Source organism: Cupressus sempervirens, chromosome 6 (genome assembly GCF_028749045.1).
Source record: "Cupressus sempervirens isolate cs-2001-9-10 chromosome 6, ASM2874904v1, whole genome shotgun sequence".
NCBI classification, from domain to species: Eukaryota; Viridiplantae; Streptophyta; class Pinopsida; order Cupressales; family Cupressaceae; genus Cupressus; species Cupressus sempervirens.
In genome coordinates this window covers 596111978-596236363 of record NC_143123.1, presented here as the reverse complement: position 1 = coordinate 596236363, position 124386 = coordinate 596111978, and the positions used below count along the sequence as shown (strand labels likewise).

At 34.9% G+C, this 124386-nt stretch overlaps 1 protein-coding gene across 1 annotated transcript; it reads right to left on the bottom strand.

The window, feature by feature from the left end:
- Positions 1 to 4195: 4195 nt before the first annotated feature.
- On the bottom strand, positions 4196 to 99388 carry LOC149553655 (uncharacterized). The gene is made up of 3 exons (XM_089790358.1): positions 99325 to 99388; positions 88929 to 89097; positions 4196 to 5432 (listed from the first exon to the last, which is right to left on the bottom strand). Exons 1-3 carry the CDS (start codon positions 99386 to 99388, stop codon positions 4196 to 4198), a joined length of 1470 nt encoding a protein of 489 aa, XP_089646484.1.
- Positions 99389 to 124386: the final 24998 nt, after the last annotated feature.

Genomic DNA, 124386 nt, shown 5'->3' with positions numbered 1-124386 from the left:
CAGTATGAACAATCTCCAAAATTTCTTTAGAGGTGCGAGTCTTACTTTTAAAACTAGATTTTTTCATTTTTCCTAAATGACATTGTTTGCATATCATATTATCAGGTTTCTTCACTTTAGACAAACCTCTCACTCTTTTCATGTTACTGATACTGACCAAGTTATCAAAGTTAACATGACATAACCTATTTTTCCATAACCACACATCATCAAATTCTACAACAAGGAAAGTAGCATGATTTATATCAAGATAGAATAAATTACCTCTAGTCTAATCACATTTCACAATTAGTTTCCCATCAGTGTCATAGCTCTTTATTATCTTGTTCTCAAACTCAACTTTGCAACCTGAACTATTCAATTGTGACACACTCAATAAATTATAGTTAAGTCCTTCTACATAATAAACATTGTCACACATGATCTTTTTTATGAGTTTGATTTATCCTTTTCCTTTTATTAGAAAGGGTGCATTATTGCCAAACCTTACACTATTTCCATCATAATAATCAAGGGTAATGAACTTACTTTTATTTCTAGTCATGTGATGTGAACACCCATTATCGATGATCTATTTGTCACTCTTGTTCACATAAGATACTAGTGAAGTTGCCTCATCCTCATCAACATCATCCTTCACTACAACATACACCACTTCATCATCATGGTCATTAGATCCATCTTTTGTTTCCTCCTCAACAATGTAGCAAGACTTTTTGCCTTTGTCTTTGTAATCTGTGTTGTCCTCATCTCTTTTACTTCTATATTTGTCTCCACCTCTATTGTTCCTTTTCTCTAGACACCTAGCAACAATATGACCAACCTCATTGCAATTAAAGCACATGATAGGTAACTTACCTTTGAATTTATCTTTTCCTCTATGAAATGTCCTTGCTAGTAGTGCTTCAAGTTGTTCTACATCTTCCTCATCTATATCACTATCACTAGAAACATATTTGACCTTTTTCTTCTTCTCTTTAGGTTCTTTTAATGACAGTTTAGCTTTGAAAGCAGATTCAACATTCTTAGATTTGAAATTTATCAAAATTAGAGAGTTCAAAGGTACTAAGTCTACCTATAAATCTTTCAAGGGTTAGATCATTACTAGGTGTACACCTTAGTTTTTGTATGGCAGAAACTCTAATAAAAAAGATGGGCAATATGGTTCTTATTACTTTTTTGATCACATTATCATCTTCAATCTTACTAGTTTCTCATCTAATAGCATTGACTACTTCTTTTACTTTGGCATAATATTGAACTATATTCTCACCTTATTGCATTCTCATATCATCAAACTTACCTCTAAGACTTTCAGATTTGGCTCTTAGTACATTTTTGTCTCCTCCATAGATCTTTTCTATAGCATCCCACATCTTCTTAATGGTATCACATTCCTTGATGTCATCAAACTCAATGTAGCTTAGGGTAGATGCTATCTCCAACATTTCTTGATTATGTTCTTTCTTCTTTTTTAGATCCTTGATAGTTAGGGTTCCAATAGGGTCAACATGCTCAATAGTGATGGTATATTGTGCATGATCTCCAAGGCCTCCTAGATGTAGCTTCATTAGAATTTTCCATGTAGGAAAGTTCTCCTTGTTGAGCTTGGGTAGCTCTCTTTTGGAAATCTTGATCTTTTGCTTCTAGTACCTTCAAACTAGTCCTCTTAAGCCCTATGGCTCTGATACCAATTGTTGGAATTCTTTACAATAACTGGGGGGGGGGGGGGGGTGAATCAGTTATTAAAGGTCCAAATTTACAAATAAAACTTTTCAATTCTTAGTATATCCATGTCCATAAAACCTTATCATTTATGCATCCATTAGATCATACAATACATAAACTTTTTAGGTTACTATCCTAGGTCAAAATACCTTTGCAGAAATGTAAACATGAAACAACATAAGAACATTCATATAATTTGACACAAGGATTTTATGTGGAAACCCAATTTGGGAAAACCCATCAGTAACATGCTACTAATTCTCACTCTTTTGAAGTGATTCCCTATGAAAGGCTAGCCATATTAAAGGTTACAATAAACATTGCTAAATGTGACCTAGTTAATGGATTTCAATCACACTATTAGGAGTGAGCCTTGTTAGAGGACTTTAGACCATTCCATTAGAATGTCACCTAGTTAAAGGATTTACAAATGACTGTTAGGTCAACCTTAATCCAAAGGATTTAATTTAGATTGATACAATGATTAGAACGTAACAGTAAGGCTTCATCTATTAACGAATTACAACTCACTTAAAGATTACATATCTCTATTTCAATCCTCCATTCTGCTTGGCATTCACACACTTCAGCTCTAATAATGTGTTCACCCATCAAGCATTCATATTCTGAAGCCTTCTTTCTTTACATGCCAACTATAGTCACTTCTATTTAGCCATTGAATGAAGTAATACCCTAGACTCCTTGTCTTTCTTAGGTTCTTGCACATGACAGCCTTTTCTTCTAACTAGATATCTCTATAAATAGAGAATTAAGATCTTTTGCCACTTAAACACAATCGTCCATTTTAGGGTTAGGTAGGATTAGGTAGGATACAATGAGTCTACCTACTTTTCCATTTGGTTCCTCTAGAAACTTCTTCTACAATCTTCCTTGAATTCATCGCAAAATAGTTTACCTTGAATTCTATGTAACCACCTCATCATAGTTATCTTCCACACGCTTTACATAATTCAAAAAAAAAATAGCCAGCTCAAATTCATCAAATCTTTTATTTAACATTATTTTCTATCACTCGAAAACTATACTATTCTGTCACTTAGCCAAGACTAGTTCACTCGGAAAATACTAAAATTTATTGATGCTCGACACCAACTAAACTTTACTTGACATATACTAACAATCACTTGACTTACACTATTTTTCATCTTTTCTTGATACCTCTTGTTTTTCACTTGGCTTCCATCAATTTTTGCTTGGCTTGCACTAACTAGTTCTTTTCATGCTTGATCTTCTTCCAGTCTTAACTTAAGTAATCTTTCATTTCAAATTTTAAGTAGATAAACAATACACTATAGTATCAATGTCTTACTTGGACCATGCTTCTTTTTCATACAAAATAACTTGACCTTTCTCTAGGTGCTATTGTTATCTTCTCTTTTTAAATCCTCTTCATCAATCAACTAAATGATAGCTTTTAGACCAAAAAGAAATTATCTCACTAGCAGGTGGTAGGTTTGACATCGTTGACAAAATAATGATTGTTTCATATAGGTTCTTCTCTTCAAAACAATATTATATCAACAACCATTTCTTAGTTTTGGATCCTTTTGAGATTGTATAATGACTAGCATTATGCAAAAGAACTCTATTCAAATTTATTGATAGATATTCTTCTTTTATTACTCTTAAAGAAGGGCTAATTTGTTTAAACCAATAATTCCAAATGTTCATTCAAATTTATTGTGTCATTGTTAATGATGATGTTGCTTCTGGATTCGATTGTGTAAGTTTTTTTTATCATCAACGTTTCGGATCACACTCTGTGATCCATCATCAGGATGAGAGAAGGAAGTAAAAAAGTATGCAGACTAGCCAAGCCAAGCAGAATAAAAAGAAAGAAGAGAGGGGGAGGAGCACACAACACGAGGCAGAGAAAGAAAGAAATGAAGAGAAAGAAATTTTTTTAAAAAGTGGGGGGACAAGAGAAGAAAAAAACAACAAGATAGAAGAAACAAAAGAAAGAGGGAAGAGTAGAGAAATAACTCTTTAATTTATGAATCTATAGCAATAATTTTTAAGAGAGAATTAAAAGATTAAAAATATTAAAAATAAACATAAATAATTGAAAAATAAATTAAATCAATCTAAAAATAAAATAAAAATAAAAGAACCAAATGTATATATATATATTTATAAAGGAGAGATCGCAAAAGAACACGAGACCAACTCGAAACACGAGACAAAGTAAATGAAAGCAAAAAATAAGAACATAAAAACCATAAAAATACAAAATATTAAAAATAATGAATAAATTAATAAAATTAAAAAATTAGAAAAATAATAAAATTAGAAGACCAACAACCTGAAGAGAAGCAAGCCGCACGCGAAAAGAAACAACCAAGAGACAGAAAAGAAGAGGACAGAAAGGAAGTAGAAAAAATAAAGAAAAAACAAGACAAAGAAGAGCCAACGTACAAGGACACCAAACCACAGACAGGGGAGGGGGCTATCCATGCTGTTGCCGGCAATCGAGCGAGCGAAGCAAAGGTTGCCACGAGGGGTTCAAGGACCACCCATCATCTCGATTAAGGTTGAGGGGGTGGTGGCTAATTTCAATGGCTTCTTTGAGCTTTCTCTTGAAATAATTGCTCTCTTTGCAAAGGATTTGCGCTTGCTCCAAACAAATGTGATGTTTGGTGGTGACAGAGTGCTCTGCTAAGGCCAATTTTTGGACCCTATCATGCATGATGTCTGCCCCGTGCTCACGTATCCTGGTCTGAAAAGAATGACCAGTTTCTCCAATGTAGGGGGTGCCACATGAGCACACAATCTTGTAGACTCCTGAGTCAAGAAATGAGTCTTTGGAGTCCTTGAGCTGCGGGACAAGATTACTTAACTTTGAAAGGGGTTTAAAAGCAACTCGAAGGCCCCTTTTTGTTAAGATTTTGGCAATCTTTTGGGAGATGCCATCCACAAAAGGAATGGAAACATGCAGAGCGGGGAGGTTCGCGGATGGGGAAGGCCTAGAGCAAGAAAGGAAGAAGGATTTGGCCTGGCGAAGAGCCCTAGAAATTTGCTTGCCCGGATATCCATTCAAGGAGAAGACCTGACGAAGATGAGATAACTCACTATCTAAGTGTTCTTCATCACATATTCTGAAGGCTCTCAAGGCAAGGGTTCTAAGGATGTTGGCTTTATGGCTGGGGTGGTGGTGGGAAGAGGAGTGGAGATATAAGTCAGTGTGGGTGGATTTACGATAAACCTGCCTACCAAAGGTGCCATCCCGCTTCCTGATGAGAAGAACATCAAGAAAGGATAAGCGGTTGTCTGACTCTAGCTCCATGGTAAACGATATGCCAGGGACCAAGTTGTTGATGTGCTTGTGAAACTCCTCAAGTTTTTCAAGCCCATGTGGCCAACACACATTGGTGTCATCTACATATCGTTTCCACCATCTAGGTTTCAGGGGAAAGGAGTGGATGGCAGTCTCCTCAAAATGTTCCATGAAGAGGTTCGCAATGATCGGAGAGAGAGGGGAACCCATGGCAACCCCTTCCACTTGCTCATAGATAACATTTTGGAAGGAGAAAAACGTGGATCTTAGACAGAATTCAACCAAGTCTGCCATCTCATCACCAATCTTGTTCTTTACAATAAGAACAGACTCCTGAATAGGGACTTTGGTGAAGAGGGAGACCACATCAAAGCTTACCATGATGTCATCCTGTTCAGCCTTGCAGCCCCTAACAAATTGGACGAAATGCAAAGAATCCTTGATGAAAGAGGTGGAATTTCCAATCAAGGGGGAAATTAACTTGGCAAGGTGGGAGGCAAGGAGAAAAGTAGGTGACCCAATAGTGTCCACAATGGGTCTCAAAGGTATGCCTCCTTTGTGGATTTTAGGGTGTCATTGTTGTTAGAGAGTGTTTCTTAAAATGTCATTGTAACTCCATTTTTTGGGTTATATAAAGCCAAAAAAATCATATTAATATACATGTGGGTGGAGGCTATACTATATATTTGATTAATAGAGGTCCTTCTACTCCTTTGGGTTATGGTGTTCTAGAGGAAGCATAGACTAGTAAGAAGGTGAGTTATTTTTTTCTCAAAACTTAAGGTCCTATATTACTAAAAAGTCGAGGGTGCTAGGGGGTGGGTGGGGTGACAATAATCTCCTAAATTCAAACTTTAATGAAACTTCATAATACTTGATAACCAATTCTGATCTAATACTCAACCATTAATTTATTCATGTTAACTTGTGAAGTTATCAATAAAATGTCAAAAAAAACATCTACACAAGTAACACAATAACACCAAGATTTTTTTTCATAAAAACCCTTAGTTAGAGGGCAAAAGCATAGAAGGAATTAGTACCCAAAAGTATTTTTTATGCTTTTGAAATTTACCACATTAAAGGCTTGGCCTTGTTAGGATCTTACAACAATGCTTAGTTAGGAGTAGACTCTATTAGGAGTCACTTGTTTGACGGGTTTACCTTAGAATTGTTAAGATCTTTACTCTATTAGGAGTAACCTTGTCAAAGAAATTTCTAACTCAAATTAATGAGTTGTCTAGTTAAAGGAATTGACTTCAAATTTGTTAAGCTCCTGCTCACCTTGTTAAAAGTGATCTGGTTAGAGGCTTTTGAAACTTGAGAACCTGTAAGGATTTACTAAGAAATATGATCTAGAATAGGCACTTCACCATTGCTTGTACAAATCTTAGTTCACCATATACATCTTTTTTTAGACATTCTATTATCATCTCATTCCTTGATCTTCTTCTCACATGGATACACTCTCCATATCTTGCTATATAAATAGACATCTCAACATTAGGGTTAGGTTAGATTACCCTAAACATGTTATACCTTGAAGTCCTCCTATATTTTATGATAACATATTATCAAACTCTAATTCATCATTAGTTGGTACCACATGATCAACCATTTCAATTGCACATTGGTCTAACAAAGAGCATCTTGCAATTTCACCTTTTTCAATAAATATACACAACTCCAAGAAATTCAATCACAACCATCAATGTATAATTGATCTATCACAACTTATTGGATCCACATCTTTGTCACTCCATAAACAAGCTTTGCGTCATGAAAGATCTATAAAAATGACATGCATGTTACTGGTTTATGATCAAACACAAACATTCAACTTGTCATTCATTTTCCCTCATGTACTTCCTTTAATCCATCCAAAACATGCCTTTTTATAAACCAAAATATGAGTGACTTTATCATGATCAAATAACTAAGTCAACATCATAAATCTTAGATTTCATCTTCTATAACCTCATAGATTTGATTGACTAATCAAACCATTAACTGTGTATTAAAAACTCTTCCTAGTTGTACTATTCCATTTCAAGAAATCATAACTTAATAAATACTTATGTATAATATATGAAATTATATATACAACATCTAGAGACAACTTTGAGCCTCTCATATTAAATGGGCCTTCTAACTGAACACAAAAATTACATGCTCTCTTAATTTGTACGTGCACAGTCTAAAATATAACTACTCTAATAAATAGTACACTAGTTGACATTGATGGCAACATAATAATCGATCAAATAGTCATCAAACATATGTTGTAACTGTAGACACCTAAATCCTTTAGAAAATAAAGTATTTTTATTTTTTGAAAAAATTTCTAATGACATCATCATTTATTAATTAATTAATTATTTAATCAATTAATTTATTTTTATGCCATTAAATCCCTTTATCTTAATTAAAAATATTTAATTAAGGAATCCCTCCAAAAAATGTTTAAATTTTATTTAAACATTATTTCCTTATTTATTAATTATTTAATTAATAAATTGATCAAAAAACCCAAAATAATCCCATCATTTCCTACCCCTAATCCCAACTCAAAATATTTAATTAAGATTAAATATTAATCCTCATGTTTATTAAAAAAGTTTTAATAAATATATCCTCAACACAAACCCTTGAAATAAATAAAACTTTATTTATTTCCTAAAAATCTAATTTATCCTCATCCTAAGAAGTTCTAGACTCTTCTAGAAAGTCTTCATCCTCATCCTAGAAAATCTAGACTATTCTAGAAAGTCTTTATCCTCATCCAAAGTCTAGACTCTTCTAGAAGATGTCTTTAAACCTAATCCTAATCCCCTCCTAACCTTGTCACATTCCCTAAATATGGGTTAAGACTTTCTAACCCAAGCCAAAGTTCACAAATATTTCCTCCTTCACCCACCCTCATTAAATGCCATCCACTTTCCTATCCCTAAGCTAATCCTAAACCATCCTAATCCGTCCTTTAATCATTTGCACAATCCTAAGCAAGCTTAAAACCTTCCTAATCAAGCCCAAGTTGAAATTCCTCTCATCTACCTCAAAATATCCCAACCATAAAACTTTATGAAGCCAACTAGGCCATAAATGACTCTTCCAAGCCCTTTCATTGCTCTTACAAGCCATTATGAGGGTCTTTATGAAGATTTTATCCCTTGAGCCTCCTTTGTTGACTCATCCTTCCCCTTTCCTCCATCCTCTCACCTTGTGACATGTGTCACTTCCTGATTGGCTGTAAGGAAGCACAATCCATGTGCTCTCCTCTCATTCAATCTAAACCTTTCATAAGCTTTTTTCCATCCTTGCATCCTAGCCCTTGATCCCTCAAGCCCTTTGCCTATTTAAGGAATCCTCTCCCAAGCCATTTTAACACAATCCATGAAGTAAAGTCATAATGCCATTTTAAGAAGCCATTTTACATCAAAACCATACACTCACACCCAAATTCCAACTCCATTTGAAGCCCTTTTTGAAGCATAAGCTTGAGCATACATCCTATCTATTTAGACAAAGACACTCAACAAGAGAGCTTCTCATTGAGAGAGCCCATTAATGGCTCATATTCTCAATTGAGAGCTCATCTTAGTCTATCTTTAAGTTTATGAATTTTGTTTAGTTTGTAGAAGCTTTATTTAAATTTGGTTTCTATTAGCATACTAACATTGCTCATATACATTTTGGCACACCCGGTGGGACTCCGCATGGGTCATCTTCATTAGCCTTTTTAGTCAATTTTTGTATGTCATTTGCTAATTTTGGCTAATTTTGCTTGTTTTTGTGATTGATAGGATTGTATAAATTAGTTTTGTAGGTCCACATGAGCATGAAGAAGACAAAGGAACTCATTGTCTATCTCATAGTGTTTGCAGATTTTTCAAGCTTATAGGTGGACAAAGCACTTGGAATTCTTCTTCCTCTTCTTGTCTACATTCTTCTTATTCCATCTACTTCTTCTTCTTCTTCTTGTGGGAGATCTTGGCCAGTTTTTTTTAAGGAAGCAAAATCATACACACTTATTTTTAGTGCTTAAAATGAACCCCTAAATCATACTTAAATCCATTAAAAAATAAAAATTTGCAAAAAAAAAATCTTTTAACAAGTGAAACTAAATCAATCCAATCATTTGCATCCTTGCAACATCAAGGTTTTAGATGCATTCATGCAAAGTTAGGAACACTTCATTTTTTGAAATTTAAAAAGAACTTCAAGTTTCCATTTCAAAAGGTTCAAAATCAACACTAAGTGCACATTAAAATCTAAATCAAACTCAAAGCATCAATCAAGGATAAAATGAACCTCATTTGCAAATATTTTAAAGTTCTTTTAAAAGTCTCATGAAAACTAAGAGTCCTAAATGGTTGCCAAAATTTTCCTAAAAGCTTTGTTATTTGTTCCAAACAAATGTCTTTTTGCAAAATATTGAATGTTTCTTAGGTTTTTCATGCATCAAAACAATCTAGGAATATCATTTTTGGGCTTAAAACATGCAAACTAGAACACAAAATTTTGAATGAAAACCAAAGTCCAAAGAGTCATTTTCACTTTTGAGTCCAAAATAATCTTGAATGATCTAAGGTTAAAACAAAGCACTTCAAAGTTCTTAAAACAACACACAAAATTTCAATCTTGAATGCTCAAAGGAAAAAAACTTGAATGTTTAATCACTTGTCTTAGAATGCATGTTGCTAAAATCACTCTCGAGTGCCATGGATTAAAATCAAGTTTTTTTTTTTTATGAATGCATGATTAAAACAACAAACTCAATCTTGAATGCAAAAGATCAACTAACCATTGCAATAGCTCACACTTCAATTTTTGGGGCATAAAAAGAATCTACATTCTAGGAACTTCCTAAATTATAAAAACCAAATAAAAATTCTTTAAGTGAGTTTGTAGTTGGACTCACCCTCTTTAACCACCCATCAATTTAACCATTGGTTGCAATCTCAGTGCCATCTATGGGGATGGGTCCACCTAAGAGGGTGTTAAGTGCTCCACAAAGATCAAACTTCACTTGTGTTTTTATTAGGTTTTCTAACTTAAGAAATTCCTTGAATGCACATTAGGCCCGCTAACACTTCATTTGGACATTAAAATTAAACAACTCTTGATGTAGAGGGCCTCCGGGTGCGCGCTTGAAATCGAATTTCACACATCTTTGTTTTGGGCTTAAAACAAACTCACACTCAATCTTGAATGCCTTAAAGAAAAATCAATCGATACTTGGTGTGGAGGGCCTTTGGGCGTGCGAGTTTACTTTTGTTGACCCTAAATCTTCTTGGTGTATTCATTCTTCGATCGATTTTACTTTTGTTAATGCTTCAAGTTGGAATTGAACATTTGCATCCTAAACATGTGTGTTTGCAAGGTCTAGATTAGAAAACTCAAACGTCAATTGGAAAAGAATTCTATCTTTTAGCCCAAGATCATCCAAGTCTTCTCTCCCCTTGTCGTCTTTCGAGGCCATCTTGGGTGCATAAGATTAGGATCCAAAATCTTGTTTAAGTTTTAGGAGGTCTGCTTGGGGATTTCATCACCCCTTGGGATGACCTCAACTCCAACGTTCCGGTGGAGTATAAAGATCAGGAGGTGAATCCAAAAACACCTCTCTTGGAATCAAGATTTTGTCACTCGGGCTAAGCCTCAAGAAACTTTATACCCTTGAGAAGTGAAAGAGGAGAAGTGGGTTATCGCTGCTCTTGGCTGTGTGACATGGTTTTGGTTTGATCTACGGATTCATACCTCATGTACCTTGGGTATATTGAAGACTCCCTAGCTAAACCAACTGTCAGACTTGTAGACAACCATCTAAGATGTTAATGTGTTTCAAGTGACTGATCGAAACATTTGTAAAACATACACACTCCTTGGCGCAAGTATCACATTCTGGGAATCAAAACTTCTATCTAGTTGTTTTTATCTATTGCTTGATCTTTTACTTATTGAATGAATGTTTGCCAAACTTAGTCGATCCTAGCTTAGGGCACACTTAGCGTGGTCACTGCCTATTTCAGAAGTTGAACAAGTCGAAGAAAAACAACCGAGATCTCTCAAAGCCAAGCAGATTCAAGAATTTATGTCAGAACAACCCAAATCCAAACAGAAGTTTCACAAAGCCAAACTCAAGCCATCTTAGGCATACCAAGAACTTTCAGCAAAGAGAAAGGAAATAACACCAAGCCCTTGAATTGCCAAACTCCATAAAGCAGAGGACAAAGCTGTCGATGAAACCCTTCAAGATGCTTGGTTAGATCGCACTATCCAACTTAACCAATATCCAAGAGCTAACCCTACTTATGCATTACCAACTAGGCATGATTTCTATGATTAGACCCCCTTGTTTCTCCACATCTTCTTGCATAAGCTTCACTTTAGAGTCATCCTTGTAGGTAAGCCAGCCATCTTTAGTCCTCTCCTTAAGCATTTTAGCTCATCCATCTCATTTAGAACCAAACCATCTAGCCAGCAATCCAAAATCTTCACATCCAAGCATTCAAAATTGTTGTCACTTTGCCAAAAGTTTGCCATTCCTAACATCTTCCATATCCACCAATCTGACCAAGGTTATCCCTTTGACAAAGCTTTGTTTAGGGTAATCTAGCTTTGTCACTTGTTATCCCTCATCACCTTGAGCTAAAGGTTGGGATCCACAAGTGGTCAATCTCGTGTTCTTCCTAAAGGATCATTAGTCTATCCTTAAGTTGAAACAATCACCACCAAGCTTGCACATAGGAAAGCAGACCTTTCATGCTTTGGCAACATATCTTTGAAGTTAGAATCCCCAACCCAATCCTCCTTAGGTTTTGTCATACAACTTTGCCTCAACCTAGGAAATAATTTGCATATAAAAGCCTTCTCCCTTTGAATACATCAACATTGTTGCATCTCATCCCTAGGAACATTTTGCATTTTTATGCCACCCGTCACTCGTTTAGCCAAGAAGAAGAGGGAAACAATGGAGCCCTATCATTTGGATCAAACAGCTTCATTCCCCTTGAGCACCCAACCATCCTTCTGCCTAGAGAACACTATACCATCACCTACTGATATTGAAGCTTTCATGAACCAACCAGGAAATGCAGTATTGGTGAATGCCATTATAGACAAGAACAAAGAAACAATCATGGCTAACTTTCGAAGGGACAACATAAGAGCCTTCAACTTTGGAAGACCTCCTCCCTTATCAGATCCATCTCACTCGTTGTTTGGACAACTCCCACCACCCATAGGCTCTTATGATTCAAATTATCCTCAATATGTGCCAAAAGAAGAGCCTCAACCCACCCCATATGATCCAACAGACCCAAACATACTAGCCTCCACTCAAGTTGAAATCTCCCTTCCACAAACCAATCCAGCCACCACCACTCCACCATTGGTCCATACCACTTCATCTCAAACCCCCTTCGCCCAAAACACCTCATCATTCACTCCCTTCACTATTGCTGCTGCTGGTCTCCAACCTAGCCTTCCAAATCCACCCATCTCCCAAATCAGTGCTAGCATCTTTGGCCAACCTCAGCAATATACAACCAGGATGCCACCCATGGGGCCAAGTAATCAACCCTTCATCACCCCCAGCTTGTTTACCTCAGCTCAGAACACAATTCCATCATTTCCACTAGGTCCTTGTAGCTTAGTGCCATCAACCACAAATCCATAAGCTACTACCCTCACTCCACAAAGCTATCAAACCCCACAAGCTACTACCAATGTTCTGCCAAGCTCTCAAGTGACCCAAGCTCCTACCACCCCTCTACCAAGCTTTCAAATCCAACCACCAAGCTATCAAATCCCATCAGTTCCATTTCCAAGCTTTCAATTCCCACCACCTCCACCACCAACTAATCCATTACCTCCTATTACCAACTATTTTTCTATGCCACTTCTAGGAGGAAATCCACCACCACCAACTACCAATTACTTGGCCTCTTTTGCCATTCAGATACCTTCCCAAATGGGGGTACAACCCACATATATTGGTCAAACTCTTCAAATCCAAAGTCAAGTTCCATAAGCTCCCCGATCCTTTCCCCAAGCTTCACAACCATCTTATACCTTACCTCCACAAAGCAATCCATTTATCCCACAGCCAGCTTATGTTCCTCAATCCCAACCTCAAATCCAATATCAACAGCAAGCCTCACAACACATGCAGCAATATGTGCCACCTCCACCACATCAACTCATCATCCACCATTCAGTTGCCCAAGCCATCTACAATCCCTACCAGCCCATACCTCAAAGCCATCCATATTCCATTGCCCCATCTAGCACATACCTACCTCAGGGCACTCCTACATTGGGGGCACCCCAACCATCACCCATTAATTCAGAATGGGAAGCCATGGAGATAGCTTTGAAGAACATCCAAGAGGGAAATGATCCAAAAACCTTGAAATTTGAGAATGTGTGTCCTTACCCATTTGATAGAGCCATTACTATGACTCCATTCCCCAAGCATTTTGAGACACCCAATTTTGACAAATTCAGAGGAAAAGGAGACCTTGTCACACATATCAAAGAATTTTACATGCACTGCCAAGAAGTGGCATACGATGACGTCTTCCTCTTGCATCTCTTTCCCAAAAGCTTGGCTGGACCAGCTCTTGAATGGTTTTATAGAATACCATATGGCACAATTAAAAACTTTGCTGAATTGTCTGAGGCATTTGTAGCCCAATATGCCCATCTTGTTGAAACAGAGCTATCAATAGTGGATCTTGTCCACACTAAACAAAAAGGTGGAGAAAGCCTTCCTGAATATTTGCAAAGATGGCAAACCCTTACCACCCGCATATCTTGCACCTTGCCAGAGCGCCATTTGGTGAAAATGTTTATTGATAATGCCCATCCCAGCTTGGCTCACCACATGACCATGAATTGTTTGTAGACCTACAAAGATATCAAAGAGAAAGGAATGATCCTTGAGCAAAGACTCATTAAAGATGGTGTGGTCAAGATTTACAAAGAAGCCAACCAAAATCAAACACATTCAAATGACAAGTCTAGGTATTGGAACAAAAACAAGTACATTGCAACAGATGGGGTTACTGATATGAGACATGTGAATATTGTTGGTCCTTCCCAAAATCAATCCAACCCACCTTATCAACCAAACAATCAACAAGCTATCAACTACCAATAGCAGAATCACCAAAGCTATCAAAGCCACCTGCACTTAGAAACTATACACCCCTTGGTGAGCCATTGGATGTCATTTTTGAGAAATTGACTAAGGAAAACCTCATCAAATTTCCTCCTACCCAGCAAATTGACCCAAGCCAATCCAAAGCTGCATGGTACAAAGATAATGGGTACTGCAAATTTCATAGGGTAAAAGGTCACACTACCCTCAGATGCATGAAACTGAAAGATTATGTGCAGGACCTCATTGATAAAAAAGAAATCACCGTTGGTACCCAAACCTCTCCCAATGCAGGCTTATAGATCTATCAAAATGCTTTTCCTCCTCACAACAACCAAAATCCTGGAAAAGTACCTATCCAAACCAACAACAACAACACCAACAACCGCTAGCCAAACCAACAGCATGGGAAGAACAATGACTACACTTCATCCTATATAGACTATGGTAGCCTCATAGGTTGTATATCTGAGAAAGAGCCTCTTGTCAATGTTATCAATATCCAAGGACCAAACAATGAGTGTGCAATGACCACTCGAAAAGCATGATTTAACATAGCAGGCCCACCCGTTTCACCAGCACCATCAGCTCCATCAAAAAGCCAGTACAATATCTTGGAACACCTTGGGAACATGCCAGCCCAAATCTCTATTTTAGACCTTCTCCGCACTAGTCCTATGTACAAAAACATCCTTGACAGTGCTCTCATAGAATCTCGTGTCCCTTCAGATATCAACGCTACTAATTTTCATAATCTCGTTGGACACTTATCCTCCTCATGTGCCCTATCTTTCAAATCCACTGACATACCCGTGGTCAAGCCAGATCACACCCTTCCGCTTCGCATAGCCATTATGGTATCCAATTTTGCTGTAAAAAGAGTAATGATAGATAATGGATCAGCCTTGAATATTTGCACCCTAAAATTCATAAAACAAGCTGGGTATACTGAGGTAGATATCATCAGTGAGGTTATCACCATCAAAGCTTATGACAACTTGGAAAGAACTAAAAAAGGAACTATTTTGCTGCCAATCAAGGTTGGGCCAGCCATCAAAGAAAAAATCTGCCATGTTATTTATCTAAACCTACCATTTAACATCCTCCTTGGTCACCCATGGATTCATGCCATGAAAGCCATTCCATCCACTTACAATCAATGCATCAAATTTCTGCATCAGGGCACTGAGGTAACCATCCATGCCGATCTAGAACCCTTTGCTTACTGCAATGCGGTTGAAGCTTCATATGCAAACTATTGCCTTGGAATTGATATCAGCACAGCCATCGCCAGCTCATCCCACACTTGTAATGACCCAGAAACCATCCTCGCCTCCACCCTATCTACTGTGAAGATCAATAACAAAGGTTGTGGAGAGTATAGTCTGTCAGATGCATTTGCTGTCGGGGCACTCCCACTTGATCCACATGCCCATGGACGATTGACATATCACAAAGCTAAGGAGATTCCACCTCCTCAATACAAATAGTTTGGCCCAACAACCTTTGTATCCTCAAAAATCCCTCTTCATGAGGAGGTCACTCTAGATATCAACAATTGGTTACATAAGGATGCACCTCTAAGAAATCAAGCACACCTTGATCACTTCAGCCAGAAGTACCCCCAAGAACATAAGCTCATCACTAAAAAATGGAACTATCAAGGTGGTGGTCTAGGACCAGAAGAAAGAGGTATGTAGTGCCCCATCGACGCACACAAGTGAGAATCAAAGTTAGGTCTTGGCTTTGGCATACCCACAATTGGGGGCACCAATGAGAATGGTCATGCTTTTTCAAACATTCACCGTGACCTTATCGAAATCAAAGACATTCCTGAGGAATTTGAAAAGAGAGCCGACAACGATATCCCAGACCAAATCTCCCTTGAAGACTTTGTTCTCCAAGAGCTATCCATCCATTTCATTGACCTACCACTCGCCCATCCACAACTCATAGATTGGGACCAACCAAGCATCATACACATTGTTGAGTTCACATCAGAGAAAGTGCTTTTGAGATTCATGGGAGTTGAAATACCTCACAAGCAAACAAAGCCAGACTCAACATATATCTATAAGCTAGATCCCAAGGAGTATTTTGGAGAAAATCCCCAACCTAGTTCTAATACGCCCAAAACTGGAACTAGGGTAAATGTGGAACTAGCTAAGGCAGCGAAGAGAGCCCCTCAACAAGAAAATCCAGAGTCACAAGCAGAACATGAGGATTTAGCATTGCCTCCTCAAGATAATTGACCAGAGGTGTCTTCTATTCTAATTGAGGATACTAGAGAAGTCAACGTTGGTTCTTTAGAGATCCTCAGACTTGTTCACATTGCTGCATCCCTATCACAAGACCAAGTTGATCTCCTCTTTGAGGTCTTACGAGAGAACATTGGCCAATTTTCATGGTCATATCAGGACATGCCAGGGTTGGATCCAAAGCTTATAGTTCATCATCTTTTAGTCGATCCAAAGATCAAACCCGTCAGACAAAAGCTTAGAAAAATGCACCCCAAGGTGGCATTAATGGTCAAAGCTGAATTAGAAAGAATGTTAGCTGCTAAGGTTATCTGACCTATCGACTACTCAGAGTGGATCTCCAACATGGTCCCCGTCACTAAACCTTCTGGTGACATCAGAATCTGCACTGATTTCAGAGATCTTAACAAAGCTTATCCAAAATATGATTTTCCCTTACCCAACATAGATATGATTGTAGACCTTACAGCTAGACATGAAATTTTGTCCCTCATGGATGGATTTTTTGGGTATAATCAAATCAAGATTGCAGAAGAGGATCAGCATAAGAAAACATTCACTACCCCTTGGGGAACCTTTTGCTACAACATGATGCCTTTTGGCCTAAAGAATGCTGGGGCTACCTATCAAAGAGCTACGACAGCCATTTTTCATGATCTCATCCATAACATTTTGGAGGATTATGTGGATGATATCTTGGTCAAATCTTATACCTTCATGGATCATCTTGCTGACCTAGAGAAAGTCTTTGATAGGTTAGCCAAATATCATCTCATGCTGAATCCCAAGAAGTGAGTCTTTGGGGTCACATCTGGCAAGCTCCTAGGCTTTATAGTTTCTAAATGAGGTATAGAGATCGACCCCAAGAAGGTCAAGGCTATCTTAGACATGCCTCCTCCCTAGACACTGTGATAGCTTCACTCTCTTCAGGGAAAGCTTCAATCTGTCTGGTGCTTCATCTCCCAACTTGCAGATAAGTGTACACCATTTGCACATTTACTGAAGAAGGATGAGAACTTCAAGTGGGATCCTTTATGTCAGCACAACTTCGATCAACTCAAGCAGTATCTCACCAATCCACCTATCTTGGTTCCATTAGTTCTTGGTCATCCCCTAATTTTGTACATATTAGCAACGCCTACCGCTCTAGGGGCACTTCTAGCACAACTTGATGACTACGGTAGAGAAAGAGCCATCTACTACATCAGTAGAACCCTAGTTGGTTATGAACTCAATTATACTCCTATGGAAAAAGCTTGTTTGGCAGTTATTTTCTCAACTCAAAAGCTTCACCACTACATGCTAAGTCATACCATCCAACTAGTCTCCAAGATCGACCCTCTCAAGTATATGCTCTCCAGAACAGCTCTTACAGGCCATTTGGCCAAATGGGTTATGCTCCTTAGCAAATTTGACATCTAGTATGTGGACAGAAAGGCAATCAAAGGGAAAGCTATAATAGATCACCTCGCTAATGCACCTCTAATAGATGCATATCCTTTGATCATAGAATTTCCAGATGAGCATATCTGTCTAATTGAAGAACAACCCCCATGGAAACTTTATTTTGATGGCTCACACACATCTCATGGATCAGGGGCAGGAATATTGTTGGTCACACCTCAAGGAGATTACATTCCAAAAGCCTTCAAGCTACAATTCCCCAGCACCAACAATATAGTTGAATATGAGGCTCTCATAGTAGGATTAAAGATAGCTGCAGAATGGAACATTACTGAGTTACAAATCTTTGGTGATTCTCAGCTCATCATCAAGCAAGCCCTAAATGAATATCAAACCAAAGATGAAAAGCTATTACCCTACAAAGAGCTAGTTGATCAATTAACCCAACATTTTACAAGGCTTTAGTTTACACAAGTGCCTCGAATATAGAACAAAGCAGCAGATGCTATGGCTACTATAGGATCGCTCTTGGAAATTCCCCAAGCAGCTACACAGTATGAGTTTTTAGTCAAGTAGCTCCTCACACCCGCCTATGCGAATGAGGATTCAAACCATGTTTGTATCTTGGTTGGTCCCCAATCCCCTTGGTACCATGAGATTTATGCTTACCATAACGATGGTATCATATCCCCTCACCTCGCATGTACCCAATGCCAAAACCTCATCCAAAAACCATCCTGCTATGTTATCATAGCCAATACCCTATATCATCGGGGTTATCACGATACTCTCTCTTGATGTTTAGATGAAAATGAGGCCATAATGGCATTAAAAGAAGTACATTCTGAACTTTGCGGTGCCCACACGATTGGTATTTTCCTAGCATGAAAAATCTTTAGAGCAGGCTACTATTGGCCTACCATTGAAGAAGACTCCTGTGACTTTGTCAGAAAGTGTCTCCCATGTCAGCAGCACGCAAATCTCGTGCACGCTCCAGCACAGGATCTACAACCTATTGCACCACCTTGGCCTTTCACTTGTTGGGGCCTTGATCTAGTTAGAACTATCACACCTCTCTCATTTGATGGACATAAATGGATAATAACAACTACAGACTATTTCACTAAGTGGGTGGAAGCAGTTTCCCTAGTCTCAGCTATAGGAGTTCAGGTCTCTAAGTTCATCTTGTACCACATTGTTTGCCGCTTCGGCATCCCATCCACCATCTTCACCGACCACGAAGGTAACTTTGAAAATCTCAGCATGGAAGAATTATGCACTTCCCTCTACATCCATCACTGCTTTTTTAGCCCATATTTCCCATAGGGTAACGGCCAGGCAGAGGCAACTAACAAAACCCTCCTCAAAATCCTAAAGAAAATTGTCAATGATTCCGGCCGTGATTGGCACCTACAAATAAATCTAGCCCTATGGGCCTATCAAACCTCCTTCCGTACATCCACAGGAACAACTCCATACTCCCTAGTCTATGGTGCCAAAGTGGTACTACCCATAGAGGTTGAACTTCCCTCCTTGCACATATCTTTGCAGGGGCAAATATAAGATGACGAATACAGAGTAGCTCGGCTCACCCAGCTAGATCTCTTAGACGAGAAGCGACAACAAGCCTATGATCATCTCATAGTCTATCAAACTCGTCTCAAAAGGAATTTAAACAAGAAGGTTCTTCCGCGACATTTTTAGCTGGGTGACATGGTCCTTAAATAAAACATGAAAGTCCAAGCAGATCGAGAAAAGAAAGGCAAGTTTGAACCTACTTGGCTTGGTCCTTATGTTGTCACTGCCTCCTTTGGCTCTGAAGCCTATCAGCTATCTACACCAGAAGGAGAACTCTTGAATGGTCCTACTAACATCATTCATCTCAAGAATTTCTATTCTTGAAGATCCTTGGTATACCCAACTTTTGAAAAATACAAAAAAAATAGTAAAGAGAAATAAGCGTCCAATGGTGAAAACTTGGCAATTCAAGCACCTTGGATAGGTACTTTGGTGAAAACCTAGTAATTTAGGCACCTTGTTTACTAAGACTAATCCATTATCTATCACTATCCTATCCCTCATCCATCCACCCACCATCCCATAAAACACCTGCTTGTTCCCTTGGTGTTCCAACCAAATATCCAACATCTGATGAAGCTTGTAAATACCTCTTGTACAGCTTGTAAATCTTGTACCTCATCTTGTAAATCTTTTCCCCCAACTTGTAAATCTTGTATCATCCCTTGTATCATAGCTTGTATATCCGAATCTTGTCCAAATCTTGTACCATATTCTAGCTTGTATTATATGCCAAATCTTGTATTGTAGCTTGTATCCTATCACATGCACATAAAGAATCCCATTTTCCTTAAGCTTTTCGCAAACCATCTACCTATCTGCCTATCAACTATTGTAGACACCCCACCCTTCATGAACATTTCCCTCTCACTAAAACCAAAACATGAACAAACCTTGTACATTTGTAACATATCTTGGTCTGTCAGCTTATACATCCTCTTTAGCTTAGTACCATTGTATCTATCCATCTTTCGTGTCAGTTCCTCCTTGATCAACATCTTGCACACATCGCACAACCCTTGGTTAGCTATTCCAATGCATCCTTTAGTTAGATCTCCTATCACCAAAGTTTTACCCTTCTTAGTTCAGCTTGCTAGATGCATCATTCATCCAGATCCATCAGCTTAGGTGCTCTTGTAGGATATAGCTTTCCTCATGTTTGATCTTGGTCCGTTAGTACCTCGTCCCACCCATCTCATTGGCAAATGGTTCTCTTTTGGATTTTCACTTTCTTTTGATTTGGAATCTTCCCTTTTGGGTCTTGAAGTATCTTTTCCAAACAATCTTTTGTTCCCTCCTCAAGGTTGCCATGATCTTCCATATCATGGTATACTGCAAATGGGGCAATCTGAGCATAAGGTCTTGATCAGGTCTTTTGTTTGTTTTTCTTTTCTGCTTGTGGGTTACCGAGTGTCGATTCCAGTCTGATTCTTTCGAGATTCATGTGTGATGCTGGGGCAATCCTTGTGTGTTTGTTTTGAGTCAGTTCGTCAGTCCTCTGGACAGTTGGTGAAAAGGCCTTGATGTTCTTGGTACCCTTGGCAATTAACCAACAGTCCTATAGCAAATCTAGTGCTCAACTACATGGTGGTACTTCTCTTTGAAGTATCCCCCTGCTCAAAAAAGCTTCAATGGAATCCCTTTATCTCCATTATCCCCCATCCATATCCAACATCTGTCTCTCCTACCCCATCTTATGCATTAGTATCTCTTTGAATCAATCTTCACTTTTAGCTTTAGGGATCCACAATCCTAGTCTTAGGGATCCACCAATCCAATGAATCCACCAAGCCTCATCTTTCGAGCTCCATAATCCTAGTCCTAGGGATCTTCAAAACCCATCTTCCACCAATCTGACTCTTTGAAATCCTATTGCATCAGCTTTATCATCCCATCATCCATCTCCCTATCCTAGATTCTTTTTTATATCGCTCCGCTCCTTCATCCTCTGCAATCCCTGAGATCTTAAGCTTGCTTCCTCTTGTGCCTCTGATTCTCCCTTTATCATTCTCTCGTAGTGAGAGTTTGAACTAACTAAACCTCTTCTCTTAAGCCAATCTGAGTCTCCTTGCTCATCTCGGATTCTTGTACTTTTCAAGAAGCTGTCGAGCCTCGCTTTCTCTCCCCGCCACCTTCTTGAGGGGGCATCTTGCAGTCCATTCTCTCCTCTTTTGCTCTAGCCTTGGGCATCTTATTTTCTTACCTTTGATGCCATGCCACTTGCGGCATTACATCAAAGAGGGGCAAAATGTAGACACCTAAATCCTTTAGAAAATAAAGTATTTTTATTTTCTGAAAAAATTTCTGATGACATCATCATTTATTAATTAATTAATTAATTTATTTTTATGCCATTAAATCCCTTTATCTTAATTAAAAATATTTAATTAAAGAATCCCTCCCAAAAATGTTTAAATCTTATTTAAACATTATTTCCTTATTTATTAATTATTTAATTAATAAATTGACCAAAAAACCTAAAATAAATAAAAAATTTATTTTTTGCCCAAAACTTGGCCAATTTCCTTAAGACCACTAACCTCTTCCAAAATCTTCTAATCCTTCTTTAATTTTGATTAAAGGCTAATCCCATCATTTCCTACCCCTAATCCCAACTCAAAATATTTAATTAAGATTAAATATTAATCCTCATGTTTATTAAAAAAGTTTTAATAAATATCTCCTCAACCCAAACCCTTGAAATAAATAAAACTTTATTTATTTCTTAAAAATCTAATTCATCCTCATCCTAAGAAGTTCTAGACTCTTCTAAAAAGTCTTCATCCTCATCCTAGGAAGTTCTAGACTATTCTAGAAAGTCTTTATCCTCATCCAAAGTCTAGACTCTTCTAGAAGATGTCTTTAAACCTAATCCTAATCCCCTCCTAACCTTGTCACATTCCCTAAATATGGGTTAAGACTGGCTAACCCAAGCCAAAGTTCACAAATATCTCCTCCTTCACCCACCCTCATTAAATGCCATCCACTTGCCTATCCCTAAGCTAATCCTAAACCATCCTAATCCATCCTTTAATCATTTGCACAATCCTAAGCAAGCTTAAAACCTTCCTGATCAAGCCCAAGTCAAAATTCCTCTCATCTCCCTCAAAATATCCCAACCATAAAACTTTATGAAGCCCACTAGGCCATAAATGACTCTTCCAAGCCCTTTCATTGCTCTTACAAGCCATTATGAGGGTCTTTATGAAGATTTTATCCCTTAAGCCTCCTTTGTTGACTCATCCTTCCCCTTTCCTCCATCCTCTCACCTTGTGACATGTGTCACTCCCTGATTGGCTGTAAGGAAGCACAATCCATGTGCTCTCCTCTCATTCAATCTAAACCTTCCATAAGCTTTTTTCCATCCTTGCATCCTAGCCCTTGATCCCTCAAGCCCTTTGCCTATTTAAGGAATCCTCTCCCAAGCCATTTTAACACAATCCATGAAGTAAAGTCATAATGCCATTTTACATCAAAACTATACACTCACACCCAAATTCCAACTCCATTTGAAGCCCTTTTTGAAGCATAAGCTTGAGCATACATCCTATCTATTTAGACAAAGCCACTCAGCAAGAGAGCTTCTCATTGAGAGAGCTCATTAATGGCTCATATTCTCAATTGAGAGCTCATCTTAGTCTATCTTGAAGTTTATGAATTTTGTTTAGTTTGTAGAAGCTTTATTTAAATTTGGTTTCTATTAGCATACTAACATTGCTCATATACAGTAACATCTCTTAAAAATAAATCAACAATACCAATAATCTCCAATCAAATCTTAAAGATAATCGACAATCAGTTAAACCAAAAAATCATAATTAGGAAATATTAAGAGAAAAAATTAGCCCAAGTTGCTTGAATTATTTTTTTGCTACCCATGTTATGGTTTTCTATGTTATTAAATCCTCTTCTTCCATTTAATGATTGCTTTCTTATGATCATCTATTACAAACTTAGCTATTCTATTATTATTCAGTATGTTTTTGTGATTGTATTTAATTGGGTCATAATTTTCCTTTCATAATTGTTGTTAAAGTATTTGGTCAAATGGTATTTTAATCTAAATTATAGCTCTTGCCTATCTTCCTTCTCTCTCAAAAATTATGATGGTAATTTTTTGCTAAACCCAAAAAATAATTGCATCAATAATTCTTGTGAATTCAACAAAACTACTAGAATTAATATGAGTTTGAAAGGGATCCTCATGTTTATTTAGAAAGTTAATCAAGCCCCAGATTGGTTGATTCTTTGAAAATTTTTATTATTCATTCATTATTTTTTAAATTTGTTTATTCTTGGTATTTTTCTTTAATTAATGTTAGGGAAGGGCTAATTTGTTAAGACCCAGAACCCCAAATGTCCATTTAAATTTATTGTACTAGTGCAGTTGCTGATCATTTTTTAAATTCTATTATGACTCCATTTTTTATTTATGGAAAGTCATCAAAAACACAATTATAGTCAAACCATTTAAATCACTAGCTTTACATTATCTTTACACACATGCTAAATAAAATCACAAAATTCATACAAGCTCCTTGAATGTATATTTTTAGTTTCGAATATTCTACAAGATAAGTGATATAGACATTCACTAAATGTGATTTACCTCTTTTATTATATGGCCTATAAAATTAGAATTGGACATAAGAACAAGTATCTATTTTTTAATTAATAGTTATAATTTGTGTGGATGGCAGGATGACATTCACTTCAACATTGCAAGACAATGTTAGGAATAAGGTGTCTTAACCTTGGATAATTCCTATTTTTACTATTTGTTTTGTAAATGTATTTTTTGCAAATAATGTAATTAAGTGTGAGTGTACATGCCTAGTTGGCATGTTGATGTGTCGCTCCATTTGCATGTGTCAGCATCTTGAATTGTGTGTAAGGAAATCATGAGTGAAATAGTTATGAAAGATTCCTATGATGTGTAAGAGCTATCTTTGGAAGATTTAATTGTGTAAGGAAATCATGACTGAAACGGTTATGAAAGATTCCTATAATGCATAAGAGCTATCTTTGAAAGATTTAATTGTGTGTAAGGAAATTATGATTGAAATAGTTATGACGGATTCCTATGACGCATAAGAGCTATTTTTTGAAGATTGCCCTAAAAATGTAAAGCACATTATACAAGCACTTTTAGGGCTATAGATAAAAGTACGTGAGAATAGTGTATTCTTGGTAGCTGCTGGATAAGTCTTCCATATCCTAAAAGAACTTGCATTGCAAGTGTGTTGTAACCTTTGTGTTGAAGATAAGACATTGTGTAGGTTTTAGAGGGGTGGGGTTGTTTTACCGAAAGGTTTTTCCCCACTGGCATATCTTGTATTTATGTGTTATTATTTCTCTATCTATTTTTGTATTCATGGTTGATTGCAATATTATTGTTTACATAATATCGAATATGAAATTGTAAGGATTTAATAGGAATTTGCACAATACTTTCCTTAAGAGATTCGTGTAGGAAGCTATTTCCACACCTGAGTTTCCTTACAAGTGGTATTAGAGCTTGATCAACTTTTGATTCTAGTTGTTGGATAGGGTTTTTTGAGCTAATCTCAAGTTGAGTGGGAGTTTTATGCAAAGCATTTTGAATCTTATTTGCAGATTGAGATGGCTAGTTCATCATACAAAAAAATGGAGGTGGAGAAATTTTATGGTAGTAATTTTGAGTTGTGGAAACTCAAGATGGAGGACTTGCTCAACAATTTTGAGTTGTGGTGAGTTTTTCTTAGTAGAGTTCGAGCAATTCTATAAAGAATGAGGTATTGAGAGGCATAAGACAACTCCTTACACCCCACAACAAAATGGAGTTGCAGAAAGAATGAACATAACACTAATGGAGAAGGTTAGGAGTATGCTTAGTGGAGCTAGTCTTGAAAAAAAGTTTTGGGCTGAAGTTGTGGCCACTATTCGCTATTTGGTTAATAGATCTTCTACATCAGCTCTTGTTGGTAAGACACCCATGGAGGTGTGGTCTGGTAAGAAGCCTTCAATTAGACATCTTTGTGTTTTTGGTTGTGAAGCTTATGTACATGTTCCAAAGGAGAAAATATCTAATTTGGAAAATAAAGCTATCAAGTGTATTTTCATCAGATACGATGTTGGTATGAAAGGATACATGCTTTGGGATCTTGTGACTAGTAAGGTGTTGTATAGTAGAAATGTTATTTTTAGAGAGCTAACATCTTCTCCTATTGTGCTACAACCAGATGAAAAAGAAAAGAAGGAAGATATTGTTCAGTTGCCTCCTACTCTTGAGAAGACTGAACAGAAAGACCATGTTGTTTTTAATGATGAGGAGAGCTCTAGTAGCTCTAATAGTTCAGAAGAAGAGGAAGAACAACCTCAACCTCAACCCTTAAGGAGATCCATGAGAGTAAGAAAGCAACCATAAAGGTTTGGTTATTCTATGTTAGATTCCAATTGTGCCTTTGCTTTGTTTACTAACACTAATGAGCTTAGATCTACGAAAGAGGCTTTGGATATGGAAGATGCAAGTTCCTAGATTGAGGCCATGGATGATGAGATGGCTTTATTGGATAAAACCAAAATTTGGGACCTTGTACCTTTTCCTAAAGGATGGAAACTTATTGGTAGCAAATGGGTGTTCCAGAAGAAATTCTGTGTAGATATCAGTGTTGAAAGGTACAAAGCTAGATTGGTTGCAAAGGGGTACTCATAGGTAGAGGGAATAGATTATGGTGAAATATTCTCTCCTATTGCAAAGTTGACATCCATTAGATTTCTATTATCTTTTGTTGCATCATATGATTTAGAGATAGAACAGATGGATGTGAAGACAACTTTCCTTCATAGTGATTTGGAGGAAGAGATTTATGTCACAGCTTGAGCACTACATTGTTAAAGGTAAAGAATCTTTGGTTTGTAGATTAAAGAAGTCTCTGTATAGTTTGAAACAATCTCCTAAGATGTGGTATCTTAATTTTGACGCCTTTGTGTTGTCGATTGGATTTATAAGATCAAAATTAGATCATTGTATTTACTTCAGAGTTCAAAATGACCACCTTCTTATTATTGCATTATATGTTGATGATATGTTACTATTTGGGAAGGGTAAGGGTATGATTTCTAATTTTAAATCTTAGTTGTTAGCATAGTTTGAGATGAAAGATCTTGGGGTAGCAAGGTACATCTTGGTATGGAAACTAGTAGAGATATGTCTAACAAAAAACTTTGGTTAAGTTAGAGTAAGTATGTGAAGTCTGTGTTAGAAAGGTTCAGCATGGTAGATTGTAGACCATTGTGTGTTCCTATTTCTATGGGAACAAAGTTATCTATAGATGATTGTCCAAAATCTCCTAGTGAGGTGGAGGACATGAATATAGTACCTTATGCTAGTACAGTTGGTAGTCTTATGTATGATATGATTCATACTAGACCAAACATTTCCCAAGTAGTGGGAGTTCTAAGCTAGTTTATGGCTAATCCTGGATAGGTACATTGGGATGCAGTTAAGAGAGTATTCAAATATTTGAGGGGTACATTAGATTACTCCATTTGTTATCATGGTAACTCTTCTAGAGCTTTGCATTCAGTTTGTATTCATGGATTCAAATTGGGTAGGTGATATTGACAACAGGAGATCTACCGATGCTTATGTGTTCACTATGTTTGGTGGTGCCATCAGTTGGATAGGTAAGCAACAACCTGTGGTTGTTTTGTCCACTATAGAAGCTAAGTACATGGCTGCTACTCATGCTTGTAAGGAAGCCATTTGGTTTAGGAAATTGTGTTCTAATATTGGTGTTGATGCAGGAAAAATTACAATATGTTGTGACAATCAGAGTGCTATTTGCCTTGCAAAGAATCCAACTTTCCATTCCAGAATGAAGCACATTGATGTGCAGTTTCACTTTGGAGAAGGTAGATACTATAAACAATGTTGCAGATGCATTGATGAAACTAGTGGGAATAGAGAAGTTCAGATTGTGTTCAGAGTCTATGGGCCTTCTAGCCTATAGTGGTTAGTTCTTGTTATGTTCTTGTTGCTCTTACAAGGTGTTTGACAAGTGGGAGAATGTTAGGAATAAGGTGTCTTAACCTTGGATAATTCCTATTCTTATTATTTGTTTTGTAAATATATTTTTTGCAAATAATGTAATTAAGTGTAAGTGTACATGTCTAGTTGGCATGTTGATGTGTCACTCCACTTGCATGTGTTGACATCTTGAATTGTGTGTAAGGAAATCATGACTTAAATGGTTATGAAAAATTCTTATGATTTGTAAGAGCTATCTTTGGAAGATTTAATTGCGTATAAGGAAATCATGACTAAAATGGTTATGACAAATAGCTATGATGTGTAAAAGCTATCTTTGGAAGATTTAATTGTGTGTAAGGAAATTATGACTGAAATGGTTATGAAGAATTCCTATGATGTGTAAGAGCTATTTTTGGAAGATTGCCCTAAAAATGGAAAGCACATTATATAAGCACTTTTAGGGCTGTAGATAAAAGTATGTGTGAATAGTGTATTCTTGCTAGCTACTGGATAAGTCTTTTGTGCTTTGAAAGAACTTGCACTACAAGTGTGTTATAACATTTGTGTTGAAGATAATACATTGTGTAGGTTTTGGAGGGGCGGGGTTGTTTTACTAAAAGGTTCATCCTCACCGGCATATCTTTGTGTTTATGTGTTATTATTTCTCTATCTATTTTTGTATCTATTTTTGTATTAATGGTTGACTACAATATCATTGTTTACATAATATTGAATATGAAATTGTAAGGATTTAATAGGAATTTGCACAATACTTTCATTAAGAGATTAGTGTACGAAGCTATTTCCACACCTAAGTTTCCTTACAGACAAAATATATTGGATATCTAGACACCAAACAAAATTTCCATATTCTACCAAAATCCAAACAACACAAATACATTACTAGATTTCTACTTTCAAATTAAAAATGTAGTACATGATCTTTGATCTAATCATCCCCATCTTGTATAAAATACCAATATATAAAATTAGCAAAAAACCACAATTATCTCATCCAAAACATGATCTCATTTTCACACACTTGTTGCACATCCCATCCATTTTTTCTAATCTACTCTATATGTTCAAACTCATTTTATTTAGACCAATGTAGTGCTTTTCAAATGAATGAATGGAACAAGAGTCTAAAAGTAGAATAATAGGAGTATCCTATCATAAAAACATAGCATTTCGATGCATGAGCGTCTTAGGTTCTTGGCAATCTTTTAGCTTGGTAGATGTGCTCGATAGCTACTTTGGAGTTCTTGGTGGAGTATTCTCTCTTGTTCATCGAATGGGATTGATTATTTGTGTGGTGTTTTCTCATAGAGTGAGCTTGATTTCTTCTTGTTTATGTCTTCATCGAGTAGGCTTGGGTATCTCTTTATGTTTCTTATTTACTAAGTGGCCTCAGTGGTTGTTTCATTGCTTAGTGTTACTTGGATCTTGGTCTCACTGAGGAGTTTAATTTGGATTCTTTGTCATGGATGACCTGTGAATTTCATTCGAGGTCATGCTTTAATAAGGACATCATGCAATGGGAAGTGTGTGGACCTAAATATGGGTCATTGTTGTTGGAAACTACAATTGGAATAATTGATATGTTATCATTGATGTCAAACCTTATTGAGATAGTTTTCTATTTGATCTAAGTGTCATATCTATTTGATCAATGAAGAGGATTCGAGAGGTTGTTCATAACAAAAGTATTTAGAGGATTGGTTGAGCTATGAAGAGGAAACTACAAATGGACACTTGATTAGTTGGGCTTTGACAAGATAAAGTGATTATTTAAATCATGTTACAAGTGGAGAAGACAGTAACATTAAAGCCTTGAAGAAGTGATCAAAGACAAACCAAATGCATAGGCTTAACCAAGCAACATAACAGAAGATTAAGGAACTTGAAGTATAAGTTGAGTGATGCTACTGTCGATTGAGTCATAGTGAGTGTCGAGTAGAATTAGTGTTGACTAAGCATTAGTATTGACTGAGTGACAGTATATGCAATGAACAAAAAATTTAGTAGCGACCAAGTAACCCAATGATGATCGATGTTAGAACATAGTGTTGGTCAAGGAACAACATTTTGACATTTTATGAGAAATTATAATTTCTAGCTGACAGAGTTGATTTCTTGGAATATGAAAAACATGTTGAAGATAAGGATTGATGAGTTCGATCATTTAATGTCAAGAAAGGGTAAGGTAAGTGATCAATGGATTAATTTAGAAGAGAAATTTCTAGAAAAGAAGAGGATTATAAAAAGGTGCATAAATTCATTATATGTGTTAAATACAATTATAACCCTAAGATCTACAGTGGTGTTTAAGCAAAAAAAGATAAAAATTACCTATTTAAGGAGGTACAATAGATAACTTTAAAAAAATAGGGTTGTCAAAGGTTGGAGTAGTTGTTGATGTTATTGATTGGAAAATTTAAGCAGAAGGCTGAGATGAACTGAGTAGAGGTGAAGAGTGATTTCTTGAAGGGTTACCAAGTGAATCAGAGACTGAGATGAAAATGGAGGCTTGACAATGGATTAACTTGTGAGCCAAACTAAGATCTTTATATGAAAAGTGAGTTGTACTTGACAGATCAAAACTTGATGTTACTTTCTAACCTTTATAAACAATATTTGAAATCCTTTAATCAAGGTTGAACTAACAATCATATATAAATCCTTCAATCAAGGTGGTATTCTAATGGAATGTTCTAAAGTCCTCTAACAAGGCCACTCCTAATAGGGTGATTAAATCCTTTAACAAGGTCACATTTAACAATGTGTTTTGTAATCTTTTAATAAGGTTGGCTCCTAATAGAGCTCACTTTAGAAGAGTGAAAAATTGGTGACATGTTACTGGTGGTTTTTCCCAAATTGGGTTTCCATGTTAAATCATAGTATCAAACTTGTGTGGATGTTATTATAGTGTTTTAATGATTAATATTTACACTATGCAAGTCTGTTATATCTAGGACAGTGGACTTCTAGTTTATGTTTATTGAAAGTTGACTATAGAGATTGAGCTATGGAATGTTAAGATATGAAGTTGTTTAAGTATTTGATTGTTCAATTAGTACATCTAGACCTTGGATAATTGATTCACCCCTCCTCTTACTTATTCTAAATATTCTAACAATTTCTTTCTCTAATGTTGGATCTAGAAGGTTATTTAAGTCATTTCATTTAGTATAAATAGTTAGATCTATTCTAGGTTTAGCAGTAGTCAATTAGTAGGAGTAGTAAGAGGAGATCATGGATCTCACATGCATGAGAATTGATTTGTTTTGTAATTAATTCTCTAGGAAGGCCTCCCATCCATGCCTATATGAAGTTTGAATCAATATTATATTTTGATATGATCTGTAATTTCCTCTCTCTCTCTCTCTCTCTCTCTCTCTCTCTCTCTCTCTCAATGTGTTATTGTTTGTGTAATGATTCAACAAGTGGCTCTAGTAGTTTGGTGAGCCTTTTTTCCCACTTATTTGACCTTTCCTTGCATTGGGTGGTATTATAGTAGATTTGATCTAGGTTTACAAATCTAGATCTTTGATCATGGTTCCTTCATAAAAAACCTAGTTGGTTATTTTGTTGTGGGGTAGAAGATTATGATTTGATATGTAATTATAGAGGGTTTCAAGATGGTTCATTAAATAAGAGATGCAGATCCACGATTAGCTAATACATTAAGGTAGATTGTTGCTAGATTAGAAGTTGTTGATACAACCCAATATCTTGGAAGGCATCTTGATGATGTTAGTGAGGATGAAGCTAAGGAAGTGTTGGGAAATGCCACACTTGAACTTGTAATGGATTAAGGAGAAGATATATTATTGAAAGAATTGTACATTTTGAAGTCTATGCTATAGTTTAACCCTCTTGATTACATTGGAAAGCTATATTTAGATGAGTTGGTGGACTAGATCACCATGATGGAGAAATATTTTGAGCATGAGAACATAGTTGATGTGAAGAAGGTGAAAATTGCAAGCACAGAGTTGAAAGACATGCATTTTTGTGGTGGGAACATCTCTAGTTATACTAACAAAAGAGAGGTAAAACCAAAATCAAGGCATGGGATAAGATGATGGACAAATTAAAGGGCAAGTTTCTACCTTGTAATAAAAAGATTAACCTAGTTAGAAAGATGCAAAGTTTGAAATAGAATCATATCTCAATAAAGAATTATATCAATAAATTTTGTAGATTGGATATCAGATATAGACATATTGAAGATGAAGTGGAAAGGGTTGTACGGTACCTAAATGGATTAAGAACTTCTATCTAGGAGGAGATCAATTTAGTTAAGATGGGGAGTATTAAAGAAGCTTATCAATTCCCTAAAAGTTAAGGAGAAATTGAACAAGAGGCATGGACAAAGAAAAGGAGGAAGAGGTGGTAGATTTCCTAGGGGAAGAGATAAATCATATGGTGAAAATAGTGGATTTGATCAGGACAAGATAAATCAATACAAAGGCAAGACCAAGTGGAAAGGTGAGAGTTCCTTCTAAGGAAGAGGTAGTTATCAACAAGCTAGATATGGTAGAGGGGGATTTAAGGGAATTATTTCAACTGTGGTGAACATGGGCATAAATAATTTGAATACAAAAATGCAAGTAAGAAGGTTAGTAGTAGTAAAAATGATTTGTGCAAGAAGAATCACTGAATGAACTTGAGAATGAAGGAAATCTAATGGTTAGAAGATCATTGTGGAGAAAAGGAAATAAGAAAAACCTAGTGAGAAAGAGTTTGTTTAAGACTAGATATAGAGTTACAGATAAAATTTGGAAAGTGATCATTGATAGTGGAAGTTTAGAGAAACTACATTTGAGGACATTATTACCGAGTTAAAAATGGAAAAGTTGAAGAGCCCAAAACCATATTAGATCTCCTAGATCAAGTATGAGCATACACTTATAGTAAGTGAATAATGTTTTGTGAATTTGAAAATTGGAAAGTATCATGATAAGGTATTGTGTAAAATCATGCTTATGGATTATTTTCATATTTTGTTGAATAGACCTTAGAAATATGATAGACATGATATACATGATGGAAGATTGCACAAATATAACATTTGGACTAATGCCAAAAGAAAAATCATGTTACTTTTGATTGAAGAATCTGTAGGAGAGATATGTACATCTATGAATGTTTGTTTTATGGAAGGTAGGTAGTTTGTTAAGGATTTGAAGAAGGGTGATGTTTGTTTTGTTGTAATTCCTAACAAATAAGTGAGGGAACATAAGACTGAGTTCCAACAGAGTTGATAAGTTTCTTAATGAATCCAAAGAGATCATTTAAAATAATGTACCATATGGTTTTCCACCAGTAAGAAGTATTAGTCAGTTCACGATTTGATTCCTGGTGCTAGTTTGTCAAATAAAGCACCTTACTGATTGACACCTAGTGAAAATGAGGAGCTTAACTGACAATTTCAAGAGTGTTGGAAACTGCATTTGGAGCAATTGTTATGTTGTCATTGATGTCAAACATAATTGTAAGACAAAGTTTCAAACCTACTAGAGAAACATTTACTAACAGTGTAGAGTTCCATATCATTTGATTGATGAAGAGGATTTGAAAAGAAAAGATTATGAGATGACATAGTGAAAGGTTGAGTTGAGATGTGTTAAGTATCATGGAAGTATAATGGGCACTTGATAAGTTAGTCCTTGAAAAGATAATGTTTTGTTTAATCAATACACGAAGTGAAGAAGATAGTTAGATGAAGCTAAAAGTTGAAAAAAGCTAAAAATAATAAGCTAAAAAGAACAAGCTAAAAAGAATAAGCTAAAAAGTTGTATTGCATGGTCAATGAAAGAATTAAAAAATGGTTCAAGCCAAGTAGTTAGTTATTACTAAGAAAATGTATGAAGAAGTGTAGTTGTGATCGAGTGTAGTAATGATCAAGTAGGTAAAACCCTACTCGAAGATCCTTGGAACATAAGGACAAAATGCATTGAATAATTTTTTTCTTAAAATAAGTTACTAAAAATAAAAAAAAGTAACCAAGTGTAAAAATGAAACATTTAAACAACGTAAAAATAGTAGGGAACATGACTAAAATCACATGTTCACCTACAACAGTGGAAGTCTTACAAATACTTCTAAAGATCCCCAAGCACTAAACCATAACTTGAAATCCAAAGATGACACAAATAATGAGAATATACCAAGGAGATGTTCTTTTTAAACCCATAGCAAAAGTTCATAGCATGGTTAAATATATAAGTCTTCGCTTTTAATTCTTGATTATGTTATGGCATACTTGCAAGGGAGTACATAATCATAGGAGAGAGTGCACACATTTCAATAACATACATCCATCTAATCAACAACATCAATCTACAAGATGAGCATAAGAAACATCACAGTGAAACAAATCTATCAAAGAGATATAATCAAATAAAATTATTTAGAGCTATCAGATTTATGAATAAATTCAATTGTGTTCATTTTTTATGCAAGTGGAATATTAATAACCCACCAATAAATAGGATCCATTCTAATCCCTTCAACATCCCTTCAATAGATTTATAATTTAGAGGTATCTCATGAAATAAAAAAAAATATGCTTCAACAAGTTTATCAATATATCTCGATTCACATAGTTTTATTTCTATAGCATATTATCTTATTCATAACTTTTTTCTTGACATCTTCCTAAAAAATCCTTTTGAGGAGTTTTTCAAAATTAGTCCTTCTAACACATATCCAAAGCTTAGCCCGATAAAACCATTCCTTTACATGTTATGATCTTTGTATCGAGACCAATTTTTACTGCCATAAACTAGAAAACCCACATATAACCCTGCATAACAAATCCAATATCTTTCATAAAACAAACCAAAATGATCCCAAAACAATTTCATATTAATCCATAGTTATTCTATTTTCCAAATATGTAAGTCATTTATTCTTCCAATCCGTAAATCATTATATGCATGCACATTTGTGCCTACAACTCCATTAAAGCTATTCAAAAATTAGTTTCTACTAAAAGATTCATAACTTCTGCAAATTTGCATAAATAAAAACTAAACCAAATAGAAAAGAAATATTATTTTTATATATTTCCAATGAATCTATTTAGAGATCACAACTCTTCCATATTTGTCAGTACCAAGTTCTACAACATGATTGTTGTCAAGGAATCCAAAATCTGCAAATAACCACTTTCACTAAAATATGCACAACTTCAAACCAGAATGAAATTAATCAAAACCAAAAGGAGAAAAAATATAATTCATTAATATCCAAATATGTGACTTATATAGTGTTTCCAGGCCGTAACTATTTGTGCAAGGCCTGAAAATGACATAAAAATACCAAACATCAATAGAAATAGCTAGGACTAAATGAACAAACTAATAGAAAAATGTTATCTTTCTTCTCATTCTAATTTTTAATGACCAATGCATGATATTTTCAACATTTGGAAACCATAAAAATTACCCCTATGACCTTTCACCTTCTCTCTTGCATCATAATTTTTGTATTGCCACATTTTATGACAATATTTACTTACATATTTGATAACTTTTAAAATTTTGTCTTTAAATCTTACATTGTTATTTAAATTGACTCAAATTAATTTAATACATCATGAATAAACAAAATAAAGTAAAATTGATCATATTATGAACTTTGGTCTCCTGATATTCTTGTCTTTTTAGGTGCTGCTACACCATAAGAAGCATATTATAATCCATCAAGAAATACAATCCATTCTAATCCCTTCAACATCCATTAAATAGATTTATGATTTAGAGGCATCTCATGAAAAAAAAAAAAAAAATGCTTCAACAAGTTTATCAATATATCTCCATTCACACAGTCTGATTTCTATAACATATTATTTTATTCATAACTTTTTTTCTTGACGTCTTCCTGAAAATGATTTTGGAGGATTTGTTCAAAATAATTCCTTCTAAAACATATCCAAAGTTAAGCCCAATTAAACCATTCCTTTACATGTTATGGTCTTTGTACCAAGACCCATTTTTACTGTCATAAACTAGAAAGCATACATATAACCCTACATAACAAATCTAATATCTTTCATAAAACAAACCCAAATGATCCCAAACTAATTTCATGTTTATCCTTAGTGAGTCTATATTCCTGATATGTTAGTCATTTATTCTTCCTATCCATAAATCATTATATGTGTGCACATATGTGCCTACAACTCCATTGAAGCTATTCAAAAACTAGTTTCTACTAAAAGATTCACAACTTCCACAAATTTGCATACAATTGAACCAAAATTAAAGGAAAAGAAGTATTTTTTGTATATATTTCCAATTAATCTATTTAGAGGTCATAAATCTTCCATATTTGTAAGTAACAAGTTTTGCAACATGACTGCTGTTAGAGAATCCAACATTTGTAAATAAGCACTTTCACTAAAATATGCATAACTTCTTCAAAATAAAATGAAATTAATCCAAAACAAAATGAGAACAAAGATAAGTCATCATACTATCTAAATATATAACTTATATATGGTTTCTATTCTGTAACTATCTATACAAGGTCTGAAAATAACATAAAAATATTGAACACCAATCAAAATAGCTAGGACTAAATGCACAAACTAATACAAAAATGTTATCTTTCTTCTCATTCTGATTTGAAATGACCAATACATTATATTTAGAATATTTTCAATATTTGGAAACCATCCAAATACCCCTATGACCTTTCACCTTCTCTCTTGCATCATATTTTTCATATTGCCACATTTTATGACAATATTTACTTACATATTTGACAAATTTTACAATTTTGTCTTTCAAACTTAGATTATTATTCAAATTGAATCAAATTAATTTAATAAATTATGAATGAAAAAATAAAATAAAATTTTTTATATTATGAACTTTTTTCTCCTGGTATTCTTGTTTTCTTAGGTGCTTCTGCACCATACTCTCGAGTTTGAAAAATTTCCATGTCCCATGAAAATGCTCTAGTGAGAATCTGTAAAAAAATTTGTTGCCTCTTTGCCTTCATCATAGGATTTATGCCTCAAATACTTTGTATTTATCTTTTCAACTATGACTCTTATCAATTGAGTTTATGTTGGCCCAAAGTGCATCTAAAGTTCACTCCTCCATGTTGCTACAAACACCAACTTTTGTCCCTCACTTGGGAGTCCTCTCTTGCCTCTCTTCCTAGTCTCTTGGTGACACACAATGGACCATATCCTATGGCCATTTTGGTAGATCTCCATGTCCACCTATATGTAGTGAGTGAACTTGCACCTACAACAAAATAACTTCACAACAAGAATCAAAATACCCAACAGTGTCTAGTGTATATTATCTTCTATCTATACACTCATGATCTTCTGAGCTCTGATACCAATTTGATGTAAGTAGAATATTAATAACCCAATAATAAATAGGATCTATCTTGATCACTTAAAAATCCATTCAATAAATTTATGATTTAGAGGCATCTCATTAAATAAAACAAAATATGCTTCAACAAGTTTATTGATATATCTCCATTCACAAAGTCTGATTTCTATAGTATATTATTTTATTCATAACTTTTTTTCTCTACATATTTTTGAAAAATACTGTAGAGAAGGTGTTCAAAATTAGTCCTTCTAACACATATCCAAATTTGAGCCCAATAAAACCATTCCTTTACATGTTATGGTCTCTGTACCAAGACCTATTGTTATTGTCATAAACCAGAAAGCAGACATATAACCCTACATAACAAATGCAATATCTTTCAAAAAAAAAACCCAAATGATCCCAAAAAAATTTCATATTAATTCTTAGTGAGTCAATTTTCCAAATATGTAAGCCATTTGTTCTTCCAATCCATAAATAATTATATGCATGCACATTTGTGCCCACAACTCCATTGAAGCTATTCAAAAATTCTACTAAAAAATTCATAACTTCCACAAATTTTCATGAAAACTAATCCAGCCCAAAGGGAAAAGAAGTATTATTTTTATATTTTTCCAATGAATCTATTTATATTTCATAACTCTTTCATATTTGTAAGTACCAAGTTTTGCAACATGACCTCTGTCAGGAAATCTGAAATATATAAATAACCACTTCCACTAAAATATACATAACTTCTTAAAAATATAATGACATTAATCCAAACCAAAAGGAGAAAAAATAAAATTCATCTTAATATCCAAATATATAACTTATATAGGGTTTCCAAGCCGTAACTATCTGTACAAGTCTTGTAAATGGCATAAAAATATTGAACACCAATTAAAATAGCTAGGTCTAAATGCACAAACTAATACAAAAATGTTATATTTATTCTCATTTTGATTTGGAATGACCAATACATGATATTTATAATATTTTCAACATTTAAAAACCATCCAAATACCCCTATGTCTTTCACCTTCTCTCTTGCATCATATTTTTAATATTGCCACATTTTATGACAATATTTACTTACAAATTTGACAACTTTTAAATTTTGTCTTTCAACCTTACATTATTATTCAAATTAACTCAAATTAATTTAATACATCATGAATGACCAAAATAAAATAAAATTGATCATATTATGAACTCTAGTCTCTTGGTATTCTTATCTTCTCAGGTGCTCCTACACCAATTTCCTCCCTACCATAATGGCATCATGAGACCTTGAGGACCCTAACCATACCCTTGAGAATGAATCTTAAATTTCCAATAAGATAGTTGAAGCTATCTCATAAGATCATTCTTACCAATAAATCATCCATTAACATCACATGAAATAAGAAACATCTAACATGCTAATCTACTAATAGCATCACTAATCCAAAGTAGTGGTAAGAAATCTCAACTAAGCAACTATAAATAATCATTATAAAGGAATGAATCAAGTAATATACTAAAAATCATCTAAACATGATATTAAATGCATCCAAATTCAAGCATAAATCACAAGAGAACATACTCCAGATACACTAAAGTACCAACTGAATATCTAACATCGACCTCAAATTGGAAGTAGACTATCTGTATACATGGATCTCTGGAAGTGGCATAGGTATGTTGGAATTCTTTAGAATAACTAAGAGGAGGGGTGAATTAGTTATCAAATGTCCAAATGTACAAATAAAACTTTTCAATGCTTAGTAGACCCATATCCATAAAACTTCAATATGCATGCATCCATTAGATCATACAATACTTTAACTTTGTAGATTACTGTCCCAAGTAAAAACAACTTTACAGATATGTAAACATGAAACAACATAAGAACATTTACATAATTTGACACAAGGATTTCATGTGGAAATCCAATCTGGGAAAAATCACTAGTAACATGCTACTAATTCTCACTCTTCTGAAGTGATTCTTTGTGCAAGGCCAACCCTATTAAATGATATAATACACACAATTAAATGTGACCCAGTTAAAGGACTTCAACCACCCTATTAGGAGTGAGCCTCGTTAGAGGACTTTAGAACATTCCATTAGAATGTCACGTAATTATAAGATTTACAAATGACTATCAGATCAACCTTAATCCAAAGGATTTACCCTAGACTGATACAATGATTAGAAATCAATAGTAAGGCTTGATCTAATAAAAAATATAACTTACTTGCAGATTATAGATCTCTATTTCAATCCTATATTCTTATTGGCATTCATACTCTTTAGCTTTGATAGTTTGTTCATCCTTCAAGCATTCATATTCTTAAGCCTTCTTGCTTTGCATGCCAACTACAGTCACCTCTGTTTAGCCATAGAATGAAGAAATACACAAGACTCCTTGTGTTTCTTAGATTCTCACACATGACAACCTTTTCTTCTGACTAACTATCTCTATAAATAGAGAATTTAGATCTTTTTTTTGCTTAACCACAATCGCCCATTTTAGGGTTAGGTAGGATTAGGTAGGATTCAATGAATCTACCCACTTTTCCATTTGGTTCCTCTAGAAACTTCTTTTACAATCTTCCTTGTATTCACCACAAAATGGTTTACCTTGAATTCTATGCCACCAACTCATCATGGTTATTTTCCACATGCTTCACATAATTCAAGAAAATAAAATAGTCATCTTAGATTTAGTTTTGTTTGCTGTCATTCGACATCTATATTGTTCTATCACTCAACCAACACTAGTTCACTCGAAAAACACTAATGTTTAATAATGCTCGACACCAACTTTATTTAGCATATACTAACAATCACTTGGCTTGCATTATTTTTCATCTTTTCTTGGTAGCTCTTTTTTTCACTCAACTTCTACTGATTTCTGCTCAGCTTACACTAATTGCTCAACAAGGCTTGGCAGACACTTTTCTTACTTGATCTTCTTCTAGTCTTAACTTGAGTAATCTTTCATTTTAGACTTTAAGTAGATAAATGATACACTATAGTATCAATGTCTTACTTGGTCTTAGTGCTTCTTTTACATACTAAATAACTCAACATTTCTTTGGGTGCTATTGTTATCTCCTCTTTTCAAATCCTCTTCATCAATTAACTAAATGGTAACTTTTAGACCAAAAAGAAATCATCTCACCAATAGGTAGCAGGTTTGACATCATCGACAAAATAATGATTGCTCCATTATAGATTCTTCACTTCAAACAATCTCATTTCAACAATATCCCTCTTTTGGATTGATGGAAAACCAAAAAAATACCAAAAATAGAATATTATCTTTGAAATCTCTCCCTTTGTCAGTATATGTCCTTCCTCTATATAGGGTGATTTGAGCTTTGTCAATCTCCTTCAATGTATCTCCTTTATATCTCTCTTATCAAATTATTCTTCTTTTTCTCTATCTCCCTCTTTTTGGAGTATCTCTCCCTCTCTCTAATATTCAAATACTTATATCCACTTATCTCCCTTGGTACTTATATCTCCCTCTATGACAACAATTCCAATGACTTGTCATTTGTATATGCATATGTAATCATTTCCAGGTTCTCCCTCTATCACCTTGCATGTGATTACAAATCTTCTAATTAAGCTTCTTCATTACTTTAGGAAACTCCTATAGTAATATCCACTACATCAAGTTTTAAGATACACATTTTTCTCAATTGATGCAAGGCACTACTCATGCTTCTTAAGTAGCTTTGGGTAGGGGTATCACCCCTAGTTTACCTCTAAGATATTCATGTGCATCCTTAGGTAAAGATTTTATGAATATATCAGTTATTTTTTCTTTTGTATTCACATATTTCATCCTCACTTCTTTATCTTGAACCAACTCTCTCAAGTAATGATACTTGATTGCAATGTTCTTAGTCTTTGTGTGCATCACAATATTCTTTGACATTTTTTATAGCACTTTTATTATCACAATAAAGTACCATATGTTCAATGATTTCCTCCTTCATAACTTTGAGTAGTTTGATCCATACCACATTTGTACAATTTACCATAGCAACCACATATTCAACTTCAGTAGTATATTGAGATATGTAATTTTGTTTCTTGTTGGTCCAGGTGACCAACCTCTTTACTAATAAAAATGCTCTACCTCTTGTGCTCTTGCTATCATCAATGTTTCCAGCCCATTCAACATCGGCATAGGCTCTTAACTCAAAATTTTCATTTTTCTTGTAGTATAGACCACAGTCTTCTATTCTTTTCAAATATCTCATAATTCTCTTAACAACAACCAAATGATTCTCCTTAGGATTTGTAGAAAATATTGTAACAATATCAGTAGCTAATACAATGTCAGGTCTGCTATGTACTACATATTGCAACTTCCCAATCATAGACCTATACAATGTTTGGTTCACATCAACAAAAAAATCATTCTTTGATAATTTGTGTCCTATCACCATAGGAGTGCTAATTGGTTTTGAATCCTCCAATCCAAAAGTTTTCAATACTTCCTTCACATGCTTAGAATGAGTGATGCATATACCATATTTCATTTGATATACTTGTAATCGACAAAGAACTTGATCTCTCCAAACATAGACATCTCAAAAACTTTCTTCATTTCATTTTCAAATGCCTTGCATAATGCATCTTGACCTCCAAATATGGTATCATCAACAAAAATTTCAGCTAGTAAAATAACTTTACCTTCTTATGTCTTCAAGTACAAATTAATGTTATCATCAGTCTTCTCAACACCAATCTTCACAAGATAATTGTGAAGCCTTTCATACCATGCTTTTGGGGTTTTCTTTAAGCCATATAAAGCTTTGTGTAGTTGACATACCATGTTCTTGTTGTTTGGATCAACAAATCCTTTAGGTTGTTCTATGTAAACTTCTTCTTGTAATATACTATTTAGAAATGCTGACTTCACATCCATTTGATAAACTTTGAAACCTTTGTATGCAAAGTGAGCAAGTGGAGTTCTTACTCCTTCTAGTCTTGCAACTGGAGAAAATATTTCTCCATAGTCTATTTCTTCTTCTTGTATATACCCCTTGCAAACTAATCTTGCCTTATTTCTTGTGACTTCACCATTTTCATCTAACTTATTTTTGTACACCCACTTGGTTCCAATCACATTCTTGTCCTCTAGTCTAGGAACTAGGTCCATATTTTGTTCTTCTCAATTTGATTAGTCTCTTCTTTCATAGACTTAATCATGTCTTCATTCTCTAAGGAATCTTTCAATATCTTAGGCATATGCATGTTCAAAAAGCATGTATCACTTCTTAGCATATTCCTTGTCATTGGTCTATCTTTTTTATCTCTAATAATTTGTGTAGCAAGGTGATGCCTTTTGACATACTTTGACAATCTTGGTTCTGCTCTTCTTTCTTCAATAGGTCTATAAACTTTAGAATCACTATGTACTTGAAAATCTTGGTACAACAAAATCCCTTTCATTTACACTTATCTAAAAATTAGAATGTACCTTAGCTTCTATCTACAACTTAGCTGCTAAAGGTAACTCAATTCTTGAATGCAACTCAAAATTTATTATATGTGACTTGATAGTTAGTGAAGCTTCTTGTTGTTTTGCAACTTGGTTTACAACATCTTTATTAGTAAGCATACCTTCATGAAAGTATATAAAATATCTATACTCTTTAGGTTCCTTAATAGGTTTAGCTTCATGTACCTCTGTATATTTATCAAACTTCACCTTTACACTTTCCACAACTTTGTTAAAGTTAGTATTCAAACACTTATAAGTTTTACTTCTTGTGGAATAGCCAAGGAATATACCTTCTTCATTTTTAGCATCTAATTTACCATTCTCAAAATCCTTTAGAATGTAGCACTTGCTTCCAAATACCTTAAAATATTTTACATTGGGTGAGTATCCATACCATAATTCAAAAGGTTTTTTGAATGAGTACATTCTTGACTTGTACATGGTTCAAGGTATAGACAACTGTACTTACAACTTTTCTCTAGTATTTCAACACAACATTCTTCTCCATCATGAGTGTTCTAGCACAATCCATTATAGATCAATTCCTCCTTTTAGTAATCTCATTTTTTGGAGGGGTTCTAGGTGCATAAGTCTGTCTCTTGATTCCTCTATCATTATAGAACATCTCAAACTCATTTGATGTAAATTCTCCACCTTTGTTAGATTTTAGACATTTAAAGATTTTGCCTGTCTCCTTTTCAACTCTAGCTAAGTACCACTTAAACATTTGGAAAGCATCAGATTTCTATTTTAGAAACATAACTGTCATCATCCTAGAATAATGATCAACAAATAGGATAATATACTTGTCACCTTTGTAGCTTTGCATATCAATTGGTCCATAAAAATTAGTATGAACTAACTCTAGAATTTCTTTAGACGTGTGAGTCTTACTTTTAAAACTAGATTTTTTCATCTTGCCTAACTGACATTGTTTGTAAATTATATTGTCAAGTTTCTTCAGTTTAGGAAAACCTCTAACTCTTTTCATGTTACTAATACTCACTAAGTTATCAAAGTTAACATGACATAACCTCTTGTGCTATAGCCAAACACCATTAAATTATACAACAAGACAAGTGGCATCATTCATATCAAGATAAAATAGATTACCTCTAGTTTGATCACCTTTCCCAATTAGTTTCCCATTAGTGTCATAGATCTTTGCTATCTTTTTCTCAAACTCAAATTTGTAACCTAAACTATTCAGTTGTGACACACTCAAAAAGTTATAGTTAAGTCCTTAGATATATAATAAGCATCATCACACATAATCTGATCTATGAGTTTGATTGATCCTTTTCTATAAAACATGGTGCATCATTACCAAACCTTACACTATTTCCATCATAATAATCAAGGGTAATGAACTTAATTTTATCTCCAATCATGTGATGTGAACACCCACTATCAATGATCCATCTATCACTCTTGTTTACATAAGATTCTAGTGTAGTTGCCTCATCCTCATCAGAATCAACCTTCATTGTAACATACACCACTTCATCATCATGGTCGTCAGATCCATCTTTTTTTCTTCTCCTCAATAATGTAGCAAGACTTCTTTCCTTTAGCTTTATAATCTTTGTTGTCCTCATCTCTTTTGCTTTTTTATTTGTCTCCACTTCTATTGTTCTTCTTCTCTAGACATCTAACAACAATATGACCAACCTTGTTGTAATTAAAGCACATGATAGGTAGCTTACATTTGAATTTCCCTTTACCTCTGTGAAATCTCCTTGCCAAAAATGCTTCAAGCTATTCTACATCCTCTTCATCTCTATCACTATCACTAGAAACACATTTTACCTTTTTCTTATTCTATTTGCATTCTTTTAATGATATTTTAGCTTTGAAAGTAGATTCAACATTCTCAGATTTGAAATTATCAAAATTAGAGAGTTCAAAAGTAGTGAGCCTACCTACCAAACATTCAAGGTGTTGGAAATATAAGAGGAGTAACTAAGAGGGGAGGGGTGAATTAGTTACCACTAAAATAAATTCCAAATCCCTTAGATGTCAATACAAAACATAAACTCTGCTAATAGTACTATTACTCAGTTAACACACAGGGACTCGTTTAACACTAAAAATATGCTTTAACTTGGCAAGCACTATAATATCAACTATTACTCAACAAATACTGAACACGAAGATCTTAAGATATTAACTATGATTAACCTTAATTATCTTAGTTGCATACACAAAAGAAATAGCATGGACACAAGTAACACAAAGATTTAACGTGGAAACCCAATTTCACTCTTCTAAAGTGAGCCTTGTTAGGAGCCAACCTTGTTAAAGGTTAAAAAATACACCATTAGATGTGATCCTATTAGAAGATTTAATCACCTTGTTAAGAGTGGCCTTGTTAGAGGTCTTTAGACACTTCAATCTAGAAATGCCACCTTGGTAGAGAATTTGGCAAATGGTTGTTGAGTCAACTCGGTTAAGAGATTTGATACACTGCTACAATGGTTAGAGAGTAAAAATGATATGAATGGATTGCTGATGCAACTATATTGCTAATTTCATATCTCAATTCTAGCTTGAATACTTGATCCTTCCTGATCAAATGTATCTTTGCTACTCTTCAAAAATATTCTACTTATACTTCTAATTCTCTTCCTCTAAGCATCTTCTTCTCTTCGACACTTTCTCACATATTCAATCCCCAACTTGACCTTATACTTATATCATTAACATTGTCAAGTCAAACTGAATACAACTTAGAATAATTAATATTCATCTCCTCAGTCAGCTAGAACCAACAAACAAATTCATTAAACTCAATATGCCAAAATAAGAAAATCTTTTGTTAGCTGACCTTGCTCAGTAAATACTAACACTAAAATAATTTTTCTCTATTAACCAAGTGAACTTGATTAACTCTACATTTTAGCAAACTTCCATTGGTAACCAAGTGAGCTCGGTTAACATTGGTTCCATCCAACTTTCCTTTGTTAGTCGAGTGAGCTCGATAAACACTCAACTTCTACAAACTTCTCTTTGATTCCCAAGTAAACTTAGTAGATACTATCTTCTAAACTTAGCAAATGATAGAATGCTTGACATACATAGGAAACTATCTTTTTCACTCAAGTGAGCTCAGCATACACCAACTGGTATGTAACATCAAAGACAATATACAATCGATCAATTATTTTCAACAATCTCCCTCTTTGGCATTGATGGAAACACAACATGTCATAATACAATGAAATTTTAGATCAAAATAAAGTAAGGAAATTTGTTGCATAAAAATGTAACCAAGGAATAAAAGCTAAGCAACTAACATCTATTCCTACTTTATCATGCAAAACCTCAAAATATGAAAGGAGACATGGACATAAACATAACATGAAACAAAAAAAGAGTATAAACTATCAAAATACCACTATGCAAACCTCATGAAACCATCAAGTGATTGATGATTTCCTTACTCATGGGATGTGGTTGCTCACAAATCCAGCAGCATAACAATGAGGTAGATAGTGCTTATGAAAATGAGGAGAGGGATCTCCTTTTATAGGAAAATGGATGCAATGGATGGATAAGATTGAATGCAAGATGGGGGGCTAGGATCCCTCAGGATCAATGAGGTGGAGGCCAAGTAGACTCCACATGGATTAGGGTTTTGACCATTCAAAGGGGGCAATATGCTCACACATGTGTGAACAAACTTTGATGGTGACATGATCAATGAGGTGTGAGAAGCATGGCTTCTCACAAATGAGACACTTTGATTCTCATGCAAGAGGAAAAGTGTGCAAGAGGTGTGAGAAGGCATGGCTTCTCACATGTGTGAGACACCTTGACTCTCATGCAAGAAGACAAGTGTGCAAGAGACATGCAAGACATGAGGGATGAGGAAAGTGTGAACATCTCTCACACATGTGTGAGAACAAACTTAGGATTAAGAGCTGATTAGCTAGGATGATTAGGAAAAGAAAGCATGATTAGAGAAGTGGGTAGGGTTAGCAAGATGGGTTAGGTAGGCTAGTGAGGTTAGGTGAGGGTTAAAAGTAAGAGCCATGTGCAAAAATAGGATTAAATGTAATATTTAATTCCTAGTGTGATTTAGGCAAGGATTAATTAAGTAAAAAAAAATACTTAATTAAAGTGAATGGGTTAGGATTTAAATAAACCTTAGTTTATTTAAATCAAGGTAAGGTCAATGTAATTAAATAAATGCAAATTTATTTAATTAAAGGTAGGGAAATTAAATAAACAATAAATATTTATTTAATTGGTCATGAAATGGGTTTTGGACAAATTTAGGTGTCTACAGGAAAATATCCTTAGTTTTATTTTGATTCTCATCCATGAAAACTCCCTCTATCAGTATGAACTCCCTCTAACTTCAGTTTCTCCCTCTATCAATAAAATTTTTCTTCAACATCTTCTTCTGATAGAAAACTCTCCCTCTTTGATATTAGATCAAGTTCTTCTTCTTTGACATCTTCAAATAATTTTTTTGTGATATGACTATGATGGTAAGCTCTCCCTCTTTGAGATCTTATGCCAAAGACAATATTCAGTGAATATCCATGTACCTGGTGTATAGATTCATATGCAATCAACCCTTTCATTACTACATCAACTTTATTGATTTTCAACATGCTTTGGTTGATGCATCACTAAACTTTGTTTAGCAAGTTTTAGATAGGGGAATGACCCCTAACTAATCTCTTAGATACAAGAATGTATCCTTAGGTAATGGCTTGGTGAATATGTTTGCAACTTTTTCCAATCTCACTTCTTTGTCCTACACCAATTCTCTTAGAAAATGATATTTTATTGTAATGTGCTTGGTGTTGGTATGCATCACAAGATTCTTTGATATACTAATTGCACTTGTGTTATCACAGAAGATAACCACTAGTTCCTTGATTTCTACCTTCATACCTGCCACTAGTTTCTTGAACCAAACAACATTGGAACAATTAACTACTACTGTAACATACTCTGCCTCTGCCATAGACTAAGAAATGCACTTTTTTTTTTTTGACTTGTCCAAGACTATAGTCTCTTACCAAAAAAGAATGCTCCACCACTGGTGCTCTTCCTGTCATCAATACTACCTGCCCAATCTACATCAGTGAAGGCTTTCAAGTCTAAATTGCCTCCTTGTACCATAATCCATAATCCTCAATACCCTTTAGATACCTCATGATTCTCTTTATTGCCATCATATGACTTTCTTTAGGATTAGCTGAAAATCTTGCCACCATACCAATTGCAAGATCAATATCAGGCCTAGTATGTACAACATGATGAAGTTTGCCAATGATTGATTTGTATGTGGTCTGATCTACCCCCTTGGAATCATCATTTTTGGAAAGATTATGTCTAGTAGATATAGGTGTTCTAACTATTCTTGAATCCTCCATTCCAAATTTTTTTAGGATCTCTTTGATATACTTAGATTGAATAATGTAAATACCATCTTTCTTCTATTAAATCTACAAGCCAACAAAGAATTTGATTTCACCAAATATTGACATCTCAAATTCCTTACTCACTAAAAAATCTTTGTATAAATCATCATTTCTAGTAAATAATGTATTATCTACAAAGATTTCTGCCAACATAATCTTCTTGTTTGGTCCTTCTTTGATATAAAGACTACTGTTATCATTTGTCCTTTGAAAACCAATCTTCATCAAATAATTATGAAGTCTTTCATAGCAAGCTCTCGGAGCTTGCTTGAGACCATACAATGCTTTGTGTAGTTTACAAACCATACACTTTTTGCTAGGATCTGCAAAACCTTTAGGTTGTTCTATGGAAACTTCTTCTTATAAAATTCTATTCAAGGATGCAAGTTTTACATCCATCTGATACACTTTAAATCCTTTATGTTCAACATAAGCAAGTAAGGTCGTAACACCTTCTAATATTGGAACTAGATCAAAAGATTCACCATAGTTAAAAGCTTCTTCTTGAGAATAACCTTTTCATACTAACCTTGCTTTGTTTCTTGAAACTTCTCCATCTTCATTCAACTTAATTTTGAAAAGTCACTCTGTGCCAGTTACATTCTTATCCTTGGGTCTAGGAACAAGAGTCTAGGACTTATTCCTTTTTATCTATTCTATCTCTTCATTCATTTCTTCAATCCAACTTTCATTATCCAAAGCATCTTTAATTGTTCTAGGTTCAAATTCAGTAAGCAAACATGTACCTTTCAATTTGTTCCTTGCCATTATACCATCTGACTTGTCTCTAATGATCTGCTCATGTGCATGGTGTCTTCTAACATATCTTGCTAATACATGTACTTTGGATTTAGAACTTATTCCACTTGCCTCACCATGATCATTTGCATCATGCTGGGGTCCCATTATCTATGACTCGAGTACTTTATATTTAGACTCAGGTTGTACTAGCTACAACTTGGTAGCCTCTGACTATGACTCAAGTCCTTTTGACTATGATTCAGGTTGCACGAGTTGCAACTTGGGTGCTTTTGGAGATTTTGGGGACTTGAGAGGTGAAGTCTTCTGACTTCCAATTGGATTAGGCAATGTATCAGGTTCAAAGTAAATACATTTTCTATAATCGTCAAGCTCTTTGTTGCTCTCTACTTCATTCTTTTCTACAAACTCATCAATCTTTATATGTGCACTTTCTATGATCTTGTGAGTACTTAGATTTAAATATTTGTATGCTTTACTTCTGCTAGAATATCCTAGGAATATGCCTTCATCACTTTTGACATCAAATTTACCTTTCCTAGTCTGTTTCAAAATGTAAGATTTGCTACCAAATACTTTCAAGTAACTTACACTAGGTTTGTAGCCGTACCATAGTTCATACAGAGTCTAATTTGAGTCTTTCTTTAGCTATACTTTGTTCAAGGTATGAATTGTTGTATTGATTTCTTCCTTCTAGTATTTGATTACTAAATTCTTTTCTATCATCAAGGTTCTTGCACAATCCATGATTGATATGTTTCTTCTTTGTGCTATACCATTCTGCCGAGGTGTACTAGGGGTTGATACTTATCTTTTGATGCCTCTTTTAGTACAAAATTCATTGAATTCATTGAAAATGAATTCACCTCCTCTATCTGATCTCAAACATTTTAACTTCTTTCTTGTTTCCTTATCTACTCTTTACATATACCACTTCAACTTTTGAAAAGCTTTAGACTTATCTTTTAGATACATTACTATCATCATTCTAGAATAATCATCAACAAATAAAATAAAGTACTTATCTCCACTATAGCTCTTAATTCCAATAGGTCTATATCAACTAGCTCCAGGACTTCTTCAGAATGATAGTTCTTGCTCTTGAAACTTGTCTTGCCCATCTTACCAATTTGACAATTCTTGCATAAGCCCATATCAGGTTTCCTCATACTAGGAATAGCTCTTACTCTATTGGTTTTTCTTATCTTGATCAAGTTATCAAAGTTCACATGACATAATCTTTCTTTCCATAACCAACTTTCTTCTACTTGAGCAATGAAACATGAACTTTTACTAAGATTGGGGAGAATAGGTTATATTTTGTTTGGTTACCAGACCCAACTAGATTTCCTTTTCCATCTAGCAACTTGGCATTCCCATTCATGAATTCTATCTTGAATCCAATGTTATTCAACTATGCCACACTCAGTAGATTATGTTTCAATCCTTCAACCTAATAAGCATTATCACATCTAAGTTCATTGGTTAGAGAAATACAACCCTTTCCTTTTATGCAACATGGTTCATTGTTTCCAAATCTTACACTTCCACCATCATAGTGTTCCATATGTTCAAAATTTGTTTTATTAGAAATCATATGATGAGAACAACCACTATCAATAATCCATGTATCATTTTTTCTAACATGAGAGATAAGTGCTATTTTATCTTCTTCATTATTAGATTCATCTTTTACAACAATATAGACCATTTCATCATCATCACTACTATCTAAATCTTTAGCCATGAAAAAAGACTTCTTACCTTTTTCCTTTTAGTCCTTATAGATTTTGAAATTCTTCTTTCTTTTGTACTTGCTATTCTTCTTTTCATCTTTGTCTTCTCTGTCTGAAGACTTTGCAACAATGTGACCAACTTCTTCATAAGAAAAAATTTAGAGGAATTTTACCTTTGTATTTTCCTTTGCCTTTGGGATATCTCCTTGCAAGAAGTGCTTAAATGGCTTATGGATCACTATTAGAACTATCTTCCTCTTTAATTTTAGATTGTTTTCCTTTAGACTTTGTAGCTTTCTTCTTGAGTGACAACTTGGCTTCAAATGCAGACTCAAGATTGCTAGAACTAGGAACATAATTATCATAGTTATCTAGCTCAAATGTTGTCAATCTTCCTACTAGAGCATCCAAGTTTATCTTATTATTTGGATCACATCTCATCTCTTGCATAGCTAACACTCTGATTGCATAGATAAGAAGGGTTCTGAGTACCTTTCTTGCCACTATCACATCATCAATGTTCCTTATAGATGCTTTGATTGCACTGACACTAGCTTTGATTCTCTCAACATATTTTGCAATGTTTTCATCCTCTCTCATCTTCATTTGATCAAATTGACCTCTCAAGCTTTCTTCCTTGGGTCTTCTCACATTATAATCACCTCCATAGATATCCTTTATCTTTGTCCACATCTCATGAGTAGTAGCATATCCTTTGACCTCATCAAATTCAACATAGTTAAGAGTTGATGCAATATCAATCATCATAATATTATGATTCTTCTTTTCAACAATCTCTTCTATAATCATTATTCTAGTAGGAGCCTTATACTGAGATTTCAAATATTTTAGACCTAAACCACTGATGGTTTTGAGATGTAGCTTCATAAGTTCCTACCATGCCTTAAAGTTATCTTTGTTCAACTTGGGAATCTCTCTCTTGTAAGGCATCCTGATCTTTAGCTTAGGTCCTTAAAACCTTCTCTACAAGCACCAAAATCTTTGATACCAATTGTTAAATATATAAAAGGAGTAACTAAGAGGGGAGGGATGAATTAGTTACCACTAAAATAAATTCCAGATCCCTTAGATATCAATATAAAATATAAAATCTAGTGAAACTATTGTTACTTGATTAACACATAGGCACTCGATTAACACTAACAATATGCTGTAACTCAACAAACACTCTAATATCAATGGTTACTTGGAAAATACTAAACATGTAAATCTTAAGATATTACCTATGATTAACCTTAATTAGCTTAGTTGCATACACACAAAAGAAATAACATTAACACAAGTGACACCAAGATTTAACATGGAAATCCAATTTGGAAAAACAACCAATTGCAACTAGTTACTATTTTTCACTCTTCTAAAGTGAGCCTTGTTAGGAGAAAAACCTATTAAAGGCTACAAAACACATTATTAGGTGTGACAATATTAGAGATTTTAATCACCCTATTAGGAGTGGCCTTGTTAGAGGTCCTTAGAAACTTCAATCTAGAAATGCCACCTTGTTAGAGGATTTGACAAATAGCTGTTAAGCCAAATTAGAATAATTAATATTCATCCAGTGAACTAGAATCAACAAACAAATCCATTAAACTCAATATGCCAAAATAAGAAAATCCTTTGTTAGCTAACCCTGCTCAGTAGATACTAACACTAAAATAATTTTCTATGTTGACCAAGTGAACTCGGTTAACACTACATCTTCAAAAAATTTCTTTAAAAATTGAGTGAGCTTGGTTAACACTAGTTCCATCTAAATTTCCTTTGTTACCTAAGTGAGCTTAGTTAACTCCCAACTTCCATGAACTTCTCTTTGATGCTCAAGGGAACTTGGTAGACACTATCTTCTAAACTTAAAAAACACTAAAATGCTCCACAAACATAGGAAAATATCTTCATCTCTAGAGTGACCTTGACATACATTGATTGGTAGAGACATGACATTTTGTGTAACATCAAAGAAAATATACAATTGATTAATTATTTTCAACACAAGGGATAGATTAGTACCAGGTATACATCTTAGTTCTTGTATGGTAGAAACTCTTATAGTATAGATGGACATAAGTGTTCTTAGTAATTTTCTTAATACAATATCATCATAAATGATATGATTACCTCCTCTAATATTATTAATGACATCTATTATTCTAGAGAAATATTGAATAATGTTCTCAACTTCTTGCATTCTCATGTCATCAAACTTACCTCTTAGACTTTCAGATTTGGCTCTCAAAACATTTTTATCTCCTCCATAAATTGTATGTAAAGCATCCCACATCTTATTTTACCTATCACAATCATTGAAGTCATCAAATTCAGAGTAATTTAAGGTAGAGGCAATCTCCAACATTGCTTGATTATGTTCTTACTTCTTTTTCATGTTATCGACAATTAGAGCTCTAGTAGGATCAACATGCTCAGTGGTGATGGTAGATTGTGCATGGTCTCCAAGACCTCACAGGTGTAGCTTCATCAAAAATTTTCATGTAGGAAATTTTTCCTTGTTAAGCTTGGGTACCTCTCTTTTAGACATCTTTGATCTTTTGCTTTCAGTACTTTCAAAGTGATCCTCTCAAGCACTATGGATTTGATACCAATTGTTGGAATTCTTTTGAATAAATGAGAAGGTGGAGGGGTGAATTAATTATCCAAGGTATAGATATACAAATAAATCTTTTCAATGCTTAGTAAATCCATATCTGTAAAACTTCAATATGCATGCATCCATTAGGTCATACAATACTTAAAACTTTGTAGGTTATTGTCCTAGGTCAAAACAACTTTTTAGACATGTAAACATGAAACAAAATAAGAACATTCACACAATTTGACACAAGGATTTTATGTGGAAACTCAATTTGGAAAAAATCACCAGTAGCATGCTACCAATTCTCACTCTTCTGAAGTGATGCCTTGTGAAAGGCCAACCCTATTAATAGTTACAATACACATAGTTAAATGTGACTTCGTTAAAGGATTTCAATCAACTATTAGGAGTGAGCCTTTTTAGAGGACTTTAGAATAGTCTATCAATATGTCACCCAGTTAAAGGATTTACAAATGACTATTAGGTCAACCTTAATCCAAAGGATTTACCCTAGACCGATACAATGATTAGAAAGTAATAGTAAGGCTTGATCTAATAATAAATCACAACTCACTTGTAGATTACAAATTTATGTTTTAGTCCTCCATTTTTCTTGGCAATCATACTCTTCATCTTTGATAGCTTGTTCACTCTTCAAGCATTCATACTCTTAAGCCTTCTTTCTTTGCATGTTAACTATAGTCACCTCTGTTCGGCTACTAAATAAAGCAATACCCTAGACTCCTTGTCTTCCTTAGGTTCTTGCACATGGAAACCTTTGCTTCTGACCAACTATCTCTATAAATAGGGAATTTAGATCTTTTTTCATTAAAAAAAAATCATCCATTTTAGGATTAGGTAGGATTATGTAGGATTCAATGAATCTACCCACTTTTCCATTTGATTCCTCTAGAAACTTCCTCTACAATCTTCCTTGTATTTGCCACAAAATAGTTTACCTTGAATTCTATATGACCAACTCATCATGGTTATCTTCCATATGCTTAACATAATTCAAGAAAACAAAATAGTTGGCTTAGATTCATCAAATCTTCGATTTAAAACTATTTTCTGTCATTCAACATCTATACTGTCCTATCACTCGGTAAACACTAGTTCACTCAACAAACACTAAAGTTTACTAATGCTTGGCACCAACTAAAATTTACTCATTATTTACCAAAAATCACTTGGCTTGCATTGTTTTCTATCTTTGCTTGAAACCTCTTATTTTTCAGTCAAGTTCTACTGATTTATGCTCTGCTTGCACTGACTTCTTTGCAAGGTTGGAAGACACTTTTCATACTTAGTCTTCTTCCAGTCTTAACTTGAGTAATCTTTCATTTTAGACTTTAAGTAGATAAATAATAAACTATACTATCAATTTACTAATTGGTCTTAGTGCTTCTTTTACATACCAAATAACTCAACCTTTCTCTAGGTGCTATTGTTATCTCCTCTTATCGAATCCTTTCCATCAATCAACTAAATTATAGCTTTTAGACCAAAAAGAAATCATCTCACTAGCAGGTAGTAGGTTTGAAATCATTAACAAAATAATGGTTGTTCCATTATAGGTACTTCACCTCAAAATAATCTCATTTCAACAAGGTAGCTATGCCTCCTAACCACATGGGACCCATAGGCCCATACCCACCATGCTAATGGAGATAATGGCACAACCACAATCACATAAGAGAATCACCCACAATGAATGCACACACCAATAAAGAACATGATACCAACATCTATATGACCATGAAGACAATGCAATGCACTAGGTCACTGGTCAGACCCACTAAAGATAACTATGTAGGGACTCAAGTGGAGTGTAAGTTGCTTGGCAACATAAATTAGGAGCTCTATATGTTGCAAAATGAATGCCTCAGGAAACCATTACATTGGTGCAGAATAAATCCCTTAAGAAACCATTACACCACTTCCTTAGATGAACCACACATGCACACACCCTTGGATGAATCATACAGGTGTTCTCTTATCTTATCATTAAGTTTTATTACCAATTTATTAATTTAGTTATCACTTGTTAGAACCTCTTCATGCAAAATTGTTGGAATAAATAGTAGGGTACATAAGAGAGGCCACTCCATTGCCTACCCTACATACCCATGATAATCACATGATGAGTGCCCAAAGAAAATGCAAGTTCCCAACCCAACCCCCAAATGAACAATCCCTCAACTAGGTTATATCCAAGAGTTTTGGTCTAGCAAGATCCTATCATACACACACACATGTGTTTGTCTATGAGCACAACCAACTTCACAAAATAATCAAGTAATACCAATGCAAGGGTTAGATATGAGAAAAAAACAAAAGAAACATGTAACAATCTCACTCATTTGGGCTATATCCAAGAGTGCAATTTCGACATGAATCCCAATGAGGTAACAACATGCCAAACATCATGAATTCATTCAATCAACCTAAATCTAGGAGTATGGATTCTACAAGAATCCTAATGACGCAAAGGAAATATGGTCAGATTAGAAACCTAATATACATTCCAAATCCATGACCAAGATAAATGTCAAGAAACACCCAAGAAAATTGTGTGACATGAAAAATGAGGCGATGTGTAAATTGTAAAAAAATCAACGTTGTCATAAATTGACAAAACTAAAACCCATTATATAAATGGTTTCAAAAATCCCAAAATAAAAATAAAAATAGAGTTCTAAGATCTTATGACAAAAATGACTAGCATAATAGCTCAAAACTTGAAACTAAAACCTTAGAAAACACTAAAATGTTCATATTTGCCCAACTAGGTAGAACTAGCTTACCAAAATGGAGGGGAACACTAGTTCTCAATCTGCAATCAATTTATTATAAAAAATGGGAACTAAAATGAAGCCAAAATAATTAAATTAGAAAGCCCTACCTCATATCCAAGTGGGCAAAATGTAAAAAGCTAGAGTAAAATAAATGGCCTATAGAATAACACAAAAGCAATTTTGGCATGAATACAAATAGCCACTCCATGCTTGAATCTGCCAAATGGATTAGTCACAATGAGAAAATGAAGAAATTTCTACAAGAGGATTTTGGAGGAAATTCCACACTTCTCAAAAACATGTAAATAGAAAGGTTAGTATAGAACCCCACTTTTTTGGCATAATATAAGCACTTTATCAAGTGACTCATAATATAGATGATTAAGTCACTTAACAATCTATTTTACCCCTTTTCCCAAATTAAACTAGGAAATTCCAATTGAATTGGAATTCTCTAGCTAGGAAAGTAGAATAAATAAAATAAAATAAATAAGATCCCTCTAAGCTATTAAAAGTTATTGATTTAGTTTTTCCATAATATCTATGGAATCCTAAATGCACAAAGATATTGTTGGAATTAACAATTGGGAATATTTACTTTTGAGAGGGGGGGGGGGGGGTGGTGTGAATCAAAAGTAACTAACTTTAACCTTTTCAAATGCTTTTAACTGAAACCATTCACATGCATCTAATCTAATTAAACATGAAAGTAAAGACATGCATGAAAATAGATAACACTCAAATTTGGTAACCCAAAAACCCTCCAAAATGAGAAGGTAAAACTGGGGTGGGGATGACACCCATAAAATATCACTACAACAATGTGTAACTATTGAAGGTTACAATGTTTGACCACTTTCAATGGTTTTCCCTGTGAAAGGCCTATCCCGTTAAAGACTTTTCACTCTATTAAAAGTGACTTGATTAAAGGATTTCACTACCCTACTAAAGTAAGCCTGGTTAAAGGACTTTTGTACATTTACTTGAAATGCCACACCATTAAAGGATTTAGAAATGGCTGCTAGGCCAACCTAAGTCCATAAGATTTCCATAACTAATACAATTGCTAGAGAGTATTAGAAAGTTTTTGACCTCATAGCTTTACAATCTTCAATTGCTGATTCTAGATCCTTGTTCTACTCTGTCACTCTGATCCTTTCTTGATCTAATATGTCACTCTTCAAAGTTTTGATACTCTGTTCTTCATCAATTGGATTTTGCACTACTGCTCTATTCTCTATTCTGCACTCTAATTCACCCATACACTTTTATCTCGCATATCCTCTCTCTTGTGCACCCGCATAATGGGGCTTCATCCTCCTTTTAAATATTTCAAAGACTTAGGGTTATGTATGAATGTACGATCAATATTAAATCTTCATTTCCCACTCAATTCTTGCACTTTTCCTATTGGTTGCATGCCTTCTCCATTTTTCTTATTGGTTGCATGTTGATTGCATAGGTAATGCAAAATATTCGATCTTATCTTCAATATCCTTCGAGATTCATCCTATGCTGGCTCCAAAAATAGTTTACATCTGAGTTTGTGAAGGCACAAACTCATATGCTGATTCTATGTTACTTGGCATATACTAGTTACTGATGCTCGACACATATAGGAAAATTGGCTCACTTGGCTCCTATAGAAATTCTATTTCACTTGGCATCTATAGTGACTCAACATCTATACTTTGCTTGGCACTTGAACTTTTCTTGACACCTAAAGATTGCTCAGCACATGAACTTCTCTCAAAACCTATTTAATTTTCTAGCTTGGCACTCACTGTAGCTCAGCTTCTGTATTATACTCGACATTAACTTGAGAATTGGTTAAGTGTGTTGACACTCAAATGTCAAAATGAATCTGAGACTAACAATCTCCCCCTTTGACATGAGTGGCAAAAACACTTAACTAAACATTATAAATCTGATCTTTATGAGTATACTAAATATTCTGTTCGGCATATGTAGAAGACTTCAAAAACTTATTCAAAATCTTGTATACCTCAAAATCTTGTAGCCGCCCCTAAGTTGCTATGCCATTATCATTCTTGTAACCAAAATTCTTGTGTTGAATATGTCTCATACTGATATATCTAATACTCTTTGCCTTATCTACTTTTATTTGTATCTGTGTACCCTATTTCTGCTTCCTTTTCACATCTTCTTGTAGCTTTGCATCCTTTTTGGCTTTATTTCTTCCTTAAAATGTAAATTTGAATATCTCCCCCTTTGGATATTCTTTATTTCTTCCATCAAAGAATGTATTACATAGCCATTCTTATTCACATCTCCCCCAAAACATTATATTACCTCATTCTTATTAGATACAATAAATAATGAATTATATCCCAAAGAATTTATTATTCTCCCCCTTTCTATTTACACTCTATATCTCTCCCATTTTGACACTTATGTCAAAGGGTCCTAAGGATAAATAGAATACTTTTCCAAAAATGTTTTATTTACCTCCATAATCATCTTGAGAGAAGCATCCCAATTATCTAAAGCTATCTCCAATGACTTGGGCTAGATTGTTGTCTCTGCTGCAAGATGAACAAGGCCTTCTATAGTAGAAAGATTAGGATCTTTCTTTAGAACATTCTCTGCATAGGCTTGTTCCTTATGGATTACTTCTAGATGTGGAGTTATGGAGGATTGAATTTGCATCAATTTAGCCTTAATATTGGCCTCTTTTGCTATCAACACAACTAATTCTTTTTGTGTGTGAAGTGTAGCTGCAAAATGCTTCTCACTTTGAGCTAGATCTTTTGGTAGCTGAGTGCTAGAAATCTTTAGATTTTGTTCCAAGCTCAATATTATTTGGCTAGTTTCATGTATGAAATATGAGGAATCACACAACTTGTTGTACAGTGAGAATACATTCTCAAGTACTTTCTTCACTTTTTCAATCTTCTTTGCCAATTCAACTTGTGAAAGTGCTATTTCACTTGATATTTTCTCATTTACCTTCATCTGAAGCTTTTTTTTTTTTGACCATTCTAATAATTTAACATTATTTTCTAGGTCCTCATTCTATACCTAGTCCACAATGTTAGACAATTTCTCCATGATGAGCTAGGTTTCATTAGGTACTTGCAAGCTAAATGCATTAAGAAATATGTCCTTGATTTCCACTAGTGCTTGCTTTTGCCTATACTCATTTCTGAGTATCTCTTGTCTCTTCCTCCTTTCTAGTGCCTCTTGCACTTCATTTATCTATTGTAGGTTCATAGTTCTTGAGTCATAACTAGGTATGAGTATTTCTTCATCAAGTGTAGGGTCTCCATAGTGAAGTACCCTTGCGACCTTGGTAGAGCTCGAGCTTGGTGCTGAAATTTACAATGGTACTGCATCAATGGTTAGCTTCTTATTAGGAGTCTCCAAGGTAGGTGAGTTCACCAATGTTTGTATTGCCTCCTGCTCCTTAGGGGTTTTCACTTCTTCTTTCTCCTCTTCTCTACTACCTTGATCAATGATGATAACATGTGGAGGTGTACCTTGACTTTGTGCAGTAGAAAAATCTTGCCCTATTTGTTCCTTTCCTTCCTCCTTGGAAGTTGTTGTCACTTTTATTGTAGAATCAACCTTAGCAATTTTGTCTTGTACTCTTGCTCTTTGGGTTGATCTATTGTAGCTATGGGAGGTTGTGAGGATTGTTCTTGTGTGCTTTCTTTCTCCCTTGTTCTTTTTGCTACAGCTTTCTGTAGCTCATCAACACTCACCAAAACTAGATTTGTACAAAGTTGTGCTTGCAATGTAGATTGGTGAAGGATCTTTTTGAGATCCTCTACAGTTAAAGGATTAACGTTCTGACATGAGGTGTTAGGAACATCCTGTACAATTACTATATTTGTAGATGTTGTATGTGGAGGGCTTGGTGGTGGTAGTTGGGTGTCTTGGACACTCTATTCTTCCTACTGCTTTTCATCTATTACCATTTCACCATGTGTCTCCTCCACTGTCTCTTTTTCTATCTCTTTCTCTCCATCTTTTTCTTTCTCTCTTTCTTCCTCTTTCTCATTCTCTTCTTCTTCTTCTTCATCATTTCTACCCTCAAATGGGTCTTCCTACCCTTCCTTTATATTTTTCAAACCATATATTAATTTTCACATTTGTGTGGACTTTTGGACAACATCTTCAATTTGATTTTGCAAAAATATTGAAGGCTTTGTATTTGGGTGCAAATTTGCTCCCATGTTTCTTACTGGCCTTTGTTATTTGACCTTTAGTAAGGTCCAACATTACATGAGACAATGTAGACTTCCTTATTTCTTTCTCCATTTTGAGACAGTAATGGCACTTATTCTCAACTAATGAGCTTAGCTCCTTAGGCATTGAATTATCTAATTCAAGTGGGGTGGTCTTGAACTTAGCCATCATAGTGTAGATAGATTCTTCCACTATGTTTTGTTATTCCTTTGACAACTTATTAAAATTGATGATCTTTAGACTAGATAAATTTGTATTATCTCTAATATCATTGAAAATATTTTCCAATTTAGATGTGGTAGAGTGTCTTACTAATCTGAATTGTTCTTCATCAGACTCTGTTGTCTCTTCATCTGATTCTAGAGATGCAACGTACTTTCTTCTCTTTTTCTACTCTATAGGTCCTCCTTGTTCTGTCGCCTTCTATTTTTCTTTCTCTTTTTCCCTTTGTGTTGTAGCCCTGGTGTTAGCTCTTGTAGTTGGCTTAACTAGACTCAATTTTGTAGCCTTCTTCTTTCCCTTGGGCTGTGCAGCTAGCTATTTTTGAGCTTTTCTCTTCTTTGGCTCAGCTTTTGGTGCTTCTTGCTCGACACTTTCTTGTTCATCTGCATCTTCTCCCATACCTTGGGTTAAGGCAAGTGGCCCTTGATCTTGCTCTTCTTCATCACCCTCGACATCTTCACCTTCATCTTCTGCTTCTTCTGCAGTGCCTTCCCAAAATTTAGCTCTTACCTTCTTAACAAGCTTGTCTTTCTTCTTCAAAGTGGAGGCAATCTTCTATTGGAAATATAGATGGAGTAACTGAGAGGGGGGGGGGGGGGGGGTGAATCAGTTACCACAAAAAAAAATCCACAGATCCCTTAGATGTCTTATAAATTTAGTTACTGCTGTCACTCGGTAGCCACACTGAAAAATGCTGTGACTTGGTAGATGTATGTTAACTTATTATTGATCTTTAAGAACTCACAAATATTTAACATGCATGCATAAAAGAAATAATATCTACACAAGAGACACCATATTTAACATGGAAATCCAATATGGGAAAAACCACCAAGCAACTAGCTACTGATTTTCACTCTTCTGAAGTGAGCCCTATTAGGAGCCAACCCTATTAAAGGTTACAAAAAACACTGTGAGGTGTGACCTTGTTAAAGGATTTAATCACCCTACTAGGAGTGACCTTTCTAGAGGACTTTAGAACAATTCAATAGAACTGTCACCTTGTTAAAGGATTTACAAAAATGGTTGTTAAACCAACTTTGTTAAGAGATTTAGGAATCACTACTACAATGATGAAAAGTAACAATGAAGTGACCTGAATGAGATGCAACTGAACTTTGCTGTTATAGATCTCTGTTCTTCTTCACTAGATCCTCTCTAATCGAATACACCTTTGCTACTCCTCAAGGATATCTAATCCTTCTTCAAAATTTTTGTCACACTTTCTTCTTCACACAATTAACTCACTTGCATGCTAGCTCATTCATTCATCCATACTTTTAGAATTCACAACTTGACCTTTTATTTATACCATACAAATTATTTAGTCGACTCATTTATAAGTTAAAATTACCAATAATCATTACATCAGTCAGCTATATTCATTACATGAAACAATTATATTTTATTTCTCAAAATAATGAAATCCTTCATTGGTCGACCTTGCTTGGTAAACACTGCTTCATAAATGATTACCAGTGTTAACCAACTGAAGCTTGGTAAACATTGCAAATTTTGCAAAATCCTTTGAAGACTGAGTGAACTTGGTAAACATTGTCTTTCCTTCATTGACCTTATGAGCTTGGTAGAAACTAACTTCTGCCATAGACACCTTCAATGCCTGAGTGAGTTTGGTAGAAACTATTTTCATAGAGTATATTCAAGAATGCTCGATAGTCTTTGTAATTTTCTTTGCTGGAAAATTGAGCTTGGTAAACTCTATCTAATAACTGATATGACATTTGTGTAACATCAAAGAAAACAAACAATTGAACAATTGTATCCAACAATCTCCCTCTTTGGCATTGATGGCAACACAACATGTCATAGCAGATAAAATTTGAGAACAAGTCTTTTTCAGATAGAATATTTCTCCCTCTTAGATGTTATGCCACAAACTTCTCAAATTCTATAATCTCCCTCTATGAAGGAATTATAAACTCTCCACAAAAAAATTCAAATTTTAGAAAGATATGATAGTATACTCTCCCTCTTTGACAACACATGCCAAAGACAACACAACACAAACCAATTGAGTAACAATGTACCTTAAGTACTGATTCATATGCAATGTTTTCATGACTATGCTATATCAACTAATTTTTTTTTTGAACTTGGTTCTTGTTCATGCATCAATAAAAATTCATTTTAGTGAGCTTTAGATAGGGGAATGACCCCTAACTTACCTCTTTGATACAAGAATGCATCCTTAGGTAATGGCTTGGTGAATATGTTAGCAATTTGTTCCTCTGTATGGACATATTCCAATCTAATCTCCTTATCCTACACCAATTCTCTAACAAAGTGATATTTTATTGCAATGTGCTTGGTTTTCGAATGCATCACTGGATTCTTGGATATGTTGATTGCACTTGTATTGTCATAGAACATAACAAGAAGTTATTTGATCTCCACCTTCATGCCTTCCAATAACTACTTGAATCAAACAATGTTAGGACAGTTTACTACTGCTACAACATACTTTACTTGTACTGTAGATTGAGATGTGCAATTTTTCTTTTTGCTTGTCCAAGAAACCAACCTCTTTCTAAGAAAGAATGCTCCCCCACCTGTACTCTTTCTATCATCAATGTATCCTGCCTAATCAGTACTAGTAAACACTTTCAAATCCAGATTACCTCCAAATTTATACCATAATCCATAATCTTCAGTGCCTTTTAAGTATCTCATGATCCTTTTGATTTCCATCATGTGATTTTCTCTTAGTTTTTTCTAAAAATCTTGCAACTATACCAACTACAAGAGCAATATCTAGCCTTGTATGAACTACATCCTGCAACTTTCCAATCATTGATCTATATAATGTCTGATCTACCTCATTTGATTCATCATCCTTGGTAAGCTTTAGTCTAGTGCACATAGGAGTTCCAACTGGTTTACAATCTTCCATCCCAAATAATTTGAGTATCTCCTTGATGTATTTAGATTGAGTGATGTAGATACCATTCTTACTCTGCTAAATTTGAAGACCAACAAAGAATTTAATCTCACCAAACATTGATATCTCAAATTCCTTGTTCATTTTCTCTAAAAATTCTTTGCATAGATCATCATTTCCTATAAATAAAGTGTCATCCAAAAATATTTTTGCCAAAACAATCTTGTTATCTGGTCCTTCCTTGATATACAAGCTACTGTTATCATTAGTTCTCTGAAAACCAATCTGAATAAGATAGTTATGCAATCTTTCATACCATGCTTTAGGGGCTTGTTTTAGACCATACAATGCTTTGTGTAATTTGTAGACCATGTCCTTCTTGTTTGGGTCAAAAAAACCTTTAGACTATTCAATGTAGACTTCTTCATCCAAAATACCATTGGGAAATGCAAATTTGACATCCATTTGATATACCTTAAATCTTTTGTATGCAGCATATGCAAGTAAGGTCCTAACACCTTCCAATCTTGCAACAGGAGCAAAAGTCTATCCATAGTCTATTCCTTCTTCTTGAGAGTAGCTTTTACATACCAGTCTAACTTTGTTCCTTGACACCTTACCATCTTCATTCAACTTATTTTTGAATAACCACTTAGTTCCAATCAAATTTTTATCTTTAGGCCGAGGTACAAGAGTCCATGTTTTGTTCTTCTCTATTTTCTCTATCTCTTCATTCATAGCCTCAATCCAACTTTCATTTTCTAATGCATCTTTGACATTTCTAGGTTCAAAATTAGCAAGTAAACAAGTACCTTTTAGCTTACTTCTTGTCATTGTACCTTCAAATTTATCTCCAATGATCTAATCTGGAGCATGATGTCTCCTGACATAATTGGCTAATATAGGTTCCTTGCCTTATGACTAAGTTCCACTGTCTTCATTTTGAGTTTCAACTTTTGGTTTTGGTTTCTCTATCTACTACTCTAGTCCTTCAAACTCAGTAGGAATTGGCTTGATAGCATCTAAATGTGACTCAGGTTCCTATAGCTCAGTTTGAACTTCTTGCAACTTGGTGATTGAAGAATCAGGAGTAGAAGTTTCCTGATTAATAGATGTATCTAGCACTGTATCAGGTTCAATGAAAACAAATCTCCTATAATCTTTTGGTTCCTTTTTGCTTTCTTCTTCAGTCCTTTTTGCAAACTTGTCAACTTTCATAGGTGCACTTTCTATGACTTTGTGAGTAGATGAATTCAAACATCTATATGCTTTACTCTTGCAAGAATATCCCAAAAATATGCCTTCATCACCCTTCACATCAAATTTTCCTTTTCTAGATTCTTTTAGAATATAAAATTTACTTCCAAATACTTTTAGGTAACTTACATTGGGTTTATAGCCATACCATAACTCATAGGGGATTTTGAATGCATCTTTCTTTAGCTGTACTGGGTTCAAAGTAAGAACTGCTGTGCTGATAGCTTCCTTCCAGTATTTGATTGCAATGTTCTTTTCAATCATTAAGTTCTTGCACAGTCCATGATAGATTTGTTCCTTCTTTTAGCTATTCCATTTGCTCAAGAGTTCTAGGGGTTGATACTTATCTTTTGATTTCCCTTTCAATGCAAAAGTTATTGAACTCATGGGAGATGAATTCACCACCTCTGTCTGACCTCAAGCATTTTAGTCTTTTCCCTGTTTCCTTCTCTACTCTAGCCAAATACCATTTGAACTTCTCAAATGCTTCTGATTTCTCTCTCAAATACATGACAGTCATAATTCTAGAGTAATCATTAACAAAAAGAATGAATAACTTTTCTCTAGTATAGCTTTCAATTCCCATAGGTCCACACAAATTAGTATGCATAATTTCCAAAACTTTTTTAGATTGATAGTTCTTACTTTTAAAGCTAGTCTTTCCCATCTTACCAATCTGACAATTTTTGCATAGACCAACCTCAAGTTTTTTTATACTAGGAATGCCTTTTACTTTCCTGAATTTGCTTATTTTCACTAGATTATCAAAGTTCACATGACATAACCTTCTGTGCCATAACCAAATTTCTTCAACTTGAGCAATAAAGCATGAACATTCACCAAGTTCAAGATAGAACAAGTTACCTTTTGTTTGTATGCCTGATCTAATCAGCTTTCCTTTGTCATCCAACAGTCTTGCTTTTCCATGCATGAATTACACTTTGAATCCAATATTGAGTAGCTGTGCCACACTCAACAGATTGTGTTTTAGTCCTTCAACCCAATAGGCATTATCACATACAAGCTCTTTGGTTAGTGATATTCTTCCTCTTCCTTTTATGCAACAAGGTTCATTATTACCAAATCTCATACTAACACCATCATAGTCTTCAAATTGTTCAAACTTAGTTTTTTCACCAATCATATGATGAGAGCAACCACTATCTATGATCCATGTATCATTTTTACTTACATGAGAGATAACTGCCATTTTATCTTCCTCATCATTATCAAATTTATCTTACATAGCAATGTAAACATTTTCATCTTCACCATCATTTGAATTATTAGAATCCTTAGCCATGAAACATGTTTTCTTACTTTTGTCCTTGAATTATTTGAAATCTTTCTTGCCATTACACTTGTGACCTTTCTTCTCATCCTTATTTTTCTTTTTTGGGTACATAGCAACAATATATCCAGTTTCCTCACATGAAAAATAGATTAGAGGAACCTTACCTTTGTATTTTCCTTTGCCTCTAGAATATTTTCTTTCTAGTAGAGCTTCAACCACCTCAAGATCATTGTTAGAACTCAATTTTGATTCCTTTTCACTTTCTAACTGAGAATCCTTTATCTTTTTTCTCTTTTCTTTAGGTGAAAACTTGGCTTCAAATGTTGATTCAATGTTCTTGGAAGTTGGAACATAGTTGTCATAGTTATCTAACTCAAATGTAGTCAATCTTCCTACTATGGCTTCTAAATTTATCTTATGATTTTCTTCACATCTTCTTTCTTGAATTGTAGGAATTTTAATTGCATAAATGGGAAGTAATGTTCCAAGAACCAAACTTACAAATGTTTCCTCCTCAATGTCTCCTCTAGAAGCCTTGATTGCACTGACAACTACTTTGACTCTTTCAACATATTTGACAATGTTTTCATCCTCTCCCATCCTCATTTGATCAAATTGTCCTCTTAGACTTTCTGCTTTGGCTCTTCTCACATTGTCATCACCTCCATAGATATCTTTCAACTTGTTCCACATTTCAAAGGTAGATTTGTAGTCCTTGACATCATAAAATTCTTCATAGCTTAGTGAAAATGCAATGTCTATCATCATGGTGTTATGAGTCTTCTTCTCAGCAATGTCATTGATAGATAGTGTACCAGAATGAGTTACATATGCTTCATCAAGATATTTCGATACCGTATCTCCAATGGAAGCTAGTTGGAGTCTCATGAGACCTTGCCATGCTAAAAAGTTATCCCTGTTAAGCCTTGGAATTTACCTCTTGTAAGACATCTTGATCGTTAGCTTAGATCCTTGAAATCCTTCTTGCAAGCACCAAAAAGATCTAATACGAATTGTTGGAAATATAGATGGAGTAACAGAGGGGGGGGGGGGGTGAATTAGTTACCACAAAATAAAATCCATAAATCCCTTAGATGTCTTATAAACTTAGTTACTACTGTCACTCAGTAGCCACACAGAAAAATGTTGTAACTCGGTAGATGTATGTTAACTTATTACTGATCTTTAAGCATTCACAAAGATTTAACATGCATGCATAAAAGAAATAACATCTACACAAGAGACACCAAATTTAATGTGGAATCCCAATATGGGAAAAACTACCAAGTAACTAGCTACTAATTTTCACTCTTCTAAAGTGAGTTCTATTAGGAGCAAACCCTGTTAAAGGTTACAAAACACACTGTAAGGTGCAACCTTGTTAAAGTATTCAATCACCCTGCTAGGAGTGGCCTTGCTAGAACAATTCAATAGAACTGTCATCTTGTTAAAGGATTTACAAAAATGGTTGTTAAACCAACTCTATTAAGAGATTTAGGAATCACTGCTACAATAATGAAAAGTAACAATGAAGTGACTTGAATGAGATACAACTAAGCTTTGCTATTACAGATCTCTATTCTACTTCACTAGATCCTCTCTAATCAAATACACCTTTGTTGATCCTCAAGGATATCTGATCCTTCTTCAAAATTTTCTCACACTTTCTTCTTCACACAATTCACTCACTTGCATGCTCACTCATTCATTCATCCATACTTTAGAATTCACAACTTGACCTTTTATTTATACCATACTAATTATCTAGTTGGCTCATTTACAAGTTACAATTACCAATAATAATTACATTAGTCAGCTACATTCATTACATGAAACAATTAAACTTTATTTTCCAAAACAATGAAATCCTTCATTGGTCGACCCTGCTCGGTAAACACTACTTCAAAAATGATTTTCAGTGTTAACCAACTGAAGCTTGATAAACATTGCAAATTTTGCAAAATCCTTTGGAGACCGAGTGAACTCAGTAAACACTGTCTTTCCTTTGCTGACCTTGTGAGCTTGGTAGAAACTAACTTCTACCACAGACACCTTCAATTCTTGAGTGAGCTTGATAGAAACTATTTCCATAGAGTATATTCAGGAATGCTTGGTAGACTCTATAATTTGCTTTGCTGACCAACTAAGCTCGCTAGATTCTATCTGATAACTGATATGACATTTGTGTAACATCAAAGACAACACACAATTGAGCAATTGTATCCAATATCTTCAACTTCATATCCACTTTGGATCTCACCATGTCATAGGTTCCAAAATGTGGTGCATCCTTGTCAATTTCCTTTGCTAATAAAGAAATTATTACAATTGATGCTTCGTGTATGTTTATTTCATACCCAAGAGGTCTCAACCATTTCACTCTTGGTATAGCCATTTGTATGTATGCATAGTCTATATCTACAAGAAAACATACATCATTTACATGTTTCTCTACTAAGGAAACTAGAATTCTGAGCCTTTGCTTCATTGATTTCTTAAAGTCCTCAAAATAACTAGTCATCAAAGTCACAAAATTAGCTTCCATCTGCTCTATGTATTCATTGACCTGAGCTATGATCGACCTATCAATTTTCCATGCCACTTTGCCAAAGGAAGGAAATTCATTCTAAACATAAAAGAAAATACATATCAAAATTGCACCTAATTTGCATTGGGCTCCCTTTGTTCTCTTGATTGCTACTATATTTTCATTGATCTATTGCAGTTGCATCTCTGCAAGATCATATGTATGATCCTTTTTCAGTAGTTTATATCCTACATCTATTGCAATGCAAGGCACACTATTGAGTCTGCTAGATTGGTAGAATTTGTGTGCAATAACCCTAACTACAAAGTCAACTAGAGGGTCTTGGATAGTGTCAATTGTCATCCCTCTCTTATTCCATTTTGCACCTATGTTTTTCTCAATTTCTTCCTTAGAATCACTTCTAAGGGTCTTTGGCTGATCTAGGGTTGGGTACACTGTCACTCTATGTACAATTCACTTTGTAATTTTTATAGGGTCATCTTCCAACCATAAACTACCATCATGCATTCTGCTCAACACTAGTCTAATCCATTATGTCTTGAACACTATAGGGAATTCTAGGGCTCGCATTAAACCCTTCCTTTCAACAATTTTGTACTCTTCCTTCAATACTCTATTATCACACAATTTTTCATATGCCTCCCTTATTTCCATATCACCAATGACTCCTATCTTGTAGTTATAGCATTTCCTTACATCTTAAACCATTACAACCTTTGGGGGTATGATGGATAGGGCTCTAGCTGGGTAGTTCTTGGATGCAACCTCTGGGATTGGACAAAAAATGGGTTGTCTTATCTCCTTTCACACTAATTGAACTTCAAATGATTCCTTCTCCTAAGTTTTTCTAGAGCTAGAAGCCATTTTACACAATCTAGGGTTTTAACACAAAGACAAAATGAAACTACATAGCATGACATAGTCATAAATACCTTGAAACTGATGGAATCATGCTTGGAATGTTGTAAAAATCTTCTTATACACTAGTTTCTCCACTTTGGATTCACTCTATGCTCTTTCTCATCTTTGCTCTTCATTTTCAATGAGGAAAAATGATTGAAAATACAATATTATACCCTATTTTCATCACATTTAATGCTTAATGTGTTTACAACTATCCACTTGGCTCTTGAAGAATTCTACATTACTCAGCTTCTATTGCCTTTTCATCACTCGGCTTCCACAAGAGTATTATTTGCTCGGCTTCAACTGAGATTTCTTCTTCACTTGGCTTCCTCTACCAACTTGGCTTGTACTAGATTTTTACTCGACATATGAAGGCAACTCGGGAACACTTGTGAAATCTTGAATTTTTAACTTTGAATCTTTGTTCATGCTAATCTATTCTTTTTCAATACTTTCTTTTCTAGGAACTGATGTATAAAACTTTGTAAATTAGTCCCTTGTGCCTTCTCTTGCTTAATTTGATGAAGTGTGTTGACTTGACCTATTAGGTGAAGTGATCCCTTCATTTGATGTGCTACTCCCATCTTTCTTCTTCCATATTTTTTTTATTTCTCCTTTGATGTATTCAACATTTACCTTCTCTTTACCTTTATTATTCTTTGAGTTGGGCTCCTTTGACTTTGTTGGGCAATTCCTGCTGATATGACCAGTCTTCAAGCAACTAAAACATGTGGTTTGACTCAACCATCTATTGTAGTTTTCTCTAAAATGTGTCCTTATGCAATTTTTAGGAATGTGTCCATATTCTTGACAGTAATGACAGTTATGCCTGGTGCTATAGTCCCAATTGTAGTGATGATCATGATTACCTTCCCTTATTTCCTGATTTGATGTCCATGTAGGCTTTGATCTGCACTCAAAAGTTTTATGTCCATACTTCTTGCAATTGTAGCAACGACCTTCAAATTTTGGTGTTCTGATAGTCCTAGTCTTGCAGTTATGTGCTTGATGTTCTTGCTTTTTGCACTTGTGACAATAACTTGCATTCTTAGGCTTGTCATGCTAATGAGAATTTTTGCTCCTACATACATTAGAGGTATGTCCCTTTTGACCATAGAAATGACAAGTAGGTTGTGTTCTTACCTTTGTTACTCCTTTCTTCTATAGTCTTAGAGGATTCTCCTTGTTCAGTGCTGGTGTAACCAAGTCTTGAAGTATCATTGCTAGCCCTTGGTGATTTGAATAGCTACTCAAAGTACTTGATGACCTCATTAGGTTTGTTGAAGCTTTTTGCAATCTTCTTTTCTCTTTTCAGGTCATTATGCAGTTGTTCACTTTGCATTTTTAGTGTAGAGATCTCAATATCCTGGACATTTAGTTCACAATGTGCATTCATCATCTGACTCTGAGTGTCTATCTACATGTTTGAGATTCTTGCAAGCTCAATTAAATTCTCTTCCATTCTATTGGCAAGGTTTCTCTTGGCTTCTTCTAGCATAGCCTTGTCAATAATGGCTCTTTTCTTCTATTTAGTCACCTCACAAAGTATCATGGCTTGTGATTCTTGTTCAAGCTTGAGTGTTTTGATTTCTTCTACTTGAGCTCTATTCTTTTCCATCAAATCTGCTATTGCCGTATCAAACTCTTTGGAATATCCATTTGAAAATGGATTTGATATGTCAATCTCCTTATAGTATGTGTCATTCTCAGCTATGGCAACCTCTCTTCTTCTTTTTAAGGATTTATTTAGTTCTTCTCTAGCTTCTTCCAAAGCATGTAAAGCAAGTTGTATGTCAATTTCTTGATTCTTTATGATCTTCCCAAGTTTGTAGACTTCCATTTCCAGATCTTTTCTCCAAGCTATGAGGCTCCTCCTTGTCAAAACTTGACTCTGATACAAATTGTTGGAATTAACAATTGGGAAGATTTACTTCTAAGGCAGGGGGGGGGGGGGGGGGGAAGGTGAATCAGAAGTAACTAACTTTAATCTTTTCATATCCTTTTAACTGAAACCATTCACATGCATCTAATCTAATTAAACATGAAAGTAAAGACATGCATGAAAATGGATAACACACAAATTTGGTAACCTAGAAACCCTCCAAAATGAGAAGGTAAAATTGGGGTGTGGATGACACCCACAAAATATCACTACAACAATGTGTAGCTATTCAAGATTACAATGTTTGACCACTTCCAATAGTCTACCCTATGAAAGGCCTATCCTGCTAAAGAATTTTCACTCTGTTAAAAGTGACTTGGTTAAAGGATTTCACTACCCTTCTAAAAGTAGGCCTAGTTAAAGGACTTTTGTACATTCACTTGGAATGCCACCCTATTAAAGGATTTACAAATAGCTACTAGGCCAACCTAAGTCCATAGGATTTCCACAGCTAAGACAATTACTAGAGAGTATTATAAAATCTTTGACCTAATAGCTTTGCAATCTTCAATTACTGATTCCAGATCCTTGTTCTACTCTGTCACTTTGATCTTTGCTTGATCTAATATGTCACTTTTTGAAGTTTTGATACTCTATTCTTCATCAACTAGATTCTATACTACTGCTCTATTCTCTATTCTTCACTATAATTCACCCATACACTTCTATCTCGCATATCCTCTCTCTTGTGCACATGCATAATGGGGCTTCATCCTCCTTTTAAAGATTTTGAAGACTAAGGGTTAGGTATGAATCTATGATCAATATTAAATCTTCATTTCTCACTCACTTCTTGCACTTTTCCTATTGGTTGCATGCCTTCTCCATTTTTATTATTGGTTGCATGCTGATTGGATAGGTAATGCAAAAGATTCAATCTTATCTTCAAGATCCTTTGAGATTCATCCTATGTCAGCTCCAAAAATAGTTTACATCTGAGTTTGTTAAGGCACTAACTCATATGCTAATTTTGTGTTATTCGGCATATACTAGTTGCTAATGCTTGACACATATAGGAAAAATGGCTCACTCGACTCCTATAGCAATTCTATTTCACTCGGCATCTATAGTGACTTGACATCTATATTTTTCTTAGCACCTAAAGATTTCTTGACACCTAAATTTCACTCAACAACTATTGAATTTTCTAGCTCGACATTCACTTTAGCTTGGCTTCTATATTATACTCAATATTAACTTGAGAATTGGTTAAGTGTGATGACACTCAAATGTCAAAACCATTCTGAGACTAACAAATATTCATGAGTCAAATCATATAATACATTATAAATCTAGATTTACTAATTACTGGAGGGTTAAAATAACATATTAGAGATACATCACCCATACATGGACGATATTGGGTCAACATGAAATGTCTGATCACTAACTCCATGTGCCACTATTGGGGATATAAGAAATACACATGAAATGAACACAATCAAGTGAAGATGCACAATATATCTTATCTAAAGCAACAAGTACATAAATTATTTAGTTAAAACATCAATTAATTTCATCAAAATGCACCATAATAAAAATTTACTACAATAATGATATAAATATCTATAGCACAAATACATCAACCATAAATCCAACTATTGGAAATATAAAAGGAGTAATTGCAAGAGGAGAGGTGAATCAGTTACCACTAAAACAATTCTAAATCCCTTAGATGTCAATACAAACTTCCTTTAAAATCATAGCTGAGTTAGAACTAGATATTCAGTATAACTCAATTAATAAAGCAATCGGATATATTAATGTGCATTAACCTTTAGTAACTTAGTTGCAGAAAGATAAAACAATAAGAAAATAAAAAGAACACATAACACACCAAGATTCAATGTGGAAACCCAATTTAGAAAAACTACCAATGCAACTAGTTATAACTTTTTACTCTTTTGAAGTGTTCCCTATTAAGAGCCAACCCTACTAAAGGTTACAAAATTCATTGTTAGGTGTGACTCTATTAAAGGATAAAAATCACCCTATTAGGAGTAGCTTTTTGACATATCAGTCAAATTTGTTATTAGTGACATACACTTATTTAGATAGTAAATAGCTACTGAGATTATTGTACAGATAACAATATTTTCCAAGTACTTTAGTTGTCACCAAGTTCTATAGTTGCTACTGAGTCCTTTGGACAAATTCTAGTGTTTACCGAGTAGTTACAATTATTGTGAAGATCAACAGTGTAAACTGTGCATCTCAGTGTACGTCGAGTGTACTAGTGCAAACTGAGTTGTGTAGTGCTTTATGAGTTTGTAGTTTATGTGATGGAAGTCTAGTGTTAACCAAGATATTCGGTGTTAACCAAGTGAACTAGTTTATACCAAGATATCTAGTGATAGTATTTACCGAGTCATACAATGTAAACCAAGAGACTCAATTTATATGACAAGTGTCGTAGTATTTACCGAGTCACCAGTGCAGACCGAGTTCAAGACTACTTAGAAGTGATCAATATGGACCAAGCTTCTACATCTATCGAGTGCATGATGATATCAAGCATTAACAGTGGATGCCGAGTATTAGAACCTCACCGAGTCAGTCTTCAAAGCCCGAGTGTCTTCATTTGGGCTAACTTTGTAATTTGTATAATTGGATTGGTATATATATATATATAGTGTATTGTATCACATCCAATGTGTGTAGTAATGATGCATATGTAATCTTAAGAAAAGAAGAGAAAGTGCAAATTACAAAGGCTACAATAGTATAAGGAGTAGAAAAGATTCATCTATCACAATAGGGTGATTTGTACACTTAAAGGAATCTCATTTATCAAACCAAGTTGCAGATCAAAGATAGGCTACTATTTCATCCTAACAAGTGGATCGGTCAAATCCTTTAACAAGGTAGACCTAACAATCTTTTGTAGATCTCTTTACCAAGTGCATACTTCATTGTATGTTTATAAATCCTTTCACAAGGTGGACCTAGCAGTCCTTATTGCTCCTAATAGAGTAGATCATTAGAAGAGATCAATGTAAGCCCTAATAAGCCAACTTTATACTACAGCAATAAAGCTTGTGGGTATCATCCCCATCCTAGTTTTACTTTCTATTTGGAAGGTTTTTGGGTCACCAAATCAATGTGTCAAAATGTTATGAATGCTTTCATGTTTTTAATTTCTTATGCATGCTACTAAATCAGATTAAATGAGAAGGATTAAATGTTAATTGGATAAATGAAGTTAAAAGTTTTGTAAGGTTACTAATTCAGCCCTCCCCTCTTAGTAACCTAGCCTTTCTGAATATTTCCAACATAGCCCTGTTAGAGGTCTTAAGACACTTCAATCTATAAATGCCACTTGGTTAGAGGATTTACAAAATGACTATTAGGTCAACTCTATTAAGAGATTTCTTCACTACTATAATTGTTAGAGAGTAATAATGATTGCTCTGATTAATGAAGCAACTGGATTGCAGATTCAAATCACTATTCTGGCTTATCCTTTGGATCCTTCTTGATTAGAATATTCTTTGCAGCTCCTTGGATACTCTACTCTAAATCATATATCCTTTTATTTTCACATCTTATCTTCTTCACCACTTTCTCATTTTATAATCCATAGCTTGAACTTTCATATATATAAAACATAATGTCAAGTTGGCTTGGATACCCTTTCAAATAAACAAATAACATCCATTGAGTTGGCTTGTACAAACCAACTAATATATAAAACTAATTTGCTGGAGGTTAGCTAAAACTAGGTCACTCAATTACCACTAAGTTCCTTGGTAACCGATTTGAATCAGTTCACACTAAACACCTTTGGTAACCAACCTGACTTAGTTTACACAAGAATCCCAGAACTTCTATTCTTCTAAAGTTATGCTTGACATATAATAGAGTCTTCTAAACTTGGTTCCCATTGTCAATGCTTGGTTAGAGTATAAATTTTTTTTAACATTAATTATAATATACAATTGAATAATTGTTATCAACAATCTCCCTCTTTGGCATTGATGGCAACACAACATGTCATTAAGAAAAGAAAAATTAAAGCAATCAAATGATTTATAAGATTTTATAATATCCTTAGTTTCATTCTAATTCTCTATCTATTCATGAGAACTCCCTTTGAGATTCTACCTCTACCATCTGATCTTTAGACTCTATCAAATCAAGTTCTCCCTCTTGCAGATTACTACCTCTGATTCTTCTCTAATTACACCAATCTTTGAATATATGACATGATTCTCTCCCTCTTTGACATCAAATTCCAAAGACTTGACATAGTGATTTTTCAATGTACATGATGTACTAATTCACATGCAATGAGCTTTGAGTTCTTTGGATCAACTTGATAGATCTTCAAAGTAGTTTGGTTGATGCATCACTAATCTATACTCCAGTGAGCATCAGATAGGGGAATGACCCCTAGCTTTCCTCTTAGATACAAAAATTCATCCTTGGGTAATGGTTTGGTAAATATGTCAACAACCTTCTCCTTTGTGTTAATGTATTCCAATCTTACCTCTTTATCTTGAATCAATTCTCTCAGAAAAGGATACTTGATTGCAGTGTATTTTGGCTTGGTTTGCATCACTAGATTTTTAGATATATTGATTGTACTTGTATTATTGCAATAGATAACCACTAGATCCTTTATTTTTTCCTTCATTCTTGATAATAGTTATTTGAACCACATTATATTGGAGCAATTAACTATTTCAAAAATATAGTTTGCCTCTGCTATAGACTGAGAGATGCAATTCTACTTTTTGCTTGTCCAAGATACTAACCCCTTCTAAGAAAGAATGCTCCTCCAAGGGTGCTCTTCCTATCATCAATGCTTCCATCCCAATCAGCATTAGTAAAGGATTTGAACTTGAAGTTCCCTCCTTTCTTGTACCATAGACCATAGTCTTGAGTGCCTTTTAGATATCTCATAATTCTTTCGATTGACATCATATGCTTTTCTCTAGGATTTGTAGAGAGTCTTGTGACTATACCAACTGCTAATGCAATATCAAGTCTTGTATGAACAACATACTGAAGTCTCCCAATCATAGATCTATAGGTATCCTAATTTACCTCTTTTGAATTATCATTCTTGGATAGCTTATGTCCAATAGACAGAGGTGTTCCAACTAGTTTGGAATCTTCCATTCCAAAGGTCTTCAATATCTCCTTGAAATATTTTGATTGGGTAATGTAAATGCCATCTTTCATTTGATGAACTTGTAAAATAACAAAGAATTTTATCTCTCCAAACATTGACATTTCAAACTCTTTCCTCATTTGTTCAGAGAATGACTTAGATAAGTCATCATGACATATAAATAGGATATTATCTACAAATACTTCAGCTAAAAAGTCTTGTTCTGTGGTCCCTCTTTAATATACAAATTGTTGTTATCATTGGTTCTTTGAAAAACAATCTTTACCAGATATCCATGAAGTTTCTCATACCATGCTCTAGGATCTTGCTTCAAACCATATAAAGTTTTGTGTAACTTACATACCATGTCTCTCTTATTTGGATCAATAAAACCTTCAAGTTGATTAATATAAACTTCTTCTAGAATTCTATTCAAGAAAGTTGATTTTACATCCATAATGTGATGCACTTTGAATCCTTTTAAAGTGGCATATGCAAGTAGTGTTATGACTCCTTCAAGCCCAACAACATGAGAAAATGTTTCTCCATAGTTTATGCCTTCTTCTTGAGTGTATCCTTTGGACACTAGCCTTGCCTTATTCCTTGACACTTCAGCATTTTCATTCAATTTGTTTCTAAATTCCCACTTTGTACCAATTGCATTTTTATCCTTGGGTCTCAGAACAAGAGTCCAAGTATTGTTCCTTTCAATTTTCTCAATCTCTTCATTCATTTCCTCTATCCAACTATCATTTTAAATGCATCATTAATAGTTATAGGTTCAAATTTAGTAAGAAAACATGTACCTTTTAGTTTGTTCCTTGTCATTGTGCCTCCTATTTGATCTCCAATTATTTTCTTAGGTCCATGATGCCCTATGACATATCTAGAAAGTATAGGTATCTTACTTCTAGATTTTGGATTGGATTCACTATTCTCAAAGGTTCTATGAATTTCCAAATTTTGCTCTATTTCTGCTGTTTGAGACTCAATTCCCATAGACTATGATTCGGCTATGTGAGACTCAATTCAAACTATCTCCAACTTGGGTTGCAGTAGTTATAACACAATTGACACTAGATGGAACTCGGTTGATAGACCAAACTTGGTTTACTTGGGTGGGGTAATCTGCAAAATGTTGGGTAAAGAATGAGGTTCAAATTAAACAAAGTTTATATAGTCCTTAGGTTCCTTACTACTTTTTTCTTCATTATTTTATGCAAAATCATCTATTTTTATGTGTGCACTTTCTATAATCTTGTGAGTATCAAGATTCAAACATTTATATGCTTTGCTCTTGTTGAAGTATCCTAGGAAAATACCTTCATCACTTTTTGCATTAAACTTTGCTTTCCTTGACTCTTTCAAGATATAAAATTTGCTTCCAAATAATTTGGAATAATAGACATTAGGTTTAATATAGCCATACCATAATTCATAAGGTGTTTGATCTATACCTTTCATTAGTTGAACTCTGTTCAAGGTATGAATTGCTGTGCTGATTGCTCTTCTAGTATTTGGTTGCAACATTTTTCTCTATCATCAGTGTTCTTGCACAATCCATAATGGATCTATTTATTTTTTTGCTATGCCATTCTACTAAGGTTTACTAGGTGCAAATACATGTCTTTTGATTCCTTTTTCATTGCAAAATTCATTGAATTCATTTTAGAGATGAATTCTCCTCCTTTGTTTGATCTTAAACATTTTAACTTCTTACCTATTTCTTTCTCAACTCTAGCCAGATACCACTTGATTTTTTGACAAGCTTCAAATTTATCCTTTAAGTACATAGTATCACCATCCTAGAGTAATCATCAATAGAGAAAATGAATAATTTATCTCCAGTGTAGCTCTCTGTACCTATTGGTCCACAAAGATCTATATGAACTAGTTCTAAGACTTCTTTAGTATTAAATTTTTTACTTTTGAAGCTATCTTTACTCATATTTCCAATCTAACATTGTTTCCATGTGACCATTTTAGGTTTCTTTAGATTTGGAATACCTCTTGCTCTTCTATTCTTGCTTATAGTAACTAGATTATCAAAGTTTCCATGACACATCCTTTTATGTCATAATCAACTTTCCTCTACATGTGCAACGAAGCATGAACTAACAGTGAGATCAAGATAGAATAGATTACCTTTTGTCTGATTGCCAGCTCCAACTAGGTTTCCTTTACCATCCAAAAGCCTAGCCTTCCCATTCATGAATTCTACCTTGAATCCAATGCTGTTCAGTTGTGCCACAGTTAGAAGATTATGTCATAGTCCTTCAACCCAATAGACATTATCACATTTAATTCCATCAGTTAATGCAATGCAACCTTTTCCCTTCACATAACATGGTTAATTGTTTCCAAATTTAATACTTCCACCATAATAGTGCTCCAAGTGTTCAAACTTAGTTTTATCACCCGTCCTGTGATGAGAACAACCACTATCTATTATCCATGTGTTATTCTTGCTAACATGAGAAATAAGTGCCATCTTTTCATTATCATCATCATTTGATTCATCTTTAATAGAAATAAATACCATTTTATCTTCATTATCACTGTTAGAATCTTTAGCAATATAACAAGACTTTGTAAAGTTTCTACAAATTCTTTGGACTGAATATAGACTAGATTCTATCTTCTTTATCTCCTTATAGCTTGCTATGAATAACTTCAGATTATTGCCTTTAATTGGATTAGAATGTAAATCAAAATTCCATCTTTTACTTCTGCAATTCGTATAAGGGTAGTAATGACTAAGAAGTAGACTTGTATTTGTTCTTGTGTTCTTTTAGACTTCATCCTTACCCTCTATAAGTATAGGAGTCAAGGGACATGTTGTTAGAAAGGACATGTCTCTTCCAAAATCATTTGCCTAACCTCTAGAAGTTCACAACTTTCTAAGGATAATTAAATATTAATTACTAACACAATAAATGTTGTTAGATTAGTATTAATACAAAATCCTAAGAATAGATGCCAATCTTGCAAAGGGAATAATGCAAAGACTTGGTCCTTTTCTTATCATGCTATATTAGATTTGATCAATCTATTATCAGATCAGTATGCTTAACAAGTTATAGATTTACCACTCCCTCCTAACTTGATAATCATACTGAGAGATATCATATCTAGCAACATTAGTAAAGATGAAGAAGCAAGAATTGATACTTTATATCTATTTGAATCTCCTTAGCATGTGGTATCATAGAACACATGATACAATATCATATTACTAAGCCTGTAGTATGACAAATCACTACTACTAGTGATAATAGTATTGCAAAGAATACAATGTACATGATAGATCTAAAGAGTAATTTAATTTCTTCATTTATCCAAGTTGTGACTCATAGATACTGGCATTTCTATATCACAACATGATCCTAAGTTTAAGACCTACCAGAATATAGGATAAACCCAAAGGATAATACAATTCTTCCTTTATCCAAATGATGACTTATTGACATAGCAATGTCAACATCACAATATGATCTTGAACTCATCTAGATCTTACAACAGAACTCTATAGTTTAGCACATTATCTAAGAGATCATCATCTCTCATAATGTCTTTTATACAAGTTTTCATTATCTCAGAGATCATCACCTCTTAAATAATGAATACAAATGGTGGAGCCCATAATAGTCAATAGCCTGATAAATAAAATTATTTATTAATAATTTAAAGAATACAAATGGATTACAATTCAATCATACCAAGTCATCTCCTAAAGTGTTCTATCTTTACTCTGGATAGAGGTTTGGTGAGTATGTTTGTTGTCCGATTTGTAGTGCAAATGTATTCTAATTTTACAAAATTCCTATCTACCATATCTCTTACATAATGGTAAGGAATTTCAATATGCTTGGACCTGTCATGCATAACTAGATTCACTAAAAGCTTGATGTAACTTTTACTATCACAATAAATAATCATAGGATTCATGACTAGCCCAAATAATCCCACAAGTAACTTCCTTAGCCAAAGTTCTTTTTATTGCAATGTATTTAGCTTCTTTGGAGCTTTGAGCTACTGAAGATTGTTTTCTACATATCCAAGATATCATTGTTAATCCCAAACTAAAACAACATCCTGAAGTAATTTTCCCATCTTTAACACTTCCACCCCAATCCGAGTCAATGAATCCATGTAAATCTAAGCCAGCCTTCTCATATTTGAGTCCAAATTTAAGAGCACCTTGTAAGTATCTCATAATGTGTTTAACTGCAACTAGGTGAATCTCCTTTGGCTCACACATAAACTAGCTTAAGGCATTAACATAATAGAAAATATTGGTCTTATATTTACTAAGTACATAAGGGATCCAATCATCTATCTATAGAGAGTAGAATCTATGGAAGATGATTCCACTACTACTTCTTTAAGTTTATGTAGATTAGTCTCCATTGGAGAAGACATAGACTTGTAATTCCACATTCTAGATCTCTTCAAAATGTTTGATGTATACTTCCCTTGATTAAGTATGATACTATTAGAATTATGCTGTACTTCCAATCCTAGGAAGTAATGAAGTCCCAAGTAATCATCAATATATAGTATTAGAATTACCATATCATCTTTATCTCTTTTATAATATAAATTTGGATTAGCTTCATTCTTGGAGAATCCTAAGCCAGTGAGATATTTATCGATTCTTTCATACTAGGCCCTTACAGACTATTTAGGCCCATAGAGAGCTTTCTTGAGCCTACAAACAAAAATGTTAGGATCATGAGTTTCAAATCCTTCAGGTTGCTCTAGATATACTTCTTCTATAATCTTCCCATTTAGGAATGCTATTTTTACATCCATCTGATTTACTTTCCATCCCTTTGATGCTATAATTTATAAGACTGCTCTTATGGAGGTATATCTAGCAATAGGAGCAAAGGTTTCTTCATAATCAATCCCTTCTTTCTAAGAAAATCTTCTGGCTACAAATCTAGCTTTATACGTCTCAATTCTACTGTCAACAACATGCTTTATTTTAAATATCCATTTGGAAGAAACAAAAATTTTTCCTTTAGGTCTTGGAACAATTTCCCAAACATCATTCTTGATAATAGATTGGTATTCTTTTTCCATAGCTTCATTCTAGGTTGTATGTTTAATAGCACCTGAAGGATTGGTTGGTTCTATTTTGGATAAATCATTCATGTTTTCTTTATAACTAGAAAACCTTTTAGGTATTTTTCTTTCTCTGATTGTTCCAAAAGGTGCAAAAAAGTCTTTTTCTTCCTCTACTATTTTAATGGCCCAAAATGGTCTTTTCTTTGAGCTTTGAGTTTCTTCAAGATTTAGATTTTGAATTTCATCTTTAATTTCTTCTAAGTTCTCCCTCTGAGACTCTGGCTCACAATTTCTTTTAGAACTAACCAAGGGAGAAGGTTCTTCAGAACTTAGTTATTAGATTATTATTAATAAAAATTCCTAAGGATAGATGCCAATCTTGCAAAGGGAATACTGCAAAGACTTGGTCCTTTACTTATCATGCTATATCATATTTGATCGATCTATTATTAGATCAGTATGCTTAACAAGTTACATATTTAACATTTTTTACCTTTTTCTTTGTAGTCTTTGTAGCTCTTGAAATCTTTCTTGCCTTTGAACTTGTTGGATTTTTTGTCATCTTTGCTTTCCTTGTTTGGACACCTTGCAACAATGTGACCACCTTCTTCACAATAAAAAAAAATCAATAGAATTTTGTCTTCCTATTTACCTTTGGCTTTTGGTAACCTCCTTGCAAGTAAGGTTTCAATGGCTTCAAGATCATCATCATATTCTTCTTCTTCATTGTCAGACTATTTACCTTTTGATTTTCCTCCCTTTCTACCAAGGGTTAATTTTTCTTTGAATGTTGATTCTATATCGCGAGATCCAGGAAGATAGTTATCAAAGTTATCCAACTCAAAAGTTGTTAACCTTCCCACTAATTTATCCAAAGCTATTTCACTTTTGGGATCACATCTCATTTCTTGAATAGCTGAAAATCTAATTGCATAAATAGGAAGAAGAGTTCTTAATACCTTGCTGACTATTGTTTCATCTTCTATTTTTCCTCCTTAGGCTCTGATTGCACTCACACTTGTTTTGATTCTCTCACTATATTTTGCAATGTTTTCATCTACTCTCATCTTCATATCATCAAATTGACCTCTTAAAAATTTTTCTTGGCTCTCCTCACATTGTCATCTCCTCCATAGATCTTTTGCAACTTGTTCCACATTTTATGAGTAGTAGGAAAATATTTGACTTCATCAAATTTAACATAATTGAGAGAAGAAACAATGCCAATCATCATTATGTTTTGATTCCTTTTATCTACCATCTAATCCACAATCAAAGGATTAGGAGGTGACACATACTAGTTTTCTAGGAATTATAGGCTTTTATCTCCAATGGTTCCCAAATGCAACCTCATGAGTTCCTACCATGCTTTGAAGTTTTCTTTGTTCAACTTGGGAATCTCTCCTCTATAAGATATCTTGATCATTAGCTTAGGTCCTTGAAATATTTTCTACAGGTACCAACTACTTTGATACCAATTTTTGGAAATATAAGAGGAGTAAATGAGAGGGGAGAGTTGAATTAGTTCCCACTAAAATAATTCCAAATCCCTTAGATGTCAATATAAACTTCCTTTAAACTCAAAACTTAGTTAGAACTAGATATTCATTATAACTCGATTAACAAAGCAATCTAATATATTAATGTGCATTAACGTTTGGTAACTTAGTTGTAGAAAGATAAAGAAGTAATATGAACACATGAGACACCAAGATTTAATGTGAAAACCCAATTTGGGAAAATTGCCAATGCAACTATTTACAACTTCTCACTCTTATGAAGTGAGCCTTGTTAGGAGCCAACCTTGCTAAAGGTTACAAACAACACCATTAGGTGTGACCTTGTTAAAATATTTAAATCACCCTATTAGGAGTGGCCTTGTTAGAGGTCTTAAGACACTTCAATATAGAAATGTCACTTGGTTAGAGGATTTACACAATGACTATTAAGTCAAATTTATTATGAGATTTCTTCACTGTTACAATTATTAGAGAGTAACAATGATAAACCTGATTAAAAATTGAAAATTCATATAACTATTTTATCCTTTGGATCCTTTCTGATCAGAATATTCTTTGCAACTCCTTGGGTAATCTACTCTAAATCAAATATTCTTCTCTATTCACATTTTATCTTCTTAACCACTTTCTCATTTTACAATCCACAACTTGACCTTTCATATATATGAAACACAATGTCTAGTTGACTTGAATACCCTTTCAAATAAAAAAATAACATTTACTGTGTCAACTTGCACAAACCAACTAATAGATAAAAATAATCAAATGAAGGTCAGCTAAAATTGGGTCACTCCATTACCACTGAGTTCTTTAGTAACCTACCTAACTCAGTTTAAATTGAACTCCTTTGGTAACCAACCTGACTCACTTTACACAAGAATACCTAAACTTCTCTTCTTATGAACTTATGCTTTGATTATACTGGAGTCTTCTAAACTTAGTTCCAACTGGAAATGATTGGTTAGAGTATAACATGCATGTAACATCAATCACAATATACAATTAAATAATTTTCATCAACACCAACAACATCCATTGATAATCCTAAACCATAATCTCATCAATCAAACACAAGTATAAATAACTAGCTAATGCAACGATAATCAAATGACCCCAAGGGTGTAGACCACTCATGGTCTTAGTCACAATCAATCATGAAACAAGATCATCAAGGTATCAAGGTAGAATCCATCATGATGAATTTCCAAAATCAAATGGGAGAGGTACTATAGAGTGCACATGTTGATGTTGAGTGAGAAAATATAGTGTATGTCAAGTTATACAATAATGACTGAGTTGAAGAACACAATAAATGATGCATAACAAATAAATTCATCGTTTGAGAAAGATTTTATTTTGAGGCCAACATAATTGGAATTTGAATGAGTCAAAACACATGAAAGACAAGGATTGATGAGTTGGCATATTTAATTCATGTAGAGATTTTGTTATGCAATAAAAGGCAAGGTTTTGATCATAAGTTTCTAGAAGAAGAAGGAGAACACAAATATTGAAGGATTTGATGAATCTAACCTAACCTTAAGATCAACGGTATGTTTAAGTGGAAAAAGATTAAAATTACCTATTTAAGGAGGCATAAGGAATGAGTTGTAAAGTTGGTTCATTATTGATTCGTGATCTTTAAGAGAAACTATGAAGTTAAAAATAGTAGAGGTGAAGTGTGAAGAGTTTGTGAACTATGATTGCTTGAGGAGATGCCAAGCATATCAGAGATCGAGATGTTAATGAAGGCCAATCAGTGAACCAATATATGAGAAAATGAAGATCTAAATTTGCAAGATGAGTTATTTTTTACAGGTCAAACCTAATATTACATTCTAACCATTGTATTAGTCTAAGATCCTTTAATCAAGGTTGACCTAACACTCATTTTGTAAATCCTTTGATCAAGGTAACATTCTAATGGAATGTTCTAAAGTCCTCTAACAAGGTCACTCCTAAAAGGTGATCAAATTCTTTAACAAGGTCACATTTAATAGTTTCTTGTATAACCTTTAACATGGTTGGATCTTAATCGAGTTCAATTCAGAAGAGTGAAAATTGGTGGCATGGTACTTGGTGGTTTTTACCAAATTGGGTTTCCATTTTAAATCCTAGTGTCAAAAGAGTTATTATCATGTGTGGATGTTATTATTTTGAATTCTATATTTTATCGTAGTTTATTTACTCGTAGACAAAACGTAGAGAGACATAGAGTTAAGATGTTGCATGAAATGTTAAATTGGTCATGCTATAGAGATCAAGTGTATATTTGAGATTGATTAATATATTTGAAGTGTTTAAAAGTTGAATTAGCACATATGGACCTAAGGATAACTGATTGACCCCCATCTCATTTTTTCTAAATCATTGTAACAAAGATTTATTACAGAAAGGTTTGATCAAAGAGAGTTTGAGTCCATGCATAGTGCCTATTGTGTTGACACCTAAGAGGAATGGAGAATGGTATATGTGTACTAATTCTAGAGCTATCAACAAAATCACAATTAAGTATCAATTTTGCATGCCAAGAATAGATGATATAATGAATTTTTTAGCTAGAGCAAAATATTTTACCAAGATTGATTTGAAAAGTAGATATAATTAAATTAGAATCAGAGAAGGTGATGAATACAAGACTACTTTCAAGACAAAAGAAGGTTTACACAAATGGTTGGTTATTCTTCTTGGTTAGATTATTGCATTGAGTACTTTTATGAAGTTAATGAATGAGGTCCTAAAGAGATCCTTGGGGAATTTTGTAATTGTATACTTGGATGACTTTAAGATATTTAGTCAAACTAGAGAAGAAAATTTGTTGCACATTAGATAGATATTGCAAAGATTGCAAGAAGAGAAGTTGCTAATTAATTTGAAGAAGTGTTCCTTCATGAAAGAAGAGATTGTATCTTTGGGATTTGTGATTTTAGTTAATGGTTTGATGATAGATTCAAAGAAGGTTAAAGCACTTCTTGACTAGCCTACAACTGAGAATATTAGGGAGGTATGTTCATTCCATGGTTTAACAAGTTATTACTAAAAGTTCATCAAAAATTTTAGTTCAATTTGCAATGCTATGACTGAGACAATGAGAGGAGATAAAAGGAAATTCAAGTGGACAAATGGAGATAATAAGAGTTTTGAGACTTTGAAACAAAAGGTTGCTGAATTTTATGTGTTAGATTTACTCAATTTCAATAAGGCATTCCAAGTGTAATGTGATGTAAGTGGTAGTTGTAATACCCCAAAATTGGCTTATTGCCATTATACCAATTTTGGTCTATTTCTGATAATTTCTAAGTCCTATTCTAATAGGCAATTCTCATTTTGCTATTCACTACTTGACTTAATTGTCAGATGCAGAAAACCCTAATCTGCATTCATCATATTTCTTATTTAATTCCTATAGTACATACTCATATTAGTCGCATTAAACGTAATTGATTTAATTATAATTTAATTAGTAAGTATTTATACTTTAATTAAATTAAATTATATCCTAAGGCTAATGTACTATGGAATTAAATTTATTTAATTTAATAAATACACCTATCTTGATTAATTAAATGTAATTATTTAATTAAATCGAAAAGGTATTTCTAATTAATTAAACAAAATTATTTAATTAAATGGAGTACTTACTTCTAATTAGTTAAACAAAGTTATTTAATTAAATGGGAAGCCATTCCTAATTAATTAAATGAAGTTATTTAATTAAATAAGAAAAGTATCTCTAATTAATTAATAGATTATTTAATTAAATAGAAAAGGTAATTATGAGAGCATATCTCATTTTATTAAATTAAATATTTCATCAAAATCTCTCTTCAGTTCAAAAAAGGGAAATTTTCAGTTCACTATTGATAAAAAATGAGTTAAATGAGTTAACTCCTTTTTCTACTCAAATTAAATCAATTAACTCCTTATTTTACTCAAATTAAGTCTATTAACTCCCTTTAATTTGGGAATCTCCCTTTATGACTAAACTTCACCTTTAATCCTGACCGTTGATTGAAATCGATCTCAACTGTTGATGGATTCCAGGAAAGTCTATTTAAGAGACCCTCATCTCTTCATTTTGAGAGGATGAATTTGGAGAATTTGCATCAAATTGCTGCTAGAATTCATACTCACATTTGCTCATATTTTTACATACATCTTGCATTCTTAGTTTAAATTCATCTAGCTTAATAATGCATACATTTTTAGTTTAATGTCTTTTATTTCTTAGATTAATTGTTTGTACTCCATTCTAGATTAATCTGCATTCTCATATAGATTAGTCGCATCTTCTTTTTTTAAATCCTTTGTTCTTACAGGGTCTGGTTGCTTAAACACCTCAAATCTGAGGATATCTGACAAGCAATTCCCTTTAGATAGAAGGCAATAGGTCGCTTTGCCAACTAATTTTTGGATGAACAATCCAATGTTCATTCCGGGATGAATCTGCATACAATGACCGTGTTGAAGTGTGTGTGTTAGCAGAGGCCACATATTCATGTATACATTTTTTGGCGCCCACTGTGGGGCCTAAAAATCAGTTTTTCTGGCCTCTTTCTGTATTTTTTAAATCATTTTTTGTTCTCTGTCCATACTGTTTCGTACAAATTTAGGAATCTTCATGCGAGACTGTTCATTTTCGCATGAGGATCTAGAATCTTCGCGCGAAGATTCTTTTCAAATTGCATGAGAAAGTTCTTGGGCATGCGAAACTTCGTGCGAGCCGAATATAATTTCATGCAAGTCGTAAAACTTCTTCACGCGAATTGTCAGAAATTTTGCGTGAAACTCTTCTGACACAGGCAATTTTTTGCATTGATTTTCATGTTTTCTGGTTTTTCTGCTGACTGTTCACGATTTCTAGTATTTCTGTGTTTTCTTATTTTTTTGGAACAACATAACAACGGTTTGCAAGAAAATTGGAAAAGCATGATAAAGTCACTAAAAATAGGTAAACTCTACTAAGCGCGTTGCGAGGATCATCAGGTAACCTTCCTCAGCTGATAACACTTCATTTGGATCTAAAACAAACATCTCTCGTGTCAAGCTTGTGTGTGTTTCCTTCCATATTTTCATTTTACAACACATGCACAATTTGATACTAGGGTGTGAGATCCATTAGTATTCATTTAGCAGGCTTAGGTACTAGTGATAGATTTAGATAGCTATTTTGGGTTATTGGACTTGCTAATCCATTGGCCCCTCGTTCCACCCTATGGTTGCAATATCAACACCACGTTAAAGGGGAGGGGTCTACAGGACAAAAGCGTTAAAGGCTCCACTAGGCAACCCTTTTGTGCTTTCTAGAACTCACTAGTTTCTGAGTTGTGGACTCATGTTAGCTTGTGTAAGGGGTTAAATGTTCCACATCTTTGGACTCACCTCACATTAGTTAAAGCATTAAGTGTACCACCTTGTGCTTTTTTGATTGCTTTTGGATAGATTTGCTTTCAAAAATTGACATCTGTACACACATAGTAATTAAGCCCCCATGAACACTATTCGTGGATCTTGAGGGATTGGGTTTGTAGTGAAACTCCTCTCTAAGACGGATTCCTTGTAGGTGGGGAGGATACTTTGAGCATATCGTAGATAGATGAATCTTCAACTTTTTGATTAAGGCATCCTTTCTCCAGAGAGGTTGATAGATCACTGGGAGATGATATCATAGATCTTTAAGAGATAATCTTAGTTTAGCGTGTCAAATTAATCTGTCTACTTTGATTGGGCTAAAGGTGAAAAGGTGTCAAAACCTTGAATCTGGAAGCTAAGTCCCCTTGTGGTACACTATTGTGAGTCGGTCACCTTTAGAGAGGGTCAACCATAGTAGACAATCCCTCTACTGGGAAAACTATGATGACAGAACCTCAAGCGGTAATAGCCATTTTTACCATGGTAGTGACAACCGCTATATAAATGTCCTTGTGGAAGAAATCTCCATAGGTGTGGTTCATTGTGGGTTGTCAGATCTCCCTAGCAGCTCCTGAAGATTAAGTTATCAGACTATGTCAAAACCTCGATGTGTCAGGATTGGAGGTCATCCCTATGAGTCATAAAAGTTGCAAAGTCAAACCGTTACTAAATACCTTAGAGAGGCCAACTTTTATTTTCTAGAGATGTATGTGTGATTGCAAAACTCTTTGAAAACATACACAAATAGCTCTCTTAGGACTTAGCACAAACTAAGTCACTTGATTGTTCATGCACAAGGTTTCTTTTGCCCTTGCTTATTATTTTTAGACATGCTTGAAATCACTTGCTTGCTGGTTCTACATGCCTATTTATCTACCTGGTTATTGGAACAATCAAAAATTTTGTTAAAATTAGTTGCTGTTGTGAAACTGTTCTGCCCTTTCGCATGAAATCATTTGGGTCTTGCATGAAATCATCTGACACTTGTGCGAAGCCATTTTTTCCTCGTGCAAAATTAAATTCTTGTTGTGTATCTTTGCGTGATCCTGTAAACACTTTCGCACAAAATTAAACCACTGTTACTGACCTTCGTGCGAGACAAAAACTTCTTTGCGTGGCTTGTAAAACTTCTTCGCGCGACCCGTAAAGGTTTTCACATAAGACTTTGTATCAGCATTACCAATTTGGGTCTGTTCTAGCTATCTGTGGCCTGCACGCTATCCTTTTCTGCGTTCGTTTATTGCTCTCTCTTTGCAAAAAATCTTGAAACAGTGATACTTCGCTTAGCTGAAGACTTGTGTCTTATACCTTGACTAGTCTCATCTCATAAGTAATTTTGGTCCTCGTCTTAATGCTTGTCATACTTTATGTCACAGTGGTCATAATCTTTGGCTGTTCTGGCCTTTAAATTAGACCATTTGTGCCTTAGTGAACAACATTCTTTCTATTATCTTGTTCTTTTTGAGACTCAGTCTTAGTGTAGTCCTTGTCCTGGTTCTAGCTTCTTGTCCTTGCCTACGACTATCACAACCAGAAGCGGCAACATGTTTTATCCTGATAACCTTAGACGTGGTCGTGCTAGGGGTCATAATCATGATAGAGGTAGCTTACCTTTCACTATGAAATCTGTATCCAATTTGGCTAGTGAGGCATCTTCACGGTCTTCCTCACCTGCAAGGTCATCTCAAGTTCAATGAATATTTTCTAATTTGCAAAAAATTAGGAATCCTTTTTACCAAGAGGATACTGAAACGTGTAGAGGTCCTACATTCCCAAATATAATGTATGATCCTTTCTCCACAGAGCCTTTTGAAACACAACGTACAAAAATTGAACACGTTCCTATAATGACTAATCGTAAACCTGAACAGGGTAGTCATAGTCGATATCAAGAACAACCTAGGGATGACAAGGAGAAGGAGAAAGAATATGACACTGATGAGGAACAGGAAGAGGTGGAAATCCTTCTTGAACACATAGCTAAATGTCAAAGAGACAAAAAATTTCAAAAGGTCATGGGAATCCTACTCAACGAAGAGAAAGAAAAGTACTTTCTCAAACTTGCCCAAGAGGGAGCTAAATTGCCCACACATTTCAATGTGGAGACCATTATAACATGTGAAGAAGAAACTAAGACTGCTAAACTCCAAAAACAATTGAAAATTATGCAAGACCAATTGGCTTAGATGATGCATGAGAAAGAGAAACCCACAAAGACATACACATTGGATGCTCTTTGTTCATTCCTATTTGACAAAAGTATAAACATGCCACCTTTCCCATGAGGTGTAGAACTACCCAGATATGACAAGTACTTTGGTACTACTGATCCCCAAGATCACTTGCGGGAATTGGGTGCTTTGTCTATGGAGTTTATACACAATCAAACGTACCTCATGCGTTTACTCCCTAGAAGCCTACATGGTCAGGCTTTGGAGTGGTTCTCACATTTACCTCCTAGTATAAAGATGTTTGACAAAATTGCTAATTCATTTGTTCAGTAATATTCTCATAACATTCAACATCCTATAAATATTTGAGATCTATGCAACCTTAAATAGAAGGTTAGTGAGCCTTTTCTCACTTTCCTCCAACGGTGGAGACAACTATACACTAAGTATTCCCATAAAATCCCATAAACGGAGAAGCTCAACATTTTCACTGATAACCTCTTACCTGATTTCGGGTATAGAGTCCAAATACAAGGTCCACGTACCTTTGAAGACATGATTACACAGGCTATCTGTATCAAAGAATTTATGGTCAAGAAAGGTGAGCTCAATCTTCAGAGCAATACAAAACAAGGTTCCACTTCCAACAGGGATACAACCAAACATGTCAACAAGAACCAAGAAATTGTACATGATGGGGTTGTTGATAATGTCACAAAAAAACTTGCTAAAGCGGCATTTAATCTCACAGACTACCTCAAAGTGGCCAAAAATGCTGAGAAGCCTCCTCCTGACAATAAGGCATCAAGGAACAAACTGAGAAACTCATGGGCAACACGACCCAAGTGAGAGTATACGCCTTTGGGAGAACCTTTGGATGTGGTTTACAAAACATTGCTACAACACAAGCTTATCTCACCAATGGATAACCATCGTCCCTATGATCCACAACCACGTCCACCATGGTGGAATGAGACCTCATTTTGTGAGTATCACCAAAACAAGGGATACAAAACCAGCTATTGTATAAACTTGTGTCATAAAGTCCAGGACATGATTGATGCTGGTGAACTTGTGGTAGATGGACATAACAAAAACTCAGACCACAAGGCATTCAAAGAGCCTTTCCCAACTTATGAAAAAGGAGAGACTTCAAAACTAGAACCCTACAATAAGGTCAACTATACGTATTCCAATGATGACAATGTCATTCACATGGTTGAACCTATAGATTCTGAATACTGTGACGTTATTACCATAAAGGGGAAGCAAGATAACAACAAACCCAAGACACCATTTGTCTTAAGAGGCCCTACTTCCAATAACATGGATAATGTGTCTTCGCAACATTGTGCTAACGCTGTTACTTGCTCTCATGCGAAGTTGGTGCTCAAAGGCCCTACACCTCCTATTTTAAATCTTGAACAACACAAGGAAAAAACCCTTGCTGGTCCATCCAGTAAAGTTGCAAAATACACAATGAACTTGACTGCAACCAGTTATAATGTTCTAGATTAGTTGAAATGAACCAATGTTCACATTTCCATATTTGAGCTGCTTAAAATCTCGCCTGCCCACAGGAAAATTCTGGACAAAGCCCTCACCGAGGCAAACATTCCTCAAGATCTTAATCTTGAGAAATTTCAATCCATGGAAGGTCACCTGACCTCACATCATCTTATGACCTTCTTTGAGGAGGATGACAACTTAGTCAATCACCCAAACAATCAGCCTCTACACATTGAGGTTATGATCCACCAGACACGTGTTCATCGAGTACTCATTGACAATGGTGCTAGCCTAAATATTGTTTATGCTACTTTGCTTAGACAATTGGATTATTCTGAGGACTCTTTTTGATCCTCAATGAAAGATCACTATTAAAGCATACGATGAAGTAGAACAAAAGTCACTAGGTCTTGTGACTTTACCAATTTGTGTCAGTCCTGTCGAAAGGGATGTCACCTATCGGGTGCTTGACATTCCCTTAGCCTACAACATTCTGTTGGGACGACCATAGATACATGAGATGCGCACTGTGCCATCCACATACCACCAATGCATTAAATTCCCATTTCATGGCTCCAAAGTTACTATTCCTACCACTACTAGCTACGCCTGCAATATGCTCAAAGCTGTTGATTCTTTTGTCCCTGCTAACCGTGAGTTTACTGATTGTCACAACAATAAGCTGAAACAAATTGAGCAGTCATTTAAATTGAAAGAAACTGGTATGGGAGAGTACCACATGGAACCAGTGCTGTCATTAACATCTATTCCAGAGTCCCCTCGACATTTTGGGAGACCCTCAGAAGCAAAGAAGCCATTTGTGCTGATACCTCAGACCAAGTTTAATGGCTCTTTTGTCAAAGCTACAATTCCCTTGGAAGATGAAAGCAAAAACAGAGCCATTGCTGCATGGCTTTAAAAAGAAGAGGCTCCAGCAAACCTAATAGAACAAGCTCAAGAAATCACTCCTAAGAAGTATGGACCTGGTCTTAAGCTTATGAAGCATTTTGGTTACAAAGGAACCGGCACTATTGGGTGCAATAAAAATGGTTTAATAGATCCTATCAAAGCAACAGCTCGAAGCAATAGTGACACAACTAGCCTAGGTTTTAAGAAGGTTCCTTTCCATTTGGGATCCAATAAATTCATACCCATAACTGAGAGTTCATCTAAAAATGAGCCACAATCTGAGTCAGGTACTCAAGAGGAAGAATTTGATGATGAGAATTCTTACCCTCATCCTATTCCTTATGATCTTGCTAAATTCTTTGCTAAGCTAGATGACTTTGTGCCACGTGTTAGCACTATGGATGATACTAGTGATTCTTTTGAGGACAATTCTAAGCAACTCAAATATCATTTAGAAAAGGGAGAATCTAGTCAGTCATGCCATATTGAGTATTTGTGTAACAATCCAGAGGCTGAAGGAGAGTATGTCCCTATCACTATTGGGGAGTTCTTTAGTCTCTCACCATGTAGCACCTATTCTCATGAATATGAATTTGACAATCTTTCAGAAGTGACTACTAATAAAGACATTGACCAAGTGTATGTCTATGAAAATCAAATCGAAGTGATTGAAACGTCTAGGGTTAGGTCACAGGGGTCTGATCCAACTAGTGTCCTAGAGTCATCAATTCCTAACGTTAGTATTCCAAGGCATTTGAATACACCTGTGGGTGAGGTCATCGTAGGTCTCAAATTGCTGGTCCATGCATTTAATGACTATACTATGAACACTATTGAACCAACCACTACTCTCTCACTCACACATCTCGAGCTTATAGATTGGAACCCCAATGCATCTAACGACGTCCCCATGTTCTAGAATGACTATGCTCTTGCCTGTTACCTAAACGCTATCGAACCTATAACTTCTTCCACCAATGAGCAGAGCGTCAACATGACTGAAGCCAACATCAAATATCTCAGTCACATAATTAAAAATAAAAAATGCAAGAGGTCCGATGGTGAAAACCACATTGTGGAAGTGTTAGATCCCAAAAAAGTAAAAACAAAAGATGTATCCAAGGGTGAAAACCTCTCCGAGGTGCCCACGGATGAGATATTTGATGTCCTTCCTAGTCACTTTCAGGAGAGATCATCAATGTTAATAGAGCCGACACAACCAATTAACCTGGGCACAGAAGAACATCCTCATGTGATACATCTGGCTCAGTCATTGTCAACTGAAGAAAAGGAACAATTCATTGCCTTTTTCAAGGAGAAGAAAATAAATTTTTCCTGGACATATTCTGACATGCCAAGATTGGATCCTGATCTTATCATGCATCACTTGTCCATAGCACCAGGCATCAAACCAGTTAAACAGAAGCTTCAGAAAATGCATCCTCATGTTGCATTGCTAGTCAAAGCAGAATTGGAGAAACTTCTAAAGGCTGGTTTCATCCATGCAATTGATTATGCTGAATGGATATCCAATATTGTTCCTATTTTGAAGCACGATAAATCTATCAAATTTTGTACAGACTTTCGTGATCTTAACTTGGCATGTCCTAAAGATGACTTTCCGCTCCCTAATATAGATATGATCATGGACATGACAACTGGCTATGAGATGTACTCACTTATGGATGGTTTTTCAGGATACAATCAGATAAAAATTATGCTATAAGATCAAGAGAAAATAGCTTTCACATGTGCATGGGGAACCTTTTGTTGGAATGTGATGCCATTTGGTTTAAAGAATGTTGGAGCTACATATCAGTGGGCTGTTACTACAATTTTCCATGACATGATGCATAGAACCATGGAGGACTATGTTGATAATACCTTGGTCAAAAGCGCTAAATACAATACTCATTTGCATGATTTGGGACCCATCCTAGATCATATGGAAAAATTTAGTCTTCGGCTCAATCCTAAGAAATGTGCATTTGGTGTCACATCAGGAAAACTGTTAGGATATATTGTTTCTACAAAGGGAATTAAAGTAGATCTAAAAAAAGTACAAGCAATAATGGACATGCCACCACCTTGAAACATTATTCAGATGAGAGGACTATAGGGAAGGCTTCAATCTATTTGCAGGTTTATTTCACAATTGGTGATAAATCACAACCCTTCACAAAGACCTTACATAAGGGTGTGAAATTCAATTGGAGCCAGGATTGTGAGCAAAGCTTAACATAGATCAAAAAATATCTTGTCAATCCACTGATCCTGATGCCTCCTGTGCATGGGAAGCCTTTGCTTTTATACATTTCAGCCACTAAAACATCTTTGGGAATCCTGTTGGCTCAGGAAGACAATGACAACAAAGAAAGAGCTATTTATTACTTGAGCCAAACATTGGTCTCTTATGAGAAAAACTATAGCATTATTGAGAAAGCTTTCTTGGCAGTTGTCTTTGCTTCCCAAAAGTTGAGACACTACATGCTTGCCCACACTACATGGCTTGTGGCTAAAATAGATCCATTAAAGTACTTGCTTAGTAAGGCAGCTCTCATAGGAAGATTGGCTAAATGGGTCATGATACTAATTGAGTTTGACATCCAATATGTTGAACACAAAGCTATAAAGGGATAGGAAATTGCAGACCAACTGGCTGAGGCACCCATATAGAGTCTTCTACCAATAAAAATTGATTTTCCAGATGAGTCAATTCTAACACTCACTCACCATACATGGGTTATGTTCTTTGATGGGTCCTTCACACAACAAGGATCAGGTGCTGGATTACTTTTCATTACACCACAGAGATACTCATTGCCCAAAGCATACAAGATTCTGTTTCCTTATACAAATAACATTGCTGAATATGAAGTTTTGATCAATGGTATGAAAATTGCAGCTGAATGGAGAGTAGATCAGTTGGATATCTTCGGTGACTCTCAGCTTGTCATCAACCAAGTAAATGATGTGTATCAAACAAAGGATGAAAAACTAATTCCTTACAAATGCATGGTTGATGACTTGACAAAATATTTTTCACACATCACCTTCGAACAAGTTCCATGTGCAGATAATAAAGTGGCTGATGCCATGGCCACTCTAGCCTCCCTTCTACAAATGCCAAAAAATAATCTACAACATGAGTTCTTGGTGGAAGCGTTACACTACCCAGCCTATGACACACCTGATTCCAGGATGATTTGTTCTATTATAGGACAAGAATCATCCCACTACCATCACATCTATTCCTACCTTCATAATCAAACCATTCTAGAAGGTCTGACCTGAAATGAGAAACGTTACCTAATCTGTAACACTTCACATTATGTCATTATTGCCGACGATCTATATAGGAGAGGTCTCGACAGAACACTGCTTAGGTGTTTAGAACCCGATGAGTCCAAATGCGCACTAATTGACGTTCACGAAGGCATTTGTGGATCTCATTCCAATGGCCTGACACTAGCTTGCAAACTCCTTCATGCTAGTTACTACTAGCCTAAAATGGAGCAAGAAGCTGTTAAATATGCTAGGTCTTGCAAGTGGTGTCAGCTACACGAGAATCTCATTCATGCTCTAGCCAGAGAGCTGATTCCCTCTACTACAACATGACCATTTCAACAATGGGCCTTTGACTTGGTGGGGCAGATTCACCCAACCTCTTCCAATGGACATAAGTTCATTATCACCGCTACAGATTATTTCACAAAATGGGTAGAGGCAGTCCCTCTCACAATTGCTGATAGAAAAATTGTAGTGCTTTTTATCACAAACTACGTCATCTGTAGATATGGTATACTATCCTCAATCATTACTGACAATGGAGGACAGTTCAAAAATAAAGACCTCAAGGAATTGTGCAAGAAATTCAAGATTACACAACATTGGTCTTCCATTTATTACCCTCAGGGTAATGGCCAAGCTGAGGCATCCAACAAGGTGATCCTTTAAATTCTTCATCACATAGTCAGTAAGTCAGGGAGAGACTGGCATCTCTAGATCAATCTAGCCCTGTGGGCATATAGGACAAGCATTAGAACTCCAACGGGCACGACTCCTTTTGCGTTGGTGTATGGGGCGAATGTTGTGCTTCCAATAGAGGTTGAGATTCCTACCTTGAGAATCTCCATGAAAGGCCTTATCACTGATGATGACTACAGGATAGCTTGGCTTCAAAAGCTTATGTTACTAGATGAACGATGACAAGGGGCCTGTGATCATCTACGAGCATATCAACAAAGAATGACATGAAGCTACAACATGAGAATTAGGCCACGTGAATTCCAACTGAGTGACCTTGTCCTGAGAGAGAACCCTAAGAATCAACAACAATGAATGCAAAAGGGAAAGTTTGAGCCAAACTAGCTAGGTCCTTACATCATTACTGCAGTCTATAGATCTAGCGCCTATTAGCTTTCCACAACCAAAGGAGAAGTGCTTAAAGAGCCTATGAACACTCTCCACTTGAAGCGGTTTTACAGTTGATTTAATCTCAGCAAGCTCTCTATACATATCTAAATGTCCTGAAAAAAATCTAAAAATAAAAAAAAGTCCTAAATAAAAAAAAAAGAAAAAAGAAAAAAAAGAAGAGAAAACTTACCAAGAAGGTGAAAACCTGGTAAACAGGCACCTCTTGTTCCCAATGCCTCACCTTGCAGCATATCTTCTGGCTATTCTGTACAGTCGCTTTCGCTTTCTTGTGTCCTGCTCATGTATCCATGGATTGAGTCTTGTCATAGCTCAGGGGCATTCCCCCTTAGTGTCACTCTTTTTGAGATTCTCCTCATAGAATCTCTTTCACAATGGTCACTAGTTGTTCTGATTGCATCTGCCTACTGTCGCTAGTGTCACTCTTTTCGAGATTCTTCTCATAGAATCTCCTTCACGACAGTCACCAGTGGTCCTCATTGTGTCTGCCTACTATCACTAGTGTCACTCTTTTCAAGATTCTCCTCATAGAATCTCTTTCACAATGGTCACTAGTCGTTCTGACTGCGTCTACCTACTGTCACTAGTGTCACTCTTTTCGAGATTCTCCTCATAGAATTTCCTTTGTGATAGTCACCAATGTTCCTCACTATGTCTACCTACTATCACTAGTGTCACTCTTTTTGAGATTCTCCTCATAGAATCTCTTTTGCAATGGTCACCAGTCATTCTGACTGCGTCTGCCTACTGTCACTAGTGTCACTCTTTTCGAGATTCTCCTCATAGAATCTCTTTCGCAACGGTCACCAATTGTTTCAACTGTGTCTTCCTACTGTTGCTCTGGTCATGTCTCAAGATTCCTTTATGGAAGATCTCTTTTTCATCAGTCACCAGTCATCCTGGCTGTGTCTGTCTACTGTCGCTTAGTCCTTCTTAGGTTCTTCATCGTGAAGATTCCTCTTTGACCTCAGTCACTAGTCGTTCTGACTGCGTCTGCCTACTGTTGTCACCCTATTGAAGAGATTTCTTTCGAATGTATTATGGACATTAGCACTTGACATCAATCCAAAACATTGAATTAAAAAAAATGATATATTTGTTTGGATATGCTAAGCTTTTTCTTTGTTTGATTTGTTTTTGATTTATCATATCTCCCCGAGCAACTTGATGATGTCATCTTTGACTAGATAAGTAATCACTGGGGGCATGATCTTTTCTTGGCTTTCTGTCCGTGGTTTAGTTCCAACAAGTTGATACATTCCTATAAAAGAAGTGTCCACTATAAGAGCCTCCATCTTGTATTGGATGGCTGGGTGTACCTCAACTCCTTTTATAAGAATACGTCAATAACATTAGTGCTTCTCCTTGTTTTTTGGAGTGAACTCTTCATGCTATAGTACATACTGATGCTCGTCCTACTAAGTGAACATATGGGTCACTACGAGTATATCTAACACACTTCTATCTTAGGTTACAAATGCAAGGGTCATTACGAACAGAATGAATACTGAGTACTTAGCATAAGAGGGATCTCCCGTGTGTTTGGTGTGCTTATTATGCAAGCAACATTCAGGTCATCCTAGCATTTATGCTCTGATGCTTATGTTAACTTGCTACATTAAAAGGGGCAAATGTTCTCATCATTCTGGCTTCTTGTGCCTCAAATACTTACATTTAATTTTGACACGCCAAAAATGTATATTATATTCATATTTTCATGATTGCAATGTCAGTGAGAATTGTATGACATATGAGCTTTATTTTATATCGAATGATGATAAATCGTCGAGACTTGGTAACCAGACCTAGGGTTGCATTTAACATAGTCTTGCATTACATACTTCATTTGCATTAGCATGCAATTCGATGGTAATTTTGTTCATACTCCACATGCATCAAATTCTTCCATGGCTGCACAAGCGTTTGGTTCATCAATTCACGCTCCTCAATGGAATACCTGTGACTGCCAAACAAAAACATGCAACACTACGTAAGATGTCAGTTCATACATATGCGTTCTATCTAAGTACAACATACATCTCATGTACATCAAAGCAAAAAAAAAGAGACAATGACATGTACACAAGAATACTCGGCTCAAAATCTCGTATATATATATCAAAGAATGGGTCAGTACAAAAATGGGTGCTACTCGAGTGCAATCGATAAAAAATGATACATGTGGTGCTAGCACACCAATCGATACATAGCCAGGGATCAAAATCAAAAATCAAACACAGAGCATCTAACTCTGTCCTGAACCCTCGCCTCCAGGAGGAGCAAAGGCAGCAGGTGGCGAAGGTGGTGGTGACATATCTGGCCTAACAAGAGGTCATGCACCTCCAGACTCTCGTACGTACTGAGAGAATCACTGAACCTGCAATGTCTCATCTGGCACGGTGCTAGTGTATGCGGCATAGTAATATGCAACCTGAGCAGACTAGAAGCGGATCTCATCCTGTGCTAGCTCTAGCCTTTGCTCTGCAGTCTCCGCGCGCTCCCTCTGACGATCTGTCTCTCGCTATCTCTCCACTAGTTGCGCATCCTGGACTGCTACTGCAATCTGCAACTCTCCAAACTATCGAGAGGCTACACGAACCCGCTCTCAGTACCTCTGTACCACATCCTGCACCCCACCTACTGGCTAATCTGACACATCCTCATCTAACATCTTAGGTGCCTGCTACTATGGTGGTGCCTACGGCTGTGGTGGCACCTGCTGTTGTGGGGCCTCCTGCTGAGGGGCCTCGTCCTCTGTCCTCTACCTGCAATGTTGGCTCTGTCCACTCCCACTACCCCTGGCACCTGGGTCTGATCCCATCTGACGTGGGGGAATCTGCATCTGCTGAACCCAGTGCCGGACTCATGACTACTGCTGTGGCTGAACTGGAGGCTGTGGCTATGCCTGCTGTTGCTGGGTTGCTTGTCTCTTTGTTTGCACTGCCTGCCCTGCCATCCCCGCTAGATCTGTGAAACGTGGGAATGGATGGCTAATCAAAAATGCTTGATATGTAGGTGTCATCTCGGCATCTGCTATAGCTGGCAGGTAATCCCACTGAACTGCAACTAGGCTGCGGATGTCTATCATGGATTGTTCTGGATCCATCCGTGCTGGCCACCCCCACTTGATGTCCTTCTACAACTTGGCATAGGTGTGGAACTCAGGCGAAATATCTTGTGGTCGGCCATACTGTCGCCACACTCGAGAGATCACAAATCTCTCCATAACAGATGTCGTCTTGCCCACTAGTGGTCGAGAATTGAACATCCACGGTAACTCTCTGGGAGCATCATCCCTGTCCTCTATCTCTCGCCAAGGTTGCCATACAATAGACACCAGGTCATCAAGACATATCCTCCACTGCTCTGTCTTACCCAGGTGGGCCTAGGTAATATGCCCTCAATATTTGCAAATATAGGGCTCCATGGGCTGCCAGGCATCCTTAAAAATCAGCCTACATACAGGGAGATGCTCCCAGGCCCATAAATGTAGCACATATACCCCTGCTGCCGTGGTCTTCTTCTCGTGGAAGATGACCTTATGCATCTCATGAAAAAAGATGGGCCAACATGCACTGACCCGACCCAAAGATCTTGGGTGCCTCAGCCATCTTACGGAGCATGACCCCCCACCTGCACTCCAAACCATGTTGTCCTCTATTAGGACATAAGAAATAGCTGAGGAATATAGCTAGCATAGATGCCAGCCTGTGTGTCAGTCCATAGGTATGCATGAGCTCATCCCAGCTGATGGCCCTCCCCCTTGGTAGCTCTCTCCCGAGCACAACTAATAATGCCTCTGTCCCTGCTCGAGGCACTATATCATAGATGACCCGAGTGCCGTGGAAAGGAATCCTCAGAATCCTCTAGATGTCCTCCGAAGTGATGGTCATCTCGCCCATCGGCAAGTGGAAGGTGTTCGTATGCGAATGGAAACGCTCCACCAAAGCTGTGAGTAAGCCGTGATTCACCATCACGGCTGGAATCCGACAAAGAGAAGACAAACCCAATCAGGCAATGTGTGCCCGATCTGCGTCATCCAAACTCCACAATAACTCTCCATATGGTAGATAGTTTGAGCTAAATACAATGTCTCCAAAGACCTCCTTTACGCACAACAAAAAATGACAAACAAACGATCAGTATCAAGTCGAAATGACACATCAAAATGAAATAAAATGCAATTTTTAAGTGCGAAAGTCAAAACTATCATGGAATTTCGCGTGAAATTCATGAAATATTGCTCAAAATTATAAAGTTTCACGTGAAAATATTCTTTCTTCGCATGAAGAATCACGTATTCACACGAAAAAATAGTTGCTTGCATGAAGAAATCAATCTCTGCGCGAGAAAAGAAGATTTTGCATGAAAATGGAATCGACTCACGCGAAGAATCTCTTTCTTCGCATGAAACCAAATGCCTCCCGCAAGAAGATCCTCACCGCCGTGCACGAAGAAACAGACAGCCCTGAATCTTTGCACGAAGAAAGAAGACCTTCGCATGAGAAGAGATCAGTCTCACGTGAAGAAAGATTTGACCCCTAAAAAACATCCTAACATGTGCAATAAAGGACCTCAAAATGCGTGAAAACAAAAGTATGAAGATGAAAAATTGACGACTCATCGATGGTCTGTAGTTTGCTGGCCGGCTGTGTCGTCTAGAGCACTCAAAATGATGATATCTCACGTTCACTACCATGTCTCTATTAGAGCTCAAAATCACTACAGGACAAAAGCACAAATGAATTGAAAATGACCCTTTGGGCCCTTATATAGGTGTTGACCAAATTTTTCAAAGTGCTCAGATTTGCGCAAAAATCACACCTATAGCTAATTGGACCATTCTGGATCCATTTTTGGGATCAACTTCAAAATCTAACACACCTAAGAGCCTCAAAAATGCATTTTAAAATTATAGGGACCGACGCAATTGAACGCTTGTGCAGCCGAAATCTTTCTCATACTTTGTGATTCTTGGAATCCTTTCAACTTTACATTCTCCATATTTTCAAAATTCATCTTGAAAATAGTCAACTTAAGTCAGCTATGGCTAAATTTGGTCAACTTTTGGTCAAACTTGGTCTTTGTGACTTCGCAATCATTTCAAATCAACCCTGAATTTTCTTTAGATCATTATGATCTCTTCTAGATTTTGCTGAATCTCAAATTTCTTCTATATCTCATGATATACTACTTCAAATCATATTTCTGGTGTGTCATCTTTCGATTTCACTCCCGAGGGGGCAGGATGATTACATCATTAAATACTTATTGCTCGGGGCATCTAGTTTCAATCTTATGTTCTCATCACTTGGGGCATCTCATTGCTCAGGGCATCTTGTTCCCTTCTATCTGGAATCTTTGCCATCTATCTTATATTTTCATCAATTGATGAACCTTATAACAACTCTTCTCAGAGTTTGATAGACAAGTATTGGGATAGTCTAAACCTCAACTCCTGAAGATCAAGCCTCGTTCTGGGGATGATTCTACGACTCAAGATTGGACCTTGTTATCTTTTATCGATCTTAGGTATCTAGGTGTTCTATCTGGATCCTTGAAGGTTAAGCTCCGTTCTGGAAATAATCTTCTAAATGCTATCAATCTCAGGTATCTAGGTTTTCTATCTGGATCCTTGAAGGTTAAGCTCCGTTCTAGAGATAATCTTCTAAATACTATCAATTTCAGGTATCTAGACATTCTGTCTGGATCCTTAAAGATTACACTCTATTCTGGAGACAATCTTTTAAATGCTATCAATCTTAGGTATCTAAGTACTCTGCTTGGATCCCTTAGGATTAAGTTCTGTTCTAGAGATAGTCCTTAAAAGTTTATCAATTGGTCTCTGTATCATCACCTTCGAAACCAATCTCATGTTCGCATCATGCTTTCTGATTATCTTTAAATTGAACGTGCTGCTCACACATTCATTCAAAGAGGGGCAAAATGTAATACCCCAAAATTGGCTCATTGCCATTATACCAATTTTGGTCTGTTTATGATAATTTTTAAGTCCTATTCTAATAGGCAATTCTCATTTTGCTATTCGCTACTTGACTTAATTGTCAGATGCAAAAAACCCTAATCTGCATTCATCATATTTCTTATTTAATTCCTATAGTATGTACTCATATTAGTCGCATTAAACCTACTTGATTTAATTATAATTTAATTATTAAGTATTTATACTTTAATTAAATTAAATTATATCCTAAGACTAATGTACTATGGAATTAAATTTATTTAATTTAATAAATACACCTATCTTGATTAATTAAATGTAATTATTTAATTAAATGGGAAAGGTATTTCTAATTAATTAAACGAAATTATTTAATTAAATGGAGTACTTACTTCTAATTAATTAAACAAAGTTATTTAATTAAATGGGAAGCCCTTAGTAATTAATTAAATGAAGTTATTTAATTAAATAAGAAATGTATCTCTAATTAATTAATATATTATTTAATTAAATAGAAAAGGTAATTATGAGAGCATATCTCATTTTATTAAATTAAATATTTCATCAAAATCTCTCTTCAGTTCAAAAAAGGGAAATTTTCAGTTCACTATTGATAAATATGAGTTAAATCAGTTAACTCCTTTTTCTACTCAAATTAAATTAGTTAACTCCTTATTTTACTCAAATTAAATCTGTTAACTTCCTTTAATTTGGGAATCTCCCTTTATGACTAAACTTCACCTTTAATCCTGACCGTTGATTGAAATCAATCTCAATCATTGATGGATTCCAAGAAATTCTATTTAAGAGACCCTCATCTCTTCATTTTGAGAGGATGAATTTGGAGAATTTGCATCAAATTGCTGCTGGAATCCATACTCACATTTGCTCATATTTTTACATACATCTTGCATTCTTAGTTTAAATTCATCTAGCTTAATAATGCATACATTTTTAGTTTAATGTCTTTTATTTCTTAGATTAATTGCTTGTACTCCATTCTAGATTAATTTGCATTCTCATATAGATTAGTCACATCTTCTTTTTTTAAATCCTTTGTTCTTACAGGGCCTGGTTGCTTAAACACCTCGAATCTGAAGATATTTGACAAGCAATTCCCTTTAGATAGAAGGCAACATGTCACTTTGCCAGTTGATTTTCGGATGAACAATCCAATGTTCATTCTAGGATGAATCCGCATACAATGATCGTGTTGAAGTGTGTGTGTTAGCAGAGGCCACATATACACGCATACAATAGTGCATTAGGATTTGCATTTATTTAAGAAGGTAAACCTGTTTCTTTCTTTAGTGAGAAATTAACCAATGCTAAAAGGAATTACTATGTGTATGATAAATAATACTATGCTATTTTTTAAGCCCTGAAGAAATGGACAAATTATGTTAGAAATATTTTGAATAACTTAGAAGTTGGGGGGAGGGTGAATAAGTCACCCAAGGTCTAAATGTACCACTTGAACTACTAAACATTAAACACATCAATGTTCTATTGATCCTTCTTAACTTGTTGTTGCTTGGTCTATACTATAAAAATATCATAAACTCAACTTGTATTACATAATGAAAAACACCAACACATGTGAAACATTCATAAGACATTCATCATAATTTGACACAAGGATTTTACATGGAAATCCAATTAGAGAAAAACCACCTGTAATGCCCCATCTGGAGATCCTTGGAAACAATTATGAAATACAAGCAAGATAATTTAAAAAAAAAAAACTAAGTGTAAAGCACATGATAACAACCTACACAGATCATAAAGATCACAACGGAAGAGTAACAAACAACGAACACCAATAAATCTCCAAATGCCACTACTAACCCAAACATAAATAAGAAGACATGCGAGATCAACCAAGCTAACAAACCAAGGCTAACTCCTGAAAATTGGCTAAGTTTGAAATCTGAAGCCCTGAAATTTCCTAAAATCTTTATCTTAGCTCTCAAAGGTCTGAAACCCATCTCAAATGAATCGTCGCATATATTAAAATATACTTAAACAATAAATTTTAAACCCCAAAGGACTACAACCGAAAGACACAAAACTAGATTTAAACAATATATTTTAAACCCCAAAGGACTACAACCGAAAGACGCAAAACTAGATAAGAATAGAAACAACCTGGATCCAAAATGTGACACCATAGGGTTGAAGAACACTAAAGAGGGTATCCAAATCAACTCAAAAAGTTTAGACCAGATCGAAGAGCGCCTGCTGCCTGCTCGCGCAAGTTTTTACAAAAATCAGGTGATACTTTAATACATCACAGAAAAGTAAAGCATGCCATTTCTAAAGAAGGAGGGCAACATTTTCATGGACTAGGCAATACTTCTCTTGAAGACATGTGACACTTTAAGGGTTTCATACGAAATTTCTCAAAACGAGGTGCAATACTTTCCAGTATCACGTTACATTTCTCCAAGAGGCATGCGATAGAATTAGGGGATGCATGATATAGTTTCAATGGGCGTGTGATACATTTTTGTGTCGCACCATGCTAATAAAAGGTCACCCAAGAAACTAAATAAAAACACTTAAGGAAAAACAAAAGACCAAAACTGAGTTCAAAACCTCCATACCAGGGAGTACCAGATCCACATTTTGAGGCAAGAACCCTTGAATTGAATAAGGAAATATAGAAAGAAAAACATCTAACCATCTAATAGATAGGAGTAAAAATACAGAAGAAAAATTGCAATAATTGAAATAACATCGCAATGTTCAAAACAACCAAACTAAGTACATGGTTCCTCCCAACTGTTAATTGTTGGGTGATGCCCTACAATTGGTATCAGAGCCTAGTTTTTGCTTGGTCATGGGTTCAAATCTCCCCGGTGCCTTCCCGACCTGCGTAAGCACCTGGTATGCGCGTCGAGGGGGAGATTGTTGGGTGATGCGACGCACTCCCCTGCCCACAGGTGGTTAATTATGTGGTGTTCCATGTTCACTAACAGTCATGGCTTTTGGTGCAACGGCAAATGGGCCCTACATTAATGGCATCATAAGGCCATCATGAGCCCTAGCCATCCCCCATGCATAACATCTCAAACCACCAATCAAATCATCAAAACTATTGTGATGGGGACGTCACTATTAAACATGCTAATAACCAAAAGTAGAAGGAATCTAACATGCTAGTAGTACAATAGAAGATAAATTTGCAAGTAAATAACATCACCTATCACATGCTAATCAACATAATAAGGAATGCATCAAAACTAAGATCATATAAACATGATAAACAACATCCCAATGAAAGCATAAATCACAAGAAGCATACTCTGTAAATTGAAGTACTAGGAAAACACATCCAAGAATGGTTGCACTAGGATACAAGACTGTCTCTATACACCAGTCCTTAGTAGTGGTGAAGGTAGCTATGCCTTCCAAACATGTGACACCCATAGGTCCACACCCACTGTGTTGATGGAGATAATGATCCAACCTCAAACACACAAAAAAAAATCCATGGTTAACACACATGCCAAGCACTATGATGATTGAACCCAAGACAAGACAATGCATAAACTACAGGTCCTAGTCAGACATCTCAATGGGATACTATGTAGGTACTGACATCATGGAGAGTCACTTGGCATCAACAAGCCTAAGCTTGGATCATGCATTTCAACTCCTCAACAGAGGGCCTCACACACACATTTTATTATCTTAAATTTTATTACCACCCAATGTTTTATTTAATTATCACTTACTTAAAATTTCTTCACGCCAACCTTATGGGAAAAGTTCACTAGGCTGCAAGATAGAAGCCCCCTCCATCTGCTACCCTACCCTACCCATGGTCATCTAATGATGAGTGCCCATAGGCATACAAATTCCCAATCCAATCCTAATGATCATAACTTTCAAAAGTACCACTGAAGATCAAGCCCCGCAGGTCACTTGATAATTGTACGTGTACATACTTGTGTGTGGCACACCACCATCATGAAGATCAACACAAGGACTGGATGAGAACACAACATAAAGTCACTCAATCGAAATAAACTCAAGAGGATGGATGTAACACACATCCCAATGCAACAAAAAGTGCAAATGTGGTATGAAGGATATCCAAATGGATCATCCAAGTCCATGAATGATATTGTGGTAAGAAAGCCCAAAAAAATGGGGTGGTATGCAAAATAATGCAAAAACTCCAAATTTTAGAAAAATCCAAAATTAAAACCCATTTGGCCTTTGGGTTCAAAATCCCCAAAAATCCAAAAATAAAAGAAATCAGACACCATATGTGAAAATGGGCAGCATAATGACTCAAAAACCCAAACCTCCATTTCAAAAATAGGAAAAATATTCATACCCAACCAACTGGCTAGAACCATCATTCAAAAACAGAGGGGAACACTAGTTCTCAACCTCTTAACATACTGCTACAAGAAGCAGAATCTGAAACAGAGTAAAAATGATAAAACGGGAAGGCCCTCCTGCCAACAAAAGGGGTAGAAATTGAAACCCGCATAATAAAATAAATATCTTGCCAAATCTGTTGAAAGTGATGACAAAGCATAAACTTCCCAAGCCGAATCCAACAAGACCAATCTCGCACAGATCCCATGCTCACAGCTCCCAAAATGAACAAAACAAGAATCCTTTAGAAGGGGATTTCCAAATTTCTCTCCAAATTCAATTTCTTAAAAGTGAGAAGTGCATAAAGAATTCACTTTTCCAATACTTAATCACTTTTCAAGTGAATAGACAAATAGGGAAAATAGCCAACTATAGTAGCTAAACTCTGAATCGATCCAAATAAAAATATGTATTATCCATAACAAAAATTCACCTAAGGCAAAGCTACCAAAAATTAAATCTAAAAAAAATTTAAAACTCAAAAACCCAAAATCATAGAAAATAACTTAACACTTTTGTGACAAATGCGAACTTCTAAATGCATAGACATGCTCATTGGTCTAATCACATAATGCAGATGAGTTTGGATTTACTAATCACCAAAAAAGTTTTAATTACAAAAATTAAAATAAGGATACATCGACCACATAGGGATGACATTGGTAAATATGAATAGCTAAATCACTAACTCCATGTTCCACTGCTAGGGATGTAATTCCTGCACACTAGAATACACGATCAAGTGCAATTGCATATAATATCATAGCCAAAGCAACATGTATTAAAATACCTATTTAATCCATTTACATCACTCACGTTCGCATAAAGCATAAAGATACAAGAATGAAGTAAATAACCATAGAATAAAATTCATCTCATAACATGATCAATGAATATGTCCAATAAACCATATAACTAGATATCCTCATAGATCTACTGTCATCTCAAAATAGCATCAACATGCAAATATGATAAACTAAATAGTATAGAAGTAAACCATCTATGGTACTGAATCCAAGTATAACATCCAACCCTGGGGTCATCATAAGGTACAAAATAAGAGTATCAAGTATCTCTTGAATCAAAATAAACAAGGTACAAACTACAAACACGAGAGGCACTACACCACCAATACCATGTGACTCTTTTTCACTCTTTCAAAGTGAGCTCTATTAGGAGCCAACCCTAGTAAAGGTTTACAATACACACTATTAAATGTGACTTAGTTTGAGAATTTAATCACCCTATTAGGAGTAGTTGTAAGAGGATTTTGATCATTCCATTTAGAATATCACCTAGTTAAAGGATTTAAATAGATTGTTAAGCCTTTCAATGACTATTAGGTCAACCTCTGTTAAAAGGACTTCAATACAAGATGTTCACAATGATAAGAAAGAAAAGAATAGGTTTTTATATGGTGATTACAACTCAATTTTGTTGGTTCAAATCTCTGTTAAGTCCTTATGCTAGTTCACATATAAGCCTTTCATTTTTAGCTTTGATCTTGATCTACTTAGACACCCTTCAAGCAATCATTCTACACTTCTCATCAACACTTAAGCCTTCTGCTCAAAACAACTTATTAATAACATCATAAAATCAACAAGATTTATCCTTTAGCTTTTCATTCACACTCTTGTGTGCTTTTGATCAACCTTTCTTTGTATATGAACTCACTCATACACACTAGGTGGGCTCGACTAGGCTTGAATGGACATGACACCAAAAATTTGGTTTAGTCCCCCTTTAAATAGGTAATTTGTGCTATACCATTTTCTAAATCCACCATAGATCTTAGGGTTTATGATCAACTTCAACTCGATTCAATGTATTCGTACTTCTTGATCATCCTCTAGAAATTTCTCTAGAATCCTTCTATTAGGTCTTTATCTAATCATCACATTGAATATAATGATCCAAAACATCAATCAAATCTTCAACACATTTTACATCTCCAAAGAAATCAATAGAGGTGGCTTGATCTTATGATTCCTTTGAATTTGATCTTTTACTGTCACTCAACAATCACTAAATTTTGACACTCAGTCAACACTTAAATACTCAGTCATTGTTTAGGCTTTCTAGCTTAACATCAACTAACTTTCATAGTCAATGCTAATGTTTGATCAACACTATATTTGATTGGTACTAAATATGACTCAATTGACACTAGCATTACTTGATACTCCTTAGTAATTTAGTCTTTAACTTAGCTTGGATTAGCTTCCTTGACATAAACAATTACTTCTCTTAATTATAGTATCTCTAATTAGATATCCATTATAACTTCCTTTTCATATCTTCAACCTTTCCTCTAGGTGATATAGTTATGAGTAACTCTCAAATCCTCTTCATCAATCAAATAGATATGGTATTTATGATAATCTCATTTTGGTTTTGACAAGGAAGTGACAAAACACTTAGTCATTATTCAGCCATGTGCATAGTTCATGCCAAGTGAATAGAGAAAGTTGAGTGAACAAAGCATGGCGAGCATAAGTCCCCACACAATACATGCTGGGTAATATGATAGGTAGTGTTGAACACTAGTATGTGTTGATTAGACAATGTGTGCCAAGTCACTTAGGTGCCAAATAGTCATAGTGTGCCGAGTGATTTACATGCTGAGCAAATAGAGTGTGCCGAGATATTCAAAAGTCTAGTATTAGTATATAGAGCACAATGAAGGCCGAGCATTAGAGCCTATGAATGCTAACTAAATAATTTATATCATATATGTTTATAATGGCACAAACTTCTATGAAAATTATTTTTGGTTGACATGAACATGAATTTTCAATTATAAGGAATAAGGAGGGAGTCTTATTACACATCCCTATGCAATGCATGCGTCCAATAAGATTGAGGAAAACATTAGGTGAAAATATGGATCAACCATAGTCATTGATTCTAACCTAATTTTGTCTCCACGATGTTCATAAAAAGAAGGAAAACCTAAGGGTAATATATGTTGTAAAAGAGGATACTAAGGAGAGTATCTAGTGTGAAGAAGCATGGAGAAGATGGCTAAGATAGAGTTTTGCAATGAAGAATCAGTCTAAGAAGAACAAAGACAAGCAGTGAAAGGTTAGAGAAGATAGATCTGATCAGGAGGATAAATAGATATCTAGTGAAGAGGAGATCTTACATCAAGGAGTAAGGTGTTAATCGAAGGATCAAGTGTTGGATCATTCTAATAGGTGATACAGAGTAAATGTCTTAAAAGAGTAGTCCTAACATGATTTAATAAATCTCTTAATTGAGTGCTTAATTTATTGTGAGTTTAAATCCTTTAGCAAGGTGAGACCTAACAGTCTTTGTAAGCCTTTAATAGGGTAGACCTCTCACAAAGTAGATCATAATTGATGATCAAAACTCTATAGCCATAATAGGCCACACTTTACAACTATAGTAGTGAAGATTTGTGGGTGTCATCCCCACCCCAATTTTACATTCTCCTTGGAGGGTTTTTGGGTAACCAAAATCTTATGTGCTATGTGTTGATTTACTCCATTCTTTGGATGTGATGAATGGTTACATATTTTAGTTTACATTTAAGTTATGAGAAGGATGTATGGTGAAATGTTTTATAGGTAAATGTTTTAAGTACTGATTCAACCCTCCACTTAGAACTTAGTTTCCCATTTTTAATTCCACCAATTGAGATTAGATAGCAATATGTCTCATCCATAGATTTGACATCAATGACAAAACACCAATTGTTCTAATTGTAAGTTTCCAAAAATCTCCCTCGTTAACATTAATGGAAACACATCAAATATCCAAAGTCCTAATAACTTTGTTACCATCCAATCCAAAATATTTCACTTCCATGAGTGACCACTATTCTTAGTTTGATTCTGATTCTCATCCATTCACATGATCAAACTCCCTCTATCAGTTTTCTCTCTTTCATGATTCAATCTCTCCCTCTATTATCTTATGTCCTTTCATCTTATTTCTCAATTTTTTCTCCCTCTTTTACAAAAATGCTAATGATGTGTAGCTGTGAAAACTAAAAATTCTAAATACATCTAAATTATGTATATTTTGCATGTTTGGCTGATACTTGTCATCTGACTATGACTGATCTTTGTATCTTGTACTAAACTATTCTACCTTAGGCATGTTACAAAGTATAACTTTATTGCATCAATCTGTAAAATATGTTATGTAACACATGTGATGCAATGCATATTAGCTTATTAAGTATCCTTAGTTAGAGGAATGGCCCCTAATTTACCTCTAAGATAGTCATGAGCATCTTTGGGTAATGGCTTTGTAAATATGTTAGCAATTTCTTCCTTTTTACTCACATATTCTAGCTTCACTTCTTTGTCTTGAACTAGTTCTCTCAAGCGGTGATACTTGATAGTAATATGCTTTGTCTTAGTATGCATCATTGGATTCTTTTAAATGTTAATAGAACTTGTGTTATCACAATAGATAAGTACTAGATCTTTAATCTCTTCTTTCATGCCTTTTAGCAATTTCTTAATCCATATTATATTTGAATAGTTCACTGCAGCTACCACATACTCGGCTTCAACTGTTGATTAGGAAATACAATTCTATTTCTTTCTTGTCCATGATACCAATATTTTTAAATAATACACCTTCACTCATTATTTTCCTATCATCAATATTTCCTACCTAATTTGAGTCAATGAAAACCTTTAGTTTAATCTATCACTTCTTTTGTAGTATAATACATAATCTTCTATACCTTTTAGATATCTCATTATACTTTTTATAGATATCTCATTATCCATAATATTCTTAAAATATAGCAATAATCCTAGCTACTAATACAATATTTGATCTATTATGAACAACATATTGCAATTTTTCTATCATGGATTTGTATAAGGTTTGGTTCACACCAGTAGAATCACAAGTCTTAGATATCTTGTGTCTTATAGACATAGGTTTACTCATTGGTCTTGAATCTTCCATACCAATAATCTTCAATGTTTCCTTGTTGTATTTGGTTTGTGAAATGAAAATACCGAACTTCATTTGGCACACTTGTAAACCAACAAAGAATTTGATCTCACCAAACATAGACATTTCAAATTACTTTTTGATTTCATTAGCAAGTGATTTACATAACACTTCTCTTCCTTCAAATATGATATCATCAACATCTCAAATAACAATTTCTCATTATTCTTTCCATTCTTCAAGTATAGATTGTTGTTACCATTTTTCTCCCAAAACCAATTTTCACTAAATCTTTATGTAACCTTTCATAGCATGCTCTTTGTGCTTTCTTTAATCTATAAAGAGCTTTTTTTAGTTTACATAACATGGTCCTCTTGTCTAGATCTAAAAATCATTCAGGCTATTCAATGTATACATCCTCTAGTATACCATTCAGAAATGCAAATTTGACATCCATTTGATATACCTTGAAGTTCTTGTAAGATGAGAATGCAAGAAGAGTTCTAACTCCTTCAAGTCTAGCCACAAGAGCAAATTTTTCTCCATAGTTGACTCCTTGTGCATAGCCCCTATGTACTAGCCTTTCTTTGTTTCTTATTACTTCACCATTTTCATTGAGCTTGTTCCTGAAAACCCACTTTGTCCCAATGACATCTTTGTCTTTAGGTATTGCTACTAAAGTCCATGTATTGTTCTTTCAATATGGTCAATTTATTTGTTCATAATATGTATCCAATCTTCATTAGCTAAAGAATATTTTATTTATTCAAGATCAAACTCACATAATAAACATGTGTCACCTTTGATTTTTCTCCTTGTCATAACACTTGATTTATCATCTCCAATTATTTGATTAGGTTTATGATGTCTTCTCACATATTTTTCTAATAAAGGTAGCTTTCTTCTTGGATCTTCTTCAAGTTTATCTAGAAAAATAATCTTAGGTTAATTTCCTCTTCTTTGTTCTAATTTTGGTTCATGTTCTAAATACAAGGCATTCACTATCTGATGGTCAACATTTCCTTTCTATGACCTAGCATCCACAATTTGTTGCTTGACACCCACTCTCTACTATTTAACAATTTGTATTCCCACTCCACAATTTCTTGTCTAATGTCAACTGGCAACTTGATTTTTCTGTTCATTTTGAGTGTTGGGAGCATCATCATCCACATAGATGAATGTATTATAGTCTTCAAATTTTTCATTACATGAAGCATCACCTTTTTCTACAAACTCACCAATTGTCACATTTGCACTTTCCACAACTTTGTTAGTGTTAGAATTTAAATACTTATAAACTTTTCTATTTGTGGAATAACCTAGGAATATTATTTCATCACTTATTGTATCAATTTTTCCATCTGTATTATCTTTCAATATATTATTGATCTCAGATTGGTTTTGACAAATGAGTGTCTATACACTTAATTCATCTATTTAGTTCATACAAAACAAATAACATATGCTAAGAATAACATATAAGAGAGTACATGCTGAGTAAATAGTGAGTGCTAAGCCACTCAAGTGTCAAGTCACTTAGATGTTGAGTAGATAGTATGCGTTGAGTGATTCAAGTGTCAAGCAAGTAGTCCATGTTGAGTCATTCAAATGTCAAGTTAAAACATTGAAGTTATAGTTAGTGTTGAGCACTAGGGACTTCAGATGTGAGTAATACTATTTTGACATAGTTGTTTATATTGGCACAAACTACTATGTAAACCATTTTTGAGCTAACTTAAGCATTGTTTTGCAATCTTTGTTGATAAGTATGAATCTTAATTGTGAATCCCTATGCATTACATGCATCCAATCAGAAAAAGAGAAGGTTTAAGTAGCAATATGGGTGAATCACTAACATTGATTCATACTTAACCCTAAATCACTTAGGTCTTCTTAAGGAAGATAAACCCTAAACTTTGAAAAGATGGAAAAGGAATGCTAAGAAGAAATCAAGAGAGTTTGCATGTGCAAATAGAGAATTCATGGTGATTAAGATGGTATGAATTGAATTATATTGCTGAATCAGTTAGAAGGAGAATAGAGGAAAGAAAATAGAGTACAACAAAGGTACATCTGATCAGAAAGGATCAAGTAGACAAGGAAAGATCTAACAGTCTTGTAAGCCTTTAATAGGGTAGACCTTTCATAGGGTAGATCATGTTTCATGGTCAAACATTGTAACCTTCATTGTATACACTTTATTACTATAGTAGTGAATATTCGTGCATGTCATCCCCATGCCAGTTTTACCTTTTCCATAATAGGGTAGACCTTTCATAGGGTAGATCATGTTTCATGGTCAAAAATTGTAACCTTCATTGTATACACTTTATTACTATAGTAGTGAATATTTGTGCATGTCATCCCCATGCCAGTTTTACCTTTTCCTGGAGGGTTTTTGGGTAACCAAATATCTTGTGTCACACATGTGTTGAATATTTACTTTTATGCTATGAATGTATATGCTTAATTTGATATTTCAATTTATATGCATAGATTGTGAGATGAATGTGTGGTGAATAGTTTTAGAGGTTGAAAATTTTAAGTGTTGATTCACCCCCCCTCTTAGAGTTTACTTTCTTATTGTATTTCCAATAATTGGTATTAGAGCATAGTTATATGAAAGAAAAGCTTTTCATCTTTGAGGAAAGATCTTGGAAATGGAAGTCTACAAATTGGGAAAGACTATTGAGAACTAGACAATTGAAATACAACTTGCCATACATTAGCTTAATGAAGCAAGAAATGAGTTAAAGAGATCATTGAAGAGAAGGAAGGAAATTGCTATTCAAGAGAATGACACTGTTAGAATTCCTTAGAATAACTAAGAGGGGGGGGGGGGGGGAGGGGTGAATCAGTTATCCAAGGTCCAAATGTCCTAATAATACTTTTTCACTACTTTTAATGAATCCATACACTTTTCATCCATCCAAACTTAGATCGACCATATTAGCAAGTTACAGTAAATCAACATGCAACAATAAAACATACAAGATTAACACATGACACAATGATTTACATGGAAACCCAATTTGGAAAAAACCACCAGTAACATGCTACTTGATTCTTACCCTTTTAAAGTGATGCTCTGTTAAAAGCCTACCCTGTTAAAGGCTTACAACACACTGTTAAATGTGACCTTGTTAGAGGATTTTACCAAACTGTTAGGAATGAGCTTGATCAAAGGACTTTAGAACATTCACTTGGACTGTCACCCTATTAAAGGATTTACCTCATGGCTATTAAACCAACCTAAGTCCATAGGATTTAAACTAACTGTTACAATTGCTAGAGAGTAACAATAATGGAATGTTGACCTAATACAACTTACAACATACTTTGCAAATTTTAGATCACTCTTGAGTTCTATCCTTTTGCTTGGCTTTAATCACTTCAGCTCTAACAACTTGTCTTCCTCTCAAGCTTCGTCTCCTTGAGTCTTCTTACTCATCATGCTAATGCAATCATATCTAGGGTCTTCCTATCAAAATAGAGTAACTGTGCTTTCTTTCTCCTTAGCACCTCCTTCAACACTACATGCTTTTATGCTCGACCACCTTCTCCTCTATATGCTTCATGAACTTATGACTTCTTAAATAGAAATCTGGTTTGCCTTTGTCGCTTGATTCTCCTTTTCAACTTTAGGGTTTCAAAATGGATTAGGTAGGATACAATGTATCTACTCTATATCTTGCTCTTATCTAGAAACTTCGTCTAGACTCCAGTTGTAATCTCCAAAAACATTCTACATGGTGTTCTATGCCACCAGCTCATCATTCTTATCTTACATTTAATTCACCGATTTCTAGATAACAACCTTGTCAGCTTGGATCTGGTGAATCTTTGATTTTCAAAATAATGTAGCAACTCAACATTATTGATTTACTGATGCTCAGCATCTCTGTGTTACTCGACACTATTGGTTTTCTGATGCTTGACATCTATTTCTGCTTGGCACTTGATTTTACTCAGCACCTATAATTCACTCGGCATCTGAATTTCACTCGGCATCTAAAGTTTACTCGTCACTTGAAGTTTACTCGACATCTGAAGTTTACTCGGCACTTGAAGTTCACTCGCTTGACTTTAACTAGGAATATGTTCGGTACCTACTAGCTTGGTTGACTCCCTCTCTCTAATGAACTTTAGTTAGGCTTTATAGATGTCTTATCTAAAACCTTACATCTTTGTTATGTTTCAATGTGCCTATCCTTTGTGTCTGTCATCAATACACTTTTTCATCAATGGCTTAGCTAATCCTTCTACTTTATTTCAACATCATAACTTCAACCTTTTTCTAGGTGTTCTAGTTATAGCTTATTGATTGCCTCCTCCTTGTCAATCAACCACTTGATAGTATTTGGATCACTAAAGCAATTTTCATTCCTGCAAGTAGCAAGTTTGACATCAATGAAAAAACAATGATTGAGAACATTATTTACTAGTTCCTTATGATCATTTCAACAATTTTTCTCATGATCTTTTCAATCATTTCCAATAATCTCCCTCTTTGGAATTGATGGTAAAACCAAACTGATCAATTGATCAACTTAGTTACCACCAAGATTGTATATGTTGTCTGCTATTGTGTGCTACTTTTCCTGGCCGCTGCATCTTTACTACTGATCTCATATATATCTTTCATTTTCTTCATTAATCTCCCTCTTTCATATATATCTCCCTCTTGCTTTATATTGATCAAGTTTTTGCATATTTCTCCCTCTTTGACATAAATGCCAAAGATGTAGCATCTTTATCATGCAAAATATAAGCTTTGGCTTCTTGATGTCTTCTCCCTCTATCACCATGCTTATGACTGATTTGGAGTTTCTGCTCCTGCTGTCATCCTCTGCCTCATTCTGTTGATATTTCAATGATTTGATCTTGTTGATGCAGGGAAAAATTCTTGTTGCTTTAAATTGCTTGAGTTAGGGGTATTACCCCCAACTTGCCTCTAAGATATTCATAAGTATCCTTGGGCAATGGTTTAGTGAAGATATCTGCAGTTTGTTCCTTTGTGTGAATGTATTCCAACTTCACTTATTTGTCTTCTACGAATTCTTTGACATAATGATACTTGATTGCAATATGCTTTGTTTTTGCATGCATTACTGAATTTTTGGATATGTTTATAGCACTTGTATAATCACAATACAATATCATAGGTTTTATTACCTCTTCTTTCATTCCTCTTAATAGATGTGTGAGCCACACAATGTTTGTGCAATTGACTACAACTGCTACATATTCTAATTTTGCAGTGGACTGGGATGTGCATGTTTGTTTCTTGCTAGTCCAAGTAACTAGCGTTTTACCTAAAAATAATGCACCTCCACTTGTACTTTTTCTGTCATCAATGTTGCCTCCCCAATCTGCATCTGTATATGCATTGAGTTTAAACTTTCCATTCTTTTTGTAGTATAGACCAAAGTTATCAGTTCCTTTAAGATATCTCATTATTCTTTTTACGGCTATGAGATAATTTTCTTTGGGATTATCAGAGAATCTAGCCACTATTCCAACTGCTAATGCTATGTCTGGTCTACTATGTACAACATATTGTAGTTTTCCAATCATGGATCTATAAATTGTTTGATTGATTTCAGCTGATTCATCATTTTTGGATAGTTTATTTCTTGTTACCATTGGTGTGCTAACTAGTTTGGACTCCTCCAATCCAAATGTTTTGAGTATTTCTTTGATATACTTTGATTGTGTCACAAATATACCATGTTTTAGTTGATGTACTTGCAATCCAACAAAAAATTTGATCTCTCCAAACATAGACATTTCAAACTCATGTTTCATTTTGTCAGCAAAGCCTTTGCAAAGCACTTCCTTTCCTCCAAACACTATGTCATCCACAAAGATTTTAGATACAATAATATCCTTAACTTCTTCTACTTTGATGTACATGTTGTTTTTATCATCTGTTCTTTCAAATCCTATTTTCACTAGATACTTGTGAAGTCTCTCATACCATGCTCTAGGTGCTTGTTTCAGACCATAGAGTGCTTTATGTAATTTACAAACCATATCCCTATTGTTCTCATCAATAAATCCTTCTGGTTGTTCAATGTAGACTTCTTCTTCTAGTATGCCATTTGGAAAAATAGACTTTACATCCATTTGATAAACTTTGAAATCTTTATATACAGCATATGCAAGTAAAATTCTTACTCCTTCCATTCTAGCTACAGGGGCAAATGTTTCCCCATAGTCTAGTCCTTCTTCTTGAGCATAACCTTTGCATACTAGTCTAGCTTTGTTTTTAGTAATCTCACCATTCTCATCTAGCTTGTTCCTGAATACCCACTTGGTGCTAATCACATTTTTATCAACTGGTCTGGGAACTAAACTCCAAGTTTTGTTCTTCTTTATTTGATCAATCTCTTCTTCCATAGCTTTATACCAGTCATCATCTTTTAATGCACCATATACTATTTTAGGTTCAAATTTTCTAATCAGTCATGATTCATGTCTTAGTCTGTTCCTTTTTATTGGTCCTTCATCTTTGTCACCAATTATCTGTTCAATAGGGTGATGTCTTTTTACATATTTGGATAATCTTGGTTTTGTCCTTGTTCCCATGTTTGATCTTTCTGATTCAGGGTTACTATGTACTGAGTTGTCAGGTTGTTCTTCATCTATTTCATGTATATTGATTTTTGAATCAAATTGTGCATTTCCTTCATTCTGCAACTCAACTTCTGAATGCAACTCAACATTCACTGGTTGTGACTCGGCTGAAACTGAAATTTGTTGTTGAGTTTCAATTTGATTGACAGGCATTCTTTCATAAGAATACACAAAGGTTCTGTAATCATTCATTCTCTTTGGTTCTTCAACTTGGACTTCTTTATGCTGATCAAAGTTTACATTTGCACTTTCCACAATTTTTTTAGTGTTAGTATTCAAACACTTGTATGCCTTACTTCTAGTGGAGTAACCAAGAAATATTCCTTCATCACTTTTTGCATCAAATTTTCCATTTCTAGCATCTTTAAGGATAAAGCACTTGCAACTAAACACTTTGAAATGTTTTACATTGGGTGAGTGACCATACCATAATTGAAAAGGTGTTGTATTTGTACCTTTCTTGACTTGTACTCGGTTCAGTGTATGAACAACTACACTTACAGCTTCTCTCTAGTATTTTAGAGCAATAGTCTTTTCCATCATTAATGTTTTGGCACAGTCAATCACAAATCTATTTCTTCTTTCACCAATTCCATTCTGTGGGGGAGTTTTAGGAGCTGACATTTGTCTTTTGATTCCTTTATAATTACAAAATATCTCAAATTCTTTTGATGTGAATTCACCACCTCTGTCTAATCTCAGGCATTTCAAGCTCTTTCCTGTTTCCTTTTCAACTCTAGCCACATATCACTTAAACATTTGAAAGGCATCAGATTTTTGTCTTAAGAACATAACAGTCATCATCCTGGAATAGTCATCAACAAACAACATTATGTATTTATCTCCTCTATAGCTTTGTACTTCCATTGGACCACATAAGTCAGTATGAACTAACTCAAGTACTTCTTTAGATGTATAATTTTTTCTTTTAAAACTTGACTTTGTCATCTTTCTTAGCTGACATTGATTGCACATGGTATTATCAGGCTTCCTCAATTTTGGTAAACTTCTGACTTTCTTCATTTTACTAATATTGACTAGATTGTCAAAGTTGACATGACATAGCCTATTGTGCCATAACCATTCATCATCAAATTTTGCAACAAAACAAGAGAAATCATCCATATCAAGGTAAAATAGATTACTCCTTGTTTGATCTCCTTTTCCTATCAGTTTACCATCAGTATCATATATTTTTGTAGTTTTGTTTCCAAACTCTACTTTGCATCCTATATTGCCTAACTGTGAGACACTCAAATTTTTTTAGTTTAATCCTTCAACATAGTATGCATTGTCACATGAAATTTATTCTATAAGCTTAATGGAACCTTTTCCTTTTATTTGACATGGAGCATCATTACCAAATCTAACACTATTTTCATCATACTGAGTAAAGTTAACAAACTTACTTTTGTCTCTTGTCATGTGATGTGAGCATCCATTGTCTATGATCCATCTGTCATTCTTGTTCATACATGTTACCAGTGTTGTAGGCTCTTCTTCATTATATTGGTCCTTCATGGCTACATAAACAACTTCATCATCATTATCATCAGAATTTTCTTGAACAATATAACACTACTTGCCTTTGTCTTTGTAATCTCTCTTATTGTCTTCTCTTCCATATTTGTATTTGTTGCCTTCCTTGTAATCCTTTTTCTGTGTACATCTGGCAGCAATATGACCTACTTCATTGCAATTAAAACAAATGATAGGCATATTACCTTTGAATTTTTCTTTACCTCTGTGAAATCTTCTAGCAAGTAGTGCTTCCAATTGTTCCACATCTTCCTCATTAGTGCTACTGTCACTGGATACATATTTCATCTTTCTTCCCTTTTTTGATTTTGCCTGTTCAACATATTTCAGTGGTAGCTTGGCCTTGAAAGCAGATTCAACATTCTTAGGTTTGTAGTTGTCAAAGTTAGATAACTCAAATGTAGTGAGTCTACCCACTATACCTTCAAAACTTAGATTGTTTCCTGGTACACATCTTAGTTCTTGTATTGTAGATACTCTAATAGCATAGATAGGGAGAAAGGTTCTTAAGAACTTACTATTAATAATATCTTCATCCAATTGACCATTCAGACATCTTATTGCACTTACCACTTCCTTTATTCTTTCGCCACACTGAGCAACATTCTCATTTTCCTCCATTTTCATATCATCAAACTTTCCTCTAAGACTTTCTCTTTTTGCTCTTTGGAAATTCTGATCTCCTGCATAGATGTCTGATAGGGCTTTCCACATCTTGAATGCAGTGTCACATCCTTTGATATCATCAAATTCAGCATAGTTGAGTGCAGAGGCAATTTCTAGCATTGTCTGATTGTGTTCCTATTTGTTTTTCATATCTTCTGCAGTAAGAGTACCAGTTGGATCAACATGTTCAGTAATGATTAAATTTTGGGCATAATATCCTATGGATCCAAGATGTAGCTTCATCAAACTTTTCCATGCAACAAAGTTGTCTTTGTTGAGCTTGGGGACTTCTCTCTTAGACATTTTGATCTTTCCTGCTTATAGTCCCTTTAAACTGAAACAACAATTAAGCTCTAATACCATATGTTAGAATTCTTTAGAATAATGAGGAGGGGGGGTGGGGGGGGGGTGAATTAGTTGTCCAAGGTCCAAATGTCCTAATAATACTTTTTCACTACTTTTAATGAATCCATACACTTTTCATCCATCCAAACTTAGATCAACCATATTAGCAAGTTATAGTAAATCAACATGCAGCAATAAAACATGCAAGATTAACACATGACACAATGATTTACGTGGAAACCAAATTTGGGAAAAACCACTAGTAACATGCTACTTGATTCTCACCCTTCTAAAGTGATGCCTTGTTAAAAGCCTGCCTTGTTAAAGGCTTACAACACACTGTTAAATGTGACCTTGTTAGAGGATTTTACCAAACTGTTAGGAATGGGCCTGATCAAAGGACTTTAGAACATTCACTTGGAATGTCACCCTATTAAAGGATTTACCTCATGGCTATTAAACCAACCTAAGTCCATAGGATTTAAACTAACTATTACAATTGCTAGAGAGTAACAATAATGGAATGTTGATCTGATACAACTTACAACATACTTTGCAAATTTTAGATCACTCTTCAGTTCTATCCTTTTGCTTGGCTTTAATCACTTTAGCTTTGACAGCTTGTCTTCCTCTCGAGTTTCATCTCCTTGAGTCTTCTTACTCATCATGCCAATGCAATCATATCTGGGGTCTTCCTATCAAAACAAAGTAATTGTGCTTTCTTTCTCCTTAGCACCTCCTTTAGCACTTCATGCTTTTATGCTCGACCACCTTCTCCTCTATATGCTTCATGACCTTATGACTTCTTAAATAGAAATTTGGTTTGCCTTTGCCGCTCGATTCTCCTTTTCCAACTTTAGGGTTTCAAAATGTATTATGTAGGATACAATGTATCTACCCTATATCTTGCTCTTATCTAGAAACTTCATCTAGACTGCAGTTGTAATCTCCAAAAATGTTCTACATGGTGTTCTGTGCCACCAGCTCATCATTCTTATCTTCCATTTAATTCACAGATTTCTAGATAACAACCTTATCAGCTTGGATCTAGTGAATCTTTGATTTTTAAAATAATGCAACAACTCAACATTATTGATTTACTGATGCTCGACATCTCTGTGTTACTTGGCACTATTGGTTTTCTGATGCTCGACATCTGTTTCTGCTCAAAACTTGATTTTACTTGGCACCTGAAGTTCACTCAACATTTGAAGTTCACTCGGCATCTGAAGTTTACTCAGCATCTGAAGTTTACTCGGCACTTGAAGTTTACTCGGCATCTGAAGTTTACTCGGCACTTGAAGTTCACTTGCTCGGCTTTAACTAGGAATCTGTTCGGCACGTACTAGCTTGCTCAACTCCCTCTCTCTAATGAACTTTAGTTATGCTTTACAGATGTCTTAGCTAAAACCTTACATCTTTGATATGTTTCAATGTGCCTATCCTCTATGTCTATCATCAATACACTTTTTCATCAATGGCTTAGCTGATCCTTCTACTTCATTTCAACATCATAACTTCAACCTTTGTCTAGGTGTTCTAGTTATAGCTTATTGATTGCCTCCTCCTTGTTAATCAAACACTTGATAGTATTTGGATCACTAAAGCAATTGTCATTCTTGCAAGTAGCAAGTTTGACATCAATGACAAAACAATGATTGAGAATATTCTTTACCAGTTCCTTATGATCATTTCAACAATTTTTCTCATGATCTTTTCAATCATTGCCAACAGACACACGGTACCAAGAGATTGACACTATGAAATTATTTACAAATGGAAAATCTAATGAATTTGATATAACAATTGCATATTTGATGGAAAAGAATGGAACCCTAACTAAAGAGGTTAGAAATCTAAAGAAAGAACAAAAGATCCAATCAATATTGCTATGTGAAGTGATTAAGAAGTAAAAGGAAGCTAAAGAGGAAAAAGTCATGATTGAAGATGGAAAAAATATTTTGACCAATAGACTATAAGAGAAAACATCAGAGGTAACTAGGACTATTGACATGCAATTGGAAACCTTGAGTCAAATGATGATTGAAAATTATGAACTAAATGCAAAGGATATTGAGATCACAACATCGAAGTTGTAGAATGAAAAATTGAGGAATGACCTTAAAAGAGAAAAGGAGTTTGCTGATAGTTTCAAAAAATCGAGTGAAGCCATCAAATACTTTGAACAATTGATGAGATCCCCTAGATCCAACAATGATAGTTTTGGATTGGGATACACTAATACTAAAGAATGAGGATCATCCAAAAGTGGTGAAGAGAGAAGCAAAAAAGGTAAGAACTCTAAATTTACTTATCATAGTTGTGGTAAGATAGGTCATACTACTAATGTTTGTAGAAGCAAGGCTGCAAATCAGAATCCTAAGCAAAAATTCATGGGTCATTGCCATAAATGTAACAAAAAAAGACATTAGGTACATGAATGCAGAACCAAGACCATAAGCTCAAAAAGATTTGAAGGATACTACTATAAGTATCAAAAGTAGGGACATAGAGAATATGAGTGTAGGTCAAAGCCTAAATAGCCATCAAACATGTTAGTCTCAGAATGGTTTTGACATTTGAGTGCCAACACACTTAACCACTTTCTACATTGAAGCCGAGTACACTATGTATGCCGAGTCAGAATTCCAATAGGTACTGAATGATCTTTAGGTGCCGAGCAATCTTTAAGTTCCAAGTGAAGATCAAGTGCCAAGTAATATTTAGGTTCTGAGTCAAAGATGATGCCGAGCAAGATAGAATCACTATAGCAGTTGAGTGAGCTAGTTTCTTATATGTGCCAAGCATCAAGAATTAGT

Excerpts from the sequence above, each read along its gene's own strand:
- LOC149553655 (XM_089790358.1), bottom strand. The coding sequence starts at position 99,388 with ATGTCACCACCACCTTCGCCACCTGCTGCCTTTGCTCCTCCTGGAGGC. Across the intron at positions 89,098-99,324 it reads AGGCGAGGGTTCAGGACAGA|GATCACGCAAAGATACACAA; the intron begins GTTAGATGCTCT and ends AAGTGTTTACAG. Across the intron at positions 5,433-88,928 it reads TTGATTGTTCCAATAACCAG|GGGCTGCAAGGCTGAACAGG; the intron begins GTAGATAAATAG and ends CCAATTTGTTAG.